The 116,320-nt window shown below is 47.4% G+C and overlaps 1 long non-coding RNA gene across 1 annotated transcript; it reads right to left on the reverse strand.

Annotated features, from left to right (window-relative positions):
- Window positions 1–10,773: 10,773 nt before the first annotated feature.
- Window positions 10,774–83,063, reverse strand: LOC144167514 (uncharacterized). Its single transcript, XR_013322018.1, has 7 exons — window positions 82,879–83,063; window positions 59,724–59,920; window positions 55,605–55,789; window positions 42,599–42,747; window positions 24,125–24,258; window positions 14,892–14,999; window positions 10,774–10,891 (listed from the first exon to the last, which is right to left on the reverse strand). It is a non-coding gene; the product is annotated as an uncharacterized LOC144167514 (long non-coding RNA).
- Between the last annotated feature and the right edge of the window lie 33,257 nt (window positions 83,064–116,320).

The following is a 116,320-nucleotide window of genomic DNA, read 5'->3' on the forward strand; positions in this document are numbered from 1 at the left end:
AGAGGAACAAAGCAGGGACGATACGTACGATAGACATGGCCAGTGGATTGCCAGAGCCCAGGCGCCTGGCACCGTAACATGGCATGAATTCATTCCTAGAAACAATTGAAGGCAGCGACGACAGCGCTATTTATTGGTAAGCCATTCGTTACAAGGCCGGCTCACTTTGACGGCGCGAGCTTAGACCCTGAATCGCATTCCCCCGACGCGTTGGCGCCAGGCATTGCAAACCCTGGCACTTATGTAGAGAAGGCACGGCATGAAAGGCGTAGTTAAAGTAGACCAACGGACACTATGGGACAGACGGGCGTGCAGAAGGCGACTGATGCAATTGGGCCCAGGCTGGACATCTTGAAATCGACCAATTGGACTTTAGGGCAGAAGGAAAACCTCGCATTACGATTGGACAGGGGCGGTATTCTCGTAACTGTCCCTTTTGAAAACGTCCCTTTTGCGTCCCTTTCATCGTGACGTACTTCCGGTTAAGCAGTGGACGTGGGCAGCATGAAGAAAAGTTGGCAGTAGGTTTGCCGCGCTCGGGTTACGTCACTTCCGGTTGTTTGCTTTTAGCCAATCAGGGCTCGCCAAAAGGGACACTTTTGAAAGGAACGCAAAAGGGACAAAACTCGAGAATACCGCCCCAGGACAGTGTTGTTTCTTTATGTTGGACAGTGTTTGGAATGTCATGTACATATAGTATGTAAGGTCAGTGGAAATAGCGTTACCTCTGGTGTAACCAAATGAATTCGGAGCTGTCGTCTCGTTAAGATGCCAACAGATAGAAGAAACGAGTTTTTCTTGGCCTAGCGTTGGCGCACCATCCAAGTCTCATTTCACCAGCTGGGTGAACGAAACGAAATAGCTAAAAGAGAAGATGTCAACTCAAAAGCATCAAAGTGGTGCATCTAAATGAAAAGCAAAGTTAGAAAGAGAAGAGTGTGAAAAGAAGCTGCCAAGGATGAAATATCTGTTGAGTGCGGCTTTCGTGAAGTCGTGTCATTGCTGCAGTGAGAGTTCGTTTCAAAATTCTGATAGTACCGAGAGTGCTTCTGTGGAGCACTTATCGACTCCGTCGCAACGATTTCCTGGTGAGCAGCAAAACTTCACTCCCCTTGGTTCAACGGGTTCTGAGCAAAGGACGGCAACCTCATCCGTTTCTACCTGCGAGTAACCGACGTCAAGCCAGCCCTATCCTGTTCCTACGCAAGCAACATCCATGCCACTTGGTGCAACCCCTGCCATGGAGCTCCACGTGTGCATTCTGCCCCGCCTGATTTCTACTGCTTCTGATCAACAGGCGCCAAACTTCTCCAATCAGCCTGCTGATGACGAGCTCCAGCGAACGACACTCAAAGAGCCCACTGATTTGTTTCACGATAGCTCAACTGCGGATCATCTTCCCGTGTGCCTCCAGAGGATGCATCAGCTGGCGTCTTGTGGCGACAAACTACAGAACCCACAGCAGCAAGAGGTAGGCCCCTAGATTCTGCAAAGTGACCCAGCTAAGTGGCCGGACATTATTACTGACAATTTTTGGGGCGAATGCATTGAGAGGGGGCCGTTGTATTTTCGAAATTGGGCACTAAGTTTTCCGTCTTCCGAAAGACAATACAAAACTCAGAAACGCTAATGTCACCTCATCTTTTCACGCGAAAGGCTGTAAATGGGGAGGCATACGAACTACATTGGTTAATGCATTCAAAGTCCAAAGGCTCTGTTTACTGTTTCATGTGCAAACTGTTTTTGAGAAACCCGAGTTCTTTTCCACGCACGGATTTTCTGATTGGAACAGAGGAGAAGAAAAGATTTGCGCACATGAAAACAGTGTCGACCACCGGAACTGCGTGGCAGCACGGCTAACCCACTCTAACTCGAGTAGCACAACTGACAAGGAGCTGGTTAAGCATCTGGTCCCTCAGACCACTTACAGGACAGAGGTGATGAAGCGCGTAGTCATAGTGATTAAGCTTCTAGCTAAGCGTGGCCTAGCGTTTAGGGGCAGCGAGGACGTTTTTGGCTCCCTGAGAAATGGCAGTTATATGGGAGTGCTTGAAGCCATAGCCCAATTTGATCCCTTCCTGGAGGAGCACATCAAATGCTATGGGAACAAGGAGAAAGGCCACCCATCATACTTGTCAAAAACAATTTGTGACGAATTCATCGAGCTCATGGCCAAGGCTCTCAAGGACAGCCTCATTGACGAAGTAAAAAGGGCAAAGTACTTCTCTCTAATAGTTGATTCGGCTCCAGATCTTAATCACGTTGATCAGCTGTCAGTGGTTTTGTGATACTGTTTAAATGCAAAAGTGCATGAGCGCTTCCTCAGGTTTGTTCCCATTGAATCCCACACTGGCTTGTACCTTTTTGATATCGTGATGTCTCTACTGACAACGAACGGCATCTCAGTTGGCAATTTTAGGGGGCAAGCGCATGAAAGCACGAGTAACATGTCAGGCAAATTCAAAGGACTGCAAGCACAAACCAGACAGATCAACAATTTGGCAGTATACGTCCCGTGCGCTGGACACTCACTTAACTCAGTTGGCGCAAGTAGCGTAGACAGTCGCCTTAAGGCCGTCAAATTCTTCAGTGTCACTCAAAGACTGTACGTGTTCTTTGTTGCCTCCCCCAAGAGATGGAAATGTCTTCTGGACAGCACAGATTCCACTGGGGAACACCCCGTTCTGAAAAGTCTTTCTCAAACCAGGTGGTGAAGACATGCTGAATCATGTAAGGCAATTAAGAAAAATTTCAGTGCAATTTTGCGTTGCCTTGAAGACATTTGGAAGAGCAAGGAAGAAAACGGTAACTCTAGCAACGAAGTGCACTGACTCCTTAAGAAAATGTCAAAACTGGAGACGGCCTTCATGGCGATTTCCTGGAGTGAAATCTTTGATCGTTTTTATCAAACGAGCATAGCACTTCAGAAACCAGGCTTAGACATTTCAACTGCTGTAGATCTTCTGAGCTCTCTGGAAGGCTTTGTTGATTCATTGCGACCTCTTTTTGATGCCTTCGAGGCGAGAGCACGCACGCTGAGTACTAATCAGGGTTATCAGGATGAGGGCAAACGTATTGCTTTGAGTAAGTACACGGACGGGAAAATGCAATGGTACGCTGCGAGGTAGAAAGAAGTTTCTTGTAGAGACCTATAATGTGGTACTTGACTGTCTAGGCTCTGCTCTGCGAGTGCGAAAGGCTGCCTACGCTGATCTTTGCGAGAAGTTTGGATTCTTAAAATTACTGACGGAAAATGGAAGCATGATCTCTCTTGCACAGCAGGCGGAGAGATTGGTGGAGACCTATAAAAATGATTTGGAGCCAGCATTTCCAGCTGAAATTGTTCCGTTTGCAAACTTTATGCAAAGCTCTGTGAGCCAAGACACAAGTGCCCTGGGTATAATGAAGCTGCTACATGAAAGACAACTTATTAACGTGCTTCCAAACCTTTCCATTGCATTAAGATTCTACCTAAGTATACTCGTGGCAAACTGTGAGAGCGAACGATCATTTTCCAAGTTGTCACTGATAAAAAATCTCCTTCGTTCAAACCTTCTGGATGACAAGTTGAACTCGCTTGCTATCATGTTCATTGAAAGTGACTTTGTAAGGGAGCTATCTTTCAAGCAAACTATATGGGATTTTGCCAAGGCGAAGGCCCGAAAGATGCTGTTTTGAAAGAGAATTGTTTGCGCTATACATGAAAGCCCATGAGATTTTTTCATGCGTCTTCTCCCAACCTGCTCGAATAAACATTGAGCTGTGTTTGTTGTTCTTGCAATGTAGATCCCACTTTTAACTATCCACAGTAGTATGTTTTCTTCTCTCAAATCCTTACAAATGGCGTTCGTTCACACCACATGTATTTATTTGGTGTCCTCTTTTATTCGTTTGTTAACTGAGCCGTTATCAAAGATATGCTTTACAATTAGAGTGTCATTTTGATCTGAAGTATATTGTCCACTTTATTGGGCTTGCAAGCCCTTAAAGGAGCCATGAAGAGAAAATGCAAGTTGGTTTTATTCGAAAGATTTCGTGTTTTATAGTGCCCCCAGTGCTTGTCCGGATACAAACGGTGCTTTATTCACTGAGAAATTAAACAATTTAGGTTAAAATTTTGATTTTCCCGCTCAATCGTGCGTTTTCGTGGTCCTAAATGACATCACAGGAACCGACCGCTCTGCAGCCTAGAATACCTTCATTCACGCATCCGCCGTACAGGGTAGAGACACGTATACGCTGGCGCCGCCATTTTCGGTTGCTCGCTCGCCGCCAAAGCAAGTCATTGTGTCAAAACCGCGCTAAAATTATCGGCGCAACGCGGTTTACTGAAGAAGTTTGAATCATATTGTCTGTTTCGCGTTGCTAGGTCTCGTGGGAAACGAAAAGAATAACGCGTTGAACCCGTTGGCCCAACTGCGGCGGCACGGGACCGTTCAAAGGTTGTCTCCGCCCTGTACAGCGGTGTTGGTTTGTTCCACCGTTTCTTTACGTTCGGTAACCTAGATGGCGCCACCATACCGTGGCAAGCGTTTGGTTTGTTTTTGCCTGCATTTAAACCTGGCTTGTTTTTGTTCTGGGAGAAAATATTCGTTCCCTGAAACAGTGCTCGCTCGACAAATGGGGTCACGTAAGACACCGTTGCTTGCGTCAATCGGCCAGTGTCGTCTGAGACAACCCCAAGCCCCGTAGTGCTGTGCAGCTAAACCAAGCATGCTGTGCGCAGTACAAACAGCAGAACGCATCAGTACTTCTATGTTTACATGTGCATTCGCAACTTCCACTGTTTGTCCCATCATTCTTATTGCTTTGTAAAGAATGTGCCCTAAATTTAAGCGCAAATCGCTCGTTCGTCTAGTTTGTAAGCTCTACCTAATTTGCGTCTGCTTCTGCCAGCCTCCGCCAATCGCAGAGCTTAGCTCATGTGGCATCATAGGTTCTGTTGTGGGAAATGAGCTGGTGGGTCGCATGACCATTCCCGTTTTTCCTAATTATGTAGTTTATTTGAGCGAAGTTTACGTTAAAAGTGGTGTCAGTATGATTCTAACGAGACAATCTTTTGAATGAACCAAACTTGTGTTTTCTCTTCATGGCTCCTTTAAGACGAATATATACCGAACCTACTATGTACTTATTGCATAACATGTATAACAATTTCCGCACTGTGATGCTTCCGTTGAATCCCACCCAATAAACGCTGTTCTTGATACAACGGCATGTCTCCTTTAGTGGTCCAAATAAAACCAAGCGCTTAAGAAAACATATCAAGATAACGCAAATGCACATAGTAAACATAGCTGTCGGAGGACTGTTTGCGCTATACATGAGTGCCCATGAGATTTTTTCATGGGTGTTTATTTTTTTTTTCTACTCGCCTCCCACCCCCCGACCCCTCCCTCTCCCGCCGCCACACTGTTGTATGGCACCAACTTCAAACATCCACATTTCCCACCCCACCCCTGCCCTCCTATCACTCTACTACCCCGAATTGCACTCTAACCGATGCCCTCTTTGCAATCATATGCAGACCTACCACATGTGATTTGGTCCTGTGAAGAAAAACCCCTTCAAACTCTTAAAAGCACCCCATTTTATTACAAATTATGAACGAGGAGCAGTGGGAGGCCGCGCTGCTCAGCACAGACCCTATGACCCAGGTCTCACTAGCCCAGGTGGCCGAAGACGCCGCAGAGATCTACATGAATCCTGCCGTCGACGGAAGGACACTAAAGTTGACCTGAAAACAGTCCCACCCGTGGCAACAATAAAGTTTAATCTAATCTGATCTGATCTGATCTTGAGCTGGACCAAACTGTACCAACGGCCATTCTATGGTTTACGGCCACGGAACGGACATGTATCGCGTACGTGTTCCGACGGTCGTGTTTGTGTCGTGCTGAAAAAACAGATCTGGGGCGGTATTCTCGTAACTGTCCCTTTTGAAAACGTCCCTTTTGCGTCCCTTTCATCGTGACGTACTTCCGGTTAAGCAGTGGCGTTGGCAGTAGGTTTGTTGCGCTTGCGTTACGTAACTTCCAGTTGTTTGCTTTAAGCCAATCAGGGCTCGCCAAAAGGGACACTTTTGAAAGGGACGCAAAAGGGACAAAACTCGAGAATACCGCCCCTGACGTATCACTATTGCATGAATCCCATAAATCACTTTGTTCTTTTTAATTAATTGATATAATTTTTTTAAATAAAAAAACTGTGTTTAAAATAAAACAAAAAAATGGTATATTTTAGCAGTGGAGCGGGGGAGGGTGGGGACTGAGGCTTTGAAAGACGAAGAGAGAGAGAGATTTTTTTATTTCATGTAAAAAACAGCGTAAGGGACACGGCGGAAGGGGGGGGGGAGAAAGGGAAGGGGGGCGTCGAGGGCCGATACTAGTTCAATAGCCCAGGGCCCCCATTTTCAGCCCTGAGCTGACTGGAGCAGACAGCAGCCCGGCGGGAGAGTTAACATGGTCTACATGATGCTTGTTTTGCCTTTATAGGTAAGATGCATTATTTGCTGTCGCGTTAGTACACGAAACTTGTGGTTTCTCCTTGCAGACTGCATTTGGGTTAAACCTTGGTCAATAATACCGAGTGTGTTGCTGGTGTGAAAAAGATTTGGTCAGATTCTCTGTCTGTGCTGTGCAAAGCATGCAATAACTTCCTCATTCCCCAGTTATCCAAAAGGGTACCACTGTTTAGAAGGCTGCAGCTCACCATGGTTCAAAATCCGCGCCTTCAAATTCGCCTTGCCGCAAGGGGAAGCTTTGCTTTCACCTGCTTGGACCTGCGAAGGTCTGCAGTATGCAATAAATGAAATGAAATGAAATCCTGACAGATGACACCATATGTTCAGTCATCAGTCCCGCTGAATAACCATAATGTGAACAACACCAACTGCGAAGAGGCTGCACGGGAAGTCCTCATTGTGGGGGGTACAAATGCTTCTCGAATCACCCATGCTCTGCAGTGCCAGCTGGGGGGAAGCGGTAAGCGGAGTGTCCACTAGTGCCGTATCCTTAGGGGCCAAGCGGGGGACATCAAGGCATTCTGCAGCTGATACAAAGAAGACCCCGGCAAGAAATTGCAGTTCGTGATTCCGCACACGGGGCCTACTGATGTGCTGGAGGGTGCACAGCCAGAGGCTGTAGTGGCGGCCAATAGAAAAACCCGTGGAGGTTGTTAGAAAAACCCTGGTGCCACACACCCCACGCCTCATCATCTGCTCGCTGTCGGAGATTGCAACACGGGGAAAGGCAACACAAGTGCAAACTGTGCTGCTGAATTCTCTCCTCACGAAACTGGACCTGGACCTGTCAGCCTGCCCTCAGGGGGAAGGTCGAATAGCTCGAGATGGCATTCACCTCTTTGCAAAGACTGCTCGCACAGTGGCGGGCTGGGTAGCCCAGGTTGTGAGCCCTTTTTCAAGAGGTACGGAAGGTTACAAGCAGGAAAAAGTAACCCGCATGGCACAGGCCAGAGAGATTTTCTCATGGAAGGTGCAACGGCACATGGGGTGGCAACAGGTCCCAGAAGGCCAAACATGCCAGTAAGAAGTGAGGAGCCATGCAGCAAGCACTGTGGAGTTGAAGGAAACGCAGGAAGAGACCGGGAGTGGGGTCTACATACCAGCGACAGGGAGCACCGCCATGGTCCCAGCTGAGAATATGGAACGGGAAGCCTCATCCCCCGGCACTAGAAATACTGGCCCCGGGCCAACACCCATCGGAACCAACTTTTCTGGCTGGGTTACCACTGATGGCAATCCACCCGCCACCTTTTTCCCAGGGCATCTAACCCCCACAGCAGATGCTTGCGGACCTGCGCCTCTTCCACATGGTGGGACACTTCGTCCGGCAGCATCTCAGTCAAGATAGGGGTCAGCGGGCATAGGTGTAGGCTGGCCGCACAGCCAGTGACGTGAGCAGAAAGTGGTCAAGGTGGGATTCCTCAACCTCATCAGTGGTCGCCGTGAGCTCAAATGGACCCAGTTGTACTGAACACTGCAGGAAGACAAGATCTCCCTGTTTGCGGTGGCCGAAATGCACCTTCGCGAGCTCGAGGAGCCTCTTGCTCACTCTGACTGGTGTTGGGCAGGCTGCAACAGAGCCAGGCAGGGGCGCAAGGGCGGAGGAGTGGGCTTCCTGTGGATGTGGAACCTGCAGTGGCAACGCCAAGATGGGAAGTGCAGTAACCACCTGTGGGTATGTGGCGATCTGATGGGTAGACCAGTCGCAGTATGTGTGGTTTGCCTGGCGGTGAACAATAAGTACAGCGAAAGCTCGTTAATTCGCACCTCGTTAATTCGAACTTTTGGATAATTCGAACTGACTCTTACGGTCCGGCCACACTGCATAGGCGTCTATGGGTAAACCAACTCGTTAATTCGCACGCGCATTGGCTCCTCCATCGATAATTCGAACTGCGCGCCCCCGCGCGATGATATTTTATACTGCAGCTGCAAACCTTTCTTGGCGCAATGATAGGTGGCACGAAGCTTCAAGGGCAGCACAGCACCCGGATGCGCGGTGTCGCTGGTGGCAACAACAGTTCTTTCACGTCTCGACCGGTTCGCGCTTCGTCGCTTTTTTGTTGCTCGGCCAGCCCAGCTAGCACGAGGTCATCCCCACAGGATTGCGTGATGCGCTGGAAGAAATCAGCTTCGATGACTACGTCGACGTGGACAGCAGTGCGGTTGTGTGCGGGGCTCTGAGCGATGAAGATATCATCGCGCAGGTAACTGGCGAGGAACCTGTCGGTGAAGATGACAGAGCCAAAGAGGAAGAGGCACCAGTGCGGCCCTCAGCTTCGCAAGTGATGGGGGTGATCGGTGTCGCGCGCCTATTTTCAGCTTCGAGGAGGGCGAAGATGATGCTCTGCGTCATGTTCGCGCTTTATAAAACAAAGTGACGGCCATCGCTTTCAAGGAAAAAAAGCAAAAAGTGGTCACTGATTATTTTCGTCAATAAATATTGTGTGCTGTGAATGCTTTCAAGCAACGCGATCCGAATTCTGGCCGTTTTTCAGTGACTTTCGTTAGTTCGAATTCGGTTTAATTCGAACTCGTTAAGCATCCCCGTGAAATTCGAATTAATGAGCTTTCACTGTACAGGAAAGAGAATGTGCAGCTGCTGGGGCGGTATTCTCGTAACTGTCCCTTTTGAAAACGTCCCTTTTGCGTCCCTTTCATCGTGACGTACTTCCGGTTAAGAAGTGGACGTTGGCAGCATGGAGGAAGGTTGGCAGTTGGTTTGCCGCGCTTGCGTTACGTCACTTCCGGTTGTTTGCTTTTAGCCAATCAGGGCTTGCCAAAAGGGACACTTTTGAAAGGGACGCAAAAGGGACAAAACTCGAGAATACCGCCCCTGGACTGTGTTCGCGAAGACGCACGCCAGTGGGCAAACCACAGGGATCTTATCATCCTGGGCGACTTCAATGGGCACCTTAGTGATTTCGACGGCCGCACGGACTTCAACGGTATGCTGGTGCTGTGGTTGGCTGAGGACCTGCAGCTAAGCATTCTGAACATAGACCAGCGATGCGTAGGCCAGTTCCCGCGGTGTGCTCGGGAAAGCGCCATCACCATAGACTATGCGCTGATCTCATATGGTCTTGCCGATGCCTGTAGGGCGTGCACAGTGGATGAAGAGAGCCTGTGGAGTGTGGGAAGTGATTACAACTGTCTGTGCTTGCAGTTTGGGATGGCAGGGTTCAAAAGGAAGTTGCAGCGGAAGAGGGCTATAGGCAAGTAGCTTCCTAGCACTGCAGTGGAGAAGGTATGTGAAGACTTTGAGGTCAGCCCAAGTAGTAGGCACACCGCAACATCATACGAAGACTTTGTAAGAGCCCTATGGCAGGTCACCGAGCATCACATGGTGCAGCATAGGAGGTCGGACGAGGCCAGGAAGAAAGAATAGAATGGTGGGACAATGAGGCTCAGACGGCATGGAAAGAGCGCTGCAGAGCAAACTGTGAGCACAGGCGGGCACTCAAGAAACGGAGTGCCGAGGCGGTCTCACTTCGGTGGGCTGAATACATTGAGCTGAAGGATAAGGTGCAGGCATTGGTCCAGGCTAAGTTGGCCGAACATAACACGCGCCTCTTTGAGTCCCTACACTTGGACAAGAAGTTTACTGCTCAGAGGTTCTGGTGATATGTCTCGTCGTTGTTGGCCAGCACCCCCTCCGGGCCAGCTTATGGATGCGATTTCTGGACACCCTATTCCAGACCTAAAGGTGCACCTCACCCAACACTTCACGCAGGTATTCCGTGACCCGGATCCTCCTGCTGACCTTTGTGGTGAGTGGGGGAGGACGTTTAACATGTCACTACCTCTGTCAAGGACGGGGAGAAGAGCCCATATTATGCCTTCTCAAGGCTGGGAGTGGACCAAGCCCTAGCACGCTTGAGGGCCTGCCCATACAGTCTGTCAGCCCGGCTGCTAAAGAATCTGGGTCCCAGTGCAAGAGAACAGTTGGCGGACCTGTTTACAGGAATCATAAAGGGAGCTACAATCCCCGAGGGCTGGTGATTGGGCAGGATCACCCTTGTACCTAAGCAGGGTGGTAATGCTGCACACCTGGGCGACCACCGTCCACTCACCGTGACGAGCATTGTGTACCGTGTTTGCGAGCATTCTTAAGAACTCGCTCAGTGGGTGGGCCGAGGCACACAACCTCCTAACAGAACAGCAGAATGAATTTTGACGAGGTCGCAGACTGGATGACAACCTGTTTGTGCTTACGCAATGTGCACAGATAATCAGAAAGGAAGGACCTACCTGTTGTGCTGCTTCCTGGACATAGAGAGGGCGTATAACTCTGTATCTCATGCCCTTCTCTTCAAGCCATTGGTTCTGCTGGGTCTCCCTGGGGCCCTACTGGACACCATACAACACCTGTATGAGAGAAATTCAGTTGTGGTGAACTTTGGTGGCGCGCAATCTGCATCGATCCAATTTGCCAAGGGACTCCAGGGCAGGGGTGTACACTTTCACGGCTGCCGTACATTATATACTATGTATATGCAGCAGGCATTGAGCAGGAGCTGCTCAAATCAGGCCTTGGCTTTGGTTTGAGATTTAGCACCAGGTAGGGTTTCCCCCTTTCCCCTCCAAAAAAACCAGCCCTTATTACAGATGACGTTTGCGACCTAATGCAAAGGAAGAACAATTCACGTGTGCCTCGGCTGACCAGCTCTTTCCTGCGAGTTCAGCGATGTGGACAACGAAATCCTTTCTCAAGTAATAGAAGGAACCATGTCATCGATCCTAAGAAGGAATGCTCTGCGGGACCCAGACATCCCGCTGGAGCGGCCACTGCTCAAAGGTCGCAGCCTTGACAGCACCAAAAAGACAAGCAGCTGACATGGAGAAAATACTGCTACAGTGAACAAGGTGACCCCACAGAAGAAGCAGAGAAGAAGCAGTTACAGTGAATAAGGTGACCCAAGAGAAGAAGCAGTAGTCGTAACAAGAGGTTTCGTGTTGCTTTCTAGACATATGGCAGCACTGGTGTCTTTGGTGCACTGCGCAAGTGATTTACTAGGTAGCATGGCAGTGTGGCTTGTAGATTCATGCATCTATGCATCTATAGGACATATTTTGTTTTTTTCCGCGATACAAAATCTTCCTCCAGCTGACGGAATGAGCCTTTGGAGCCCAAGAATGCAATTCCCATGAAATAGGCCACATCAAATAGCGTTTGCTGTGCAATGGAAGCTCCAAATCCATTTCCTGTGTTGCATTATGGGACTGTGATGCTAGATAGCATGCCTAGCAAAGCAGAGTGTACTTTGGTGTGTGTCAGTTTAGCAGCCCTGCTGTGTTCATTTTCCAGGCTATAGCCTGGAAGACGTGAAATTCAACCACAGTGTAGATCGCTTATAACGTATGTCGTGGAAGCTGCGAAAATCCACATTATAAGCAGTACCGCGCTATAAACAAAACATGCGCGAATCCAACACCATTGCAATCTACCTTTCAAACATTCTTTGTTTATCATCACTCAAAGGAAGGCCTCTTCAAAACAGAGGCAGGCGCGGTCTTCATTTCGCCTTTTTTTTTCTCTATCAGCCACTGCTGAAGGGTCTTACAAGCTGCGAGCGTGGCTTTTACTTCATTGGGTTTGTGTTTTGAAGGAGCATGGCTGGGTAACCCTGGCATTCTGAGACCTTCCTCCACTCGAGACTCCAGTGGAGGAGATCCTTGAAATTGATTTTCCCATGAATAAGCATTGCAGAGTCCTCCGCTCAGCCGAGTGTAGGGAGCAAATGGAGTGAAGGAGGGACTCAGATTACGGCCATGGGACAACAATGTAAGAACGCAAGCAGGATTTCTTTTTTTTAGTCCCATCTTGCGTTTACGATGCCGAAGGTGGTTGAACTAGCAGCGCCAGCGGTTCGCCACCTCCAAATGTTCTAAAAGTGAAAGGGCAGCTGCTTATTTGCACAACGTTTTAATAGAAACACCTTACCGTGCAAGCAAGGGCAGTTATCATGTGAGTGCAAACGGAACATGCGGACGAAAGGGTGTCTACCTTTTTTCTTTCCTATTTCGAAATTAAAAAGAGGAGAGCACGGAGGGAGCGCGCGTTGCGTTGGATGGCTGATTCCGTCTTTTCTCTCTCTCTCTCTCTCTTCTCTTACGACCTTGAAACAATGCCCCAGCTGTGCCGGGCGATCAGCGGACCCGCCAAAAAACCGCACTATAAACGGTATTGTGCTTCGGACAACCACGTTTTAAGTGGTATGCATATGCATTGAGCTCTATGGGAGGCAAACCAGTGGTCACAAAAACCTGCGATATATACGGTCCTGCACTATAAGTGGTTACGTTATAAATGGTCAACACGGTATTCCCCTGTGAATAAGGTCTTGCTGTACAAAAACAAAAACAAAAACAAAAAAACGGTGGTCAAAGTTCAGCCGCCTTCCAATGCAGATGCTCATTGCCCGGGCATTAGCACTACTGATTCTTATATCTACTCTTTAGTTGAAGGATGAGCACATTGCATGCAGAGAAGTAAACAAGCGTTAAAAAAAAAAAAAGCCTGGCCATAGGGACCAGGCGGATTGTATGGCCTCAACAATGCTTGAGAAACAGCACCGCCCATTGGGAAACGCTCATCAGCAGATTGCAGAGGTGCCGGACCAGTGCAGACAGTGGCGGTCGGTGACGTGTACTTGAGCATGGCTTCATCCATTGTTCTGCAGTTCAGCTTGCAAAGCCTAACTAATCCCAAACAGTTCTGTAGATTGAGGAATTGTGGAAAGCAGGACAACTTTTACGAGGCATGCCACATATACAATGTGCACGAGCACCGAGGACAGGCTGCACACATAATAAGTACATACCAAGGATGATGCTCAATGTGCAACCCCAGATGATGCTCAATGTGCAAAGCTTTCCTTTGTGTAACCATTGTAACCACAGATGTTTTTCACACCATATTACTGCTTGCATGCAGTTGGGAGCATCGAGGAATACCACTGTTGCTAAATGCACTTGCAAAGCTAGCATGGGCAGCCGATTCAAGTGTGCTTTGGCACAGGGATTTGCCATTGATGAAGAAACAACGTCAAACACCAGTAAAAGTATGCATCTTTTAAGAATATTCACCCCTAAATGAAACACTGTGCTCAAGAAACAACACTACGCAACCTCAACACTTACGGCAGAAACACGGTTAATTTCATGACAATACGAAGGTACTCCTAACAGCTGCACAATTGTGCTTCCAACCGTCATGACAGAAACAAATCATTACTTATACGGAAAGGCAATGCCTTACGCCTGAATACAATCAGAAATGCACGGTTCCAAACTTCTCCCATGGTTCTTTGAACAATTATGTCAGGAGGTCCTTCACTAGGTTCCAAAGAGCTGCCCTTAATTTCACATCCAACCAGTGCGATCACGTTTTTGCACGTTTCTACCACCTACGCTTGAATAAATGAAAATAGCGTCACTTATGCTGCAGTGAGACCACTGTTACAAGACATACGTTCAAGCGACGCTCTCGACAATAAAAAAACAAAAAGAAAAACACACACACAGCCACACCCACTGCTCTGTAATTCTGTAATGCCCTTGGCAGTCTATTAGTAACAGCCTTTTTTTACACAGGATGGGAAATGCTGGAAAAGTATGCTGGAGTCTTGGTGGCTTGCGCAAGGCAAATCGAGTCCAGTCCACACTCGCAGGAGAGTGTGCTCTCAATTTTTAGGTATGTGGATGACTTTCTGGTTTTGTGCAGCGCAAACATTACCCTCCCACAGAATGGATACCTCAAAGCCGTACTCAAGGTTTTCAAGGATTGCTACCAGGGTCTGTCCTTCACCAACGAGCTGCCTGAACACGTGTCCATCAGGTTCCTCGACATCGCAATCAATTTTCGAGAGGACCCCGCTTGCTGGAGGTATGAGCCCCGTTCCCTGTTCTTCCAATCTTCCAAGGCATTCCTCCCGTCACCCCGAGGTCACTCCGAGAACGTCAAGAGAGCATGGCAACATATCAGCAGTACAGAAATCATGCCCACGTCAGGTTACCGCAAGCTAGAAAAGCAGGTGGACCACCTAAGGAATGCTGGGTACCTGAAGAGCCTGCGAAGGCCTGCGTGCAAAACACTTCTGCAGGGAGTCAAAGGAAACGGGCAAAGAAGGCCCCGCGAACTTGTAGAAGGGAACAGGAAATTTCTGGCAGTGTTGCTGTACGTACATGGGTTTCCAATCATTTGAAAAAAGTGGGGGCCAAGCATGACATGACGGTTGTGTTTTCAGAGCCCAACAGGCCTATGCCATGTGCCGACGAGCAAACAATTGTGCTCAACTTCCCGTTTGCGTCAAAAAACACCACACAAGGTACACTAATTGTTGCAAGAATGCCGTTTATCAAATACCTTTGACACGTGGGAGCGTTTACATCAGCCAAACTGGCCGACGCTTAAACGGCAGGGCTTGTGAGCATGCGGCGTTCCTCCAAGCCACCACTCCCTCTGGCCACCTGCCTGCACACAGTCTTCATTGCACGTGCGAAGCTAGCATGCTAGACATCAAGACAAGAAGAAAAACAAACTCAGGCGAGAGATTGCCAAAGCCTTCACGATCGACGATGCTGGGGAGAAATGCATCAGCGTTCTGTCTATGGCTTTATCAGACTGTGAAAAACAATTTCTGCACAGCACAATATTATAGTCCTTATCCTTGTGCCACTCGGAGATTGCTTATGTATAGTATATCTGTGTTCTCTTTGCGTAAAAACTCAGTTGTTAGTCAGCGGCGTGCCCTGTTTTTTCTTGTCTTCTGTTTTGTGCCAAAGTTCAAGCTGCTTTCCGCCAGAAATGTACCAACTAGCATAGGTTAGAGCCATTCTGCTGGAGTAGCAGCTTAAAACATTGGATTCCTGCGATTTTCATTAAAATGACTACAATGCGTAGTTCTTAAATACCGTATTTACTCGCGTAATGAACCCACTTTTTTTTCACAAAGTTCGGCATGAATTTGGGGGGAGGGTTCATGAGCGGGAAAAAATTTCAACAGATATTTTAAAAGTTGAAATTCCACACAATAAAGTTGCTAAAAGAAGCGCGTCAGAGCCTCACCATTTTCGTAAAAACACCTGGGAATTTCTTTTTTATTCCCAACATGCTAGTGGCCCCCTACTCGCCACGGAGCTGTCCTCCTCACAGAAGTAGCTTGCGGCTTCACATTCGTAGTCGGCCCACAGCGCACCGTCTTCCGTGCCGTCAAGGCACTCCAAAACTTCTTTTCTCACACCGGGAAACTTCCCTTTTTTGGGCCCAGGAAACACATGGCGATCCTTGTTCACCGACCAAAAACCTTGTTTTTGCCCGTAGCGTACACGCAGTGGGTCAAGTGCCGTTCAGCCGCGCGGTTCCCATGCACATCAACGCATGCTCCACCACCTTCAGTTTAAAACCATCTGTGCAGCTCATGTACTGGACAATCGTACGGTGCACACCAGGAGCACAAAAAAAGTTCGGAACACAGCTGAACAACAACACCACGGAGCGTCATGGCTACAGTGTCTAGAATAGGGGAATTGTGATTACCGCCAAGCAGCTCGTATGGGAAGCGCTGACGCCGCTTGGCGATGTTGAAGCTAGGTGCCGCGAACTCCCGTTTACACGTAAGAGGAGCCTTATTTACACGTCAAGCCGCCGTGAGAAATGCGTTCTAGTACTGTTGGCTGCGCGCGCGGTGCGGACTTTTCGCGCTGCTTTTTGTGAAAATGCTGCCTTGAACATGCAAGATGAGCCGACGACAGAGTCATTGTTTTGTACCTGGCTGCAAGACCGGATACACATCATGTAAGGGGAAGTTTTCGTTGTTTGGCGTGCCAAAAGAAGAGGCGGTATTTCAACAATGGCAGCGGAATATTCCAAGAGCTGACAAGCCGCTTCGCACAACGCAGCCGTCTGCGAGCTCCACTTCGACAAACAGTTTGTGTCGCGCCACTTCGAACATGTTGTTGACGGCAAAAGCGTGCTTATTGAGAGAGTGAGGCCGTTCCTTTTGGCTGGTGCCGTTCCGACCATCTTTCCGAATGCGCCTTCCTACCTGCCAAAGCCAGTGCCCAGGAAAAGAAACCCCAAGGAGAGGTTGTGCCCACCGCCTGCGCTTCATGATAAGCGACAACGGATGGACGAGGTACTGCAGCCACTGCCAGGTGAGGAGCCGGATGAGCCCGCTACAACCACTACGGAACCTAGACTTCCCTTCAACCACGCGGATGTTGCCTTCCTGTCAGACAGCTGGGGAAAGCACGTGTTCAGTGGTGTACCATTGAAGGTTGCGTACACTGTATGCCTACCCGGACCTGATAGAGAAGTCTCCTGTGCGCCGCAAAGCTTGTGTTGTTTATGGTGACAGACAACACAGTGACGCATGAAGTGTTTGTCCGGGGTGTGAAGGTTGTGCTAGACGAACCTGGCAATCCGTCTTCCATTCTCCAGGCCGTGGATAGTATAGTATGCATGTGTGTTCAGGCGCAGGATTTCTTGAAGAGTTCCTGTTCGCGCGTTCCCACTCTAATCTGACCGTGTGGAATGGGAGCCTTTACAACAAGAAGTGCACGGGAACCTCAAGTGAGCGGTGTGTAGCTTGCAAGTATCTTCAGAAGATCCTTATCAACCAAAGATGCCGAAGAAAGAAGACAAAGTCAGAAACACATCTTGCCAGAAAGATCAAATTGAAAACCCAAGCTGTGCGTCGCCTGAAAACCAAAGTGAAATCGTTAGACGAGCAAGTTCTAAACTGAAAGTGGAAAACGAGAAGATCGAGGAAGCGGCACTCCTAAGAAAGATCGACAACCTTCCTCCTAAACAGAAAGCTGCCATCCTTCAGTGTTTTGAAGCTGCGAACCGGAAATCACCTAAGGGGATGCGCCACAGCTCTGAGTGGGTTTTAGAATGCGTCATTATGCATATGAAGAGCCCAAGACTGTATGAACATGCACACAGAGAAAAAATTCTCATGCTCCCCAGCCGCACCTGCCTCAGGAATTACATGAAGAAGTATGAGAGCAGCTTCGGCTTTAACGCCACTGTTCTCTCAGGAATTGCAAAAAAAAAAAAAAAAAAAAGATGGATGAGTTTCAGTGTCATGGAGGTCTCATACTAGACGAAATGAAACTTTCTGAAAACTTTGGAGTGGTCCAAGGTACTGGGAATATTGATGGCTTCGTGGACCTCGGTGCGTTCACTCCTGACCACGACAAGACCGTACCTTGTGACCATGGCATGGTTGTGATGCTTCAGCCCTTGTCTGGGTCCTGGCACCAAATATTGGGTGTTTTTGCATCTAGAGGAAACGTGAAGGCCCATTTGCTTTCCAAGATCATTTTGGAAGTGGTTGTTTTGGCAGAAAGAGCAGGGCTGAAGGTTGATTATGTCACTTGCGATGGGGCGTCCTGGAACCGTTCAATGTGGCATCAGTTTGGTGTGCATGGTACAGCTGCAGCTGTCACGCCATCAGTACAGCACCCTACTGAAGATGGCAGACGCCTTTTCTTTTTCTCAGATTCCCCGCATTTAGTTAAATGCGTGAGAAATAGATTCATCAAGTCGGGGTACAAAACCCCAGAGGGTCACGTTGACGTGCAGCCAGTCAAAATTGCCCATCAATCGGACAAGTGTGGAACAACGCTTAAAGCGATGCCCAAGATCAACAGCTTTGAAAAGATGAAGGTGAATTATGCTCTTCATCTCTTTAGCTCCGAAGTGCTGTGCGGGCTTTTTTTGTACAAAGAGGAAATTGCGAATACCTGCGCATACAGAGAGCCGACAGAACGGTTCATTGCCTTTATGCAAAAACTCATTTCCGTCATGACCTCGAGAGTTCCTGCAGCAGCACTGAGAAGGAACTCTGAAGGAGAAACAGTGCTGCGAAATGCTCTCGAATACCTCAATAGGTGAGAAGCCACCACAGGGCCCAAAAAGGAAGGCTTTTTGTCGAAAAGCACAGCCGAAGGACTTAGAGTCACACTCAAAGGCACTCAGCAGCTTTTGGAATACTTGACTGAATCTGTGGGATACAAGTATTTACTAACCTCACGTCTCAGTCAAGACCCCATTAAAAATTGGGATAATACGGCAGTTTTCCGGTTGTAATGACCATCCAACCTCGTCACAGTTCTTAACAGCTGTGAACTGCTTAAAGGAGCCATGAAGACAACTACAAGTTGGGTTTATTAGAAAGACTGTTTAGTCCCGATAACAATGATACCAATATCATCGCAATCTTCGAACAAATAACGGAGATATTAAAGAAAACGTTTGAAGCAGTCGCGACCCCCTAGCCAATTTCCCGCAACTTTTCTATGACGTCACGGAATCTTGTTTGTGCGATTGGCGGCCGCCTAGGAGACCTGTCGCGACGACACATGACTGGTCGTCTGTAATGGGGCCTCTAGTTCCATTTGACCGCATCACTTGAATGCTAACGTGCGGTTAACGCACTGAAAATTATGTTTTATTGTTGGCCCGTATGACGTCATTCTTGCTCATAACACGTCACTGTGGCGCAAAATTTGAAAATTTTTAAATACTTCTTGCTTTTTTTTCGTTAAAAAAACATCTTTTGTGGCTCTAATGGAGCTGAGTGAGATACTGAATCCTCGTTCTTTCAAATTAAACGAAGTTGTATTTTCTCTTCATGGCTCCTTTAAGGGCACAGGGTAAGCCCTATACTTCCCATGCATTTTTGGCCATTTTGAGGTACATTTTTCTCGGCATCTACTAAAGGTATCTAAATAACGTATATATCATTTTCTTTCAAATTTTGTGCTTTTAACTGAGCTAGAATTAGGAACATCCTTTAAAAATTCGGTTTTTTATAATTTTTTGTCCGTTAGTACCTAAATTTTGGCATTATTCCAGTACCAAAAGCTGTTGTGTGCATATTTTCAGTTCTAGTACAGCAGGTGTGACAAGTTATGTAGATGACAGGGGAAAAAAGTCAGCTCGTTGTCCTGGAACATATAGAAAATAATGGTACCTATGTAATAAAAAACATTGTTTTGAGGTAATTGAGCTTAAAGTAAAAAAAGAGGTGAAAAACAATACTTCTTTGCCAAAAACACCACTGGAACCATTTATTTAAAAAGCACCAGCTTCGTAATCACCGTCGAAGTCATTTTTTTGCTTTTCAACCGGTCGTCTGTCCTTCCTTGACTATTTTTGTGGACAATCGTACAGATCTGTTCACAAAGTACGTATTTCGCTTGTGGTCGACATCTTTAAGCCACTTGATGATGGTGTTGCACCCAGGTTTTGGTCTGAATGATTTTAAAATGCTGGCTCACGAGTTGCTATCATCATTTAGCGAAAGAATAGCATCAAATGTTGCAATCATGAGAGTGTGAAGCCCAAAAAAGATCTTTTTTTGTGCGCGGCTTCAAAGAGCAAATCTGGAAAAAACGTGCAACAGGGTCTTTGGATTGCCCTCGCTGAAAAATCATCTATGCAATGGTTGCTAAGAAATTTCTTAATACAGCTGGTTCCAGAAAAGTGTTTTGATCAGGAACTGTAGGTTTTTTGATGACAAAAATGACAATAAACAGTCAGAACATTCTTACAGGAAAACTGTTTTTTAGCGAGAAATAAGACTTTTAAAGGCAAGTGTGAATATGGAAAATGTTCACTAAGAACTGAACTTCCCTAATTGCGAAGAAAAACAAAAAGTCATTTTTTTTTTTAAATTTCGCCTTACCCTGTGCCCTTGAGCTTTCACAATCTAGTTAAAGCACTAGACACAGGGAACTGTGTGGGAGGGGCTCTCCTTCCTTAGTCGGAGTGAATGAGGCTACCAATCAGTAGACATTCTAATCGACAATGGAAAACTGGATGAGGCTTCAAGTGTCCTCAACAAGTCCGAAACTTGGTGACCATGCCTACCCACAAAAGACCAGCCATGCTAGGTTGACATATTACCTGGCCAGATATGTGGCTCGAAAGAAGGTGATGGCTACTCAGTGTCAGGAGTGTTCCAGCCAGTTTTTAACATCAGCTGAAGACGCAGATGAAGGTATGTCTTCCTTTACAGCCTTTTGAGATCAAGGGGGCCCTCTGTATCCTTCAATTGAGCTCTTTGCATTTGTGGAAGCTTTGGAAGATGTGTTCACGATGTGGTTCAGTTGGAACAAACTTCAGCGAGACAGTATGACAGAAATTCTCCACATCATGCAGAACGTACCCCGTGTTGGGTGTCAGGTACACCAGGAAGAACTGACAAACAACATAACGAAGTTCTTTCTTCTTACTAGGCTTCATTTTTTTACAAAGTCCCTCAATAAAGAACAACCTTCAGTAAGCGAAAGAAGGAAGCACCTGAAGCTAAGAAGAACAACATGAAAAGCAGCAACGTATGTTACATGTATCACATGTTAACGCTTGTTTCATGCAAAAACCAACCATGTGCAATATGTTGGTTGTTGTTTAAAGAATCTAATGCTGGCTGCAATTTTGTAATATGTTCAATGCTTTTTTGTGGAATAAAAGTGTTCTTACGGCATAGACTTTTAACCATAGAAGTAAAAGTCCAATAAACAACTAAAACAAATATACAACTGTCATCACACCGTATTGCAATAACGCGATCGTCTGGTCCGAAGCGAACCTGCTGGCTATTCCTCATCGTGCGACGCGTGCTTGGCGAAGGGCATCCCCTTTGAAAGAGTAACCTCATGTCCATTTCAGCTAAACGCCAGAAATTTCATGGTGCCCACGAATGCAGTTGGGGCTCCTAAAATTATCACAGCGTCAGCAGGCTAAAGAATCATGCAAAATATGCGCGACATCCGGAAGCAATCAGGAACAATAAAATTCACGGGGAGCAAGATCGCCTTACGAAATTATCTGTTCATGTAGGCATGACCGGTACGCTGGACGACTAAGGCTGCTGTATACATATGCAAGTCGCACAAAAAACGCAGCGGATTTTACAGGCATGTCACCAAACTTCAGCGATTTACTGCGCGGAGACCAGACGACTTTGCAGGGAGCGGACGTGTAAACGGTGGTCAGCGCCACCTCGATCTTTTTCGCCGGGGCATCGCAGAGTGGCTTCAGAGCCGGCGGCACGATAATCACCCTTCCCCTATTCTAGACACTGCAGTCATTCTAGACACTGAGTACGTTTAGTGCTTTGTTCGCACGCCGCCAAAACCAGCCGGAACAACAAAGAGCAGGGAAGGAGCGTGGAGTGCGTTTTGCGCTTTGTTTGCATGCCGCAATGTTTTTATGGCGCAAGGTTTGTTTTGTGTTCAGCAGGTGGCGCACTGCAAGCCCGCAATTTTTAAATTGTGAGTCCCAGCATTCCCGCTCACGTCTCCGGCTAGTGTTGAGATTTCTTTTTGTTGGAATGTGTTTTTAGCATTTCTGCGTGTACTGTGGCGTGATATCAAGTTACTGCGATTGTCTACGGCATCAGAAACCATGCTGAGATAAAAACATATCCCCGCTGAATTTTTTATTCAAAGTGACAAAAAAGTAGATTCTCAAGAAGAAAAGTGGGGGGAGGGTTCATTATGCGAGGAAATACGGTATGTTTGGCGCAAAAACCAAAGACGATACACAAAGATGGAGAGAGACGTTGGCCACTGTACCAACAAGAAAGATGTTGGCCAGACCGGCCTATGTATCAACGACTGAGCAAAGGAACATGAATTGTTGATAAAAAGGAAAGGGGCATTTGCCCGCACATTGTGGTGCTTGGAAGTGTGAGCCACTTCTGAGGGAGATTAAGACTCTGGCAGGGTTCGTACAGGCTTCAAAAGCAAAAATTCAAGGGTTTTCAAGGACTTTCAAGGACCAGAAAACACATTTTCAAGGTCCCCATCTAATGTTTTATCTGGGATTATTTATAACTTTTTCAACACAATGCAAAAGTTTTTTATTGCACAATACCTAAGCACACTAGTTAAAATTTTAGATAGGCGCTAACGGGTTCGTGAATGCCCCTCAGCTTTATTTTTTATTTCATGGTTGGTATTTAGAGATTTTTCTTTTTTCTTGGTGCTTTGCTCAGGCTGTTTGATTTCAGGTCCGTTAATGTTGCCTGCATCGCCTGCTTTGTCAGCAAGAGTATCAGCAGAAATTAAATCAGCAAGTGTTGCTGCAAGGCAGGACGAACTATGTCCATTTGTATTGTCCATCGAACTATGTCCACCATTTGCACGTAAGAGCAAACACAGATGGAGCGTATGAGGCACAGCACACATGCAATGAGCGAGCGTCCACAGACTAGATGGAAGATGCAAGATAGAGAACAGAAGCCGGCTTTCACGGGATTGTATCCCGACATTGATTAGATTGAGAAGTGTCTGCGCCCAATGTGGTTTCGTAATATGAAAATTCGCCAAACTTGTAATTTCACGTAATACACTGAAACCTGACTGTTAGAATGTTTCTTTACATTTGTTAACAACTAAAATCCACGACAAACACTTTAAATTCTTGTAAAAAGACAGGGCCATTGGTTCTCCAGAAAAATATAAGGGTTTTCAAGGACCGTTTAAAAATTCCAGGACTTTCCAGGCCCTGAAATTGACACTTCTAAATTTAGGGGTTTTCAAGGTTTTCAAGGACCGTTTAAAAATTCCAGGACTTTCCAGGCCCTGAACCCTGTCTGGGTAGGAGCAGAGATGCGACAGCACGGGGACTGTTAGAAGCATTTTATATCAAGCAAAAAGGCAATAACTGCACCAGTAAATACGTCAATGTCCCTGTTTAACTTCGAGAAATCTTTTTTCGAGCGTTTCATTTGAATAACACATATGCACACTTGTGACTCCCCAACTGTGACGCATGCTGCGCATGCCCCAGTTGTTGTATATTTACTGGCTCCGCCGGTAATTAAATTTCAGTTTAAAGTTAGCGCTGGTCCTGTTTCCTTTCTTGTGTATCATCTTTGGTTTTTGCACTAAGCATATTTAAGAATATGGACCAAATAGCTCCACAACAGGTTCTGTTAAAGGCATAATTTCCAGGCTCTTGTGTCCTCACTTCACAAGGGCACAAGGCTTTACAGCTAAATTTCGTAAACTTCCACATTTCCACTACCACACACCTATCAAACACTTGCATATGGGCCCCTCTTCTCAAACCAACTCAACCCAGATATCCCGCCGTTCATGCTGGTGTGGAAACCACCATGATGAAAAGTGGCAGAAATGAATCAGTTCACAACCAGTTTGCATAGCTTTAAGCCAAGAACACAACACGTCTGCCTAGACCTTGTTTCACCAGACACAATAACGCACAATAACACCTAAATATTAAGAGCCATGACACAAAACTTGACAAAAACCACCGACAGGCTGTACACCCCAATGTGCAGGCCCATGCCCTTATTAACAAGGAGAGCACCGAGCTGTGGCTAAACCCGTGCAACTGCCAGGTACCCATCCTCAACTTCCAGCTGTTAACAATAACTAGTGTGAGCAAGATGAGAATAAACCCAATTTCTACAACCACCTAACAAGGCGAAGGAGTCACAGCAGGGTTAATGCCTGTCGCTAGGCAAAGACCTGTAACAACCTCAAGAGTGCTAGTCTTTCATTCAGGCGAGTCAAAGCTGCTGGTGTTCAAGGTGCGTGGTGGGATGCACCCACCAGCACTATGATGGACTGCAGGGAAGTGGAAGCACCGGCTTCGTTGTCGTCTTTGCAGAGAGACCCCATCTAGCAGCTCTCAGAACGGCGTCCTTGCACTCAACCCACGAGACACTGGTTGCTCTGCGTAAAACCTGGAGAGGGGAATGGGGAAAAAAAAAAGAGCTTTACCATGTGGTATGTTTACTGCTATGCAACATGCATGACTGATTGGGAGGCATTTAGAATAGTAGTTGTTTTAAGCAACCAACTGATCACTGCAAATGAGCGTTAGAAAGACAAAAGCAGTGTGGTAGCATTTGGCCCACAGATCAAACCTTACGTGATCTATTTATTGCAAGGGCCTGCTGCTAGAAAAGTTGCTATGGGCCCAGATTAGAGTCACTGCGCGAGGGTACCAACACTTGGTGCAGATGAGTGAGTCAAGGCGGATATTTTTTTCTCAACAGTGTTGCTGGCTCTTTAGCTACCCAACCCCCAGCATTTTTTACAGGCAGCCTTGGAGTGCATGGGCAGCGCTCCTGTACTGTAGGGCAGTGTTTAGTCTCAGTTCGCGCAAATGCACGGTGATGTTCCTCTGCACTAATCTTATTTTTGGGAAGTGAATCATGTCTGGGAAGCCAAATTGGACCCCCCACCCCCTCTCCCCATTTTTTTTCCCTAGAGAAAGCGCTTGAGCCGGTTTACATTGTCGAGCTTGGTGTATGACGAGGTGGGTCGGCCAGAGAGCGTCAGAACGCCGTCACAACAGACTGCTGCACAAGGCTGGGCTCTAGAATTCAAAAGAAAGCCGCATGCTTGCCAAAATGCGGCTTCGTACGCCAAGATGACCCAGAAAATCGCTCACGTAGAAATAATCTCTTGTTCTTTGGGATACCCGACAAAGGGAAAGAAACTTGGGATGAGTCGGGAGAAAAAGTTGTTCAGTTAGGCACTGAAAAACTCAGCGTCACTGACTGTCAATCCTTCATCAATAGAAAGAGCACAAAGGGAAGGTAAACGCACAGTCGAGAAACCACGACCAATAATAGTAAATTTCGGCCTTTTTGAAGACAAAGTGTCCTATCTGCTGTGCTGAAACTAAAGGGCACTAATATCCCAATTAGTCCAGACTACTCAAAGAATGTCTGCCAAGAAAGGGCGAAACTTCGACCTTATGCACGAGAATGCAGCGAAAAACATAGTTAGCTACAACAACCTGACGATTGATGTAAAAACCTATGCATACAATGCTACCAATGATGTCGTTTGCGAAGACACCCGATAGCAGTTAACCAGTACCAGAGTCTTTCAATGCTTTACTGGTCATGAAACTGCTCCGTAACTCAATGGGAGAGCTAGCTGCGTTTGGCCGCCGCGCTGTGGCGCCACCATCTCACTGAGGTCACTCCTCGGGCGGCGTTGCCCTGGCTCGAACGGCGGAGACGCGGCGAGTTGTGTTTGTTTTGTGCGAGAAAAAAATGTAACGTGCATCTCGCACTGTTGTGATGCGACTGAAGTAGTGCAACGACGATGCCGGACACGTGTTGTGTCTCGGGATGTCGTTCTTTGTACCACGATGCAACAGAAAATGTTGCCTTGTTCTGTTTACCGAGCGACGGGGAGATGCGTGAGAAATGGAGGCGCGCCATTCCAAGACAAGAAACGGGAGATTTCAGCTTCGATTATAAATGTGTGACAGTGTGTGGGAATGCACCGTGTGTGAGAATAAAAAAGCAATGTACCCTTTTGAAAGCATCCTGGACCTATAATTGCACAATCAGTCAGGTAGTAGCGGTGCTTCATTACCTGTTTGCAAACTTCTATTACCTTGCGCTCAGCTAGGCTCGCATGTAAAAAAAGCTTTGCGACGTTCTTGTGCTTTTACTCTTGATATTTCCGCGAATTACCCCTTAGGGATCATTTTGTTTGTTTTGTAACAGTGCGTGGCTGCTTCCGGTTTTCCTATCTGGCATTTCAACCAGAGCACCCGTTTGCTCTTTTTGTCGTACGTCTTGTCGGGGAATATTGTTTGATATGGAAAGGGTTTCACCTAGTCGCTAACTTGATTTGTTGTTTCTTCGACAATGTTCTCGATCCTATTTCCATGGATCTGAAATTAATAACGTTCCGAGAGTAATGCATGCATATTTTTAGCAAACGTCGCGCAACTCACTTTATTGACGTTCATCTGTGCACGCCACGCTGCGGACTGCTACTTCGACGTTTGTGTTTCATTCTCGTCTTTTGTAGAGCATGAGGTCGCTTTAATGAACTTCGTTCAGAAAAGCTTTGCGTCGTTCTTGGCTTCGTGGCAGTATTCTATTTTCTTTATGTGCTGCACATCGCAGCGCAAAAAAAAAAAAAAAATTTTTGTATGCCCTGGACCACGCTCTTCTGTCTCCCTTCGTAATATTGAAATTTTTTTGTTGCGTGTGATAAAATCAGTTTTATTGTTCTTTTTTCGCTTCCTTTTTTTGCAAGGATTGTAAAGTGTGGAAGTGGGAAGACACACGGTGCAACATATATTTTTTCGTGTTTTGATCCTTCGCGTTTTTGCAGCGTTTTTAGATATTCTCAAGTATGTACCAACTCATCGAAACGACAATACTATTGGGCTATCTCTTTTAGCGTTCTGTGCACTCGAGAGCAATCAACGGATTCATTAATAGCGTAGTCCGAACAACGCGTACTTGGTTTCTTTCATTTTTTTTTATTGTATTATCTACAGGCCCATAGCAGTCCGTGACTACGGACCTACCGTATGTGTGGTAGTATTTACAACTTTTGCTTTAAAAGAAAAGAAGCAATAGAGATTTAAAAATCCGTAAACACGACAGCGCAGCGCTTGTGCCCGAGGACGCAGAAGCAGTTGCCGTTCGCGGTAATTTATTTGGAAAAATAAATCCCCATTGAAGGCAGGTGATATACACAATGACTGGACGATTCATCGCTAACTACTACAAAAAAAAAAAAAACACTTAGTCAGCGCGCAGACATGAAAAGCAGCAAGCGTTTTCACGCTAAGAGCTGGCAAATATCTGCTAACTGCTTTGGTGTTTATGTGTTCGTTCGTAGCTCTAATTGTTCACCCCACAACTCTTCCTGCTATACGCCTCGAGCTTTGCGATCGCTGCGCCGCCTGCCGCCGCTTCTCCGCGGAGTTGACGGGATTGGCACGGCGCGGCCCATAGGGGTTCATGCAGTGTTTTGGTTCTCTTTCGCTTCGTTTTGCCCTTCCAAGCGCTAGAAAACTTGTTATGGTGACGTCTGTAAGTAAACAGTGTGTTTAGGTCACTTCAAAAGCCGCTGCGTCTTGGTAGGGTGCTCAAACACCAACAATAGCTATCCGGGAAGACGGCTCTGCGTCCTTCTCGGCTGCTGTTACGGGCGTCGGCGACGGCAGCAGCATACCACCACTATCACCTCCGAATACGTCTGGCACAAATGAATTTTATTGTCGACTCATTTAAACCTGATACTGGCACAGTGAGAGGTGTGTTTTGTTTTGTAGCGCGGACAACGAATGCGGCCTCATTACGAATATATGCGGCGTAGAAAAATATCTTTCGGGGATGCGATTACCCAATACCTGATAATAACTTGCGCCTTTTATAAGAATATAAGCCACGCGAAAATGTTAAGTATATTCCAAGGCTCTGCGTCGTGAAAGATGTGCACTCATGCATTATAGCAAGAACCAAGAAAAGTGAATTAAACCACTGAAAAATTAATGGTCTGCAAGTCCGGAAGAAACAAAATAGCTCGTACAGAAATGAAAAAAAAAAAAAAAAAAAACTCAGTGCAGCTTTTGGAATGCTAAAGACGTTTGTATAAACTTAAGCCGGGTAGGACTTACGAGACCAACTAGTGTGCGAAATGCACTGCTATTTCGCAAGACATGAGGAGGGGGGAGGGGAGGGGGACGCTTATATCGTTGTGTACGATTGCGGAGCGAAATCAAGCAAAGAACGTTTTAGTAATCACACACACAAGCTACTCGTTCACGTCACTCTAGTTTTTAGACTTCAACTAACAGCTGGTCGCTCGGCGAACGCATTTTTTGAGGTATACAAGTTAAAAACTGATAAAAGGTGTCGTTAGAAGAGGGGGATACCTGATAAGGCCTTCTGATTTCCGTTTGTGCTAGATTCTGCAGGCTCCCTGCATCATATGACTATGCTTCAAAGAAACGTTCAGTCGCGAACGGGCATTACTGTAGAAACCCTTCTCCGGCCTGCTCACGGAGGATATATGTAACATATATGAATGTTTGCGGGCGCTCGGCTCACGACAAGACGCCCCAGCATTATTTTTCTTGTCATGCGCTGATCCTGGGTATAATTTTTGATTATCCATCGTACTTATTTCGTAGAATGTTCATGAAATTTATGTCCAGGGTAGTGATCAATATCTGAGGTATGATATTGGCAAGCATAATGTGGTGTCAGGTATGAGCGCTCCACTAGGTTATATAAGCGCACAAAACGGATTTACATCGGAGTGTATAGCCATGGCATGACCATCTGCGGATATTATGCTTACGGAGACACTGTTAGTAAATTTCAGGGCAGTGGAATCACAATCATCTCCATATGCATATCCCGGTTTCGCGACGCCGACCTGTGACACACACTTGGCGCTTGTACAGACCGAATGTACCAGACTAAGATCGTGTCACACACATTTACACTCTCGTAAACACACCACATTTGCGAACAGAGTGACTGCTACACATAAATATGTATTTCCAACGCCTACAAACGGTAAATATCAGCCGTGAACGGGCCCTGAAAGCAACGGTGACAGTGGGGAGCGGGCCGGCGACTCCCGCGGCTGCTTTCGAAACGGGCCGCTAGGGGGATTTCAGTGGCGCCCCTACAGGCCGCGCTCGAGGCGTATAGAAAGAATGTGGATTACATTGAAGTGCAAATAGCTCGTTCGGCAAGCTTATAACCCCTGCCTAATTTGTGTTTGCTTTTGCCGGCCTCAGCCAATCGCACAGCAGGGCTTATGACATCATAGGTTCTGTTGCGGGAAATGAGCTAGTGGGTCGCATGGCCACTCCTTTTTTTACTAATGATGTGGCTTATTTGGGCAAAGTTTACATTAAAAGCGCTGTCAGTATGACTCTATTGAGGCAATCTTTCGAATGAACCAAACTTGTGTTTTGCCTGCACAGCCCCTTCAAGGTGTTCCTAGACTACATGGCCATGTGCATGTAGTAAAAAAATAATTCATGTTTTGAAGCACATGATGACAGACACGTGCTGTTCAGCTAGAATTGCAGCAATGCAGTGAAAATGCCGCGGCTCCAAAGAAATGTGGAAATAGCGAGGGATACAGGACGGCACTGCTTTGGTGACCGAATATGCCTCTGGGAGGGTTGCCAATCCAAAAACACATGTATTCCAAAAAACCCTCCCAGCACATTGGCACCCCTTGGGGCAGTGGGAACACATGTAGCTTGTTTGGGCGCAGCAAGGCACAGGCAAGTGGATTTGTAGTGAAACGGTGCAACTGGTGCCGTTGGGTGATCCCCACAGTGTATGTGACCATCTATGGCTCTGGAATTATACAAACCTTCTTCTTGGAACCACCCTACTCGATCCACCACATAGCCTCGCCTCATGCGTACCTCACTATGTTCCAACCACACAACACATGCTCAGATCAGTGCGCAATAAGACAGCACACCTTTCCATTTCAAACAGCTATGTACTTCTGCCAGCTGAAGCCCTTGGATCTGCAACAGCTAAACTTAGTAGTTGAGAGACGATGATGATGATAATGGTCGGATTTCTTTTTTGGCGCAAGGCCAGCTGGGGCAAAGAGTGCCAAACAAAAGTAGATAACAGAAAAAAATTGGCAAAAATGTATGAGCCAGAATAACAGTAAAATCAATTAAAGGCAATGGTAATAGCTGGTGTATACGGCCAGTTTTGATTATGCATGATAGGAAATGAGGTTTAAAAACTTAACATCAGACAAATACTATTTAAAAATGCATTTCACAGAAACCACGGCATTGTCACCCAAAAACAAAGATGGGTGTAGTGGAATGTGTATAGTTATAGTGTATAGTGTATAGAATGTGTATAGGAATGTCTGTATAGTTCTGTGAAGTGTCTGTGTCTTGTGTCGAGTGCCTTGCATGTGAATAGGATGAGGACTACAGACAGGCCCTCCCCACACCTTCTACACATGGGTTTTGGAGACCCAGTGAGCAGGTGTGAGTGCGTCGCACGTGTGTGGCCTGTCCGTAACCTGGCCAGGGCGACTTCCGAGTGTCGGTTGCGTATGTCCGTAGTGTATGGTCCCAAGTGTGGTTTTAGTACGTGTAACTTGTTGTCTGTCTCGGTATTCCAGTCTGCTTGCCATGTATTGCGAAGGTGCTTTCTGATGTGTGGCTTGAGGTCAGTGTAGGGTAAAGTTGGTATGTGCAGTGTATTTGAACGTACATCAGCAGCGGCCATTTGATCCGCGGTCTCATTACTGCTATCCCAGAGTGTGGCCAGGGACCCAACACACAGTCATTTCAAGATCTGAGGCATATGCAGAGATAATGGTCTTTAGGACGCGATTGATGACATAGTTTTTGGATGACTTTGTGGATGACAATGCTTGCACCAGGCTCAACGAGTCAGTATAAATTACAGACTTAGGGACATTACGTTCAATAATATGACTTGTAATATGGCATACGCCTCCGCTGTAAAGATACTGGTGTTTATATTCATAGTTCTACTTGCAGTAAAATTGGGACCGTGTGCAGCACAAGACATGGTGGAGGACGTTTTGGACGCATCACTGTAAAATTCTGCACAGAGATATTTATCCTGTAAAAACAAGAAGTGCTGCAAAATTGCGCTTCTTGGAACTCGATTTTTATCAATTTTTACGAATGACAAGTCGCATAGCAAGGGGCGAACTTGCCAGGGGGTAAAAGCATGCTACAGGACGTTTTATAGGTATCTAAAAAGGAGACAGTCAGTTCAGACACCTGCTCTTTGACTCTGAGTGAGAAAGGTGCAGAAATGGTTGGGCGATTTAAAAAGATCTGGGATGTGGATGTATCAATAAAAATAGGTTTAAAAGGATGGTTGTCCATTGATAAAATTTTAAAGGCATATAACAAGTCAACATAGGTTTGCTGGTGTGATAAGCACCATTTGTCATACTCTGCGTAAATACTCTGGACAGGGCTAGTACGGAATGCGCTACAAGAGAGGCGAAGCCCCAAGTGAAGCACTGGGTGGAGCATTTTAAGAGCTGTTTTCGTGAGCTGACCCATACACAGGGGTGAGACAGCATAAACAGATTTGGGAGCAGTTTTTGGAGCAGCAAAATCTTGATTTTGGAGCAGAATAACCTTGATTTGGAGCAGTTAACGACATTTATTATGTCATCTTAGGAGCCAAAAAAAATTTTGGCAAGTCGGGGTCACAAGTGCACTTTTAATTCAGTTTTGAAGGTCCATAACACTGCAACAGCATTCGTAGACAGTATTTTTTTAAAGAGTATCACAAGGTACGAACTGCACTACCTTATTACAAACTTTTTTAAATTCTGGGGCTTTAAATATAGACAGCATGGAGTTCCGTTGAAAACATCAAACTGAAAAACTCAGCAACTGTACGGCGTTATTTGAATGCTGGAATTATTATTTTTGTTTGTAATCCCAGGATGCACTCTATGCACAAGCGTAGAGCCACAGCAAAAGTTGTGAAAAGCAAAGTGACGGTCGTGCCACTAACGGCCCCCTCCCATTTCAATCCCCGATGGGCACGTTCACCACGATCGTAATTCGAGTAAGTGCGCACGTTAAAGATTCCCAGGTGGTCAAAATTAATCTGGAGCCCCCACTACGGCGCGACTCATCGCCTGTGTAGCGTCGGCGCTAAACCTCATAATCAATCAATCATTTGAGTAACGTTGCTATGCTTAGCCACCTCGCTTTTGACAATAAATTTTACTTGAGAGAGATAATTATTACTAGCGTCCATTAATAACTAGTCCCGCTATCGGACGCTGCTTGAACACTTCGCGGCGATGTAGCCTGTGCCACAACTTCTGTCGTGTCGATTGTACCATTCCCGCTGCTGGCGAGCTCGCTGCCAAACGCAGCAATAACTACGGAGAAGCGGGGGCGCCAAGTTGTTTTCGATGAACTCCGTCTTTCGAGCCGCGCATTTTCATGAAACAGATCATCCGAATAAATAAAAACCCAGCCACCCGCTCAATCTAAACCAGAATATACATCGGTGAAACGAACTGAGTGCCTGAACAACGAGCGGCCGCTTCGCCCAATGCCATGTTTTCCATTCTCCATACCAAGATGGCGGTGCCCAGTGGTGCCGTTCCGCTATAGTGTCTAGAATATACTGGCTAGTATACTGGCCTGGAATATACTGGCCTAGAATATACTGGCTAGTACCTCGTATATTCTAGGCACTACAGTTCCGCAGATACGGCGCACCGAAAATTGCTGTTTTTTCATCAACTTGAACAAATAGTTTGTCGCCTCAGCTGACGTAAGTATTTTCCTACGACACTTTGCAATGGTTTTCGATTAGAAAACCTCAGAAACATACAGAATATAACATGTGCAACTCGCCAAGTGAGGTCGGAAAAAAAAAAAAGTATCACTGGGACATTTTTTTTATGCGCGTTTTTTTTTACTGATTGATCAATCAATCAAACCGCTAAAAACGGCATCACGTTGTGTGCGCTCGAGAATTATGCTGGCAAGTTGGCATTTCTCCCCACTCAAACCGACGTGCATGTCAAAATCGTTTTTCAGAATGTTTTGGAGCAGTTTGGCGCAATTTTTGCAATTTTCAAGCTTCTGGAGCAGCTGGGTGCAGGAAAACTGATTTGTTTCAAAACTGCGCAATATGCGCAGCTGTCTCACCTCTGCATACACAACACTCCCATAGTACAAACGAGATCCTACTAAACTGGTAAAAACAAGCAGGAGGAGTTGCTTATCGGCCCCATTGGATTGGTGTGAGAGTACCTTTAGAATGTTTATCGTTTTGAGGTACTTATGCTTGAGTAGTTTGATGTGTGGAATGAATGTGAGTTTTTCATCTAAGACTACACCTAAAAACTTGTGTTCCTTTTTTACGGGAATCGAGACACCATGGAGCTCAACGTCAGGGTCTGCTTGCATCCCGCGTCTTTTTGAAAATACAACGCAGGTACTTTTAGAAGGATTGAGTTTAAACCCATTTTCGTCTGCCCAGCGAGCAAGTTTGTTAACGCCAAGCTGGATTTGACGTTCACATATAGACATGTTACATGATTTAAAAGATATTTGAACGTCATCTACATACATCAAGCAGGAGATGGTTGGTGGCAGTGCCTTTCGGGGAGAGTTCATCTTTGCTATAAACATGGTGTAGCTCAAAACGCCACCTTGAGGCACGCCATTTTCCTGCACGTGAATGTTTGAAAGTGTCGAACCGACTCTGACACGAAATGTTTGTTCAGACAGGTAACTGGAAAAGGTGTTCAGCATGTTACCCGATATACCAAAGGATTTGAGGTTTCTAAGAATGCCGTAGCGCCATGCGGTATCATATGCCTTTTCAATATCACAAAATACTGTCATGCAATATTGGCCATGCACGTAGGCATCTTTAAATGTAGGACTCCAATGCAACCAACTGATCACTGGTGGATCGCCCTAACCTGAAGCCTGCCTGGCAGCTCTCAAAAAGACCATTGTACTCTAAGAAGTACACGGGCCTCCTGTTTATCATCTCCTCCAGAAGCTTGCACAGGCAGCTTGTGAGGACGATCGGTCGATAGCTGGCAGGAGAGGATGGGTCCTTCCCTTCCTTCAGGAAAGCCTCTACAATGGCCTCCCTCCAAGACCTTGGAAGCTGCTCCGAAAGCCATATTTTGTTGTGTAGGTGTAGGAGTGTCTCAAGAGTGTCTGGGTGTACCTAGGTGTTGTATCATGGTGTATGTAATCTTATCTGCACCTGGAGCTGAAGGTTTACACGTGATCAGGGTAGCCCTCAACTCATAGAGTGTGAATTCAGAGTTGTAAGAAGTTTTTTATTTGTCTTTGTCATGTAAGGGCTTTTTCTCTGCAGATGTTTTGTGTTTCATGAAAGTGTTAGTGTAGTGTGATGAGCTGGACACGTGTTAGAAGTGTTGTGCGAGTGTGTTAGCCTGGTCTACGAGTGTGTCCCCTATAGAACTTCCAAGGGGCAGGCTGTGTGTCTGTTGTCCTTTTAGTTTTCGTATTAGTGTCCAGACTTTGTGTGTATCTGTGTATGAGTTGATGGAAGTGAGGAAGGCACGCTAACTCTCCCTTTTCACATCACGACACACACGGTTCCAAAATCCTTTGCCCGTTTAAAAGAAATGAGATTATCATATGTGGGGTACCGGCGAAGGACACCCCACGCGTTGTCCTGGGCCTCCCGCGCCTGCCTACAGTCCTCGTTCCCCCAGGGCCTCCTTGGGTTGTGGGATGCACTGGAGGCCTGGGGAATGGACTTTTGGCAAGCGTCGAGGATGTGCGCTGTGATGAGTTGGGCGGCTTCCTCCACGTGTTGGTGTTTTATGAATGTGTGGTGTAGTTCAGATGTTTCTGTGAATGTGCTCCAGTTTGCTTTTGATTCATTAAACCTGTTATGGGAAGATGGAAAGTATGGGCCTTTACCTATAAGTCGAGCCCACATATAACGGCCCCACTTAAAACAAACTTTCGCTTATAACAAAAAAACACGCGTGACCGTCAAAATATACGTTATTTCAATGAGATAAAATCCCACATACAACGAACGTCTTTGAGCCCTGCCGATTGGTTACAGCGAACGGCCAGCGCCGCGATTTGGGTTGAAATGACGGCCTCTGCCCAGCTCTGCCGGCGGAGGAGGACGCGGTACTGAAGTGGTTCGTCAGCGCACGGGCTCGCAACATACCAATAAGTGATCCAATGATACTCCGCAAAGCCAGAGACTTTGCATTCATGTTGGACTTTCCCGACTTCTGCCCAGGCAATGGCTGGCAACATCGGTTGCAGCACGGCATTGTTTTTAAGTCGATTGTTGGCAAGGCGGCGTCCGCAAGTGACCAAGATGATGCAGCGTGGCTTGAAAAAAAAACAAAACAAAGAAGTTACTTCAAGATATGCAGAGCGTGACGTCTATAACGCAAATGCAACTGTGTTATTTTACCAGATGTTGCCGGATAAAACGCACGCATGAAAGGCGACATGTGCAGTGGCGAAAAGCAAAGCAAAGTGCGCGTCACAACACTTCTGTGCACTAACATTGATGGCAGCGACCGGCGTGTGCCCTTCGTCACCGGAAAATCGGAAAAGCCGCATTGCTTTAGTAGCTATGTGTCCGCACGCTACAGGCACAACGATAAAGCGTGAATGACGCGCGATTTATTCGCGGAGTGGCTGAGCGAGTTCGACCGTGACATGCAGAGGCAAGGCAGGCGCGTGCTGCTCGTGATTGATAACTTCTCTCTGCACCACGTGCAAACTTTCCTGGCGGCAGTGACCAGTGCAGCCGCTTGATTTGGGAATAATACGTGCCTTTGAGGCATCGTATAGGCGCCGCGTTGTGGAGCGCTTGGTCACGGCCGCTCGATAAGAACTAGGTCCCATCGAGTGGCCGTGGCTTGGTCATAGCTGTTGACCGCCCGTCAGCCAACTTGCCGCTTCGAGTTTCGCTGTATTCAGCTGTATAGAGATGATGAAGGCAGTCTGGTTGGAAGTGACAGCCACTTGCGTGCGGAATTGTTCCCGCAAGGCCGGCTTCATCGATCCACAATCTGAAGCCGAGCCTGATGCTTCCGATGGTCAGTCCAGCGGCAATTTGTGGCAGCGAGTCATCGACTCCAACATATGGGAGGCCATGACATTGGCTCGGACGATTTCATTTGTGCCGATGAAGATGCTGACACTGCGGAACCGTGCATAGGCGAGGGCATCGTTAATTAAGTGCGGGGCAAGAGCGATGCGGAGGAATCAGACGCGGACGACGTCGAAACTTATGAGCCTGTGCCTATAAGTGCGCCTGTTGCAATGGGCTACATAGAGGACCATAAACAACTTGTTTACTCAAAGGGCCTCAGCGAAAGGCACGCGACTGCTCTAAATAAACTAGAGACCGCCCTCCTCAAGTCTGCACTGCAGAAACAAACAGCTATCACGGACTTCGTTGCGAAAAAATAAAATGTGTTTTGACTTCTGATTTTTTTTTACTGTGGTCCATTTACTACGAACTTCGGGATATAACGAACAGAGGCCGCGTGACGCTCAGGTTCGTTATAAGCGGGCTGACTGTATATATTAGTGAAGTGGGGAAGTGGTCACTACCATATGGGTCCGTACCCACGCCCCACTCAAGACAAGAAAAGAAAACTGCGGAACCAATAGCCAAGTCAAGACATGAGTATGTGTTGTGTCCTACGTTATGGTATGTAGGCTGTTTCTTGTTGAAAAGGCATGCTCCCGACGATGCTAAAAATTTCTCAATGAGACTGCCTTGGGCATCCGTGCGAGCACAGCCCCAAAGAGAATTGTGCGTATTAAGGTCGCCTGTGAGGATGTATGGTTCGGGCAGCTGGTCAACCAGCGCCTTGAAGTCAGAGCTCAAAAGTGCAAAATAGGGAGGAATGTATATGGAGCATACCGTTATCAACCTATTAAATATTATTGTGCGGATTGCTACAGCCTCAAGGAAAGTGTTCAAAGTGATGGGGTGGCATGCTAAGGATTTCCGGGCGATTATGGCCTCACCGCACGAAGAGTGTGTGAAGCCAACCCTGTCCTTTCTGATTACCATGTACCTATTTAAAAGAAATTTGTCTGTTTGGAATTGAGGTGCATTTCTTGGAGACACATAACACTTGACTGATTAGCATGCAGCATCCCATACACATCGTCAAGATTTTTAAATGAGGCCTCTGCAGTTCCATTGAATGATGTTTTCTGTTCCCATTATTTACATTTAAGAATGACTGGAGTGTGTGTGTGTGTGTGTTCATGAGTTGTCTTTCGGGGCTGTTATTCTGGGATTGGGGTTTCTGGGCCTTTCTGTTGGCTTGGAAGTCGGAGGCCACTCCTTGCGCTGCGTTTTAGGCAGGAACGGCCCAACATACATCTCCTCGTCAGATGTCATAGGGGTGCTCGACGGACCAGGCCCCCTGGACTTGGCCCTCCTCCGGGGGCCCTTGGTTTGAGCCGCCACTGCTGAGGGCGTCGGGGGCACCAGAGGTGGCACGGGCGGTGCGGTGGCGGTGGGAGCCGATGCGGGGCCCCCGGTGTCCATCCCCTCGGCACCCTCCAATGTGCTGAAGAATGGGGAGGCAGGCAGCACAACCGCTGCCGCCTCAGCAAGTGGTATGGTGACGGGTTGGGCTGCCTGAGGCAACCCAGGGGGTGGGGGGTGGCGGCGGGACAAAGTCCGACTCCCGGTACAGAGCCCCTGCCGAAACCAGATGTCGCTCCGCCTCCCAGCGAGCTGCGTCGGCGTACTTCCCCAGGGGGAGAGAGGAGAACCTCTTTCGCGCCTCTGGGAAGGTGATGTTCTCTGTGACCTTCAAGTCGATTAGTATTTATTTTTCCTGTTTGAACTTCTCGCAAGCCATGGAAAAGGCTGCATAAGGTCCCTGGCAGTTTACACAAGTGAAAGGGGTCGTGAAGAGATTTTCAAGAAAATTGTGTTGTGTGTGCGCTTATAACCGTGGAACCTTAACTCTTTCATTACCGCGGGAAAATTGACCAATTTTTAGGGGTCCAAGAAAACATTTTTTTTCTGCTAAAAAATTGGTTAGGCACTAATTACAGGAACAAAAATTGCAGATTATTTAATGGCATTTCCAATCACACCAGTTTTTTTAAATGTTTTTATGTATCACAGTTGCGAAAAAATATCAAAATCAAAATTTTTGCCAAAATGTCTAAAAGCAATGATAAAAGAAGTTGTATATAACAAACCACCGGTAGTAGAAAAAAATTAGAATATACATTTTGTAGGAAAACATTTCAAAAACACGCTTTAGAAAAAATGTCGATGTGCGTAGAACAGTTTTCCAGATATAAAAAAAATTGTTAGCACGCACGGTGCTCGTGTCATGCGGTGAAGCCCAACCTCCAATTCAAAATGTGCAATTTCGGGTGGTTCCATGGAAGAAATCTGGCGGTTTCACATTATCAGAGGCACCAATTTGCCCCCACAAAATGTAAAAACATCTTGCCAATGACTGACTTTGCATTTACAGCCAGCACGATATTTGGGACAAGCACGCGATGTGGAAAAACATGCATGAAGTCGAAAACAGAACTCCGTGGTTGATGCTTGTTGACATTCACAGTCAGTTATCTCTCAAAACATAAAGTTGAGCTTTGTTATCATCTTCTGACTCACAATTGTAGCCTTGCTTGCAGGAATGAGGTGCGATGCGCTAGAATTGTGCCCTGCAAACTTTGGCCGAGTAGCTGTTGCGCGATAAAAAATATCAGCATAACGAGCCTCCTCCATTGCAGCGCCACCTCACATTTTTGCAATGAAACAGTACAAAAATTTATCAGAGACTCTGTCCGAATAGTCATTTCAACTAAGCACCAACACTAGACCCCCGGAGATACCCTCGTATGGAAACGAAACTGGAAGGCGAAGAGCTGGCAGTGTGTAAGGCCGGTTTGAAGCACTATCCTCGTCAGAACAGACATCTGGCGACTGGGTGTGATCTTTTGACTTGCATCTGAAGTTCTTATCGCAGAAATCGGGTTAGGGTTCCGTGAACTCAGGAGCAGCATGCTTTGTTCGAGGATCAATCGCGGACGCTCAAGGCGCCATGGCAGGTAGCCTTGAAGTTGGGTAACTGCGTAGTAGCGCTAAATATGGATTTCACTATGCAGAAATAAAACCGAAACTGTTGTAAACTGTTCGCGAATGGTCCTGGTGTATGTAGAACTACCACACAACTTAGAACAACGTGCGGAAAGGTAATAAAACTGCCTAAAATCATAAGTAGATTTGCAAACAGGCACTGCTTGACATTTTCAGCCGATTTCGGGGATTATTATTGTCAGAGCGCCAACCTGACGATCAAAAATCATTTTCTGGTTCATTCATGCCCTGATAAAAAAAAACAAACGCTGATGCAGAACAATTACGAGTGGCACACATTCTTCGTTGGTAGCAGTGATGCGCGATGACCATGCCCTTTTTCTACACCCAGGTGATTCAAACGTGTGTCAAAAATCACGTTTTTGTTGCAAAAATGAAAACAAAACTGATTTTGAAAGGCCATTTTCTGATCTAACTCCAGACAGCTTTACTTGTTGAAGCGACGCCTGGAATGCTATGAAAAGGGGCTCCCAAAGTATCGTTCAAATTGAACGATTTTGAATAGGCGCGGTAACGAAAGAGTTAATAAACAAATAATGCATACTTGTTTCGTTGCCCGATGTCGACAAATAGGAAAACAAATGCAGTTACGGTTTCACCGAGGCTTTCTTCCTCAACTCGTGAAGTGACGTTTCAGTAAGTCAGTAATAAGCCAATCATAGTTCTCCCTCGTCTGCACAATATGTCGGCACAGAGCGGGCTTGCAAAAGGGTCAGATAAAGCTACAACATCGGCACCATGATGAAACTCGTCCTGCAACTGAACGGGAGACGTTTGATCTCTGATACGACTGATCAACATGGTCAATCTTTCGGTCAACAACACGGGCGAGTGGCGCAGGCAGAAGTAACCACGTTTAATCTAAACTGGGCATTCGTAAACTGTTTACGCTATTTCACACAAGTCTAAACTGTCGTTTTGCTAGCCGATATTCTTGCACAAGTTTGCCGACGTCTGTCTCACGTAGCCTGTAACGTGAGTTGCGCTAACATGAAAACTTCTGACCTGACGAGATAAATGACCGAACGCTTAAAATGAGAATTTATTACATAAACACATTTAGCGAAGGAACTTCGAGTAGTCGGAACTTAAAACCCATCCATCATTTACTCATCAAGCACAAAAATAACTAGCGAGAAGCAGCGATACAGCGCCGAGTCGCCAAGTCCCACCATCACGTAGTTCGACGATTGCTTTCCTGTTTCCTGCAATAAACAATGCTGTTAACGCTGTTTCTTTGATTGTACATGCTCCTCTTTGGCTTACTGCAGAAGTATTCAACAGTAAGTTGGCGGTTAAAGCTCTGGGTTGATTAGAATTTATGAAAACACACCGGAGTGCTAAGTTACAAATGCAAAGAGGCTTTTATGCAGCAGTTTTTCGCTGCGCGCGCTTCTCACATCGATAGTGTAGTCGATAGAGTGTCCGACAAGGCTGGCTGTAGCGTTGGGCTGGCCCAGAGGCCGCAAGTTCGAATCGCACACGGGCACTTTTTTTTTGTTTGTTTGAGCGGTTTTGTTCCATTTCATCCAGAAAAGGTAAGATTCGTAAGAGAATTTGGCAAAAGAACGTGAAATTCAGCAGGGAAGCTGGCTACAAACTGTACATACAGCCAGTAGGTCTGAGTACTGCTGCAATGGTTGCCAGACAACTGAAGCGGTCACGACACCGCTCACGTGGATAGAAAACTGTTTTTTTGCAACGAATAAAGGATGCTTTATTTTTAAAATATCGGGTTTGCAGCTTTGCACAACAATATACACAAAGAATGTTGAACGCGTTGAACTCTCGAAAGTACTTGACGTGACGTCACTCTAGTTGCGCTGCTGACCGACGACGCGCGCATGGTCGCTTACGATGCATCTCAAAACGAGAATTTCAATGATGCCTCCTAAATTCCAGAAGCAATAAATTGTGAAAATATTTGGGATTTATGTTTTTAAAAGGTCGTTCAAGCAGACAAAATTAAGCAAGGACAAATGCATTTTCTTTTCACGACCCCTTGAAGGTTGTGGAGTTGCAGTTGTCTGTCGGGTGGTCTTGTGCTGCACATTTGGCGCATGTCAGTCTGCCGCGGCAGGAGTTTGTGCCATACCCGAACCGCTGACACTTGAAGCAGCGACGCAGGTTCGGTATGTAGCATGTTCGCACTGGACATCTCATGAAGCCTGCATTGACCGATGGTCAAATGTCAAGATTATGTGTATGGTCGGCATTGCTTGGTCATTTCAACATATGGCGACCCGCCTCACGGCCGTCACACCCTGGTCACGAACGCCCTTGAGCAGATCTGTTTGGGTTTCCTTTATTAGATCCAGTTTGGATATTACACCCTGGCAGCTATTAAGACTGCGATGAGGCGTAATCTTGATGTCAACATTGACCATGCGCATTTGTGCAAGGAGGTTAGCGGACAGCTGCTTGTTGTCTACCTCCATCAGGACTTCTACCGTTTTCAGTTTTTTAGCCTTGTATGACTTGCCAACAAGGCTTTCAAGATACTTGGACATTAGAAACACGGACTGGAAAGTGATGGGCTTTGTCTTATGAAGAGATTCCATGATCAAAAAATGCGAGAAATTATCGGGCTTTGGGAGCAAAATCGAAGGCGAAGGAGGAAAAGATACTTCGGTGCGGCCCCTTTTCAGGGACCGATTACATTTAGGGGGGGGGGTTAAAAGTTAGAAAATACCATAAGCTGTAGCAGAGTCCTTCAATGCTTCTCTGGTCATGAAACTCCCGGCCAAGTTTCGTACGGGGACAAAGGCTACCGCGAGGGGCGCAACCGCAGATCGGAGGGCATCAGGCGACCGCCGCTGCTCTGCAGCCAGACCGGCAGGCAGAAACGCAGTGGCAGTATGCCCGTTCGCACCAAATTTTTTCGCCACTCACAAAATGATAAGTCCATTTGAGCGGCCCACGACACGTAAAGCGAAAGTGCACTGCTGATAAGGCGGCGAGCGTCTATTTTATCTTACTCTGTGGTCCGTTCCCTGCCAAACGCGCTCTGACCACGCTCCCGGCTGCCCTCCGATCAACACCAGCAACCAGCACCGTGGCGTGGCAACGAACAAAGCTCTCCCATAGCGTGACGGCGAAGTTTCATGACCAGAAAGGCATTGAAGGACTCTGGCTGTAGTATATAAAGCAGGGGACAGGGGTACTTTCTTCGCTTGGGTTACCCTGATACCGAGAGAGGTCCTGGGTTTCCCTGCCTGATAGACAGGCAGGGAGCCCATCCGCCGGGGCTTGACCTAGGCTCCGACGGCCATGGTTTGTGGTTTCTACCCTTCACCTTACAACACATCGCCACGGTTGGTTCCAGCTTATGTTTGGGGGCTCGGGGTCCGCGTTGTCGCCAATATAGTCACCAAGATTACTCAAGGTGCCTCGTGCGGGGAGTAGGTGAGAGACTCACTTCACCATGCCTCTCCTTCATGCAGGTGTGGGCGTCATGAAGAAGCACAGAAATGCGCTGGAGCTGGCTTTTCATGTGACAGCCCCAGCACTAACTTACCCAGGAAGGCATGCTCAGCCAGACAGACCCGCCAGTTAGTACTAGGTGGAGTGAAAAGGAAGGTGTGCATACAGAGAGTGCACATACCGGGGTTCGGCACTTGTTCCCCCGATCCAGGGCAACCTGGTCGAGAAGAGTGCCTCCACGAGCCATGCACTGTCCCTCTGGAGGTGGCCCCTGAACCACCGCGACACTCCTTTGGACACCTCAACAGCGTTGTAGCGGGATTCCGCAGTCTGCGCAAGGATGTCAGTGCACTGTACTCCCACTGTGTATATATGCAATGATGAAAGTTTCTCACGTCAATAAGGACAATAATAATTACCAGAGGCTAAAGTAAACTTTCAACTTTCACAGATGAAAAAATTTGGCCAGCTAGACTCAGGAATAACTGCGAGCTGGCCTAGTTGGGATGGATGCATCTTGACAAACAGCGCACACAAACGGGGACAAGAAAGGTCATACAGACAAGCGCTTCTAGCAACTAAAATTTTAATAAATAGGAACAGACTTTTTTATACCCCAGAGTGCTGTGCACAACAATGCAAGAAGCAACTCTACGCCGCATGCATCAAAACACGCTCAGTAGTTTCATATGCACGAGGAAAGCAATGATACCTCCTTACCTGACAATGCTAAGGGTGGGTGGCCTACACAATCTTCATTGTGAAGGAAAAGGTGCAAGGCCTCTACAATCTCTCTTGATCTTTTATTAGGAGAACAGGACGACAGTGTTATCAAAGAAGGGTGTGATTCTGCACTCTTTACAATGCGAGGCCAAATGTGAGGCCAAATGCGAGGCTGGACAAGCGTTCTCTTAATTTTGTATTAATACACCTGTCCGTTTGCCCGACGTTCACGTGACCGCACACCATCAGCACCCTATACACAACATTTCCTATACAATCATGACGTTTGTCATGACGCACAGTACATTCATCCTTTGCTTCGTTCTTGCCCCCATATTTCTGTTTTGCCCAGCTACAAACACTTCCTATTTTGTTTTTTGCTGAAAAGACTACTCTTACATTGTAATTTCCTGCTACCTTCTTAAGCCTATGGGATAGTCCATGCACATATGGAACCACTGCAAACCTTCAATCGTTCTTCACTGGGCCTGCTTTCCTCTGTTGTAGGTTGTTTTTCTTCTTTCTTCGTGTTTAACCTTCCCCAATAGCAGACCACACGATTCCTGCGAAACAATTAGCCCAGCGTCCCGCAAACAATGTATCTGTTGTCCAAATGCCTCCCTGACCGAGTGAAAACAAGACTTCACCAAAGCTGACCGTAAGAAAGAGGATGCTATTCCATTCTTGAGCAACTTATAGTGGTCTGAGGCATAGCTAAGAAAAGCCTTCTCTGCATGGGGTGGGTACGACCAGCAAATGTGATCTGACTAAAATGTTAATTTGACATCCAGGAACTGCAGTTTGTTGCCAGTGGGTACTTCTGAAGTGAACGTCAGCCCTTTTCCTCTTAGCCTGAATGATTCTAACACAGCAGCCTCTGTGAACCCTTTTTCGTCTACGTTTTACCCCAAAACTAAGCAGTCATCCACTTGTCTGAACACTTTCGTAGCAACCCCTTCTAAATCCCTCGCCCGATCTCTGTCCACAGACTCCACACTACTCAGAAAAATAATGCTGAGGACTGGTGCCAACTTCGAGCCAATGCGCATACCTGTTGCTTGTATGAACATCTTGTCACAGAACCCGATGTGTGTGTTATTGAGGTAGAAATGCAGTAGAAATGCAGTTTGTTGGTTGTGTAAGAAATTTTGTGTATAGGGTGCTGATGGCGTGCAGTCGCATGTACGTCAGGCAAACGGGCAGGTGTATTAATACAAGATTAAGAGAACACTTGTTCAGCCTAAAAGGAAGCCCATGCACACATTTGGCCTGGCATTGCAAAGAGTGCGGAATCACACCCTTCTTTGATAACACTGTCGTCCTGTTCTCCTAATAAAAGATCAAGAGAGATTGTAGAGGCCTTGCACCTTTTCCTTCACAATGAAGATTGTGTAGGCCACCCACCCTTAGCATTGTCAAGTAAGGAGGTATCATTGCTTTCCTCGTGCGTACGAAACTACTGAGCGTGAACATGTTTTGATGTATGCGCCATAGAATTCTGTTGCATTGTTGTGCACAGCACTGTGGTGTAAAAAGAGTGCTTTTTTTTCTTCGATTAATATTTCAGTTGTTAGAAGCGCCTGTCCGTGTGTCCTTTCTTGTCCCCGTTCGTGTGTGCTTTTTGTCAAGATAAACTAAAGATTTTATGCTGCCTACAAAAGCAGACAAGCCGCAGTCTAAGCTGCATCTTAATGCTCCTTACACCTGTGAGCAGTGTTAAATTAAGACCAAGCATAATTTGAAGGCCACTCGTTATAGGTCAGGTTATGAAAACAAATTATTCTTTTGCAATGGCATAGCTAGCAGTCACCTCAGCACTTTAACTTCAAGGTGAATTCCACTGGTTCTTTCGAACGGTATTTTCTTGCTCCGTGGCAAAAAATGCATGCTCCACTGGTAGAGCTTGAGTGTACTCCTGTTTTTGCTGGTTTATCAGGATCAAACTGCTCTGCAACCAAGCACTCTGTCTTGATCCAGCAAAATTAGTCTGATGCAACCAGAACTCCAAGGCCTCCTTACTTGCAGTACTGGCCAGCCAAATAAGGCCCTTACCTGGTTTCACTACTTTTAAAAATCCATCACAGGCTGTGATAGACATAGCCTAATGAGCAACAGTCCCCCTTTTTACTGGCAATGCACATGGTACACAGCGTGCATGCACGAACATACGAGGAGTGTCAATGACAAAGTTTGTGTTATTGGCACCATAAGTTAGAAACAAGCCCACGTTATAGGCATCAAAATAAGCACAGGTCCCTCTAGTCTTAATTAAGCAGAAGAAAAAAATTGTGTTCTAATACAGTACTGCCGGACACCGCTATCAGGAAAAAAAATAACAATGGTGCCATCCACAGGGAAAGTTGGAGCCCAAGCACTGATCCGCTTTCTGCTGCATTTGAAGGGACACAACACCAAGGAGAGTCATGTCAAACTGGTAGCGGTGTATGTTGACAAAGCCCCAGTCTACAACAATGTTCTGAAGTAGCATAGATGTCTGCAATGTGGCCAAAAACAGATTGGACAATGAAGAACAACGCAGCCAGTCGTTGCTCAATGTAGTGAGCCGCAAGTTGCTATGGAAGTGGAGGTTCAAGTGTAGCTGACCAGCAGAGAGCTGTTGAACAAATTCTGCAGCAGGTTAACGTTAGTGCAGGTTTAGTGCACAACATCGATCACAACAACCTCTACACGACTACGGCTGCTGCGCACTGGGTTCTGCAGTTGCAGACACAACACAAAAAGACTTGCAGAATAGAGCAGCTGCCAAAAAACATTGAAAATTTGCAGCAGCACCACTGGTAGCTTTTTCAAGCACTTCATCCTCACAGATGAGAGTGCTGGGTGCAGCATTATTACCCACAAACAAAACCACAAAGCAAACAGTGGCCGCATGGGAACTCAGCCGAGACACTGCAGAAAGATAAAGAGGAGCGCTGACTGTGGCCTGGAAAAAATCATTTGCATGGTCCGATAATGCCCCCTCTGCACCGGCCACCCTGCTTTCACTTTGCTTTCTTCTTCTTTCGCACCCCCTATCCTCATCGTGCCTTTGTACGTTTCTCTCCCCTTGTTTGCTCTCCTCAGCAGCGCGTTTCCCTTACTTGCGACATCTGTCTACAAACATGTTATACTGCGCGCAAAGACTAGGCATGCGTACGCATGCGTACGCGTGCAGAATCTAAATTCCGGTACGCGGCCGCAATGAGCGGCGCGTGTAAACACACACCGCCCCATATGTGACAATTGCTTATTCTCTATCGGGCAGCGTTTAGTTGGGCATAATAAAGGCCGGCTGAAAAATATCAATCTAACCCAGCAGCTCTAAGATGCAATCGTACAACGTCGATTTTGCAACACCAAGCAAAAGATGCGCAAGAGTAATATCGCACACCACAACCTGCAATCTAGCCCGATTCAGCTTGCGGTAAATTGATGCAGCACAAAAATCGCCCTCCTTGCTCACCCGCTATTCAGCCATATATTTAATGCTTTATGCTTCTTCAGCACACAAACAGCGCTTACAAAGGTTGCCTGCAGTTTCCATAGACGTGCCACAATGATGCATATTTTATTTTAACACCAGAAGTGGACGGCTGCCCCTTTGTAATGAATATATAAAAAGGCGCTGTCAGCGGGATAAGTGAACCAAGAATATCAAATGCAATATTTATTTTAACCCCCGTCAAAACTTACGGCCCCCATTTTTACTTGCACTCTATGGTCATGTAATCTTGTTGATGCCTTACGGCTCCATTTTTACTTTCACTCTATGGTCATGTAATCTTGTTGATGCGGCCAGCAGATAACGCCCGATGCATTGCTGAGCAACGTATTCTGATGACCTGGTTTGTAAAAATGAAGATGTTCTAAAATAAAGATCCAAGACGGATAATGACCTATATTCTGCCATAAGAACTGCTGGTGAATTTTTTTTCGCGCCAGTAATTATTTTAACTTGTACTGATACCTACATGTGTGCGCGTGCTCAATGCTTAACGCATCTTTGCCGTAAGACAACTTCATTTTGTCAGGTACCGGTTACCAAGGAGGCGCTGTTGAACAAGCCCATCAACCCACGCGTAGTAGGCAGGCAACAAATCGCCAAAACGTGCCCAGCACAACCGTCGCTGAAGCAGACGACAAATTCAGCAGGACTTTGCCAGCACAATGGGAACCCTTGGTAATTGTGCCCATTTGTAGCACCATCTACACTGTGCTCCGCGAGTTGAGGACATTAACGACACTCCTGTCATATCTTTCTCCGTGGCTTAGACTGTGTCGTCATCACAAAAGTCTCACGCAGACCATGTTCAAACCACGGAGGAAAGCTTACGGAAGGCGTCCATCTGTGAAACGACAACCCATCGGCTCACTCGGCCCGGGTCACAGGGATACGCACGGCCTCCTGGGGCCATAAAGTTTTGCCCCACACCCCATATTCCCCAAACTCGACTCCAAGCAACTACTCCCTCTTCCCTCTCATGAAGAGCCCACTGCAACAGAAGATTTCCAGGAACGATAAGGGATTCTCAAGTGGAGCTCTTCCTGAACTCTCAAAATGAGGTGTCCTTACCATGCCGTGCACGGTAAGGACACCTGCACACTTACCAAAGTGCACAACTTTGAGGTGACGGAACAGGTGGGGGGATATGAAGACCCCAAAAAAGTCTGATTGCTTAATCTGTGCGTCTTTGTGTCAATATTACACGGTTGCAGCATGAGTGGCCTCCACAGTGGCTTCCGTGTTTTCCAAAGTGAGTGAGAGTCGGTGACAACGGCAACATTTTCACAAACAGACGTGAAGCAAAATGCGCAATTTCTGCTCCAGGCGTGATCTATCATGGTCATTGAAGAGTTTTTTTTTTTTTTTTGGTACTGTTCTTTTTGTTGTTCTTAAAGGGACCTTGCAACCCACATTGAGCACTGCAAATAAACCTGCGCAACGTTTACATTACACTGCCTGGAATACCTCAGCCAAATACCACACATGCACGTGAAGCGATAAGCACGCAAATCACAGTGAAAGATGCAGAAAGACCAACCGCACTCTCTTCAGTTTCTCTCATTATGCGCCACTGGCACTGCTGCAATTACATCATTTCAGCGGTGGTGTCCTATCGACTGTTGCTGGTCCCCTTCCCAGATTATTTTTCGCATTTCCCGAGACGATCCGCCACCGTCGGCACTGTGCACTAACCTCTTCTATGCCTGAACATTGTGAATAGCTTTGAAGTTTATTTTGTTTTTCGGGTGCACAGAGTTTGAGTGAAGAACTCAATACAGTGGAACCCCGCTGATACGTCCCCTGGACTTACGACGACCTGCTTCTTACGACAGATCACCGCGGTCCTGGCAAACTCCCCATAGATACAATGCATTAACCCTTTCACTGCCGGTTTTTTTTCTGACTGCTCCTCACCCCCTGCCCGGTATTTTTTTCATGTTGGTTCAGTGGAAATTTCATGCTATTAATGCACCATGATACTCCACGGGACATGTAAAGATATTTATTCAGGATTACCCATTTCAAATAAAAAGGCGTACTAATTAAAAATAATTAACACAATAATTAACAAAAGAATGAGCTGCTAAGTAGGATGTCCAGCCGTTTAGAAAACTTTTTGGTGTGGAACTCTTCAAAACAAGGCACCACACAAAGCGACACCTGGCAGCTTGAACACACATAGCAGGACTCCCTTCGCAGTTTTTAGGTGACCTCTACATAGATGGCAGGACATTAACGCAATTTTTTTTTTCGCACGAGTTGTCTCGGGAGTGGCAGGGAGTGAGTTAAAAAAGCAACACGAGTATACTCGGGAGTAGCAGGGGGTGCGCGTGGGTGGTTTCACGAGTTATCTCGGTAGTGGCAGTTAAAGGGTTAAAACCCCCGATGATATCACACTCGGGCGCACACAGTCCGCTCCATACGACGGACCCTGGTGCGGATAAAACGGCGTTTTTCCCATATTTCACACTGCTTTGCCCCGTTTGACGCTGCTTGATGTGCAAAGGTCCGCAGGCGAGCCAGACCTTTTGCAGAAGAGACGCAAGCAAGCAGGCAGGTGCTTGTGATTGGGAGTTAACATTAGACAGCCACACGTGGCAGCAGTACGCCAACGCGCCCACCGCAAGAAGTCAAAGTTCAGGTGGCAGGCGGATTGTGAAATTGAAGCTGCCGTCGAGCTGTCTACAAACGCGAAAACACATACGGCAACCCCACGGCGACGACGAATATCTCTGCTCTCTGTTTATCAATGTCTTTCAAAGCCGCATTGTCACTCCGCTCCTTTCTCTGCTAGAGTGCCTCAATTTACGCTCATCCGCCGCACTGGTGGAGACACGTACCCATTGGCACCGCCATTTTGGTCCACTCGCAGGCCGCCACAGCAAGTTACTGTAGCAACACGGTTTACTCGTGAAGTTTGAATCATCTAATCTATTGCGCATCGCTGGGTCTTGTGGGAAACAAAAACAGCTATGTGTTGAGCATTTTGACCCCACTGGGACGGCACGGGACCGTTCAAAGGGTGGCCCACCATGTACGGTAATGCCGTTTTTTTCGATCTTCGCCTTGTACTACCGTTCGTTTCTGTTGGCCTTGGCAGTTTCACACTCGCCTTTTCCCCTCTCGATTTGCTCGACCACGTCGGCCTCGTCTTGCGCGCTCAATGCACGGGGCTGGAGGGCAATAAATAGCGCCGGATGGCACGAGTGTCGCGTAGCGCACGGCACTTGGCTGGCAGGGTAGCTGGACGACATGGAGGGGAGGGGGGCACAACATAGGCGTTGCTTTTTTAACATGTGATTTCAGCTAAAGGTTCACAAATCACGCAGGAAGGCTCTAAACATAATAGTTTAAATGAGTTCTTAGACCACCTGTCGCGTGAGACCGTTTATTAGGCCGGCATTTACCTGCACCTTGTTCGTACGACACCCTAGTCATACGACGCTTTCTCGCGGTCCCTTGAAAGTCTTACCGTATTTATTCGAATCTAAGCCGATAGTTTTTTTGAAATACTGATATATCAAACTCCAGGGTCGGCTTAGATTCGAGGATTTTGAAATACGCGCCAATTTCCAAGTAAAGTGGCGCGCAGCTAGCGCCACCCAGAAAAGAAAGTATTGTAGCCATTACTAGACGAGCCAGTAGCCACTTAAGGGCCATAGGCCGCCATTTTGAATTGTGCGGACCCTGTTGACCCTGTTAACCCTGTTCTGTGGGACAGTGGCCTGCGTGCGGTGTGGCGTTTGGTTTTGATAGCGCAAAAAGAAGCGGTGCCATTATAGTGCCGCTTTTAAAAGAAAAGTTGTTTTAGCTGCGGAATTGTCGTCGAACGTTCAAGCCGGGCGGGACTTCGGCGTGGATGAAAAAAATGTCCGTCGTTGGAGGACGCAACGGGAGAGGATTTTGCGTCCTCCAACGATCGCCCAGAAGTTGCCCGGTGATTTTGAAGAGAAACTGATTGAGTTCCAGCACCGCATCTTCATGTTCAATAAACGTGTTTTCTTTTTGTGAACGCTGACCCTGCCTTTTTGTTCGGCCTACATTCGAGGTAAGTTTTTTTTTTTTTTCGTGCCTTCGGACTTTCGGGGGTCGGCTTAGAATCGGGGCCGGCCTAGATTCGAATAAATACGGTATTATCAGGGTTCCACTGTACTTCCCTTTCTTGACAACAAACATTTATTGCTTCAAAAACGCTCTACCAGCCAGAGCGTGTGCTTGCGAGCAGGCCGCAATGCCTGCATTTTTGTTGCACCAGACCGGAAATAGACCCCTCCACATTGCGGAGAAAAAGAGAAAACACCCCGGCCTGCGATATATCGAAGGCCGCCGAAGAGAATGCCACGAGCCGCCCCCCTCCCCAAAAGAGAGCGTGTTGCTTTCGTCGCATAGTAATGATTATGTGCGATATTTCATTGCATGTGGCACCAGTGATAGTGAATAGATTTTTATAATTCTTGAAGGAGGAGATTGCTGGGGCAATAGACCTTATTCAAAAATAGATTACAAGTAGTCGGTGGTAAGTGCTGCAGGGTCCCTTTAAGCATGTCAATATAACATAAAAAGGCCCTCCTGTTGAGAGTGGGAAAAAAAAAACCCTGTAACTGTTACCGTCATGAGCACAACAAAATGTTATCACTCAGTAGGATCCCCCTTTCCTGAACTGCTCGCCTAGATTTCGAGGTCCCAGATACAGCCGCATTCCATCCTGTCAAAATAGTAGAAAATTTCTGCTCCTTTGAAGATTTTCTTTATGCTTTTATAAGGACACAGAAGTGAGTAGTAAACAATGTCTATTTATCTGACCAGATTAAATTCTCGAATGACTAGGCCTTGTTTAGTTTTTCTGGCTGGTTTACGTGCATTTTTTAAGGGGCCATGCAGATAAAATACAAGCTTGTATTTATTCGATAGATTTGGTGTTTTACAGGGCCCCCAGTGCTTGTCTGGCACCAAACGATGCTGGCCCTACACAAAGACAAGTCTGATTTTGATTGATTGTAGGGTTTAACGCGCCGACGCAGTGCAGGCGATGAGGCGCGCCGTAGTGGAGGGCTCTGGATTAATTTTGACCACCTGGGGATCTTTAACGTGCGCCGAAATTTCGTACACACGGGCGTTTTCGCTTTTCGCCTCCATCAGAAAAGCGGCCGCCGCGGCCGGGAATCAAACCTGTGACCTCGTGCACAGCAGCGCAACGCCTTAGCCACTGAGCCAACGCGGTGGGTAAAAAGACAAGTCTGGTACCAAATAAAGACAAAATTACAAAGCTGAGGAACAATAATTTGTCATACAGTGCTAGAACAAATGTGGGTCCCTGAACATGCCGTGCATACAGCAACTGTATTTGACTGGCTGCAGTCCGTCCAGCCATTGGCCCTTGCTAGGCACACCAGTGCCTGGTATTAACTTTGCAAGCATTGCCAACAGGTGGTAACTCTTGATTCCTCACTCATGCCACTATATTCAGAGGAAACTTCTTTTCGGCTTATACATTTTACCAAAGTAGCATTCCACTCCAGCTAGCATACTACACCATTTAGAATAAACATTTCACTTAAGACGTGCACGTGGAAAGCTTTATTACATAGCTTTGGCGTAGTACACGAAAGCCAACCCACAAAGGCATGCAGTGTGATGAAGCTTGAAAGCTTGAATGTCGTGTGAGAGAGCCAAGCTTTATGTATTTGAAAATTTTAAATACTATTCAAACACTTTCTATATACACCAAAAAGTAAAGCTGTGTGTGGAGGCCACTGCCCATGCGAAGGACCTTCTCCGTACACTCATGCCTACTCTCGGCGTGTGAATTACAGCGGACATCTGGCGTGGGTGGGGGTTACATGTGTACCTTCATTTGAGTTTTTGAGCCCAATCTATAGGGTGCATTCATTATGCAAGCCAACATAGTATCGTCAAAGTTCATTAATTTGAATGAGAAGGGGACTGAAAGTTTCTGTGAATGAAACGGAGTTTGAAATATGAGCTCATTAGAGGCCAACTGCAATGAAAATTTTAACCTTTTTAAAACCCCATTTCCATAAACTCTGCCTGAAATGACTGCTAGATACAAAATAGGACAGCAGAAATACGGGCATGCATGCTGCAAGCGACCTGCAAAAATCAGCCATTTTTTAACGGAATTCGAGAAGTGTGAGGCAATTACAGCCCGGATGAACTGACATTACAGCCGGCCAGTGAACGGCCGGCCGTCCATCAGCTTGTGAGCACGCATGCACCTGACTTCCTCATGCACACGTGGCAGCTGTGGGAGAAGTGCACCCAGCGGAGCCCGACCGTTTCTCCAGCGGCCTGGCTGGCGGGAATGTCACTTTCACTTCATGACTGTTTGCGTGATCCGTCAGGAGGTGCAGCATCACCCGCTACAGGGCTATTTTAAATGCTTCTAACTGATTGACAAGGCATTTCACGGGGCTACTACTCATACTCCAGTTGATTTGGGGGTACGTGCTGCACGTTCAAAATAAACTTGGCCTAGGTGAAATTTTGGTGCAGTGGGCCTTTTAAATGAAACAATAATTCGCAGCACTGCATAATGCAGGCCATGCATGGCGAGTGAATACATCTGTGATGAGTTGCAGACCATTTATGAGCAAACGGGATGCACATAATGGTGCAAAATAATTAGTGCGCTCGTCTACACTTCCCTCTCTTGCGACTTAAGGCTTGGGTGTTTGTCGGCGAGTTCTAATGTACATAGGTTCCGTATTTTCCTGGCAAAAAAAACATTTGCGTAAGAGTCATTTGGTACTCCATGGTAAATCACTGCTAAGAGCAGCAAAAAAAGATGAAGGGCTTGAGAGACAAGGACAGGCACTCCTGAAGGAGCACCTGCTCATCTGTCACGTTCTTCGTCTTCTTTGCTCCGCTTAACAGTGATTGAACAAAGGCTTTCTCGGGGTTTGTTTGGTGCGTGGATATAGTAGTAATATGCCCCGGCTAACCATAATGCCAGAAAGAGACAGGACTGTTGCCACTGAGGCAAGCAAGCCTTGGCCCAAATGCGGCAGACTGCAAGGGAAAGCGCTGCCTGGTCGCCACCTGACTGGTTACTATGACCGTGTGAGGAGCAGCAGTGCTAGTGGGGTTGCCGTCATGTGAACAAGTGCAATGCACTCAGGAGTATGGTTGGTAGCATGGTTTTTCCAAATTAATAATCGCAAATGCTTTTACGTTGCAACTGCCAGGAGTTTCCTCCCACTGAACTACATGATTTTGATGAGACCGCAACACCAGTGCAAATAAATTGGAAGTTTGATTTAAGGGCTTCAACAGTACTGTTGCATTAATCCTCACTTTTTTTTTTTTCTGTTTTTGAAATCATGGGTGTGTCCATTACATGAATATGACGGTACATAGAAGCGTGCAAAAGCAGCATGGAAACTGATACCAGTACAACCCTAACAATGCCCTAACAATATAACCTAAATGTGAAGGCTAATGTCACACGTAAAGCCCATTTCCAAACTAAGTTGCAATCACAACAATGAAAAAGACATTTGCCTTTAACCCTTTAGCCCACAGATCAACAGTATTGTAGGCTTAAAGGAAAACCGCTCTGTTTCAAAAAGAGAGAAAAACTTAGGTCTGCTCTGCTAAATTTAGTGGAAATAGGTCACAGGCTCTTCGTTTCAGTTTTGATATTCCATGACAGAGGGCACCCCATGACACTTGTTGACCGAAATCGTGCAGTTTGACATTTACTGACGTTGTCAACGCCGCCGGTGTTACGAAACCTCCTCCGAGGTACGCAAATCAATATTTCTTACTCACGTACAACCAGATATGAGGAACATGCTGCATGAATATTGTTTTGCCTTCAGCCGAGAAGCGAAGGAAGCCACGTGTTAGCAAGGTTGACAAAATTGTTGAGCTGCCAGGCAAAAGTAAACAAATGCAGCGCTCGTCATAGAAAAATATGTTTCCTGGCGGCCGGCTTGTGGGCTTTTACCATCGCAATGAGTGGTGGCAGCGGTATTTTCATTGCCATTGCCACTGAAGTGGGAGGAAATATTTAGTCTGCAATTTAGGCCAAACATAGTCCTTTTTCACCATAAAGGTCTTCTACTTGGAATAGGATGCATTTTCAGGTGGAACAACGTGCGTGGATTCTCATCTAATAACAAAACTCTTTTGTTGTAGAAATAGACACACACCTCTGCTTTGGAAAACGGAAAGCAGACAGAGGTGTTGCACTTATTCTACTCCATAGAAGTGACTCAGATTTTCACTGCAGTGATGATGACAGAAGTGGCAAAACTGCACGCTGATACCCCAGAAGCATCACCAGGCAGAGACGACGCTTGCTCAGCGTCCTTGAATGCTTGGTGAAAACCAGTGTACTGCACTGTAGACACTCATAGTGGGCCACTAGCTCCTTCCCTCTGTCAAAGAAAGACAAAGGTCGCAATGGTGCATGGAGGCACGTCGACGGCATTGATTAGAGAGCGCTATCAAATTTCCTGTGTTGGCCCATTCCAATGTTGGTATGCCTCTGATGTTAGCGTAGTAAATGCTTGGCGTCGGTGCATGACGGACTGCTTTGCACTGGATGGAAAAACTAAGATGCTCAAGGATTTTCATGTCCCTGCTGCCTGCTTTGTGATTCTCTTTGTGATAGTGATTCTCCACATTCTTTAACTTTGTGTGGAGAGTAACAAAACACTGAGAAGGCTACATGTGCAAAAAAGGCACATAAATAAAAGTTGGTTTTTGAGCCCTGACTTCTCGCTGTGAAGTGGCAGATCAAAAAAATTGTTGACCACCTCTATCTACTTTAGCTTTTTTACGAAACATTACGATACTTGTTTTGGTCATTCTCTCCATGTACCAAAGAACAAATAAAGTAGCAATACAATTTTACCTCAACTTTTTTTTTATTCTGCCAGTTAAAGGGTTCGCCTGCCCTTGGGGGTATTTATCTCCGAGGTGAAAGGCTGACCTCCTGCAGCTGCCGACCTGACTTTGAATGATGGCTTCTTCCACTGGGCTGGGCTGCAGACATTGATTCCAAGTGGTGGGTACCCATGGCCTGCGAGCTTGAAGTGGCCACTGGGCCTGGGCAGGTTGAGACGGAGCTCCTCACTCATGGAAACAAAGTGCTTGACTTTTGCAGTCAGCTTGCGCCTGCAGGCAACAAGATAAGACAAGGACCCAAGTGAGGCCACAGAGCTTAAAAAGTTGGAGGGTATTCAGACATAGGCCCAGTCAGGCATCCTCACAAAAATAGCCGTAAACTACGCTGAAAGGCGAATTTTCTACATAACCCGCATGAAAGGCCCCCTGCGTTAAAAAACAATTACTGAAAATATGACAACCAGAAGCACAAACTGCGTTAGCTGTTTTGAAATAAGTTGCAGTGGAAGAAAATGAAGAATCCAGACACAGTAAGAAAAATAATCACACCTTTCTTTTGGGAGAAATTTGGCGCAGAACCCAGAACGTGAAGCTGGTGCGTCTTAAAGCTGGATGCATTACAGTAACGCCTGTGAACGAATGTTAGGAGTCTGAGCAGGTTCGGGGGCGCGGAATGAGCGACCAATGTTTCAGGGGATCACGATAGCTTTCTGCTGCCTGAAATGAGCAGCAGAATCCTCATCTGCCACCCGTACCAGTGAGCAGTGGGAGAACCCACCGCTGTTTCCCACGAGCCGAAGAACCGCAATCACACTCCCCGTTCCATCTCCCGCCACCAGTGGGGTGACTGACCTTGATGACGACCGGATCGCTGGAGAGGAGCAGGTCACAACGACGACGATGGACTGTGACATGCGCACATACTGTACAGCACAGCATCTCCACCGATCCACCCCTCAATTGAGCATGCCCTGCAGGATGACCAGCCCCCTGTGCCTCGTGAGGAGAGGCACCACCGAGCCCTCTCCTCTATTTGTTCACTCAGACATGCAGGGGTGAGTCAGCTAAATCAGATTTGGGAGCAGTTTTTGGAGCAGCGAAATCTTAATTTTGGAGCTGAAAAGAACCTTGAATTGGAGCAGAAGAACGACATTTACTATATCACCTAAGGAGCCTAAAAAATCAAATTTTTGGCAACTCACGACGGACAAGTGCACTTTTCAATACGTTTTGAACGCACATAACACTGAAACAGCCTCTCAATAAAGTTTTTTTTTTCTACCAGAGTATCACAAGGTACGAACTGCACTACCTTTTTACAAACCATTTTAAATTCTTAGGTTCTATGCATAGATAGTGGAGTGCTGTTGAAAATATTGAATTGAAAAACTAAGCAATCTTAAGGCATTTTTATTATCATGTGAATGACGAAATTGTTATTTTTGTAATCCCAGACTCGGCCTTACGCACAAGTGTAGAGCCACTGCAAAAGTTGCGCAAAGCGAAATGACAGTCGTCGCACCCCACCAGCCCTCCCATTTCAATCCCCAAGGCGCACATTCACTACGATCGTAATTTGAGTAATGTTGGTATGTTTATCCGCCTCCCTCTTGGCATTAAATTTCACTTCAGATAAATGAACCGCTATTACTGGCGTGAAATAATAGCCTGTCCCGCTATCGGACACTGCTTGAACATTTTGCGGCGATGTAGCCTGCGCCGCTGCTTCTGCAGCGTCGATCGTCCCATTCACGCCACTCGCATGCTCGCTGTCAAAGGCAGCAATAACTCAGCATTTTATAACACCGCAATGAGTCCGAAATTTCACTTCAAGCCAGCGCTGGCCTCAGACTCAAAGCCGAAACACGGCGAATTCGCGGGTGCCATGTTGTTTTTGATGAACTCCCATCTTTCGAGTTCCGCAACGTACCCGCAACAGATCAAACAACCAAATGTAAACCCAGATAACCTCATAACTAAAACCAAGGTAGAAAGGCAAAGAGCACTCTGCCTGAACCACAACCAACTGCTTCGCCTGGCGGCCACGTTTTCACATCTTCAGCACACCAAGATGGCGGCGCCCAGTAATGTCGTTCCGGAGATACGGCGCTCCAAAAATTGCCATTTTTCATCAACTTGCATAAGTAGTTTGACGCCTCAGTACACGTAAGTATTTTTTCTACAGGTCTTTGCAATGGTTTTCGATGGGAAAACTGTAAAAACGCACGGAACAGAACATATGCAACCCGACATTGTGACTTTTGAAAAAACTATCTCGGGGACAATTTTATGCCGGATTTTTATTGAATGATCAATCAATTGAACCTTTAGAAACACCATCACCTTGGGGGTGCTGGAAAATAATGCCGTCAGTAAGCATTTTCCCCCACTGACACTGATGGGAGCATTAAAATTCTTGGCTCTCAGACTGTTTTGGAGCAGTATGGCGCATTTTTTGCAATTTTCAATCTTTTGGAGCAGCCTAGCGCAGGAAAACAAATTTGTAACAAATCTGCACAATACGAGCAGCTGTCTCACCCTTGAGCCATGGTGTCATCATCTTTCTCAAATACGTTCCTTCACACCACACAGCATGGCCTCAAACATGATGAACTGAAACACATACGACACTTAACGGAGGTTTCCTCAACGGGCCTGTACAAATTATGCAGCAGAATTGGCACGGAATCCTGCCTGAGAGCAAATAAGGAAGGCAAAACCACTGCAGTGAAGAAAAGTGGCAAAACTCTTTTGCCAATCGTTAGGAATAAACCAAGATTTGCTTTAAGTAATACAATTTGGAATCACATGACCTGAACCACCCAGTTAGGGTACCACCCAATCAAGTCCCAAATAAGAGATGAAATCAATTTCTGATTACACTATTAAAAAACATACAGTCCTACTATGCATATCGCTTCTACCTATAATTTACCTTCTTTCTTGTAGAATTTAGCTGTGAAGACACGTAATACTGTAGAACATGATAATTCTAAAAGCCAGCCGCAACGGCTAGTAGCACACTGAAGTTCAAGCAGCAACCAAAACTTGTTTCACTTGTATCACACAAACGGCAGAACTAAAATAAAATATCAGGCAAACATACATTTTGTTACCCCACCAAAAGCTGGTACTCGTGCAAAAATATTTGTCTTGGCATTCCGGACACATCTTCAAAAGCTGCAACGTTGTGGCCGTAAGTGAGAAAAAAAAAAGATTCAGCGGAGACATTTAAGATTGTGTAAGTGTAGAAATGTGAGAGCAATTTAGTCCCACAGTTAAAATTGCTTTGACTAATGTCTCCACATGTATATAGTCATTTGTGCCGGTACTGTGGGTGCCACCATCTCCCCCAGTGCCGGCAGAAGGAGAAGAAGGAGAAGCAGCCACAGCGCCGGTAGGGAGTGCCCTGACTCGATGGAGGCTGCTGTGCCTCTAAATGAGGCAGCGACGAGAGCGCAAAGCTCGCCTGGAGGCACTACTGCTGCCAGTCACTGCTGTGACAGACGGAAACTCTTGCCTTCATGTGGCTTTGCACATGCCCAGGTGTTGCCTTGCAACGGAGGCGCAGGCTCCTTTTCATTGTATTGTTCCTGAGGCACAGCACGTGCACGACAACATATTTTGATGACCATTTTCCAATCACACTGCCACCTTTACCATCCCTTTATTACCATCCTTTCCCAAAGAAAGTTGACAGAAGCGCGAAAGCTTTCGAATATCAAAATTGCGTCCAATTGATCGTCAAACCTTCAAATACCCAAATTGCAAACGAAGAACGAACCCATGCGTCGATTTTCCGTGCAGTCATGGAGAACATTGAGCAGCAGGTTCAGAAATCTATGTGAGGTGCAATAGCCGGTTCTCCGACAAAAGCAGAGGGCCCACCAGCTCTGCTGTTTCTCCAGCCTTGCACCACTAGTGCAAGCTGTGCCCATTTTTTTTGCCATGAATTTTTTTTTTAAGCGAAGGTTGCAAGTGAATGACATTTTTAACTGAAGTTACACGACGTTGTCACTAAACTACCACCCCACTGTCTGCAGTAATTACCACTGATATCTGTGAGTGGACACCAATGTGCACCCAGTGTGAGACATTTTCGATGCGTCAACAGATTTCAACGAATACTGAACAAACTGAAACTGGCAATTTAGTTGGCAACGTTCAAACAAATGAGCAGCTGTCGCATTTGTGACTGCCAAACCTGTCCTGAAGTCTTTGGTAGACAACACCCACGGGCGTGCAATCGGCAGGCGTCCAACGGGCATGAAGTGGCTCCTGCCGGACGGCCGCAGCCTCAGCCAGATGTAAGCCACTACAGCTCCAGCAGCAGCAGTGCTGTGCTCTTAGTGCCAAAGTTGCCACTGTCAGCAGTGCTGCCCAAGCAGAAAGGTGTCGCACCTATAGTGGAAGCAAAAGTGAAAAAAGAATTCAACCCTCGTTCAATGACCATTACCTTGCAGGCGTATGGTGAAAGCTGCAAACATTCACCAAGGATCCCCTTGTACTGCTGCACTGCAGTAGCAGTGCAGCAGTACAAGGGGATATGTTGCCACAACGCTGCAGTACCCCACACTGTCCCGCCCTCCAAATGAGGGAACCATTGAGTAGCACTTGCCAACAGTTGAATAGAGCTGCCAAACGGGGGTGTCCTTTGAACACTACTGGGAAATGTGCATTTGCCGCAGGGAGCACATAACGTAACTGCAGCTTTGGAGAAACGTCACACCACAACTTTCCGGGAAAAACCAGCAAACACATGGACGACGTCAAGTCTGCATTTCTGGAGCCGCCTGGGCACGTAGAGGTTGTTCAGCTAGTCCTACTGCCCCATTACTACAAAGAATTAACTGCTACCTAGTGAAAACAAATATGGGCAAAATTAATCTGATGTATGCCTCCCCAATCAGTGATGCACACACGTTGCAAGCTGGGCACATTGGTACTGCATAATCACACCAAATAATTGTGCAAGAAAGGGGGGACACGGACAAAGTGAGGACGGTTGTGCTGTGTGTGTCCGTCCTCACTTCGTCCGTGTCCCCCATTTTTTGCACAATTATTTGGTGTAGTTAGAAACAAATACCACATTCAGCACAGAGAAAGAAGCATAAAACTGCCTTGTGTGGAACCCTCCCAAGTGAAAACAAAACACAAAGCATGGATCAAAAACGGCTGTCACTGCGCCATTCATCGCACAAACCTGAAATGTCTCAGGCTGTGGGCACCAGACGCCCTAGTGATTCTAGATTACATGGCCAGGGCTGTCAGTACCTCAGCCACGAAACCACAGATTCGTCAAGACAAACATTGCAGCAATGAGCTTCGGCGTTCATTACAGTAAACTTGTAATGAAAATTTAAAAATACAGTTGTAATGCGACAGCAGAATCAATGCATGTATGCGAGTTTCAGGAAGTCTGCACGTCACCCATAGGCACCCTGCAATGCAGTTTGAGGAGCAGGTGGCGCCTTCTGGCGGCTTAATTTATAAGCTTGAAGGCGCTCGCTCGCGCATGCCCGCGTTCGCTGCTGCTGTGTGAGCGTGGACTATTTGGGAATTTGATCAGGGTTTTTTTATTTCGCGGTAATGTTTCTGCAGCTTACGGTTTGATGGCGTCATCGCAATCATGCGGCGACCCCAAAGTCGCAAATAAAAAAAATCTGGGCACAGATATTGTGGCCTCAAATGCCCCGGTCGGCTGGGCACGCGAGGCCCGTATCTTTTTACAGCTTCCCGTCGCAGCCGTGGGAGAAAACGTGAAGACAGAAGTGGATTGTCGCCGTGTGGCGAGTAAAGTAAGTGAACTCTGTTTGTTCGGGAAATCACGGCATGTTACGAAAGCCATTAATTAGCGTCAGTCTGCATTTGGTACAATGCGGTCGCCTCGACGTCGTAGCTTACCGCTTGTGTAACGTCTGGTGGTTTGTAGTTCAATACCTTCTAATTTAATTGACAAATATCGTACTTTGCCCTACTTTTCGACTCCGTGTGCTCATTCTTGTGGCTTGTATATGTATTCGAAAGTAATGACCCAACCACTCGTCGTGACGTGCTTAGCAAATGAGCGTGTTCGTCGGAAGCCATCCTCTGTTTCGTCATTGTGCACGGTTGGCGTCTGCAGTAGAGATGTGAACACGGTCCGGCGCTGTCGCTCGCGTTTCTTATTCGTGGACCACTTCGCTGTTCATTCATGCAGATTGAAAAGAACTGCAATATTAGTGAATAACGCGTGGTACATTATTAAAGATGAAAACATGTGCATTGTTTAAGCAAGGGAGAAAAAATGTATATGCGCAGTGTATTTTGTTTTTAGTCACGTTTGTTGTATGACACAGCTTGGTATTACTGCACTTTGACATCATTCCTCATTCTTTAACTGTTTCAGTTCAAAGGATTCTTCAACCTGGCAGCCCAGTCGGGGATAAATTGTGTACTCCAGTCATCTTGTAAATGTCATTCAAATAAAACGCAACTGCGGCAAAGTGCTTGCTGTGCTGCATCGACTCACGCTGCCGCATCACCAAGTGCACTTGCAGGAAGTTTAATTTTCCGGGGCCTCACCGTCAGCTGCGAAGTATAAGCTGACGCACACGGCAAAACGAAATAAAAGCGCGTGGAGTACTAACAAACGTTTAACGCCAGCAATACCCGACTAATGTTTTTCTCAAGCTTTGAACTGAAAGATTGGAACTCACTGGCTGGGCCACGTTGTTTTGGTTACTTATTTTCAGACCAATGTAGTACACGCGTCATGCTCTGCTGGTAAAGACGTGTTTCGGTGACTTCAGATTCGTACACTTCCCGGATCCCGTAAACATGCTTGCTTTCGAACAAGCGGCGTTCTTCCTACTGTATTTATGGCTTACTTGAACGCGTAATACAAGCCTCGAGACACGGCGGCTCACAGTTTTTCACCGTATGCTGCTGGGCTATAATGGCAAATCCAAGTGTAACGTTTGCTGCAAACGTAGCAGAAAGATGTCATCGGCAAAATCTAGCGCCTCGCGCCGTTAAAACGCTCAAATCACGGATTTCCCCATCACGGAAAGCAACGCTAACACAGCCGCAGCCCCGCGCGGAGCGCCTGCGTGTTTGGCGCTGCCGCCGTTGGCGGCGCGCATGTCAGCTCGACGGAGGCACGGAGGCGCCGCCCGACGATTGCAGGGTGCCTATAGGTGGCAAAGTGTAGAGCGTGCTACGGAAAAACTGAAAGATTTAAGGCTATGGCAAGCTCAAAAGCCCATCACAAGGTTACAAGATCAGACCTTTGAGATTCCGTGAGTTCGTCGATACAGCATCCTTTACGATTTCATTAACATGTAAGAGCCACCAGTGCGGAGATAGCACTCAGGCTGTGCGTGCGGACGTGTTTTCTCGCTTTTCCGCGCGCGGCCACGACAGTTCGCGATTTTGCCGGCCCCACGTCGCGGCCCTGGGTGTTGATTCTGCGATGGGTGCTCTGCTGCGTCGGGTCGTCGAGCGTCAGCCAGTACACAGCAAACTTTCACGGTTCGGGACCACCGTGGACAGCACTTCGCATCGCAGGCTCCTGTGATGTGTTTTGTGCGCGACGGACCCAACCAAAGTGGCAACCCCTCACTTCTTTCCTATCACTCATTTATACTTCTCTTTACTTTTCTCTCCCATATCCACCCCCGAACTCAGTAGAATGCACGTGAACCCCCAGATGGGTTCAAAAATATCCCACGTCCATTTCTTTTCACGCTAGCTTTAACATCGAACCCCCACCCCCGCGGAGACAGCATTCAAGTGGAAAGCTAATTCCTCAAAAACAAACTCTGCTTCAACATTCATTAAAAGCCTGCTTGTTGAATTCTTGCTGGTCAACATGTTGCACGCATGTAGTACAAAAATGAATGCCATGCAACGTTTCTCACTTTTCAAAAGTGACGCCGCTTTGTTGACACGACAGTCCACGCATGGAAATCATTCCACGTTTTGATTGGCTCCTGAAACCACCGTCAGTTGGGGACAAAAGTTAAATACATTTAGGGAATTTGTTGTTGCAGCGAGCAGGCTTGATGTGGCTTCGCGCGTCGCCTCCTAGGGAATTCCCTGTAAGAAGCTGAGTGCAGCGCATTGCCTCCTCGGCCTCCTCTAAAAAGAGGAGCCGATGGCCAGCGTCTAGCAGCAGACGACGCAAGAAACGGCTGGAACTGACGCTTTCTTTTGTAATTACTTCAATTTTTACGGGTGTCTTGCTGAAGGATTTTTTTTTTAATACGGAGCGTGCCTGCCTGACCGTGTCCATTATATCGCCCCCGAGTTTGTCCTGCGCTGGTTCCTTTATTCTTATAAACTTAAACATTTCTTTCTCCTCTGTGTAGCCCTAATATTACTGCTGCGTCTTCTTCATTATTCTCTTCTTCTTCTTCTTCATTATTTCTCCGACACTTCTTCATTATTTCTCCGACACTTAATTACCTCTGCGTTTAAGTTTCTGCTTCTTTCAAGAACGATGAGAAAATCAAAGAGAAATTCCGTTCATGGCTGCGAGATTTCCTACAAGCGCGCGTGTACCCGGGAGAAGAGTTATCGCAATAGCAGCTTAATTACTTGTGCAGTGTGCCACTTTTAAACTAAAAAGAAACGTAGGATGAGATATTGCCCCTTCAAGTCAGTTTCCAGACGTGGTCATTCCAAAATGCTCATTTATTGGCAATAGATCGTAGCTTAGATAGGGGCTCCAATAAGTCTAAAAAAATTTGTGTTATTGCAGGATGCTTGATTGCTATGACACTAGCCATTTGTAGTAACCGATGTAAAGCAAGCATTAGATTGCTTCCAACTTACAGGCTTCAAGAGCAGATGTGAAGGCCAGTATTAAAATATGCAAAATCTTTAGAATCTGCTGTTGTAAGTGAACGTGCAGTGTAGCATCTCAATTTTTAATAATGTCTTCTTGTGAAGACCTTTAACATGTTCCTCGGACAAATGACTTATAACTTTTTACCTTGAGAGGTACAACTTGAAATGGTTGTGAATGTTGGCTACCTGGCAGTTCGGTCAAACTGCAGCATAAATACCAGATTAAGTGACCAGGGGACGATGACAAGTGCTTGTGTATTGTCCTCCATGTTATTTCCACGTTCCTGCACAATATAAAAGGAATATACCAAATGAAGGAGACAGTTTTTAGTTTTATTTATTCCCAGTTTCACGGCCATAGAAGACGACAGATATCAGAGGTGCTCAGCACAAACGTTGTAGGTGCATCCAGATGCTTGTTGAGACCTCTGTCACTGAAAAGTAAAAAAGAAATAGCATTTTGAAAACTGGTCAAGCACTACATATGTTTCCTTAGGAGCCTCCCATTCACAATTCAAATGAACAAACAGCTTAAACACAGTACACTATAATTGTGTTTTTTGCGTGTATGTTTTTTAGTATGCATGTGGGCACTGACATTTCTGCTGTATCTTTTTTCTTTATTTTTTCTTGTACGCACGTGGCAGAATTCTCCTATGTTATTATTCTTCGTTTAATCTGCTCAGGTACCACACCCCTCATTAATGCCCGTGAAACCATAAGGGTATCTTGAATAAATAAACATAGAACACCAAATACATGGTGCTGCATCTACAAATTAAAGTTCCTGTAGCAGTTAAAAAATATATAAAATAAATAATAAAATGGCACATTTCCAAACATTTCCTAATACAAATAAAAACACGGCCAACTCCAGCTTTCCTCAAAATGTTGTATACCAGTCTCTTTGAACCAGGCAATAATACTGTGAACATCTTGAAAACAATTTTATTTGCACGTAAATTGCAGGCAGTCGCAGAAGCTGTCGTGCAACGATGACTTACTTGCTCGTCTCTATTTTTCTGATCTTGCCCTTCTACAAACAAGTCCCATCCTACAGTCGCCATGAGGTTGGTCGACCTGTTAACATGTTACAAAAAAGAAAGCTATTGTATTGTGCTTATTTCTAACACTATTTTAAAGTTCTTACTCTCACTCCTGTGACACAGCTGGAGAGCACCCCTATGTGGGCAGCAAATTCTAGTATAGTGGTCCGAAGTGGCAAAGATGGAGATTGCTTCACCTTTGCACGATAATACATTAATCACGACTAAGCTCAGTTAGGTGTCCTCGACATTTCAGAGAAGTGCAGTTATCTTCGTGAATGTTCTTTTCCCCGGGGCTTCTCCTCCAAGCCGCTGTAGCGCTGAGGATCTCACCCCGGGTATCTTCAACCGACAAACTCAGCCTCCAATCAAAACTGTACATTTATTTACAGCCCGGCGGGCGACTAAAAAACAGTACTCGCGCGGAGCCGGAAGACGGCGGGCCGAGCTCTCCTGCGCCCGGACCGCGTCTCTCTTGTCTCATCTTCCCTTCCTCCTGCCGCTGACGGCCGGGGAAGAAGGAAAAGCTAGTCGTCTTCGTCGGTGGCCCTCCCATGTGGTGGCGGTTAAGACATCTGGTGCGAGCAGGCGCGGCGTTTGTCGGAATGCGCGGCGTTCGAAAGCGCCGCGCAACACGTGCTTTCCATTTCCGCGCTGTTCGCCCCAGGGCCCGCGCCAGTTCGTGCGTCGAAGCGCCCGACAAGTGCCGAGCAAAAATAGTTTTGACGAACAACTCAGAAATACTGATGGCCAGAAATGGGCGGCCAGAATGTTACGGTCTCTCTTAACTCCAAACTAAAAACAAGTCAGCTTAAAACAAGTAAAAAATACCTTAAAGAAGTAGCACCACTATTAAACGTTCATAGCATGATTAGGCTCTACTTAAAGGAGTACATGAAATATCAAAGCTGAGATAACTATGCAAAAAAGTTTCCTTTGTAGCTGCAGATTTTAGTAGCAACCATTCAGTATAGGGTAACATATTTTAAATCAGTTTTAATATTTGCATGCACAAGAAAGCTCCGAATGAATACCCTTTCGACACTGGCATAAGCAAGATAGGTGGAATGCCTCGCTATGCAGTTCGCCCCAAACTGCCGACATTAGGGCTCCAGTGACTTAGCCAACACACTGGCTGCTGATGGTGCACGCTGCACTGCCTTGTGAATCATGTCACAGTTTTGGGACTGATATCGTGCGGCCCAGACGCGTGCGGCCGTGGCCAGCTTGGGCCACTCTAGGGTGCGCATCCAGTCTGACCATGGTGCAGTGAGAATAGCGACATCAAGAGTGTCATTCTCTCATGGCGGCCGCCTTGGTGTTCGTTTTGTCCAGGCCGAAACTGACACAAATAAACAAGGCTCAAAATAATTATACACCCTGAGGTCGACTATCTATTGTTCCATTCTATGATTCCTGGGCTGGTAGGCACCCATAGCAATGGGGAAAATGTAACACGGAAATTTCATACCAGTACTTTTTTAGAATATTTACATAGACACATGAACTGCATGCTAATGGCCCTTTTTGCCAGTTGTAGGGCCCATCTGTCCACCATTGCTCAGCTGAGCATGAAAGACTGGTACAATAAAGTGTCAAGATTGGACAAGTTTGCAAGCTCAGTGATTCACGCTGAACTTTTTGTGATCTTTCTTTACAAGGATTTAACCTATAACCACTCTGTAAGGGTTCCAGGCGTCAGCGACGCTGCAAGGTCGAATCCTCAGGGTTTAATGTGCTATGCACGGCCGGCGTATTGCCGGGCTAGCCAGGTCAGGCTAGGGAGGACCGCACCACTTGGGTAGTCTTAAGGTCAGGGTCCGTCGCTGACGGGGGTGCCGCGTGCACAAAGTTGTAGCTGACCTAGGAACCCATTTTATTGCTTACTTTGTTAACTCTATCTTCAGTTTGTCAATATTCTGTATATATCTTCTGTGTAAATATACAGTTTTGAAAACCCTCCATCAACCATCGTCGTCGTGCCATCAAGTGCCGCCACCATCAGGCACCAACGCAGATCATCATCATCATCAACAACAAGGAAGAACAACGAACCTACAACCTTTACTTACTCCTCCCTGGCTTGGCTCATGTACAGTCATGGACAATTCAAATGCGAACCGCGGAGCGCATGGCCGAAGATACTGGTGCCATCACCTGGCAGCGGCCGTGGGAAACGCACGGACATGCGCAGTTGAGATGACGGGAGCGAGGCTGCGTGTCCCTGTTCTTTGGTGTCCCAGTGCGATATGTTGCCCCCTCCTCGCTCGCATGCTTGCCTTGTCACCATGCCGCAAAAGCGCTGCAGGTACTACCGCCACTGCAGCTGAGGGTGTTGGTCGCGTTGAGAGCAATGCGGCGCGTAATTGCTTGCGGGTGTGGCCAGTGCTTGCGTGGGAAACACGTGCACGCTCTCGCAAGGCATACTGTTGAGCTCATCATGCTTTCTTGAAGAAAACCAGCGCGCATAAATGGAGACAAAAATAAATGCATGCCGCCTAACTTCTGATGGCACCGCATTGTTTTGCTTTCGTGGTGCAGTGGCTTGGGAATTGAACCATGAGCTGGCCGCCAACAAGAATGCGCCTTTGTGCAACGGAGTCCAGGCTGAGTCACTTGGCGGATTCAGTGCTTGTAGTAAATAGATATACCACAAGAATTCATATCCAATCATATACATTAACTGCAAGCATTGTGTGGGCTGGGAAAATCACTGGCAGAATTCTAATATTCACAAAAATTAAGAAGATATGCAGGTCCAACCATTCTAGGCCAGTTGCTCTTGCACATCAATTTTGGCGGCCCGATTTTTTTCGTTTTTTTTGGCAGGCACCTCACTTCTTGTAGAAATCCGCGGAGCAGGCATTGCTGAGCATGGTGTAGGCGTTACCCAGGTTTCCATTGTTATTTGATCAAGTTACTGCCTTCAATATGCAAAGATATGTCGGCAATGTGACGCCGGCACACACGGGGAGCAGGCGCTCGTGTGAGCCGAGCACACAGTCACACAGTCACCACAGATACTATCTCGTGCCGCATCGCTAACAATTGTTTTTCAGCGCTCTGGCGGCATGGTGACAAGGCAAGCATGCGAGCGAGGAGGGGGCAACATATCGCCGCGGGACACGCAGCCTCGCTCCCGTCATCTCAACTGCGCATGTCCGTGCGTTTTCCACGGCCGCTGCCAGGTGACAGCACCGGTATCTTCATCAATGCGCTCCGCGGTTCGCATTTGAATTGTCCATGACTGTACAATGCTTAAGCTTCACGCAAATACTGTACTTGGTACAGTTTCTTTTACTAAAATGAAGCTTCCAGCCTCTTCCTGATGTGTCTGTAGTCCACCCAAAATGCACAGCAGGAAAACGAACTTTTTCTGATGACGATCGTGGGTGAAGTGAAAAAAACATTAAAACGCTTCCCGTGATCTGAACTGAACCTAGGTCCCTCGTGTTATGAAGCTGAAGTCTATCCCATTGCGCCATTCCAGCACAGTCGAAGCAATTTGGATTTGCATGGACATGGAAAATTACACAGAAAATGCACACCTCCACCTAACAACAACGGTTGTACGCTACGGAAGGTCATTGATTGCCTGCATCAGTAAAGCTCTAGAGAGCACAACTGCAGAGCAGCAGACCATCCCGATAAGGAACAGGTGCTCAGTACTGGGCTGGTTAATTTGGTGTTGGACTTGATTTTGCAAAGCTTCACGACCCCCGTTCTTGTCGTTTCAGCAGATGGGCAGTTGATTTTTTATTATTAAGTCTTCCCGTCAGTAACTAGGCCACAGTTACATATTTGGTTGTCATACTACCAGGGTGGTCTGCGAGCACACGCAGTCTGCCTGCTGCTAATTTCGAGTGTACCACAAAAACAGCCACTTGTGGAGGCATTCACCTGCTTTCCATGGGTACCCAGAGAGGATGTAGACCAAGGCTTGCCCTCCAGGCCCTGCGCCAACATCGTAGGGGCCAGGTCCAAGCACTTCTTTTTTTGCACTGGAAGCCCTCCTATGTAGATGCTGCAGGAACAGGATTAAATGCTGTGTCAGCACAACTGAAAGTTGGGTAGGCTAATAATACATCTTTGAAAAACAAAATGCGTAAAAGATGGCGACGTGGAATAAGATCACACAGGACAACCCACTACAAGAAAAAGAACACACAGCACATCGTCCTATGTGTTGTTTTCTGCAAAAGCAAAAGTCAGAAATCTCTGCTGCATTGTAAATAACAAGGATAATCCGAGGAAAGGGAGAAATGAGTGCGGTGTTAACCATGCGCAGCCTTTAGTTCGTTGTGCGATTGGCATGATTTACAGTATTCCGTTGTCATGTAAGTCCGTGTAATGGGCCAGACAGGACGCTGTCTAAGTGTCCATCTCAGGGAGCATTTGTTTACGATCACGAATTCAACGGGTGCAAATCTTCCTGCGCATTATAAAAAGTGTGGGTGTCGTTCTTTGTTTGATGAGACTGTGATGTTGCACAGGCATAATGATCAGATTGTTAGGGAACGGGTTCAGGCCTTCTTTATCGATGAACATAGTAACAAGTGTGTCAGCAAATCGTCTATAACTCTACACGGGCAGGAGCACACGCTAATCAGTACCATATTTCTTCAATCTATTAATTCTTTCGTATATCAACTTCGTGTTTTTCAACAAAACGGCAATTGCCAGTAAGTGCATGCTTGTGTGTGTCCCTCCTGCGTACACGTTATTTGTGCGCTTTCAAATTTTCGATGGCCTTATGCCCTGCCACATACCATTTGTCCCATACGCAGCTTCTTCCTTTCACCTTCAATGTACACTTTACTGGCAGTTGCTCCTGGTGCCTCCTCATAAAGGGCCCGAAATGTTGCGTGACCTTCACAGCCCTTCGGATGATTTGATTCTGCCGCCGTCATTTGGTCTATCCTTTCTCTCTCTCTCTCTTCAGTATTTTCGGCTCACGGTTTCACGCTTTTTTTTTTCCCCCATTTGGCCGCGATATCCTTACGTTCTCTGTACAGAAGCGACGTTTCCAATTCCTCTCCCGCAACGCACTTAACTGCCCGAAGAGCTAGAACGTTGATGCGTGCACACGGCATACTCGCGAGATTAACGCTATCAAACACATGCATACTTACGATCGAGGCACTGCACTTCAAACATCCAGGACAGCGCTTCGGGGAACACACGCCACCGGTTCGATCAAACTTGAGCAATGTTATGGGCTCCTACACAAACGGAACAATGAAACGCTTGAAACTGCGGCCGGAGTGTGAAAGGACATAGCATCGTAATTTGAATTTAGCGTGTGCTGCATACCTGGGCGAGAAACAGGGAGTGGGAAAAGAATCCACACGTACTACGTTGGATACACGAAGCAGGTGTTGGTTTGCGCGCCAACGTCTGGTTTGTCGTTTTCCATTGTGTCTGTTCCTCGCCCAAGTATGCAGCGCACGCTAAATTTGATTCAAGATTATACAAAAATCGTTAACATCACAATACGATCGGGAATGAGAATGACAGCTAGGAGGTCGCGAGCTAGGCGGCCACGTAAGCAAGAATTCACTTAGCTTTAGGGTACACAGTACAGTGGTATAAACACAAAAACTACAACAAACATAAAATAACGATGTAACTGACCTTGCTGGGAAAATGAGCGCATAGATGCCCTCTTTTCCGCTCTTCCGTGTCTGTGACTGCAAACGCCGGAGACCGGCATGGCTGATCTACGCTGAGCTCAGGTACAGGAGGCGATGGCTCAGGCTGCAAGTCTCTCTTGAAATGTCGCAGTAAGTATGTCGGATACGGAGATCGCACCAATACTAGCATTCACGGTATATTCACTCATCTGCAGCTTCATTTGGTAGCAATGAACACAAACACACGCTGGGTACTGACAACGGCAACGATCTAATTAGTGTCGCATGATGGCGGCGATGGGAGCAGTCATAGTGAATTTTACCCAACCGGCCGAACCGAACCGCACACGTTTCAGTAACGTGCGCCGAAATCTCGTACACACGGGCGTTTTTGCTCTTCGCCGCCATCACAAAAACGGCCGCCGCGGCCGGGAATCGAACCCGTGACCTCGTGCTCAGCAGCGCAACGCCTTAGCCACTGAGCCACCGCGGCGGGTATGAATTTACCCTAAAATAGAACTGCTGCCCCTTCAATACAGTCCACAACGAACGCTGCAAGTTGCGTTATATTGTTGATTCCGTTTTCTATTGTTTTGTGTTTTCTCCCACGCACGGCATTTGCGCGCATTACCGGGACTCGTTCGGCGTTGCTCGCGCGGAGCCGTTCTCGCTTCAGGCGCACCGAGCTTTTCTTTCGCACTTGCATTTCGACTCTCACATGTGGTTTCGGTTCTGCTTCTCCATTTGTGTTTCTATAGTCTGCTACAGTTAAGGGCTCCGTGCGTTCGTTGTGCGTGCGTGGGTGGGCGGACACATGTGATAATTATTTACACCTACAGCGAACACTTACAACAAACAGATGACACAATGACATTGTCTCGCCGCTGTTGAGTCGCTGCACATGATCCTTATAGGAAATCGAAACCAGCTAGCCGCCGCGCATGATCTTGGTATGCCAAATTGTAAGAGGAGCCTATAGCAGGAACCACACTTTTTTAAACATTCTTGATTCTTCGTTTTAATTATTTTTGATGGGGAGGTAGATAATTAAATGTCGATAATGTGTTAATATTTTATGTTTATAGTTGTTCAGTGTGCAAAAAACCTGCAGTTTTAAAATGATCCCGCAGTGTGGCTTGGTGCTCTTCTGAGAATTCCGGCCGTGAATACTCTCGTGAATCACGCTTTTCATTGACTTGAATGAAGTTTTAAGACATCTGTCATGTGTGCTGCCTTGGGTGAAACTTGGAAAAAGACAACGTAAACGTTTGCGTACGCACGACGCTGTTTGCTCGGTATGCAGAACGTTTATAAAACAATCAGCAAAACATGAAGAAAAAAGCAGAAATATTGACGTACGCTGGCCAGCCCAAACCACGCCGCTCATTCCTCAGTTGAAACAGCGCGATAGGAAAATCATCAAAGAACGAAGAAAAAGTATCCGCACGCTAGCCTTGATTGATAAAGCACGGCGTGCATGGTCTGCTCGGTTGGCCAAATGGGATGAAAAAACGAGCAAACAGTAAATACACGACGTAGCTACCTTTCCAGTAAAAACCCTGGTACATTAATAGCATTCTCTACTATTTTTACACACAAAAAAACTGTAGCTCCTCGGAGACTGCCCCGACACACGCATACCCGCCGCTTCCCGATGTGAAAAAGCGCTCGATGATGATGATGATGATGATGATGATGATGATGATGATGATTCCTATTGGTTTCCCCTTTGAAGCGGGGTGATGACATGTCATCTTACCAAAAAGGACTAATATAACCATGTTTTACACTCTTGGTTTAATACTAGCGCTGCTTATGGCAGGCCCTAAGGCTTATTAGGCCCGAAATACTTTCTTTTCCCTGTTACAGGTGGTAACTGTCCTAGGCAATATTCCCCTCTCTGCTTTTCATCCACCAGCATTCCAATCTTCTTTTCGTCCCCTCGACAGCCTTGAAGTTAACTTCCTCACTGATACCCTTAAATCCTAGGGCTTCTGAAAGCCCAATATTCCCTTCATGTAGATTTGGATGGATACCCTCACATTCTAACACTATGTGCCGCATAGTTTCTGTTTCTTTTCCGCAGACCACACATACCCCATCATTTTGTGAATACTTCCCCACAAAACTCTTAGTTCGCAGGCACCCTGCTCTAGCCTCAAAAAGCAAAGCACTGCCCTGGGAATTATCGTAGAAATTTTCCTTTCTGATGTTCATCTTCTCAGCACTGTACATCTCTAACGACGTTTTAGCTTCCATTTTTTCCCTCCATTTATTCGTTTCAATCTGCCTTGCCTCTTTTTTGGTTACCTTGGCTGTTTTGGATTCCCCACTGTTCTTTCTGTATTTCATCGTTAGCCGTCTAGTCTTCCTTAACCACTGCGTGTCCACGCTTTTCAAGTATAGGTACCTAAAAACCTTAGCTGCCCACCTTCGTTGATCCATTGCCCTCAACCTCATCTCAAAGCATATTTTACTTTGAGCTTCTCTAACTTCAAACGACGCCCAGCCCATATCTCCCTGAACTGCTTCGTTAGTTGTTTTTCCATGCGCGCCTAAGGCCAAACGTCCTACCGTTCTCTGGTTTACTCGGACGGGGCACGCGAGCGCCACCACGCGGGGTTAACACAAAGTGCCTCACCCCGGGGGGGGGGGGCTTGGCTTAGCTTGGATTGGATTTGGATTGGATTGGATTAAAGTTGGTTGTGTTGGATTGTGTTGCGTCATAGCCGCGCCAAGTTGCGTCATAGCCGCGGTCGTTCCAGCACTGGTGTTCCGATTTCGGGCACGTGCACAGACTTGATCTTCGCTGCAAATTGCACGGTGGTCCCGTTACTTCACCATACACTACCCGTACACTTCAGCGACAACAAGGCCGTCATCGTTAACGTTACGACGCGTGTTAAATAAATAATACATCATCCGCGTTCCTCACACGTTTCACGCAATTAGAGAATCAACCCAACGGAAACACCAAGTGAACCCCCAAGATGCGTCGCATCTCCACAGGGTTCCCCTCGCGGGAAGGTGGGGTAATTTTCATCAGTAATAAATAACCATTCCATGACGAGACCAAATCTTGGTTCACAGAAGTGCTGACGTTAGTGTGAAAATATCGTACATGCTGCGGGCTTTGCAAGTGGGGGCAGGAAGTGGTGTTAATGTCGAGCTAGAATCCTTCAGGCAATGACTGCAGCAACTGCAGTTTGCAGGCAGGTGGCCGCCTGCTGGTCTCGAGGACGACGGCCGCATTTCGAGGTAGGCTAAATGCAAGGCATCCGTCTACTGCCCGGGGTGGGGGCATGTTATGGAACCTAAAGAGCCTGAGCCGCTTCGCGAATTGTGCAGACAAAACGCATTTGAAACAGAAATATGAATTGGGCTCGTAAAACACTACATTACACAGGAGTAATGAAGTAGGCTGATAAAGCATACCTTTCAAGATAAAGATTTATTATTTTACTCTTGAAACAGCGTGCGATACCCGTAATTGACTTTTTAACAATGGTGGTAGAAAGGCAGCCAACGCTATGCTGGAGCGATGCGCTTATTTCAGCCGCGCGCCTTGCCACGACCTATAGTTCCTGTGTACAGCTCACTAGGAAATAAATAAATAAATAAATAAATAAATAAATAAATAAATAAATAAATAAATAAATAAATAAATAAATAAATAAATAAATAAATAAATAAATAAATAAATAAATAAATAAATAAATAAATAAATAAATAAATAAATAACACCATCCTTACTGGCAATTACGTACATAATACTGTGCGAAGCCGTAATAACAAAGCCATCAGAGCAGAAAACTGGCTTGGTTATCAGCGATACTTCGGTAGAAACCGGGTATCTAGGTATGCTTTGCTTCTATACACTTCAGAGGAGGTCGTGAAACACTTTTAATATAGAGATTTTTCGTTACTGTAAATACAAAGAAATTTTGTAAAGTTAAGCCTAAGGTCTAACGAAGCTAAGGTCTAAAGCCAGAGGTCTAACAAAACAACTGGTTCCAAGACTGTGTGCTGAATTATAAAATATTTTGTTGTTCGATTGATTAAGCGATTTGACGGGTAATCAATCAATAAATACACAGAATTGATTATTACTGAGATATGTAATTATTAAACGCTCCAGTAAATGCCCATTTGTTTGAGGCGCCTGAATTCTTTCCCCAGACAAGTCAAAGTCTACAAGGAAGGAAATTAGGTTTTCAGAACAGCAGAAACAATGCACAACAGCATTTTGCAGTGTCAAGAATAACGGTACGTGTGCGAACGTTCAAACCCTTTCGCTGTAATCGAATACTGGTAATCCAGAAAAACTAGCTCGGAATATGTAAAATTTTCTGTTTCAAAAACTCAAACCTGGATAAATATAATGAACAGCGTACGCGGGCATCACTACTGTCCAGTCGTTGCAGTCAGCCAGCAATTTAATTTCCTGTTACTTTGCAGCATAGAGTTGTCTTTTAGAGTTTTTATGCACGCCGCTAACAAGCTTGTCTACATGTCTATAAAGGCGTATTTCAAAACTTCTGCCATAGAAAAGGTACCCCCTGCTGTCCCAGACTGCTTTCACGGTGTATCATTATCCCCAGCTGACGAGGCAGCTCATAATTGGCACCACCAACAAACAGCAGTTTTGGTGTTCTGAAAGTGACGTCACAAAATTGAGAGTGTGATGGCTCGCAAAGGTAAAAGTCGCAGGCAAAATAAAATATTCCACTGCTCGCAGGAAAAACAATGTTTTCGCACTTACGAACTAAAAGCGGCCGAAAGCTACAACCAAAAATGGTCTGCGGTGTGTTGTTGCCCGAAGTCCGCCGCTCTCATTTTCAGAATTTTGGCTTCCCCAAGGAAACATTTTTACGGGATGGTAGAAAGTCAGTTTAGTATTTTTCGATAGTTTTGTCATTCTAACCTGAATTTACGAAACATTACGGATGTATTTTTCCAATTCCAGAAAGGTTCAAGCACCCGAACACACATGTGAGACGCATTTCAGTTCAGTTCAGTTCAATTCAGTTCAGTTTCAGTTTATTATTCGTAACAAAGAATACAATGTGTGATAAAATATTATACAGAAAGGGGTCCCAGAGTTTGGCACTGTAATGGGACCCCTTGTAATTTAACGAGTAGAAGAAAAAAAAATTTATCAGCAGTAGCGAAAGCTATGAACAGTGTTATTCTGAGAACGCAGTAAATTAATACAACAAAAAACTATACAAGTAAAATAACAGAGAAATTCACAGTAAAATACTGTATACAATAGTTAGCGGTAAACTCACATTTAATATACATAAACACGGCAAAACACTGGGAATACCGTGGGAAAGCATTTCAGTACAAAACATACTGTATACGCCGATGTAAATGAATGCCTAGGACTCTAACACTTCAAAATCTACAGAGACGAAGTTAAATAGCGTATGATTGTTCAGATAGGTATGATCGTAGTAATGATTTGAAGCGTGGAAGCGATAGCGCAGTTTTTACAGTGACGGGTAAAGTGTTCCAAAACTTTATGATAGCGAATCGCACAGTCTGTGAGCCGTAATTTGTGCGCACTTTTGGCAGCAAGAAGTTATTCTGCGGTGCAAACCGCGTAACATTTGGGTTAGTTAAATGATCGATGCCAATCACATAGAAGAAACTAGGAGTTTTAATTAAGCTATATGCGGTGATTCCCAAGTTGTACTTGATGAGTTCATCTATGCGTAAAAGATTCAGCTGCAAGAAAAGGGGTGTAACGTGAGCATTGTAGGAACTGTGTGTGATGATTCGGACAGCTTGATTTTGTAGATGCTGCAGAGGAGTTACATGAGAGCGGTAAGTTAATCCCCAGGACACCATACTGTAATTGAAGTGACTGTGGATGAAGGCGTAGTACAGAGTGATGAGAGCTTGTGGTGAAAAGTAATGGCGGGATTTTATTAGTGCCCTGATACCATATGCAGCCTTGTTTTTTAGCGAGTTAATGTGAAAAGTGAATTTGAGGAACGGGTCTAATTCAACACTTAAAAAGCTGCAGTGTTGGGTAGATGGCATGTGTGTTAAGGAAAACAGGAGAAAGGGTACACCGCGCTAGGGAGCTGCAGAATACCATATAATGCGTTTTCTGTGGATTAATGCATAATTTGTTTTCTTCGCACCAGTAGATTAGATTTTTAAGGTCAGTATTGAGCTGTGAGGTTAGTATATCTAGGTTTACATCAGAAGCGAAAACAGTGGTGTCATCAGCATATAAGAGGCAATTATTGATGGATGATAAACAGTTGGGAAGATCATTAATATAAAGAAGGAATAAAATTGTCCCCAAAATAGATCCTTGCGGAACGCCAATGTTATTAACTGTTGTAGGAGAAAGCACTCCCGATATACTAACTGTCTGCTCCCGATCAAGTAAGTAACTGCGAAGTAACTGTAGTTGAGGTCCAGTAATGCCATAAAATGTTAATTTCTGAAAAAGTATGTTGTGGTCAATGGTATCAAATGCTTTAGTGAAATCAATAAATACCGACCCAACAAATTTCCCCTCGCCAATTTTGGATTTTATCATGTCTGTTAAAGCAATTAAGGCAAGGTTAGTTGAATATCCCTGTCGGAAACCGAACTGTCGCGGGGATAGTAGGTTAAATTTTTGAAAGTAACTGGAAAGACGCTTTTCTATTAATTTTTCTAGGACTTTACTGAAAAAAGGCAGAATGGAGATCGGTAGGTAGTTGGTTATTATTGTCTTATTGCCCTTTTTAAAAACCGGAACAATTTTACTCCTTTTTAGTTCTTTTGGAAAGACTCCGGTCTTGAAAACTAAGTTTATAATGTGAGCAAAAGCATCGACTATGTAGTCAAGTATTTCTTTGATGTGAAACGATGAAATATTATCGAGACCAGGACTAGTGTTTTTGGTATTTAGGATTGTGCTGCGCACTTCGCTTGGTGACGTGGGGAGGATAAATAAAGACTGCGAAATGTGTCGATAGTTATCAAGGCAACGGGTTGTTGATAGGTTAGGATGAACAGAAAAGAATCTGCTGAAGGCATCTGCAATATCAGCAGGGTTAGTAAAAGTTTCTTCATTGTAACGTATTTCAGTAATAGCGCTTTTATTTGTGTTATTATTCAAGAAAGAATTTATTATGCGCCATTGCTTCCCAACATTATTACCAGTTTGCGCTATCTGTTTCTCGTAGTACTCACGTTTGGCTTTTTTCAACAGTACGCCAAGCACGTAGCAGTATTTTTTGTAGCGAGCTTTAAGTGTAACATTAAATGGCTGTTTTTTCGTTTTTCTGTACAGGTTATCCTTCTTACGCATGCTCTTTAGCAAAGATTGTGTTAACCAAGGGTTCTGTGGCGAGGAATACTTTTTTCGGCATGATAGTAGAGGAGGATAAACATGCAGTAATAATGGATGAAAACAGGGTGTACGCTACCTCGGCGTCCTTAATTGACATTATAGGCGACCAGTCAGAGTTAGCTATTAGGACCAAAAATTGCGCTTTGTCAAAGACGGTTTTGGTGAATCAGGGGCGGATCCAGCCACTCATTTTAGGGGGGGGCGGTCACTTGAAGTACAAATGAAGAGGGGGAGGGTGACTTTTGTTTTTAATAGCTACTATTATCAAAGGAACCCCGTCAGAGCATAAATACTGTTAATTTTTGCTCACAGTGGTTCTAACCATTTGTTCTAATCAGTTTTCTCGTCTTAATGAATTTCAAGAAATACTACAAATACCCGGCTACCATACTTCAGATGTAGGCACATTTTGCTGTGCTAAGCCTTTGTTAGGAATCGGGTTGCGTGGCCGGTGCGAACACGGGTTGGTGTCGTGCCGGGCAGTCATCAGGACAAGTTTATGTGAGAAAGAACGCTGTCTTTATACAAGTATTTACATTATCCGGATCACAGTGAACAGGCACGACGCTATCAGGTGCACCGTAACCATATTAAATGAGCCGATTGACGTCCAATCATTTTTCCTCTTTCGACGTGGTCACCAGGATTCCACTAATTCTTGGATATTTCCGGGGTCATAATGATGAGCACATACCTGCACTTCAAAAGTGAATGTCCCATTGATAACCAAGCATTACTGCAGATACAGTGGGAGTTCATGTACGAGACTGCAGAAACAATGCCACAGAAATATGTGCATCTAGAGCACCACGGCGTCTGGTTGGTAGATTTGGGTACTTCTACTGAAAGTTCTAATGTGAGCAATCCAATGCTACAACACAAATTCCAACCTCCGTCGTCCACGATTTCCGTTGGCGAAGCGATCAATCACTTTTTCACAGTCAACAGAGATGTCTCTGTGCATATGTAGCAAGGCGAGGCCGGTCAGGCGTGTCTCACTCATCTGTGATCGCAGCCATGTCTTTAAGCGGCGGAGCGTAGAGAAGGATCTTTCGGCGCTGGCGACGCTGACAGGGAGAGTGGCCAGTATTTGTAGTAGTGCTTTGATCGAAGGAAAGATGTCGACGTCGCACATGCAGAATGCTTCAACAGCAGTTGCAGGGATGTCGGCTCCTTGTTCTCTTTCACGCTTCCACTTTTCCCGCCATAGCCGCAGTTCTGCTGCAATAACACTAGCACTTATTGGGCCGTGCCTTACGAGCGATCCATACCGCTGGGCAATCTGCTTGAGTACTTCTGCTTCGTCTTCTGATGCTATGGTATTCAGCAGCTGGGACGGCAAAAATAGGAAGAGCTCACAAACTCCAAAAGTATCATCATTGAATCTCCATTTCAGGTCTGCCAACACATTATCCAGTAGAGGAATATACACTGATGTCCTGAAGAAGCTCTCTGGATCAAGCGCTGGAGTGTTAGACCTGTAGGACTGTCTCTTCGTGATGCGAGGGAGCCGCAGCTCTGCTTCAAGTTCGTCCGCGAGCGCGACGACTTTCTTGTAGAGAGGTGTGAACGCCTCTTCACTGTCACGCCTTTGAGCAGTGAGGGCAGCTACAGTGTCGGTCAGCGTATTCCTTGCTGTATGCACATCAACGCACTCCTTCTGGTAGAGACGACTCAACGGAAGCGTGCGAGCCAAAAGGTCCGAGAGGCAAATTATCGCCATTATGAACTCACCATTGCTAAGGGCGACGCGGAGCGTCCTTGCTTTTGCAGCGCTTTGAAGCTCCTTCCAGTTGGCGACGGCGTCAAGAGCTTTCGCCACGAAGACAAGAGAGTCCCGAAATTGGATGACACTGTCATGTCGCTCCACCCATCTCGTCTCACAAAGGCTTTTCAGCTGGTGGCCAAGTGTGTTCTTCAATACACTGTTTCGTTTTGGTGAGGCGGTGAAGAAGGAGATTACCTCCTTCATAACCCCCACCGCGTTCCTAACGGCTTGTACGCGCGATGACTTCGAGATCGACAAGTTGAGTGCGTGGTTAAAACACGGAGAGTGAACTGCTTTTGTGGCACACCGCTTAATTTCTGACACGGCGCCACGCAGCTCTGACACCATGAGGCTGCATCCATCTGTAGCTATGCCGACGCACCTGCCCAAGTCGAATTGTAGGTCCTTCAGCATCTTCAGAACCTGCTCACCAAGTAGTCTTCCTTTCAAGATGGGCTCAGTTATGTTGGCGTCGACATCATGGCTGTCATTGCGAGGGTCAACAAATTGGAAAAAGTCCTCTCGTACAGCGTTCTCGTGTACATAACGCAGAGCAAGACTTAGTTGCGACGGATACATGGGTTGTTTCGTCGAACATAATGCTGTAGACGCCCGACTCGTGCACCCACTGAATAAGGGTAGCAAGAACCTCTTCTCCACAGCACTTGATCAATTCGTTCTGGGTCGTCTTGCTGATGTACGTGGCTCGAGATGATGTGCTGGCAAGGTGCTTCTGAAGTTCAGTGTCCCCGCTTGATACTCGAAAGCGCAGAAGCTCGCGGAAATTGCCCTCATTCGAAGTCATTGAGGCCTCATTTGACCGCTCAAGAAGTCTTCCGTCGTCTCGATGCCCACGAAATGGTATGTTTTGGCGCCCTAGAAAGATGATAGACGTTATAATTGGGACCAGGCGGTTTCGGTTTTCGTTCACTTGATGTAGACGCTGATTGCTGATTTGGTTGGCTACATCTTTTTCGGGTGCCTTCAGACGTGCGAGAAATTCCTCCCCAGCCTGGATTGCTTCATTGTGGTACTTGCTTGCTTCATGTACAGAAAGATCGCCGTCCTTTCCCAGCAGTTTCGCAAAGGATGTGAGCGGCTTGGTGACCAGTTTTTGGAGGGGGACATTTTTCTGGTAGCCTCCCATCGCACCTGTTACGAACAAAACGCAGTACTTGCAGTACAGGCCCCTGCTATAATCGGACAGGACAAGCCACTTGAACTTGTTTAAATGCGACCGACTTATGTATCGCTTCTCATTTTTGCCGTTTTTCCGGTGAAGTGAGAATGGAAAACTGCAGTTATCCGGAGGGCACCAATGCGTTTCCAACAAACGCCGTTTAGTGTAGTCATCGACTTTCCCACCGATGAACTTTCCTATGTCACTCGAGAATTCCGCGGAGATGTTCGGAGATACCACGTCCAATCTTTCGCTTTCAAATTCGGTAGTCTGGTCGCATGGAGAAGAAAGGGGTGAACATTCGCCTTGCAGAGGTAGCGATGCGTTACATGCAGCCGACCGGGGAAGAATACAGGTGTTAGCGTATTTCTCGTCCAGTCGTAGCGTTGGCACAACTGCTGATGAGGTGGCCTGTTCCGTGCCTTCGACTGCATCATGTAGGGATTTCTTAGCAGCAGGAAGGAAGAACTTGTCGATCTTCTGCGAACTTGCCCTCTTCATTCTTCAGAGAGAGCTTTGGGGTTGCAAACAGACGAAAGAAAATGTGATAGTCCAATGCTTTCGGTGTACATGACAAGCCGCAATTGCGAGCTTCATGTTTTAAGATGCTTCATGTATCAATATGCAGAATACAAAAAGTGATATTTTCTGACCTGACGACAGAACGAGAACTCATGACTTAAAGCCACACCCTAGAATCTGTACACGAGTATATGAGCATTTAAATTACTAACAGGGGAGCTTACCCATGCAAAGAAAATTCTTCGACCAATAAATGGATACACACAGGAGATTGCGCAAGCACTGCTGCACTTGCTCATCTTCAATCGTGCGTTGCATCGTTTTAACAAGTAAAACAGAGCGAGAGCAACTTCAACGTGCAGAAGCATCACAGACGCCGAAAATTAGCAAAGGGCGAAGTGATTAGGCATATTTACGTAAACCTTACAGGGGACTTTCAGCGGAATACTTTAAAACGAACTGTTCATCGTGTAATTGAAAGAATGAATCACAAAGCGCGTAGCGACATGATGTCGTGCTAAGCTTGAGCAAGAGATGCTGTATCGGCTTGCGATAATCAAATCGCTTGTACTTTAGCAAAATTATTTCAGTCTATGTGACATTGCTTCACTACCTTTGAAACTCCCCAGCATAAAATCGTGGGCAGTGTTCATTTCATCAATATGAAACAACACATGCTCGTATTCTTTGTAAACGCATGTTTAGAAAAACGTACCTTGAAGTTTTATCATATGAATAACCTATACTGCTGCAAAAAGTGCATATGGTCGCAGCGGGTTCTATAGGATTTTGGTACATTACTCGTAACTGCGTTAGAAGGGTCAGTATAGTAACTACAACATCCAGGGTATGCTTGGCTGAATACTGGCGTGACTGGCATCTCGAATACTGCAGCTAGCAATGATAAGCACGTTTCAAGTCTTCTTGTACTCAAAAACGAAACAATTAAGAGGTGCGGGTATCAAATATAAAGTTCTAAACGCAAGCTATATATTCGCGCGTGGCCAACGCTTACCTCCGAGTCGTCAGGATGGGTCAAGTGGCTACTACAGTACCAGTCGTGAGATTCATGCGACTCGGCCGACGAAATCACGTGCTGGTCATGTAATGAGCACGTGAGTGTTTCGCCACCTTCGACTACATGTCACATCTCCTTCAACTTGCGCCGCAGTATTGAACCAACTGAACCACCGAACCTTCTTGCCTCGTCGGCTGACGAATGACGATAAAAGCGCACACACCGATCGGTTGCTGGAACTCAAGTGCCTTTATTAAGCGAAGAGAAATGGTGACCCCCCCGCCCCCCCTTCCCCGGTCCCCAATGGCGCGGCAGCGCAAGCGTGGAACACGATATCTCACGTGTCATACATCCGGCGGGTCAGGTAACGCGAACCGCCCGAGCAAGCGTGAGAAAGGCACCTTCAGTGAGCCGTGAAGTGCGCGTCCACTACACTTCTGTTTATTTTGATGGAAAAAAACATAGCGGTCAGAGCGGATGTAGCAATCCCGGCTACGCAGCGCCGGCCGCGGCTTATTGCACCGTTTGAATACAAAAACGCACAAAAATGTGGGAGGTCACTGCTCTTTTTGTTTCAATCTCCTGAACGACAGCATGCGCGAAGAAAGCGGGGGCAGAGAGAAAGCCCAAGCACGGCTGCTCCCCCCGCCGCTCCGCGAAGCTGTCGATTAACCCAACGGATTAACCTGCGCCGGTTTACGGCTGGTGCACCTTGTTGCGACCGGGCGGGGGCACCCGGTCCGATCTCCGTGGCCTCCGACATACGAGTGGTAGCGTGTATGAGGCGAGCGGCCAGCCGCTGTTGCAGCTGTAAAGAAGTCCAGAAGCCGTAGGCTAACGTAACTGATTACTTCATAGCGAGAGGTGAGCCGAAGCCAAAGAACAATGCCCCGACGGGCGAGGTTACAAAACAGGACTCGAGCAGAGCGACTACATCGATTCGCTGCTCTAACAGGAATGAGTTACAACGCTTGGGCAGCGATAGCGGTCAAACGCAACAAGTGGGAACACGCACAACACTCTTTCCAGAGTTCGTAAGGCGTTCATAGCATCGGGCACGTTGAGTCCGAGAGATGGGAGAGAGGAGGACTCCGTTGCGATCGACGGGGCCTCTGTGTCCTTGAAGAGCGTGGAGACGAGCCACGCCGCCAGCCGCCGAAGTTTTGATGGGCTGAGAGCGAAGCGTCTGACGCGGCTTGTCGCAACTTGCCACCGACATGGTTGTGCCTGTTTTCGAAGGAGCACGCAGGGGCTTCGCCGCACAGCCAAGGAGTGATGCGGGACAGTACGGCGGCCCTGGCCGATTCGTAACAGCTTCTCCGCCGGGGGTCCGAGATCCCGATGGACAAGGGTCTTCAACCGTTGTCCGGAGGGATGCTGTCGAAGTGAAGTGCTCGGCAGACGCTCGACTCCAGGCCTTGTCTGTACGACACCGTGCTGGAGCTTCACCGGGCGGGTCACTGGACGAGTAGTGGCTCCCCAAGAACGTCTCTGGCTTGGTCAGGCAAGCAACAGAACAACACAGGAAGACACAACCGCATCGCCGGCAAGTGCGAAGACAAATCAACACTGAAGATCTACCAGGCTTTTAGTTGCGATAAAATACGCTAATAACTAACTACTCTGGTTATATTTTGGCCCAGCAGTACTTTAGACAAGTGAACAAACTTGAAAGGTGACATTTCGCGTTATTGGAAATGTCCCACACACAAAAAAATGTAATCGTAAAGGGCGAAACCTGCGTCAGGAAAAATAATGAAACTGAGAAAGTCAGGCGTCTACAGGCCGCTTCTCGCGCTGAGAGCTGCGATTCGAGCTCTCCTCATTGCCTTGAGTTTTTCCCTGTTTGGACCGCACTTTAGGAGCACCCGTTCTCTGAACGCTGCTGCGACCGCGTGAAAGGACACCGGCCGTTCGCTTCGACAACAGTCGAGCGCGCGGAGGAGCGAGCGGGATTTTCCACCGTTCATAAGTTAGGCGCGCACTCCTTCTTGGAGGCGGCGTTCCCTTGGCGCGATGCGAGCTCACGGCTTTGCCCCTAGGCGTGCCCGCACTGAAACACGCGCCACAAGAACGCGCGGAAGTTTTTCCTCTCTCCTCGTTTCTCACCTTTTCGCGAACGCGTTCGGCAAGCGAACGTCGGATCGCGTTTACGTTCTCTCCTCTAGGCTGATCGGTTCCCGACTTCGGCTCAGCCACAGGCGACACCGGAACCTCAACCAGCTCCGCCGATGCTGGCCCATCGTCGGGAGCATCAGCTGGGAGTGACAAGGGCACGACGTGCTCATTAGACACCTGGTAGCTTCGAACAGTGACTACCTCGTCGTCCCTAGCGCTTTCGGCGACAGCCTCAGCAAGCGAACACCGAAGGGTGTTTTCGTTCTGTTTTGCGGCTGTCACGGCTACACTAGATCCAAGCTGCCCTGTCGCAAAAGACGGCTCAGCCGCCCCAGACACCCGAATCTCTACGAGCTCGGCTGGCCGTTGCTCGAGGTCAGTTACCTGAGCTGGTGGCAGGACGGAATCGGCTTGCTCAGTGGCGGGATCGTCACGACTCCCAACTGACCCGTGCAAACCGTTCGCTGCCTCGGCTGCAGGCTTTCCCACCACGTCGCTCGTTTCTGCACTACCGTAACCTCCGTTTCGGCGGACTCGTGTTGCCTTTCGGTAGCCTCATGGTTTACGCACTCCAGCGAAACCTCGCTATCTCGCGAAATGTTCATGTTCAGACCGGTAGCCGTTCCCAAGGCCTCCCGCGAATTAGAACCGTCCGAACACTCCGCCGAGATCTCCAAAACAAACGCCGACACATTGTCGCACTCAGTGGGCACGCACTGCCCTCTGCCGCCTCTGCCGAGAGTCTGAGCTAATGCGCCGTCGTTATCTCTCACAGCAACCTTGACGCGCTGTGGGGCAGCAACGGGCGCTTCCGACTCGCGCTCCCGAGCGTCTGCTACTGGCAGCGCTGGCACGGTCGTTCCCTCGACAACGAGGTCTTTTTCGAGCAACAATTCTAACTCGGGCTTCACTTCTTCCTGCTCGAGTTGAATTTCATGCTCTAGGTGTTTGTTCTTCCGTTGGAGTCTCTCTCGCTCGCGCCTCCTCCTTTCCCGTCGGATTTGCCTGAGCTCGAGGTCGTACCCTCGCATCTTTTCCTCGTGTTCCTGCTCTCGTTTTCTTTCCTCGAGTTCCTCCTCTGCAGCCAGACGTTTAGCCTCTGCCTCTGCCTCTGCGGCCTGACGTTTCGCGGTCTCCCTGCGATTGAACAGCTCAATGCATTCCGACAGCTCCTCATCGTCAGCGCCGACAGCGAGTATAGCCTGTATCAGCTCTGGCTTTCTCAGCGCGTACGTAACATCCAAGCGCAACTCTTTTGCAAGCTCCAACAACTGCGGTTTTTTCAACGCTTTCAAATTCATGGCCGGTCTAGAGTACTGCTTTCCCACTGCTCCAAAAGTGTTTTGCGCGATTAACCCACGCGACAAAAACACACGCCCTACCAGCTATCCTCAAAAGCCTGGTAAAACTCAGTGAAGACAAGTCCCGCACTCACCATTGACCGCCGTGAATTCTGCGAAGTCCGAAGCCGCCTTGACGTCCGTGGTGTTGGGTCTCGCACCGCTGGCCTCAGGTGTTACGAAGTTGCCATCCCACCGCTGTCAACCAGTTGTTGCGACCGGAAAGGCCGACTGCAGCCGGGAAGACGTCCAGAGCTGATAGGCCAACGTAAACGTTTACTTCATAGCGAGAGGTGAGCCGAAGCCAAAGAACAATGCCCCGACGGGCGAGGTTACAAAACAGGACTCGAGCAGAGCGACTACATCGATTCGCTGCTCTAACAGGAATGAGTTACAACGCTTGGGCAGTTCTATTTATACCCAAAAGCGATAACGGTCAAACGCAACAAGTGGGAACACGCACAACACTCTTTCCAGAGTTCGTAAGCCGTTCATAGCCTCGGGCACGTTGAGTCCGAGAGATGGGAGAGAGGAGGACTCCGTTGCGATCAACGGGGCCTCTGTGTCCTTGAAGAGCGTGGAGACGAGCCACGCCGCCAGCCGCCGAAGTTTTGATGGGCTGAGAGCGAAGCGTCTGACGCGGCTTGTCGCAACTTGCCACCGACATGGTTGCGCCTGTTTTCGAAGGAGCACGCAGGGGCTTCGCCGCACAGCCAAGGAGTGATGCGGGACAGTACGGCGGCGCTGGCCGATTCGTAACAACCTGCAGCTCCTCGGTTTGTGAGGGTAAACCGTGCTTGCCTAGCTCGGTTTGCGATAACCACGGTTAGGAGACTAACTTCGGTTATGCCTGCCGTGTAGCTACCTCTCAAGCCGTGAAGGCCGATCATAACAGCCGTTCTAGCCATTCGGCTTCCTCTGCGGTTAGGGCAGTCGTGTCGGGGCAACCTGACCAAGGAGGTGGCCACAGGCACTGAAGGGAGGGGGGAGACGGGGGGGGGGGGGATGTTGACACAGGCTTTGGGGGGGGGGGGCGATCGCCCCTACCGCCCCCCCTCTGGATCCGCCACTGTGGTGAATGTATTATTACGATATGACGTAGGGCAATTAAAGCGGAGTGCAATAGGGTAGTGGTCGGTGATGTCTGCGCGTATAATGAAAGCATCGGGTGGGCACAGTATGTTCGTTAAGGCAGGATCAATAATATTTTCTGTATTGTTTACACAAAGAGTTGGTTGGTTAATCAGTTGTTCAAACCCATACCCGTTAAAGCAGTTAATGTATTCTTTAACGTGCGAACATGTGTCATCTAAGAGATTAATGTGAATGTCGCCCATTATTATCACGTTTTTGTTTTCAAGAGAGATTGAATGAAGAATCCTTTATAGTTCGGAGCAGAAATTAGAAACTGAAGAACTTGGAGAGCGGTAGATACTACCTATTATTGTGTGTTTATCAGTAACACTAAAACTACCGCGGTCTAATTCTACCCATACGGACTCACAATCTATTACGTTTAAATTCAAGTCATCCCTTCGCTTGTACTTGACGCTTGATAAAACGAATATTGCTGATCCTCCGTAACTGGACGAAGTGCGGTGACAGTATTCAGGACAATATGATGGAAACGAGAACAAGTTCTTGTCGGACGCGTTCAGCCACGTTTCGGAAACACAGATAGCTACGAATGGATGGGGAATGGGTGTTAAAAGGGAATAGAACTCGTCATGATGTTTTGGAAGACTTCGTGCGTTTAAATGAGCAACAGCACAGTTGATAGATGAAGTCAATGATTGAAGTTGATTAGTTTCGATGTATGCCATCACTCCGTACTGTGGAATGGAAGAAGATGGGGAGCGGTATATACTGCCCAGAACAATGTTTTTATGGCATTCCGGAAAAAATGATTTATCTATTTCGATCCAGACTGTCTCACACTGGGGGACGTTTATAAGGAGATCCTGCCGACGCGAGTATTTTATTTCCGGAGAAATAAAGATAGCAGCGCCTCCGTGAATACTTGACATGCGATGGCAATATTCGGCCTGATAGGACGGGAAACCATATAAATTGCAATCGGCGTTGCACAACCAAGTTTCAGAAACACAAATGACAGAAAATGAATGAAGAAGTGAAGCGATAAAGTTATTAATAGCATCATAGTTTTTCCGAAGACTTCTGGCATTAAAATGGATAAGGGACCTATTCTTTCCTAAGAGTACATTTTTTAGTTCATCTGGAGATAAAAGAGACATTGAAAGCGGTGCGGAGGAGCATGTGCGCGAAAGACTGGCTCAGGTGAAGATGCGCAGGTCAGCTTCAGTGACGATGCGATTGACTTTGCAGTCCTCGTTCATTCGTGCCAAGATCTGACAGTTATCCGTCCAAAGGAACTGCCACTTTTTTTCTTTTTTCAGAGCCAGTGCTTTCGCAAACAAACGCTTGTTCTCAATTGTAAGGTGGTCATTCACAAAAACGGGTTTGTCGTTTTCTCCGGAAAAACCAAGCTGGCTTGCAAGAAGCCGAGCCTTTCGGGTTTTGCGTACGAACTCATTTTTTTTTGTCGCGAGAACAAAAACGTGCGATCAGGTTCTTTTCTTCAGACTTGGTGGAAACACGGTGGACGGTATCAATGTCAGCGGGAGAGATAGGGCATTCGATTACATCAGCGACACACTGGAGTATCGCTTTGCAGTCTTCGCCTTTTGTTGTAGGAATGCCTTTTATCTCTATGTTATTTAATCTTGAATACTGTTCCATGTCAGTCACTTTTTTTTCAAGGACTGCGTTGCGCGCCAACAGTTCCTTATTGGCCGCGACAAGTTCAGCATTTCGCGCTAACAAGGAGTCATAGTTATCGCTTACAAACCCTACTGTCTCGGCCAATTTTATGTGCTCACCAACACCCTGTTCCTCAACCTTCTGAAGCATTCTCGTGGCAAGGTCTTTCACCAAAGAATCGATGTTGTCCTTGAGAAAGGCCTCAAGAGAATCGATTCGTTTGGCAAGTTCTGCGCAAGTAGGCATCGCAAACACAGTACAGAGACGATCAAAGAAGTTACGTTGGGCAGCAGTTGCGGCTTTAAAATGACAAAACCAGCGCAAAGAATACACACCAACCTGCAAAAACGAATGCTGTCAGCCGTGCTCCTTTCGCCGCAACTGCTACTGCACAATGGCGTTGGAAGCGTCCGTTTCAGGCTTATATCCTCCCAGAGGCGGTCATGTGGTCAGCAGGCATTCGACGCAGTCGCAGAAAGGTTCTCCAGGAAAGCTGTTGCTGGGCAGGCGTGCAAGCACAGCCACACGTGGGGATGAACCAGTGGACCCACAGCAGCAAACCAATTCTGCGCTCAGTCAACCGCCGGCAACAGCCTGCAAAAACGAATGCTGTCAGCCGTGCTCCTTTCGCCGCAACTGCTGCTGCACAATGGCGTTGGAAGCGTCCGTTTCAGGCTTATATCCTCCCATAGGCGGTCATGTAGTCAGCAGGCATTCGACGCAGTCGCAGAAAGGTTCTCCAGGAAAGCTGTTGTTGGGCAGGCGTGCAAGCACAGCCACACGTGGGGATGAACCAGTGGACCCGCAGCAGCAAACCAATTCTGCGCTCAGTCAACCGCCGGCAACAGCCTGCAAAAACGAATGCTGTCAGCCGTGCTCCTTTCGCCGCAACTGCTGCTGCACAATGACTGCAGCAAGATGCTCCCTTTGCTTAGAAATATGAACCCCTCACATGACGAGGGTCACCGAAAAGAACGGGCTCAAGCGCTAAACACCACCCTCGGTAGGGATCATGCAGTTATCTCCAAAGGCGCCTCCAAACATGGAGGGCAGCTATACGCCATCATCGTGGCTACCTGCAGAACCAACCTCCTTGCGTGTACCTCGCTTTCGACCCAAGAAATGACGGCAGCAGAAGAGGCAGCCATCACCTTGGCTCTCACTCAACCAGGGGTTCGGAGGGTAATCACCGATTCCCAGCAAGCCTACTGGAATTATCAGTCGGGTTGGGTGTCCCGACCTGCACTGGGCGTGCTAAAAAACACTCCCCAAACAGTTCCATTCAGCTAACCTGGACACCCCCTCACGCTTCAATGGAGGGCAACAAATACGCCCACCCAACAAGTCTGCGCTTTTACCTCCCGTGCTATGGAGCTGCACGAGGACAGTCACTCGCTTGTCACGTTCAGGGAGATAACCCAGCATTATCGCCTTCTGAGACAGACCGTACCTTCGCCTTACCCGGACCTTTTCAGCGAACAACAAAATACCCCAAGGCTCATACAATCCGGGCTCCTTCCCACAGCCTACGCGCCTTCACTTAATGTATCCGAATTGCTTCGACGCTGAATGTAAATTTTGCTCAGAATAAGGAACACTCCGCCCCGTAATCGGGGTGTGCGAGTTTAGCCCTAAGCACCCTCCTCTCTTTCCATCAACTACCCAACAAGAGCAATTGGAGATGCTGCTGTCCATGCCCTCTCTACCTACCCAGCTTCAGCGGGTGGACAGAACACAGGCCGCGCGGACTGCATATGGGCCCCACAGAAGAAGGAATCACTCCCCAGGGCTGCACTCTGGACCGTTCAGAAATCTGAACAGAAGTATTTGTTCCTCCTTCGCTTCCTTCTCTGGCGCAAATCTCGTCGCCTCCATCCGCGGCGCAGAGACGGAGTAGTCAGATCGTCTAACACCGGGTTGGAGCTTACTTCAATTTTATAAAAAAAAGTTTCCACTCTTGTGCTACACTAATACAACTCAACCAGACACCGTTCATGCATCATGCATTGATTTAACCTTACCAAGAATATCTCTTTGAAGTAATAAATGGTATGGTATGGTTAAGTGCATTTCACTTCTCTCTGGTTTTACTATTTGTAGAGCGATGTGAGTGAATTTAAGTGACGTCGCACGGGTAATCGTTATGGGTGCCGTTTACAGCTTTGCTTTCCAACCACATTCACGGGGTGGATTGGCGCAATTTTTTTTAATGAAGTACGCTTCTGAAAGCTCACGCGCCACAGTGTCGCGGCTTCTGTCAATTATAATAGTTTCTTTGAGGCGCGGCGTACAACCACAATCACTGCAATGAATGGGCAAGTGTGATCCGGTGCCGTTCTTGATTGATAAATCGTGTTCCCTGAGGCGATAATTTATGCAACGTCCACTTGGCCCAATATATACCTTCTCACATGTGAGCGGTATCTGGTAAACAATTTGCATCACACGTACTTCATGGCGTGCTTCTTCCCGCATGGATTAGGCTTCTTTTTTCCGCTGATACGGCTGCCCAACCCACCTAGCTTGCGTGGTGCAGAAAACACAATGGGCACCCGATATTTCGTAGCGACCCGCTTAAGGTTGTGAGCCACTTTATGGGAATGTGAGCCACTTTTTGGGACCCGCTTACGCTCTAGTTTTTGAAGCAACGCCTCTGATATAGCCGACAGTAGCGAACGAGCGTACCCGGCATCCATTTGTCGAGAAACCTGGGCGTTAAAACTGGTTTGCATATGATGAGTACGAGACTTTTGATTAGAGGACTCCAAGCACATCAAGGCAATCGCACGTTTTACAGTTTTTGAGTGAGCTGATTCAAAGCGCAGGAGCCCTTTGGTCGCACGGGGACAAAACATCCAACACACATGTTCTTCTGCTACGCAGAAGTCAATGTCTAAAAACCTAAGGTTGTGCCCCTTTTGCATTTCGTGCGCAAACTTCAAGCCTAAACTTCAAAACTGAGTTACCAAGAAAGCGTTGCAGAAGTATTAGAGACCTTCAGTAATTTGGGCGGCAGAGGTTTTTAGACATTGACTTCAAAAGCGGCCCTGACCGTGACGGAGGGCTTTAGGCGCACGGTGAGCCGTCGATCGTCGCTTGGGGCGCTGGTGCGGCATCTCGCAGCCGATCAGCCTCCGCCGCCGACCGTAGGAAGCGCGGATGGCGATGTGCGCACGTGCGTGTGGTGTCATCTGTGCGAAAGTTAAAGTGTTTCTTTAAAACATTGAGGAAGTGTGTTGCTTCAATGGCCAGCATGTGAGAAAGATGCCTAAAAAAAGACGGACTACCACTGCTTTTCCCCAGGCTGTCAGAGCGGCTATCCATTCATGTTTGCATAGACCAGTAGTGCACGCAGCTGCAAGAAGATAACGGAACTGGAGAAAAGGTTTAAATCCTGCAAAATAAACTGTGCCACCACATTGAGGTGTAATCTGTTCCATCTCATGTTTCTGTCCGTTTGGTCCTGCCACGGATGCCAGGTTCCCACAGAGCAACCCGCCAATTTTTTGACCCACATAGCCCAAAAGTAGCCCAATGTCGACCCACAGAAATAGCCCAAATAGCCAAATCAGAAAAATGCGCACGATTACCTTCAAACGTTTGTTCAGATGTCTGCTATTTGTCAGATGTCAGATTTGAAATGTACGCAGAATGAGTGCAAGACCAAACATTACTCTTTTGGAGCACAGACAGTTGCACCGGAGTACGTAGTTGTGGTATTGAACCACTCCAAAACGATCTCGGATGGCGTGAAGTCCCTACAGCCCTAGCCCTTTCTCGTCACTCCGTACTTTACATGAAGGATGTTCTCTAGGGTCATTCTGTTCCGCAAGCCTGTTTTCGTTGGAGTTACGTGACGAAAAATTCGTTCAACCACTGCATTTGAAACCAGTGGCAGTGCGAGAAGTGAAATGAATAGATGCGACAGCAGCGCAAACATTCGCACACCAGCACTGCTTTTGGTGCCCAGTAAATCCTTCGAAAAATGGTGACGGAGTCGTCACGGCAGTAATCAAGCCTATATTGCAGCAAGCAACATTAAGACTCTATTAAAGAAATGTTTGACGCCGGAATAAACTTCCCGAAAGCTTTCAACAGAGCATCGAAGAATTTATTAATGTTGTTGCAGTGCAAAAGGTGGAGGTCGGCGAACAGTTTCGCATTGGATGCAAGGGCGCTTCAAGGTACTTTTCCCACATGCGATCACAAATGGATCGCACCGCTCAAGAATGACTGCCTCTTGTCCTCACTGAGGAAAAACTTTTCCAAGGGGTCAAAAACACTTCCCAGTCTGCAGGCTCGAACATGCATTAAAATGCTATAATATATAATCTCTCTCTCGCTCTTATCCGAGCCTGTTCGGGAACGTTTCTTTTGAAGCTTTGACCTACACCGCAGATTTATGTAACCGACATGGCCTCCTGAATTGTTGCGAACTGCAAGTCGGCTCCCATCGGCACAGTCAATGGTTGAAAAAGAAATAAAATTCCCAGACGTTTTTTTTTATTGGTTCTCAGCGCCATCAACTATTAAAACTTCATATCTTCCGCTTTTTCCGTTACGCTTAGACTGTAAAACTGCTATGATTAGAATATAAAATTGCGATTGATTCGTTTATTTTTTTGGCAGGACAGCTGAAAATGGCATTTTGCCTAGATTTTTAGGATGTCTTAAGCAAAAATTCAGATTAGCCCATAAATAGCCAAAAAGCCAACCAACAATTTTCCCCACCAATCATAAAAACATGTAGCCCAACTTGGCAATTTATAGCACAACTTCACATCCCTGGTTCCTGCGCATGCACCAGCCAGTCTCTCCCGCTCTGCGCATGCGCAGCGGCGCCGGCCGGCTACTGTACCGAGACCGGCCGAACGGCTAGCTGTTTTGTTCACTGCAATATCATCATAAACATTCGAGTGCACACGGGACTTGGACGCCTTGGTTCGTAAAGGACGTTGATTACCTATGAATACCTTAAAGGGGTCCTGAAATACCTTCCGCCGATGCGTGGATGTATTGTACATGTAACCAAATAAAGCAATGTATTAGCAACCTCCTCCCGCAAGAATTTTGTTAAAGCGGTAAGTATTAGCTGAGAAATCGTAAATCAAAAACCGCGCATTATCGTCGCGCCGCGTTTCCTCCTCCTTTCAACTTACTCTCCGCTGTTGCGCTGCTCACACTGCTGACTGCTACGGGCAAGCTTTGTTGACACCATGAATCCCGCACTCCGCTCAAGGCTGGAAAAGCGAACGAAAAATCTGGCCGCATGTGTGCGGCGGCCTGGCCTTGCCCTTTCGCGGTGTACGTTGCTGCAAAACTTTGCTATCGGCGGCACGTGACTTTTTATCGGCGGCGAACTCGCAGCCGCACGGGGAGGATCGTCCGCTCGCTCCCTTGGATGCACAGCACACTGTTTATCCTAAAAGCGCCGTATCAGATGTGGCCCCGCTGGTGCCGGGTCTTATTTTCTGGCGGTGGTAATTCCTGCCGGCGGCATGTGAAAAAGACATTTTAAACCGATACAGAACCCATGCACAAAACGCCAGTTCAGCTTGGGGCGACGTGTGTTCCGACTGACCTGGCTGTCAACGTATGCACCACTTCTCTCGAGGCTGATGAGACGTTGCCCGGGAGATCACCGATGGATGTGCCAGAACTACGCAGGCTTCTAGATTTTTGCCTGAACAATACGTACTTCGTCTTTATGGGCCATTTTTACAACCAAAGGCAGGGGACTCTAATGGGTGCCGCTATTTCGGTCACGGCGGCGAACCTGACCAAGGAAGCGCTGGAAGCACGCGCGCTAGCCTCCTTTGCCCCTCAACCAAAAGTGTTCTTGCGTTATGTCGACGATTGTTTCTGCGTCGTTCAGAAAGACGCGGCGAACAGCTTGCTGGCCCACCTCAACAGTATGGAACGTGCCATTCAGTTCACGTCAGAAGAGGAGGCCGATGGCAAACTTCCCTTCCTGGACGTCCTCGTGTCTCGGCAGGGCCAGAGGCTACGTTTCAGCGTGTACCGCAAGGAAACGCACACAGGCCGCTACCTGAACTTCGACTCCGTGCACCCCGCTTCCCGCTTAGCACGCTACTGCAGCGTGCGAAAAGATTGTGCTCGAAGCCCGAGGATGCGGCGGTGGACACGGCAAAGGTACGGGACGACCTGGCTAGCTGCGGTTACCCAAGGCATTTTATAAATGCAACGGAACGCCAACTGACCCGACGGGGACAACTGGACGTGCCTCCTGCCCCGATGAAGCGAGCTCCTGTGCCCTACCTTCCAGGAACAAGTGAATGTTTGGCACGTGTCCTATGGGAATATGACGTGCAGGTGGCCCACATTCCAGCCAAAACGATGCGCCATGAGCTCGTGAGAGTCAAGGACTGCTTGCCCAAGGAGCGCTTCCCCGGTGTGGTATACGAGATACCTTGTGCAGACTGCAGCGGCGTGTATATCGGGGAATCAGGAAATTATAAGAATCGTCGTGGAAGCGCTCCTTGGGCAAGCAGTCCTTGACTCTCACGAGCTCATGGCGCATCTTTTTGGCTGGAATGTGGGCCACCTGCACGTCATATTCCCATAGGACACGTGCCAAACATTCACTTGTTCCTGGAAGGTAGGGCACAGGAGCTCGCTTCATCGGGGCAGGAGGCACGTCCAGTTGTCCCCGTCGGGTCAGTTGGCGTTCCGTTGCATTTATAAAGTGACTTGGGTAACCGCAGCTAGCCAGGTCGTCCCGAACCTTTGCCGTGTCCACCGCCGCCAATGGGCACTGGCTGTTGGGTTTTCATTTGCAACATTGAAAAATGACCCCACATCCACCAGCAGGGACATAATGCAAGGCACCATGCACAAGCTAGACTCATGATAAAATACTGCTATAGCAACAATGTCATCACATTTCAACCATGGCCTTCACCAGGGAACGCATACCTGCCAGGTTTCCTAAATTTTCCGGGAGACTCTCGAATTTTTATGGTTTTGTACGATTGTACGACCGAAACAAAAATCTCTCGAAAACGCACCCGTCTTTGGCCAAATCTTTTTCCCAGTGTGGCCACAATGTGAGGGAGGTATACCTGACAATACAACGCGACACCAATTGGCATCGTTATCAATGAAGTGCTTAAAAAGTGTAGTCGGCCATGTGTAGATGGTGAACCTGTTCGACCCATTGTTAGTTTACTGTTTATAGAAACGCAGCGCCGCCGCCGCCGCTTTCATTTACACACGAGCACGGCCGTTCTGGACGGCGGTTCTGAAGATTTAGCAAGTTTCCAGTGGTGTAGCTTGTTGTTAGCTTAGACGAAACAACAAAACAGTTCAGTTCCTGCTGTTTTGTATTGCACTTGCAGTACTATTTCCAGGACTTTCTGATAAGGGCGGTGTCAGCCTCGTCGAACATTTGAGTGGTCTAGCTTCTTGGTAGTTTGTACGAAGAAACAGTTCATTTCCTGCTACGTGTTAAGCAAATAAAAAAAATGTGTGTAAAGTTACCCATTCTGTTGTAGCTACTACCCCCCCCCCCCCCCCAGTAAGATCTCCCTAATGCCACCCCGGCAAACCTAGCAGGTATGCATATGCATTGTTCTGTGATGTTTACAGTTCTTGGTATTGCTATGTGGGGTCATTTTAAAGCAAAGCTTTTTACCTCTACCCCCCAAGGGTTCTTTCGCGACCGTTGGTGTCACCAGAAAACTCCAGCGAACAAATAAAAGAATTTACTGGCACCGCCGGGAATCGAACCTGGAACTAATAGACTAACAAAGCGAGAGCCCGTTGTCTTACCGATTTAGCTACGAGCACACGCGAAGGCGGGGAAGAAAGGCAGTGTACTCACCAAGCACATCTACGGGTTTAACCCCTGCGTTCTCGCTGAATGCCACGTGACAGCGTCACGCGACCACTCACGCCCCTCTAGCGGCCCTGTGCGCACCTTGCTCATGTGGTAAGAGTTACAAAAATTAAAGGAAGGTCACACCAATGCATGGCATTTCACATCTAGAACGCCAATGTGCTAAAGCCTGTAGCCTCCAGTGTTCACGTAAAAATTACCGCTCCTAGTCATCCGCCCTCACGCCAAATCAAGGAATACATTCAAATACTCCTTGATGGCCAGGCCATCACTCTAAGCTCCAGCATCAAGATCCTGGGCCTACATCTCCAGGCTAACACCAAGAGTGACGTCTCCTTGCAGCGCCTCAAAACAGCATTAATCAAATCATACACATGATCAGGCGAGTTGCCACCAAGAAGCGAGGCCTAAAGGAATCCGCTACTTTTCGATTAATTGAAGCTTTTGTCTTCTGGAGAGTCACTTACGCCAACCCCCTGTCCTCTTCTCGACAAGGAGGACATATAGATGCTTTATATAATGATTAGAAAGGCGGTCGAGCAGGCCATTGATCTTCTCATGAGTGCGTCCACACAGAGGCTGCTTAGCACGGGGCTCCACAACAGGGTGGAAGACCTGATAGAAGGCCGTCTTTCTAACCAGAAGGTCCGACTCAGAACTGGGGTACGTAACCGCATGCTTCACCAGATTGGCTGGACAGCCAGAATGTCACTCCGCTTGACGTAGTCCCAAACTCTTGGCGACTAAAACTAAAGATGCTCGCTTCGCTTAGAAATATGAACCTCTCACTTGACGAGGGTCACCGAAAAGCATGGGCTCAAGCGCTAAACACCACCCCCGGTGGGGATCTTGCAGTTATCCACAGAGACGCCTCCAACCATCGAGGGCAGCAATATGCCATGATTGTGGCTACCTCCAGAACCAACCTCCTTGCGTGTACCTCGCTTAGGACCCAAGAAATGACGGCAGCAGAAGAGGCAGCCATCACCTTGGCTCTCACTCAACCATGGGTTCGGAGGGTAGTCACCGATTCCCAGCAAGCCTACTGGAATTATCAGTCGGGTTGGGTGTCCTGACCTGCACTGCGCGTGCTAAAAAACCACTCCCCAAACGGTTCCATTCAGTTCACCTGGACACCCCCTCACGCTTCAATGGAGGGCAACCAATACGCCCACCCAACAAGCCTGCGCTATTACCTCCCGTGCAATGAAGCTGCAAGAGGACAGTCACCCGCTTGTCACGTTCAGGGAGATAACCCAGCATTGTCACCTTCTGAGACAGACCGTACCTTCGCCTTACCCTAACCTTTCCAGCGAACAACAAACTACACTACGGCTCATACAATCCGGGCTCCTTCCCACAGCCTACGCGTCTTCACTTAATGCATCCGAATCGCTACGACGCTGAATGTAAATTTTGCTCAGAAGTAGGAACACTCCGCCCCGTAATCGGGGTGTGTGACTTTAGCCCTGAGCACCCTGCTCTCTTTCCGTCAACTACCCAACAAGAGCAATGGGAGATGCTGCTGTCTAGGCCCTCTCTACCTACCCAGCTTCAGCGGTTGGGCAGAACACAGGCCGCGCGGACTGCATATGGGCCCCACAGAAGAAGGAATCACTCCCCTGGGCTGCACTCTGGGCCGTTCAGAAATCGGAACAGAAGTATTTTTTCCTCCTGCTCCTCCTCCGCCGTCTCTGCAGCAAATCTCGTTGCCTCCGTCCGCGGCGCCGAAACGGAGAAGTCAGATCGTCTTACATCGGGTTGGAGCTTACTTTAATTTTATAAAAAAAGTTTCCACTCTTGTGCTACACTAATACAACTCAACCAACCACCGTTTATGCATCATGCATTGATTTAACCTTGCCAAGAATATTTTTTGAAGTAATAATGGTGTGGTTAAGTGCATTTCACTTCTCTCTGGTTTTACTATTTGTAGACCTATGTGAGTGAATTTAAGTGACGTCACATGGGTAATCGTTGTGGGTGCCGTTTACAGCTTTGCTTTCCAACCACATTCACGGGGTGGATTGGCGCGATTTTTTTCATGAAGCAAAAGAATAATGTAAAATAAAATAGGTGGCAGTGGGGACCCAACTTTTATGGGTAGAATAAAGCCACAGTACGGAGGAAAGTATACATTATGCATTTGGTCTGCCTTAATATTGAGCCTTTCTGCTCAGCTCAAGAATAAGGCACTAAACATTGCGGGTAGCTACCGCGATTGGAAGTTTGATGCAATGCTGAGAAGCCGAGGGTTGTAAGGTTCAAAGAACTTTTGTGCAGTTGATGTGTTGCACGCCTACTTGCTTTCACTGCATAACACGTTTATGCTGTGCAGTGAAGCTCGAAGGATGTGCGCTGCAGTTCAGCAAAATGAACAAAAAATTGAATTTTTAACACCGTTTTGAGTAATCAACAACCTCTAATGATACAACTTCTGTACTGCGATTTGGCTGTAATATTAGACTTTATAAATGGATGTTTTAAAAATCGGTGGGACAAAAAGTTCAAGTAAATTATCAGCTGACATTGCGCTTCAATGGAATGTCTCGTAGAACGGAGCTTGGAAAGCACGAATGTTTCATACCATAATCGTGTGTCATATTGTGCCATATGTGGCTGCACACCTGCAGCGCCATTTGTGAACCGAGGTGATGCACCTTTTTTGTACCCCTTTAGGTGGGTGCTTTTGCAGGAAACGCTCCTACAGATTGAGGTGTGCTAAGGAAGCACCGTATGATATTTTGGGCAGAAAAGGGTGCTCCTGCGGCGACAGAATCCAAGCACCCTAAAGGGTGTAAAATATTGTGTTATGAGGGTGCTCCTGCGGCGACAAGCTGAACGCACCCTTTTGGGAGTAAAAATGTTTAGTGTGTGGTTACGTCGACCTCCGCAAGATGGCGGTACTTGTCCGTGCTAAGCGCATGATATGGTTTGGACATTCCAAGCTCTAGCCTGCCGAACGCAAAGTAATGCCTTGACTCCAATGCGAGTGCTTTTAATAACAACTTTGATGACACCACTGTTGAGAATCGGTTGAAACGGAGCAGGCGACGCACGTCAGTGTTATATTTTTCTTCGGCGTGCGGCCGCAGTGGCACGAGCCGCGCCATGCCCGTGGCGCGATCAGCCATGTTCGTGGCTATTTCAGTGTTGCCAAACGAAGAAATTGACAGCTAAACTTTTCAATGATTACCGGCTATAGGATGGGTCAAAGATAAATTGTCTTTATAGTTCAGACTGCTGTGTTCACCTCATTGCATTCGGAGGGAAGGAAGTTCATAATTGCTTGTATCTTGATATTTGGTATGTGCTTGGCTGTAAAGTTTTAAGGGAAGTTGCCGAAATGTTTATTAATAGACACCTCAATCATAGTTTATGGTTGTGAAGTTGTTTTAGTCTCAGGATTCATGCACATAATTCTGCAAACATTCTTGTTTCTTTTTTTTATGTTGCGACATTTACTGTCGATTGTAAAAGTTTGTTCGGAAAACATTGTTTCGTTCGGCTTGAGTCTCAAGATTTTTGACACAAAAGAAATCGTGCAATTTATGGTCAATTGAACTTATAAATGTGGTTGTCTGCCTTTTAAAAAGTTGTGACGACAAATACCAATACAAGTTCTCTACGGGTGCACATCACATGGGATATTGCTTTTGGAAGCTACCACCAGAAAACATGATTGCAATTATAGTGGGGGTCCAGTTCTGTCTAGTTGTATCACTTGAATGCTAATGTGTAGTGAGCACACTGATAACGGTTTTCAGTGGTCCCTCTAGTGCACCAATGTTGTGATCGTCACGTGCATGAAATTGTGAAGTTCTATTATTTCTTCTTTTTTGGTTCAGACTACTACGTTTTTTTTGTGTGTCATGTCAAGTTAACCGATATTTCAAGATATCCGAGTTTGACGCCACGAGGGATCACTGTATATATAACTTAAAATTATGCCATTAGTCATAAATTGTTGCATTTCATTTACTTACAGAGCCTCCAGACATACACCTGTCGCCATGAATATCATTAGGACACCATGGTGATAGGTCGCAAGCCTCCAAGGCCCTGGTGATGACAGGCGCAGCACCATGGTACTGCGCATGCCATCACCTTTAAAAAAACGGTGTGAGGATGCTCAACACCCTTTATTTAGGGTGTTGAGCGTCCTCAACACCCTTTTTTTAAGGTGTTGAGCTCAACACCCTTTTTTGTTCTTACACCCTCTTTTCGTCCGTACACCCTTTTTTCGCGAAAACACCTTTTAAGGGTGTTAGCCATGGGACAAGGTTTTTACACCCTTTTCGGCCAAAAAGGGTGTAAAAAAGTTTAGTGTGTATGTTTCGTCCCGCACTGACCACCCTCACAAAGTAGGCATTATGACATGCCTCACTAACACTTGTTTTCAGTCATTCATTCCTCGTACATCGAACGAATGGAACCACCTTCCCGGACCAATTGCTGGCATTCAAGATAACGAACTCTTCCGCACTGCATTATTAACAATGTAACAGATGTTAAGTGTACATGTTTAGTTGTTGCTGCTGCACTTTGTTTTATTTCTTTGTTGTATTGCTCCCCCTACATGAACCCCCACTTCCCTCTGTAATGCCATTGGACTTGAGGGTAAAATAAATAAATAAATAAATAAATAAACTGTTGTTGCAGGCGAAGATAAAGGGCGACAGCGAGAGATGGGTGACGCAAATACGAGGGAAGGGTAGGGACGCGCCGAAAAGGTTTTGGCACCATGCATGCGCGGACATTAGGGAAACAGATGGGACATCCAGAAGATGCTACTAGCGGGCCGGATGCTCAAGGGAGAGCGGGCATTGGCATATTGTCATGAAATTATCGCTGAGAAATTCTGTAGGGTTGATAGAGCGGGCCCGCAGCGCCCCAGCGAAGTCACGACGGGGATGCCGAAAGGTCTGGAAATAGGAGGGGACAGGCTCGAGTGGGGAAAAGCAGAGGGAAAGGTCCCCAAAAATGCCGCAGTAGGCACGGATGGGATATCGATGGAGTTGATCAACTAGGTAGGACCACAAAGCAAGGGAAGGCTACTACAGGTCATCAGCACAGGGATAGAAAAGAAGGCAATACCGGACACGTGGCGTACTAGCAGGGTGAGCTTAATCTATAAGGGCAAAGGAGACAAGGCTAAACCGAGCTCGTATAGGCCAGTCACCGTCACGTCCTTGATATATAGGTTGGCAATGCAGGCAGTGAATTTTAAACTAGAGAAGTGGGTAGAATTGAGTTCTAGGGGAACTTCAAAATGGGATTCGAAAGGACAGAAGACTAGACGACAACCTTTTTGTAGTAGGCCAATGCATAGAGGGGGGAAGATGCAAAATCGACCTTTCTGGTTAGCCTTTCCAGACATTAAAGCGGCGTATGGCAACGTAGACAGGAAGCAGCTATGGAAGATCCTGGAGGACGAGGGAGTGGGGACACAATTCATTAACTTGCTCAGGGAGCTATACCGGGAGAACCAAGTGCAAAAAAAAAAATGGGCCCATCTCCCCGCGAGGGGGACTCGAGTAAATGCGTCGCATAGGGGGTGGGTGTATTGCGTTAACGTTTAGTGTTTGGGGAGTTGGTGGTAGTGAATGCGTTGTATCAGCAGCTTCTTGACGTAGTTTGAATGAGTCAGGGATATAAGGCGCGTTCGTAGCCTCCCATTCTGTTTCGGCTTTGTGGAGCAGTGGGTAGAACACCATGTACGTTGCGTTCCTCCCGCAGGGTCGAGGGATCGAAACCAGGTGCCGGATAGTATTTTTTTTATATAGGAGGGGTGCGGACTACGACGGACGTCAACGCGGGTGACATCGTGAGTTACTGAAATGCTCTGAATTTAATAGTGTGGGAGGGGATAACATACAATAGGCCTGCATACACGTACAAGGAATTGAAACAACGATGTCCTGTCTCTCTCTCCACCGCTGTTTATGATATACATGGCGGGTTCAGAAAGGAAGCTAGAGGGCATTAGGCTGGGATTCGGTTTATCATACATTAAAAACAGACAGGTGGAGGAATAGCGAATCCCAGGATTAATGCATGCAGACGGCATATTGTTGATGGCGGATGACTGGATAGGTATGCAGGGCCTGATGGATATATGCGGAGAGGGAGCAACGCACCTTGGGCTATCCTTTAGCAGAGAAAAATCAGGAATCATGGTCTTCAATGACAACACGGAGAGCAAATCGGTATCAGTTCAACAAGTAGAAATACCATGGGTAAAGGAGTATAAATACTTACGAGTATTAATGACGGCGCAGATTACACACCTGTGCCAGAGGCCCACCGCGAAACAAAAGGAAGACAGAACGCGGCTATAATGAAACATAGAGCACTGTGTTGCTACTGCAAATACGAGGTGGTAAGGGGAATCTGAAAGGGGGTCAGAGTACCAGGATTGACTTTCGGAAATGCGGTTATATGCATCAGAGACCCAAGCGGGCTCGAAGGTAAATCATAGGGCGGTAGGCAGGCTGACCCTAGGGGCCCATAGCAAAACTACGAATGAAGCGGTACAGGGTGGGATGGTCATCCTTTCAGGCAAGGGAGGTGCAGAGCAAAATAAAATTTGAGGAGATACTAGGGACATGGAGGAGAAAAAATGGGCTGCGAGAGTGTTTAGGTACCTGTATATGAGAAGCATGGACATGCGGTGGAGAGACGGAGGACCAGACAGCTGACCAAGTAGCACGGAAATTCGGTAGGGGAAGGTGGGGTATACACAGCAGTTAAAAAAGCAGGTAAACGCCACACAGACTACGAATTGGGTACAGAGAATGGAAGGGAAAAAAATTTCACCATCTTCCCGTAGGGGAACCCTAAGTAGTATGCGAAGCAGCCATGGGGTCGACTCAAGTTCCCATTAGTTTTCAGTTCGATCGCGGCGTTGCGGGAGGAGAATGAGGGGAGTGGAGCGCGCGCGCGCGTCATTTATACCGCGGAGCTACAGTGGCGCCTCCAGCGGACTATGCAGCGGCTACCATCGCATCTCTAACCCTAAGCTGCTTCACATTATCGCGCGCGGAGCCGCAGGTGTTGCCATTTGTTGCGCAATCCCGGATAGGAGCTTCGGAGAGGAGATGAAGAATGCCGGAGAGGAAAGGAGCGTCGGATAGGAGAGGAGGAATGCCTCGCATACTACTCAAGGTTCCCCTACGGGAAGATGACGACGGTGGTTGAACGCAAAGCTATCTCGTGATGGATTATATGGTTGGCCAATCCCTAGGGGCATCCTGCCACAATCATCATCAGCGGTGCCTGGCCGGGCATGCGCAGTGGGGGTGTGGACGCCGCACAACGGCGGAGGGAACAGGCTCGACCATATGCTGCTTCGCATCTAAAAAACCCTGGAGACTTATAGAACAGAAAAAACTACAAATCAGGAAGGAAGGTTTCTGTGGCAATATATACGCGAGGCAGTTCATTGCTCTTTGAAGCACGGGAACACGGGAATACACGGCTAACTACAAGAAACAGGACGAAACTTGTGTATGCTGCAGCAGGGATCGGGAGACCGTAGAACATATTGTCATAGACTGCACAGAGATACGACGGCGGCGGGACAATGGGAGAACTACGTTGACGGAGGCTTTGGGATTTGCTGTGAGGGGCAGCCTCAACTTCATTGCCATAGAGGTGACGAAGAGGCGGCTGGAGGTGTGGTGGAAGAAAAGCAGGGAAGAGAGTGGGACGTAGGATGAGTAATATACCCAATTAGAATTAGAACATAAGGGGGGGGGGGGGGGGCAAACAGGGTGCAAGGGCAGCAAAGGAGGGGAAGCGATGGGAGTTTGAAACCGGGGGATGCAGGGGGCTAACCCATTAGGTTAGTTAAGGGTAGGGCAAAGGAGTAGAAAACACAGGGAAGTCGGTTGGTAACAACCGATGTCCCGATACAAAGGGAGGGCCTCTAACCACCACCACCACCACCATCATCATCATTATCACCATCATCGAGCGCTTTCTCGCCTGGGGAAGCGGCGGGCAGGCGTGCGTCGTGGCCACTCGCCGACGGGTGGCAGCTACTTTTTCGTGTAAATTCATCACCGGTGTGTCGAATGCGCTCTGTAATTGCGTTGAGACTAGTAATATAGCAAGGTCCTTAAAGGGACACTGAAGTGATTTTTAAACATTGCGGGATTACAAGCCCAAATTGTAGTCCGGAGCATAGGCCACGTTTCGACCACTCTGAGTGCGTTTACGCGAATTTATCTAGTAGAAAAATCAATTCGAAAACGCTGTCCTCCTCTCTGCATCCTCGCCCATTTTCTGTGACGTTTTCGTGTGACGTCTGGAGGAAATGATTTGGCTTGACTGCGCTACTGCACGGCTCGCCGACCTTCCGACAGAGTCAGTCGGCCCAGCGTTGAGTCCGCCGGCCGCCGAGGGTCCGTCGCAATTCGTTCGCTCAGTTGAATGGAGGAATGGGCCTGTCTTTACTTTGTTTGTTTGTTTGTACACTGCATCAAGCTCCAAGTCCAGGTCGCTCCACACAAGCGCACAAACGCTAGTGGGTAAATCTAAGGCCACTTGAAGGCGGGCGAAGAGTCAGGGAAGTCAACATGGCAGCATCTCCACTCCGTGTATGATGGCGAGGGTTCGGAGTACGGGGACTCGAAATTACGTCCAAGTTGCGCCCCAAGTGACATGCGATTTTCGCCTTGACCGTTATTAGATTTGAGCCGTGAGTTGCACCTTGATTATTCCCGAAATGAAACTGCAACGCATGGCTCAAATCGACTTTCACTTTATTTTCGCTTGATGGACGCGCACGGATGGACGCGGACAATCATTGAGAGGACCTAAGCTACTCCGCACCGTTAGAGGCGAGGGAGTAAGCAGTTTGACTCGCGGATACTAGCTCACGGTCGTAGCCCAATAGGTAAAACGACTGACACTAACTCTGTCTGGTCTACCAGACACAAGCTCGAATACTGGCGGTGCTTGTGTAATTTTTTGCGATTGTAAATGCTATGCGCATGGACCCGGACGGCCATTGTGCGGTCCTAAGGTGCTCCGCACCTAATATAGGTACTAGGGAAATAAAATCCACTGAAACTTTTACCGTACAGCGTGAAACTAGGGAGCAGGAAGCACTTTTTTGCGCTGGGTGAACAAGCACAGCGGTCAGCAGCACGACCACACATCTACGAACGCTTTTCCGTCAAAGAAATGCAATTGCTAGACGTGAGATATTGTGGAAATTTGGGAGACGCTTACTGCACGAGCGCTATACAACAAATAGTCACCTAAGCTGCCTGAAATGCTAAAGCTAAACAAAAGTGTTAATTGCCTATACATTATATACCTTATATTTCTACCGCCGGCAGCGCTGGCCATGGTAAAGTAGTCTGGAGCGCTAGAGAGAGAGGGATTGGATTGGATTGGGAAAACTTCTTTGGGGCATGCGATTGAAGTCCTATTACTAGGTCTTCATGACTTGGCCGGAGTCGTCACCGCAGATGTAGCCAACTCGGCTAGGGGTCCTCCGCTCCCCGTCACCGGGTCGCCGGGGTCCTCCTGCCTGGTCAGCGCCACGATGACTCGCTGGACAGCCTGGAGTTAAAGATTTTGGTCTTCAGTCCGCACCGCCTCCTCGAAGGCATGTGGCATCGTTCTTATGTTTGATTCGTCCGGGTACGCGAGGCAATCCCAGATGATGTGCTCGAGTCTTGCTGGAGCTTTGCGACACACCCGACAGGTGGCATCAGGGTATGTCTCCGGGTACATCTTGTGCTTTAGGTAGGGGCTCGGGACTGTCTTTGTTTGGAGTTGCCTATAGATGACCGCCTGCTCCCTGCTCAATCGTTTGCAGGGTAGCGGGAGCCTGCGTCTGGCAAGTCGATAGGCCTGAGTAATTTCTTTGTAGGTAGTCATTCGGTCTCGTGTGCTGTGCCACAAATGCTCTCCGCCACTTTGCCCGGCGCGGTTAGTGAGTTCGCGCGCACGAGCGTGTGCGGTTTCATTGTGGTTCTGAGCACGTGCCGACACCGTACCTGCGTGTGCCGGGAACCACTTGATTCTCGTCTTCCCCATGAGGCTTGGTTGTCTTCGCAGTAGTTTCTCCGTTACGGGGGAAACCCTGCCTTTGGAGAAGTTTTTGACAGCTTGCCTGGAATCACTCAGGACCGTTGTGCAGCCTGGATCTTTGAGGGCCAGCGCGATCGCCACCTCCTCTGCTTCCTCGGGTCTCCCGCTTGCAACGCTGGCCGCCGCTCGGAGGTTGCCCTCGGCGTCGACCACCGTCACCACGAAGCCACGTTCGTTGCAGTATTCTGCTGCATCGACGTAGCGGGCTCCAGCGTCCCCGGCGTGGAGCTCCGCCAGCGCCTTGGCCCGTGCTCGCCGCCTGCCCTCATTGTACTCCGGGTGCATGTTGCGCGGGACATCCACCTGAATTTTGTCTCTGGTGTCGCCTCGTAGCTGCGTCTTGGTTCCCTGCTGTTCATGGTAGTTGTATTCTTCTGCCCGCTTTGGTTATGGTTAGCCTCTCTAGCTGCGCCACCCGTTGGGCCTCGATGACTTCGTCCAAGGTGCCCAGGATTAGCAGTCGCTCGGTACTTGTAGACTCGGGTAGTCCGATGGCCGTCTTATACGCCCTTCGAATGAGCGATTCCAGCTTTTTCTTCTCATTGGTTTTCCACTTGTGAAACGCCGCCACGTATGTTATGTGGCTCATTACGAATGACTGCACTAGTCGTATGAGGTTCTCCTCGCGCAGCACCCTCTTCCTGTTGGAAACTCGTTTCATGAGCTGAATGGCGCTGGCCGCCTTGCCGGCGATCTTCGCCATTGTTCCTCCATTGTTGCCCTTCTCGTTGAGAAGCATACCCAGTACTCTGATGTCGGATACCCTGGGGATCGCCGACCCGTCCTGGGTGTAGATCTTAATCTCGTCTCGTTCTCTTCGTTGTTCACGCTGACTGTCTGTGGGCTTGTACAAAAGCAGCTCAGACTTACTCGGTGAGCATCTCTGGCCAGTGCCCTCGAGGCTCCCCTCGACGGTCCTCACTGCTTTCTGCAGGACCTCTTCCACTTCGGCGTCGCTACCTCCCTTGACCCACAGGGTGATATCGTCGGCATATATCGTATGCTCGACGTTCTCCACCTCTGCGAGCTGGTGGGCGACCCTGATCATTACCAGGTTGAACAGGAGCGGCGAGATAACTGACCCTTGAGGCGTGCCTCGGCTTCCGATCTCCTTGGCTTTCGTCTCGACATCTCCGGCGATGAGCACCGCCGTTCGCCCCGTCAGGAAGCTCTTGATATAGTCGTGAGACCTTTTACCCATGTCCAACTTCGAAACTTGCTCGAGTATTGCCGAGTGGTTAACGTTATCAAAAGCTCCTTGTAGGTAGAGCCCCAATACAGCCCTGGTGTCTCGGGTGTCCCTGTTGTTGCTGTGTACTTTTCCCCCGCCCCCCCCCCCTTTTTTTTTCTTTTTTCGCCTCACTATGTTCACCCTCGACGTTAGCCCCGCCGTTTGTGGGGCTAACCTCTTCACGTAGAAAAATTTACAGCACTAGGAGAAAAAATCTGAGGATCCCAAGGTTAAAGAACCTCGATTAATCCCGAGTCAGACAAGAAAGTTAACAGAGCCTTAGTCCCTCGCGCCGCGTCAGCGTGATTGTGCCACGAACCAAAAAAGTGATGCAGCTCTAAAGAGTTTCCGCGTAGCAGCCGCACAAGAGTTCTTTTCGCTGTTTCGCGATGAGTTGTATGCTGCGGGCAGTAACACAAGAAACACTAGGTATGTTATCTTGCAAGTCGCAAGTTCAAATACATCGTTGTTTTTTGGTAAGTTGATTTCATAGTTTTCGGCCGATGTTTTCTATACTGATTCCGTAACATTCATTGCTCCACAAGCGAGTTCGCAGAACGCGCGCAGACTGACACTGACGCGCTAGCGAGTTCTCGTTGGCGTGCGGTTGCCATAAGCACCGACTGCTTGCGGGCAGAGGGCACAGGCCAGAATCAGCAGAACCTTGGCTTGGCAAGAACATGTTTTTTTACCATACAGGCACGGCCGCTGGATGAAAGGCGCACTCATCTAGCGGTCGTGATACAGGCATGACGCGGAGGGAGTTCATGCACTGCGTAGTCCTCGGCTAGTGAATGCTACGATTCCAAGCCATCCTGGGAGGCTTATCTTAGGCATTTTACAGCCGACAACATGGCAGAAGCGCGGTATGGAGATTATTGACATATCGAGAATGCCCATCCAACGATAACGTCGGATGTCAAGCATGTTATTTTACAGAACCGAAACCGAAACTTGTTTGAATCTTGGACATCGTCCAATCACGGTGCATCTCCTCCCGACGTCACAGCCTTTAGTTAATGCGGCCTAAGCAGACCGCGCATGGTAGTTTTTCTTCTTTCGTGCTTAAAAATAATTATCGACTTGTCAACCGGATAAACTATGAAAATTGTGCTAATTTGACCTAGTCTACGCAGTGCAAGCAAAAACGGGAGCTTGACAAATTCACTTCAGTGTCCCTTTAAGGGAAAGGTAGAAGTTGTTTGCTCATTTTTCATCTCGTGCATTTGGCCAACCGAGCAGACCGCGCACGGTGTGCTTTAAGGATCGGGACTAGCGCGTGATACTTTTTTTTCTTCGTTGTTTGCTGATTTTTCTATCGGGTTGTGTCAACTGAGAAAACAGCGGCGTTCTTAAAGCCGGCAGGCATACACAAACATTTCCGCTTTCTTTTTCCTAATTTCATACACGCAGCAAACACAACATACGTCTTTAAAACTTCAGTCAAGTCAGTGAAAAGTATGGAAATACAGGATTTCCAACCGCAATTATCACCAAGTCACACGACATCATTTTATTGCGCGATAATTTTAAAACGGTATACACTTCTAGGCACACTTAGCACACATAAACGTAGCATAATCGCAGTGTCCAGAGTTGCGTTAGACGTAACCCAAAGTGAAAAATTAAAGTAATGTACGGCGTAACTTCGCACAAAAAAGTAAGTTACCCCCGCCCCGCGAGGCGGACAAGAGCCGTGCGGAGGGAATTTGCGTTCGACATATTCTACAGTCAAAAATTAAGTCACGCCCAAAGAAACAAGGCATTGGAGTTAACTAGTTTACTCAATGGAATGAAAATTAAAGTTACGTTAGACTTAAGGTCAAGTAAAAAAGTTATGTATGACGGAACCGCAGTACACCACGCCAGTAATCCACGCAGCCTTATCGCAATGGAATGCAGAAGGACGGATATAGGAAAGTTCGCTATCTAGAATCACCAACTCACCGCACTTTTTCCACAATATTACGCAATGTTTTGTTTTACAATACGTGACGTCAGTAAAAAAAAATGGCAGCATCTCCACTCCGTGGATGATGGCGAGGGTGCGGAGTACCGGGACTCGAAATGACATCCAAGTTGCGGCCCGAGCGACACCTGATTTGCGCCCCGACCGTCATTCGATTTGAGCCGTGAGTTGCACCTTGATTATTCCCTAAATGAAACTGCAATTCACGGCTCAAATCGAATTTCGCTTGATTTTTTTTTTAATGGTGGTGTGCGCGCGGGCGGACGCGGACGGGCATTGGGAAATCCTAAAGTACTGCGCACCGTTACACGCGAGGGAGTAAGCCGTTTGACTCTCGGGTGCTAACTCACGTACGGTCGTAGCCTAATGGGTAACACGACTGACACGAACTCTGTCTGGTCTACCAGACAGAGGCTCGAATCCTGCCGGTGCCTGTGTGATTTTGGCGATTATAAATGCTATGCGCACGGACGCGGACGGACATTGTGCGGTCCTAAGGTACTCCGTACCTAAAACAACACGAATGTTCCTGCGTTATTTAAGGATTAGAGCGGCATTGGTAAATTATACCGGTACTCACATCATTATGTCCCCTTTTGCGCTGGTCGTTGTCACGAGTACTGGAGCAGCGCTGTGGGTTCGGATTTGCTAGGGTGCGTAGTTTCTTTCTTTACTCGAACTACGTATTTAAATTATTTTATAGGTATACGCATGCACTTCTTCGTATATGCAACACACAAAAGAAATGAAAAAAAGACTGGAATTACAAAAGAGGACCTTTGCCGCAGGCGCAATGCCAGTTTTTGCGCACGTATGTAGCCCGTACCAATGAAGAAGTTGGCATTACTCAAAACCTGCAAAAGGGATGATTTTTCGTGTAAATTCATCACCGGTGTGCCGAATGCGTGCTGTAATAACGTTGAGAATGCGTTAACATAGCAAGGTCCTTGTGGAAAAAAATATATGTAGTTCGTGTGCATTTACTGTTTTTTCATTTTTTTCCATCAGATTTGGCCAACCAATCAGACCGCCCGCGCTTTGGTTTAGGGATCGAGGCTGGCGTATGAATACTTCTTTTTTCTTCATTGTATGGTGATTTTGCTAATGTGTTACACGTGTTAACCGAGCAAACAGCGTCGTGCTTTAGGCATGCCGACGTGCGCAAACATTTTTTTTTATTTGGTCCACCCTAGAGCCTTTAATAGTCACGATTTAACCCGACAATATATTACGATAAAAGCCCGAGCCCGGCCTCTGCCCGACAGAATTTTGATACAATAAGCCTGAGCCCGCCAGACTGTTTTACAGCGAAGCTGTTAGCCTTTAGTTGATCAGAAAGTTTCATGCCGTAAACAAAAAACCGAGGCAGGACCCAACAGTTCTCGCCCAAGACTCCGAGCGCATGGGTCAGGCTAATCAGGCATAGAAGATAGAGCTACAACATGATGCATACAACATGAGGCGCCTGTTCATGATCACGAAATGTACTGCCCACGTCTTGCAGACGAAGATAATTATGAACAGTTAGGAACTCAATAAATAAAAGCAGGGTAAAATAAATCGCAAATATAAAATATTTTTAGCAATCCCATAAATCTAAGGGGTGCAGTTCCACCCCACAATATTACTCAATCTTTTCAAACTGAATGAGCCATGGCCCTTCTGCAATTAGCGATGTTCGCAAGGATAACACCCCCTGCCTATTACCAATAAAAGAAAGAATCAAGAACATTTCAGGATCAGTGTAGCGCTTGCTAGGCTCCCCTTGTAGTTAGATACAAAAAAAATCATGTGCAGCGGTTAAAAAACGTCAAAATACAGCGTGAATCACCGAACAGCAACATAGCGCCACTTCGCTCAACGCGCGCCGATGCGGGATCTCCTCGGGCGGGGCACGCCAGCGCCACGAGCGGCGGTTAACATTCCCGCTTCAAGGGCACCGTGGGGGGCAGCCGCCGCTTTTCCACTACTATGGTCCCTAGAATATGAGCTAGTCTGCCGTCCGCGCGCCTTCTCTATGGGGAGGCGTGTCCGCGCCGCTGATGCACGCACAGCGCTGCGCAGAGGGCGCTGCCAGCAATCGGAGCGCCCGAGCGGCGGGAGCAAGAGCGGCCACAGGCCGGCCTGTGCCGCGCGCTACTGCCGCGGAGAGCGGGCGCGCATGGGGGTTTAACGGCCAGTTAGAGCGGTGAAATCCAGCGGCTCGGGGTACATCAGCTCACAATTGAAGCTGCGATAGAACTATATAGGTCATTTTAATTTCGGCGGCCCGAATTTTTCGCGAATCGGGCTACAAAGCCTAGGCTATTTGCGGACGCTTACCTTCGCGAGTGAGACCGAAGGATGAAACCGCAGCAACGAGAGTAGCCGTTTCGCTACCACCGCTGGTACCATTACTTCGCGCATTGTTGAGACAGTGAGATCCGTTCCAGGAGAGCCCGGCGGCGCCACACGCAGTGTTTGTGTTAATTGTGAAAACTACGTGGTTATCCCCGAACGTCATGTATAGAAGGTGGTCAGCATGTACCCGCCCTGGCTGACTCGAGAAAAAAAAAAAAAAAAAGCTGCAGTGATATGCTTTACCAAAAAACCCGTTCCTAAATACTTCTGGCCGAGCCCTCCTACTTCCCCTAGGGAGGGTGGATGTTAAAGCAAGGCATATGGTCATTAAAATAAATAAGCCTTAAGAGCTGATCTTTTTAATTTCAAACAGCCGCAAGTAAAATGATTGGCCATAACACAGATGTTCTGCCTTGTTGCTTTCCCTGCGTGCGTCTCGCGATTCACTCCGAGTATGCGGACGATCAAAAAAAGAAAAAAAGAAAGCCCTGTGTAATGAAGAATGCAAGCGCAGTTACTGTTTGGCAGCCTGATTCTAGTGAAAAAATTTCCCGCACTCTTGAAGTTATATAGCGAATTTTCCAAATCGTGGAATTCACAAAATTACAGGCGCGCAAAATAGGAGCTAGTACCACAGTTTCTGTCTGTTGATTGAAAGTGCCAAAAACATCATATGCGTGCGTACATTCCTATTACTTTTATTCGGCATTTACATTTAACAGATATTCCCAACTGAGGAGGAAGCGTTCGACGTGCGATGGGGCCTAATTAATGAACGATGCGAATTGGTCAGATTCCGTTCAAGCTTCAAAGCGTATACAGTAATTCCTCGTTATAACGAAGTCAGCAGGACGGCGGAAAATTTCGTTATAAGCGGTATTTCGATATAAGCAACCGCTCGAGAAGAGCTTAAGCAATTGAGCTTTAATTGCACCACAACTGCAAGGAACCAAAACACAATGTATTCAGAGAAGAACAACTTTATTCGGGTGGAAAAAGGGAGGTGAGTTTTGGCTGTTTCAAGTTTTTGTCGGGCACGAGCAACCCCATCTCCGATTTGACCAGCAATGCATGAGGCCGTGGTCGTCGCCCATAAAAGTGGCAGTGGCTGTGGCCAATTGATAGGGAGGCGTGCGGGCGCCACGGAATGATACGCGAATTTCCCGCTGGAAACCACCGCAAATGCCGTGGCTAGAGTCTAGGGTTGTGCTTGTTGCGCTCAAAAAACGATCACCCGCTCACTCTGGGTACACAGCGCAATCATGAAAACTGACGGTTTTCGCACTAGAGGCTTAGCATGATCACTGGGCAAATTTTCCTCTAGGACGTGCAGCCGTGAAGTTTGCAAAACAAGGGCTTTTCGGCGTTCCCTCGTCTGTGACACTGCTATTTCTACTGTTCGAATGTCGGTGTTCGCACACCGTCGCGCCCACGCCATTGACCAATGTCTAGGAACAAAATTTAAGCACCGTACCACGCAGTTGGACCGTTTGTCTAAAGTCGGTTGACGCAAATCGAGTATGAACTGACTCCAGAAAATCGCCCGGGGAAAGACCAGTTAGCGTTGACCGGCCATGTTGACCGCCTGACTTGCCGATGGGTCGCCGCCAATGGGCGACGCCTCCGCTCGACACTTCACTCTAAGCGGGTCACGCTCTTCGAGCGCTTCGAGTAAGCCGGCCTAAAAAGCATGCGTTTGGGTTGGGACCAGAAGAAATTTCGAATAAAGTGATCTCGTTAACGAGGGAATATTGTATTTGACTCCCAAGCAAAGAGGAGTGAGGATGGTTCTAAAGCGCAAAAAAAAAAAAAAATTACGAGGCGCCCACACACAACACAAATATTTTTACGCGCTATATATCCACGAGGTCGCGGGTTCTATTCCGGGCCGTGGCGGCCGCTTTTCTGATGGAGGCGACAAGCAAAAACGCCCGTGTGTACGTGATTTCGGCGCATATTAAAGATCCCCAGGTGGTCAAAATTAATCCGGAGCCCTCCACTACGGCGCGCTTCATCGCCTGCGTTGCGTCGGCGCGTTAAACCCTACAATCAATCAATTATATATCCACGGCAGTGTACGGCGGGGGTATACACAAAAGGGGGTGCGCCGGCAAGTCGTATCTCTTGGTCGCGGGACCCGTGTCGCCATCTTTTGGAGGCGCGGGACAACTTGTGGCGCTTTCGAAACAAACGAGAAATGAGTGAAGGATATAAGGCGCGTTCGGTGCATCGAAATCTGTGTCGGTTTCGTGGCTCGGTCGGTAGGGCGCCGGGCACCTTGCGTTCCGCCCGCGGCGTCATGGGTTCGAAACCGGGCGCCGAAAACTGGTATTTCTTCCTGGCTGCGGACTACGACAGGGCGCGCCGAAAACTGTTATTTCTTCCTGGCTGCGGACTACGACAGGGCGCGCCTGCGGACTACGACAAGGCGCGCATGCGGACTACGACAAGACGCGCATGCGGACTACGACAAGGCACGCCAACGCCGCGTGACATTGTGAGTTACTAAAATGCTAGGCATTTAAAACGCTTCTTTGTTAGGTAACTTAGTCGAAATACCGCGTGATGGGCCCCAGCTAGCAAAAGGTTCCGTGCCGACAGTGTTTCCGATGCCCCCCAGAATGTGTCTAAACCTTTTCCCTGGAAGAGGATATCGAGGATAGAGCGCAGTGACACGATTCCATGGTTTGGCGGCTCGATCGTTCTTCATTCGCAAAAAAACTTACTGGCATCAATTCATGCTTCGGCAACAAACTCTTCGTATTCATGGGAACCAATTTATTTGGCTAATCTGTTTTGTAGAGGACGAAAATGCGCCCTTAAAACCAGCTGAAAGCGCCCATACCTACGAATGCACCACAGCGAAGCGCCGTCCGCTGCACTGCTCCCCAGGCCGACACTGGCCCACTGGCCGGCCGCACTCCGACTGCGTGCAGCGCCGCCGCTGCATGCATCACGGAGGAGCCCCCTTCGCGGCCGCCGGACGGCAGACTAGCAAATATTCTAGGGACCATACCACTACCCAAGTATGCGGAAGACCAACGTTACCAGATGTCTTCAGTCATGGTATTCGGTTCTAAAACTCGTCCATTGCGCCATGCATCGCCGGCGTCTCCTTTTTTCGGCGTGCCGCGAGAGGGCGGGACCCCCGCAGTTTACTCTACACGGCCGCGGGTCGTCGCGTGCAACGATGCCTCTCACAACGTCTCTTCAGCTTTCACATTACGTTACCACGCGTATTTATAAAGACTTCCAGAAACCAGTCCGGTTCTCCGCATCCCGACTATTTCTAGCCCAGTGTACTTCGCAGTAGCGGCTCATGATCGCTTAATGCTGGACGTAAAAGCCGTCCTTTACGGCTCATTGTTTTTGACAGGGCAGCGGAAGCATAGCGCAGTTCGTGCGTGCTTGCATTCGCACCGATCGCTAGCAGCCTATACCACGAGCGTACACTGACTGCAGCGAGCTGGTAGAATTGGTAGAATACAACGAGAATATGTTAATGCATATCGATATAAAGAAAACCACACCCTTTCTTTCCAGCCAGAGCCTGATCAACATTGGTATCTCTAGCCAACCGTTGTATTTGGAGCTATGCGGCTCCAATTGAGACCGTTAGAGGAACCTGCGCCATTTGCTCGGTGTTACCTCTGAAATATTGTACATCTTTTCCACGTTTCACCCTTACAACA

Source organism: Haemaphysalis longicornis, unplaced genomic scaffold (assembly GCF_048455015.1).
Source record: "Haemaphysalis longicornis isolate Haplotype H1 unplaced genomic scaffold, Haemaphysalis longicornis Haplotype H1 scaffold_1, whole genome shotgun sequence".
NCBI classification, from domain to species: domain Eukaryota; kingdom Metazoa; phylum Arthropoda; class Arachnida; order Ixodida; family Ixodidae; genus Haemaphysalis; species Haemaphysalis longicornis.